This window comes from Pseudopodoces humilis, chromosome 12 (assembly GCF_049639895.1).
Source record: "Pseudopodoces humilis isolate 2021_Gansu_Grassland_sample_001 chromosome 12, ASM4963989v1, whole genome shotgun sequence".
In the NCBI taxonomy this organism is placed as follows: Eukaryota; Metazoa; Chordata; class Aves; order Passeriformes; family Paridae; genus Pseudopodoces; species Pseudopodoces humilis.
The window spans coordinates 20,900,249-21,044,427 of NC_142211.1; the positions used below are offsets into that span (position 1 = coordinate 20,900,249).

General features: G+C 44.1%; 1 protein-coding gene across 1 annotated transcript; it reads right to left on the bottom strand.

The window, feature by feature from the left end:
* Window positions 1–24,057: 24,057 nt before the first annotated feature.
* Window positions 24,058–69,484, bottom strand: LOC148183489 (uncharacterized). The gene is given in 4 exon segments (XM_088061496.1): window positions 24,058–24,894; window positions 27,043–27,095; window positions 68,185–68,328; window positions 68,392–69,484. Coding segments are annotated over 4 exon segments (2,127 nt in total).
* Window positions 69,485–144,179: the final 74,695 nt, after the last annotated feature.

Here is a 144,179-nt window from a genome sequence, read left to right on the forward strand (position 1 = left end):
AAGGCGCCCTGGGGGTAGAAGAAGAGCAAGAAAAGTTCCTAGGCCACGCTGATAAGCCGCAATGATTGCCGCTGTTAGCACCTGGCAGTGAGAGACTTTTCGTGTAACATCGCCTGCTTTTGTAAAATCATGCCCTTTTTTCCTCTATCGGCGAACAACAAGAGAGATTGAGAGAAAAAACTGCATTTGCTAGAGTTAACTTTGTGAGGTTGTGTTTTTTTCTTTCTCTCCATTTTTCCTCTCTGCTAGAGTATGTGGGGGATGACGAAGAAAGATAACAGCAACTGCAGCAGCAGCAGAGTGGGCAGTCCAACCTTCCGCTCCCTCTCTAAGAAAAAGCACCGGGATAGTACCCAGTTTGTTAAAAAGTCATGATTTATTGGGTTTTCAAAATGTTTTTATATACCCTTTTAGAGTTAATTTTGTGTTTTAAGTAATTATGAGTTTATGTAGTTGCAGTTTTTAGAGTTTTACTAGAGAAATTATTGTGATTCTTTGAAAGTTAAAAAAAAAAAGAAAAAAGAAAAAAAAAAAGGTGTTTAAGGTGTTAAAAGTATTTAACAGAAGTTGCCTTGCAATAATTGGTTTTAGAACCTAAGGTTAAAACATGGTATGATTTACATCTTCTAAGAAAACCTTCCAATTATTGTTATCTACAGAAGAGATTTGTAGTTTATAAAATAATTAGTTAAGAGAACTTTACTGTACAAGACAAAGTTAAGTTAGAGCATATATTATCTATTTGATTGCTTTTTCCACAATTTTAATAAGATAATTTTATTGTGAGTTCTTTTGTTATATAAAACACATATAACTGCATATATACCAATTTGGATTTTGGATTTTAGTTTAGGAATTGGACTTGATGTTCCTGCAAAGTGCTACAAAAGCTAAATGGCAACCTGCCAAATCCTGTGTTGTCGTGGTTTTTCTCTAGAAAAACTACACTTCAAAATCCTAACCAATTTAAGCATATACTAGGTAAATTCCTGTTATGAATAAGTATTTTTAGTAACATTTGCATTTATTGTGGGTTATTCTCAAAGCTAGATGACATAGAATTGTGATGTATTTGTTACATTTTTATAATTTTTATAGTGAATCCATGTTATTGTTATATTGTGTTTAAAAGGTATATATCAAACTTTTATCTGCTTTTTTGTAGTAACAGAATAAGATTAAGTTATGTTTTTGTTTAGTATAGATTAAGTGTTAATAGAATTAAGAATAGTCAAGTTTTATTATGTTTAGGCTTGAATGTTTTTAAGTTTTATAACTTAGATATTCTTTAAAGTTGTTATTTCCTTTTGTCATAAATAATTTTTATTAGGTATAAATATTGCTTAATTTAAATTGTTTTATGTTTTATTGGAGACACTTGTTTAAATTGCAAAGAATAGTTATTTTCCTAGAGATATGAAGACAGCTACAACTGAAACAACTGTGGTAGAACACTGATGAACACCTGCTTGTGGACAGACAGTCTGTGACACCCTTGACTTCACCGGGAGTTCTATTGGTTGTTGCAATATCTGCAGTTTTGTTTGTTATAGCTTTCTTATTTTTCAGTGTTTCCAGAATTTTAAGAAGATGTACCATTGCTGAAGATCAGCTGCCATGGGGGAGGCTTCAGATTAAACCAACTGCTGCATGGTTTAATTGGTCTGGTACCTAAGGCTTCTGATCATTTGCTTTGTACATATGAATTTCAACAGTTTGCTGTGCTGTAAGCATCTCCTAGCTGCTACTATTGAGAACCTTGTTTTAGAAATGAGTTAAGAGGCATCTTTCCAGTTTAAAGCCTAAGGCCCTGGCCAAGCCCTGACTTTACCTGGATGGAATGTTTGCCAACAGATCCAGATGTTTTCTGTACCAAAAGAGTATTTGAGTCAGTTTTTGACTCAGCAATTTGACCCTATTAATATGACAGCTGGATCAATTTTGAAGTGGGCTTGGAGAATAATTTCCGGAGGTGATTATCCAATCCTTCACTGATTTTTTTTGTTTCTGTTTGTTTGCTAACTATGGGATGCTAGTGCAGTGTTTTAGTAATTAATAGTAGCTTTATATTACATATGTTATTAATAATGTTTATGATTTAATTGATTTTTAACTGGTATAAGTTCTTATTTATTGTGTATATGGTTTTGTGTTGATGTTGATGTTTATAACAGAAGTACATCTCATTTTTATTTTTTTTTAAGAAAACGGGGGAGATTGATGCTCTAAAAGCATTTAATTAGTGTAATTCATTAACCTCAAGGAGAGAAGTGTCTGTGTTTTGTTGGCAGGTTCAAAAAGGTCACCTGTCCATCTGACCAGACTGTGTACCTCTGAACACACGAGATCCAGTGAACAGAGAAGTCATCACACAGCCGTGGTACTTCAGACATGGATCAGAAGTGGACCTGTCAGGACACAGTTGTGTCTGAACACTACACAGACAGTTGCCAACAGAAATTTTATGTTGTTATTATGATGTTGTGTCTCTACCCATTTTTCAGTTATCCTTTGTTTTAAGATTTAGAAGGATCTGAAGAACAACTTGAACATCAAAGCCCTCAGTCACCGATCAGCTGCCAGCTGACATCACAGGAGCAGTGAACGTTCCAGGACTGAATTGTGTTAGAGAAATGCTGTAGAAGATCTAAGAAAAGTGTAGAGACTCCATCTAACTGTATATAAAGCAAACTGTAGTTGTGTTTTTACCCTTTCAGCAAATTGCTTTCACGCTTAGACTACATATATACCAGAGCACGTGTGTGAATGGTAGTTAGATAATAGTTTAAGATAAAGAGTTTAGCCTGTGTAGTAATTGTTATGTCAGTATAAAGTATAAGTATTCCCCCTTCAAGAGCTAGTGTAAGCATCTTTGAAAGTTCATTTAACGATTGAAGTTTTAGCTGTAAGTTTGCAAATATGGTGTCATTTACATGGAACAAACTGCTTATGTTAATTTTGTTGTGTATAGTCGTGACCAACTGCCTGCTAACTAACATCCAAAAGTGGCAGAACATATGGGTCACTCTGGCACATTGAACTGGCCAAAGGTCAATGTGTTTGAGCCTAGCCACACCTGGAGATCCTTTTCACACCTGTCTCATGGGAGTCCCTGAGTGGGATCCTCCAGCATTTAAAGGTTTAGTTAGTAATGAGACTCAACTGAATCAATTGGCAATGTTGTAAGAGTGCAATCACACTGTTGGCTTCACATTAAGACAACTTGAAGCCTGTTGGCAAGCAAAAATTACCAAAGTTCTCAATGTTACAACCCTCAGAAGAATTAGATTTGTTAGGTTCCACCAATACCTCAGGTGGATGGATAATGTTTGAACCCCCGACAAAAAGTCATTCCAACAAAGTAATGTGGCACTGAGCTGCAGTCAGCCCTATAGCTTATCTCATTGCTACCATTGAAAGTAAAGCCTTTATTCACGGTGCAATCTCACAGGACAATTACCAAAGCGATGACCTAGTTCCATATTCCTAATCTGTGGAGATAGAGCATGGAATTAGATTCCTGCTAATCCACAAAGGACCCGGTTTTCTTTGGAAACTAACTTTGTTCCACCCAAGCTTACATCAATTGTTGAATATAGCTAGCAAAATGAAAAATATCAAACAGTCAAAGCGAAGCCTGAATGAATTAAGGCTTAGCAACTCTAAAAAGGCTTGCTTGTTAGACTAAGAAAGAATTAAATTTAATATCCACAATGTTAAGTGAGCTTTCAGCCGATGTGAGTAGTGTACGTCATGCAGTATTACAAAATCGAGCTGCAATTGATTTTTTGCTTTTAGCACAAGGACATGGTTGTGAGGAGTTTGAAGGCATGTGCTGCTTGAATCTTACTGATCATTCAGTTTTCATCCATAAGCAACTACAACAGCTACAGGATGGGTTACATGCCCTGAAAGAAGATAGTGACACCACTGGAAGTTGGCTCGCCAGCTGGGGCATCACTGGATGGTTGAGGTCTCTTGTGCTAGAAGGGGGACGGACTTTACTTATAGTGTTAATTGAGATGACAGTCTAAGTTGTATGTTATCTTATCCAAAGCCTGGTTTGTGCAAAAAGAGAAAGGGGGAATTGTTGATATATTTTATATATTAGTAAAGGCCTGTATGCACAAACCAGCCTTTGAAATAAGTTGTGATATTAAGGGCTAAAATCCTTGAAACTTGCCTGCAGAAGAGAGAGGAAAGCAAAACAATATTCTTGTGTGTAGGAGAAAAAATGTAAACTGTGTGTGTCAGCCAATAGTAGCTTGCTCTGCCAGCGGACCCTGTAGAACCCTATAAAAGGTGTGCTAAAGATAGAAATAAACAGTGTTCACGTTTACTTCTGTGAAGGCTGGTGAATAGACTGGTGGTCTCTCAAGAAACCTAGACCTGTATTAACCTCATGTCAAGACCTGTAAGCAAAGCTGAAACAGCAATTAAATGGAAAAAATTTCTGCATTAAGTGAAAAGTACTCCCGGTAAAATGTATAAAGTTGGTAATAAAACTTGTACATAGTAAGTTCCAGAGAAACCAACTCTGTATTAGACCCAAAGAAAAGTAAAAGAAAAGAATTGTGTATATGATAATAGAACCAGATTCTCCCAATGTAATGGTACAGGGAAAAATCCTTACTCTGGAATCCCAGAAATATCCAAATTTTGGGAAAATATAAATCAGCAGAAAAATGACTATTAGAAAGTACCAGATGTCTTATTTTAGAGATGTGAGAAAAGGGCATACCCAAAGCTCCCTTCACAATGGAAAGGGAGTTGTACTCTGGAAATGATTCATCCAGGATTTTTCCTTTTGCCAGGACCAGACGGAGATCAATTGGGAGTGCTAGTTTATGAGGACCTAGAAAGAAATAAAAGGGAATGGTTTAGAGCACCTCAAAAATGGGAAGATGAAGAATGGCCCCTGAACACATATTGGAAACATATGGGCCAGCTTCTTAAGCACAAGATGGAAGTTGGGGATATCAAACCCCAATTTTTGCATTATGAGACTCCAAGCTGTTGTAGAAATCATAACCAATGAAACAGCTGGGGCTATGGAATTAATAGCCAGTCAGCGATGCAAAGCCAGAGCTGCAATATATCAGAATAAGCTGGCTTTAGACTATTTATTGGCTAAAAGAAGGGGTGTTCTGTGAGAAAATTAATACATAAGATTGTTGTTTCAATGACAATGAAAATGCTGTTCTAGATATAGCCAAGAATATCAGAAAAATAGCCCATGTGCCAGTCCAAAAATGGGAGTTAATGATGACCACTAACTGGTGAGATAATGTATCAGGAATAGAGTAGTAGAAGAAGCTAAGTTTCTTCCCCTATGTGCTACAGCTGGTTTAATATTTTTTCCTTGTTTAATCCCCTGTTTAATTTGGCTAATCACCAATATAGTTCAGGGCATAGTAAATGCCTACAGACCTGAAATTGGCTACATCTGGAACAGCACAAACAAAAAAAATCATAGTATTAAGGAAATGAAATAATGTGGAAAATCCATTAGAAAAAGCTAAATTGATTTGTGAAAAGAATAAACAAGAACTAGAAGTTGGAAACAAGAATTATTGCTCAAGCCAAATGATTTATTAAAAAAGAAGAGGAGGTGCTTTGTTATAAATCTGTATTGTGATATTGGCTTTCACAAGTATTAGGATGAATATTATATGTTAAATACTTTTTGGCTATGTATGCACTTTCTTTTCTTGCTAACAAGTTTTAAGCTTAAAGGAATTTTGTAGTTCAAAGCAAGGAAACCCCAGAGGGCAAAGACAGTGGGGCCCAAGCTGTTATCAGTGGAAGAACAATGGAGACCAGGCTGTTATCAGCAGCCAGGACCAGGCCGCTGGCAGCGGAAAGATGGTGGCAGGAGGAAGGGGCCCAGACTGTTATCAGCACTGACCACTTGCAAAGAAAGGAAATCAAATTCAAATAAATGATGATAAGTAAAAATAAAAACCTTACGAAGCATGCTCTGAATAGGCGGGTTCAGGGCGTAACCATGCAAAATGCTTCTTAGAAAAGTTTGAATATGCATTAAACCCTCACAGCAGGAGGGGATAAAAAGGATGTTCTCAAGATACCAGGTGTGTTCCTGGCTACGCGCCAGGGCACCCGGCTGTTTTAACCCTTTGCTTTATTTTCTTTGTCTCCTAATTGTCTTTTTGTTTATATTAAATTTTTTTATAATTTTTTAAGTGAATCTCGTTTTTCACAGTTCTGTGGCATACCTTTCTAATGGTTTACTTTTGTTAGTGTGGACCAGCCTCCATGGGAGCAGCTTTGTTACATAGTAGCAGGGAAGTAAGGGAAAGGGGTAGAAGAATGTCTCATAAGAACTCTTAAAACACTTTCAAAGACTGGTAAGTAATTAACATTACTAATAACTATCGGAGTAAACAAAGGGTACAACAAACAAGGTTTACAAATGGGATAAGAACATTAACTGTACATAACTAAACACAGTATTTTAACCGGGGTGGATTTCTTGAGAGATTTTATTCATGACAGTAGGACTGCTGCTTGTGAGAGTGGACCCATGCCAGAGAAGTTCACAGAGAACTGTCTTCTGTGGGAGTGAGCCCACAGTGCAGCAGGGGAAGGGCTCCTATCCCAGAGCAGTGGAAGATCTCAGGTGATGAACTTACCAAAACCCCCATGCCCTGTCTCCCTGCACTGTCAGTGGGAAGGAGGGAGGGGCTGGGGAAAAAAAAGGTGTTTTAAGGGCTTATTTTACTTCTCATTATCTTCCTCTGATTCTGTTAGTAATAAATTCACTTTGCAACCTTAAGTTGAGCCTGTTTTGCCCTTGAAGTGTTTTTCCCAGTCTTTATCTCAACTCGTGAGGCCTTTATTAACTTTTTCTTTCCCTCTCCACTGCTCAGCTGTTGCAGGGGAGGGTGAACAAGTGACTTTCATGGGTGCCTGGCATTTGGCCAGTGTCAAACACCTTAGAATGGAAAATGTGACCCTGTCCCCTCCATATTATTAATTATAACTCCATAATTATGGGGCTTTCAAGCAAAGATATGGGAAAAGGAATCACTGTTCTTTACTAGTATATATGTATAACAAGGCAGAGAAACAACAACAGCAACAACTGGAAACAAAACCAGAAACCAAACAGCAGCCTTCTCTCAGCTGTCAAGCACCAGAAGGAAGCAGCCACCCCTCCCAACTCTTGCAGAAAATCCTGGGCTGACTCTCACCCATTGCAATACTCCCAGAGCCGGGGGGTGGGGGGAGCAGCAACCACCCTGGACACCAAACAAAGACAAAAGCAAAAATGGATATGAGATTAAAAAAACATCCCCCAAGACAACGGGTCATTTGTAACAGCTGTGAGCTGGGTGTAGTGTTGTGAAAAACGAGGTGCACATTTTTTTATATAAATTTTTAAAAGTTTAATAGAGAGACAATTAGGAGACAAAAATAAAGCAAAATGAACTAATACAGCTGTGTGCCTCAGCATTCAGCCAAGAGCACACCTTACTAACAAAGGATTGTTTGTTAAAAACACAAACCTATTACATATTCATAAATTCTTATGCATGATTCAAACATTCCTCTTAAGTTTTAGATGTTCCTGATATGCGGAATAGAAAGGACCCCTATAACTTGCAGAGTAGTTATAAGAGTAGGTATGAATTTATTCAGCGCTGAGGTGCATGGGGGATATCTCCTCCAAAGGCATGCACTCCTTGGAGACTTGTTTCTCCCTTTTTATTCTCTACAAAGTAGGATTACACAGTACGCCTAATACATATTCATTTGCTAACCCCCACCCCCGCTGTCCCCGCTTAGTATTAAAATTAGTTCCACTCCTCTTTGCAGCTGTGCACTGCTCCTTGTTGGTCACTCTGGTGGTCTTCTGGGGGTCTTTGGGGCTGAAGTCAGCTTTTTTCCTTTGGCTGAAGTTTTTACCTTGTCTCCTTGCGCATGCTCTCTTCAGTTCTTTTGACCCCCCTCTTTCCATTTCCTCTGGCTTAGGGGTCCAAAAGAATCCAAGGAAGCCCCTCATCCTATGGCGCATTTAGGCTTGCATCCTGTTTACGTATTCCAGCTCCTTACCTCATCCTATAGTCTTTATTCTCTTCCTACTATTATGGGAACAGTCAGCATTTCACATGGGTTTTATAGCCCCTTCTTTTATGCAAAGCAATTTTACAAATTATTCCTAATTTTTAATTTCTCTGTTTCAGTATTATGCTGACACGGGCCAGAGAATTCCCAGGATAGCTCTGATAGATTTTCTTTTTCTCTCTCTATGGCACGGGCCAAGAGGGGTCTGAGCCAGGGCTGCTGTTTGAGCTCTGGTGCGGGTTTTGAGCTTTCAGCCCTTCTTTGAACACGCATCTGTTAGGTGAGGTGAAGGAATGATAAGGGGGACTTTCTTCTGGTTTGCAGTTCACAGATTTAGTCTGTAAGGGGAAATCCAGGAGAAAAGACAAAGGACATGGGTCTGACCATCACCTTTTAAAGGGTTAACGCCTAGGGGGGTTGGGAATTGTGAGAACCAGTTAAAAATTACAGCTGGCGGGCACACAAACTTTTCTACAAATAAGATACAGTCAGGTAAAGATAAGCGGTAACGGACATGGGAATTCTCTAATTAATTTCCGAGGATTAGGATTTTTTTCACAGGCGGGGTGGAGCCGCGGAGGGGGCGAGAGGGGGAAAATCGTGCTGCCCGAGCCTCTGCCGCTGGAACAGAGGAAACTGGAAACACACGGGAAAAAGCGGCAGAGACACCGCGCCGGAGCCGGCAGGCTGGCGAACTCGCTGCAGGGTGGGCGGGGCCGGGGCCCCTCGTCGGCGCGGGGGGAACGTAGTGGTGCCGAGCCTGGCTCAGGCGGTGGTGGAGGCGCGGGGCCGGGACCGGCCCAGCGGGGACGGTAGGCACGGCAGGCATAGCCACAGCAGCGGAGGAGGGGGGGGCGGCGAACCCAACGAAAGTTTCATCTGCGGCAGCAGGGCCCTGAAAGGGGAAAAACAAACACAAGGACCTCTAACTTAGCTAGCAACTGAACCCGTACCACAACATTATGCATCACTTGCTTTTCCTGGGTTTTATTTCTTTCTCTCTTTTTGTTGTGACCTTCACATTGCAATTATTATTATTGTTATTATATTTTATTTCCATTATGAAACTGTTCCTATCTCAACACAAGGGTTTTACCTTTTTCTTTCCCCTGATTCTCCTCATTCTACTGGTGGGGTGCGGGAGAAAGTGGATGCATGGTACTTAGTTGCCAGCTGCGGTTAAACCACAATACTAATGAAGTACTAAGGTCTGAACAACAGGGCCTGAGCCAAAGTTGACCTCTAGATGAACCCTCCAATCAGATGTTTTATATATATATATATATTCACTTATTAATGAAGTGTATTAAGAAACCGCCAGACTATTCAGCCGAGTCTTCACAGAAGCATGGCGAACGTCATTTATTTCTATCTTTAGCACACTTTTATAGGGTCTGACAGGGTCTGCGGGCTTAGCAAGATACTATTGCCTAATGCATATTGTTTTACATTTTTTCTCCTGTACACAAGGATATTGTTTTTCTTTCATTCTCGCTGCTTCAGGAGAGTTTCAAGGACATTACCTTTAATATCGTCACTTATACCAAAGGCTGGTTTGTGCAGACAGGCTTTTACTAAAATATCATGCCCTCCTTCTGTTAAAATATTCTCTACAGAAGTGTTGTTATATGTGTTCATTTATTGGCAATACACATATTTATTTTCCATATCTAAACACTGGATAAAGCCACATGGGCCTTATTAGAGCGGTGTAGGATCACAGACAACTCCTTTGGTTCCTCCTTGAACCCTGGCCAGGCTTTGGGAGAAAGCCAACAGGAGAATGAAACTAGAAGTTGTATCAGCTTGTTTGTTTAACAGTATAAAAGCTGGAGTACTGTCACAGAAAAGTTGGGAAGCCTTGTGACAATCCTGCAAAGGTAGACACTGTTGCACTATATTAGGAACTGCGGAAAGTACAACACTGACTCTCTGGCCGGGTTGCACAAGAGAGCAAGTTTTATTCTTCCAGATCTTCTTTTATAGACAGGTCCGAGAAGGTCCGAAAGGTAAAACTCATTGGTCATTACAGCAACACATCACCATCATTGGACAATTGGAACACCACCCCTTGACTGTTTCTTACAAGTAAACTACAAAGATCCTAAACAACACCTGTAAAGGTTGTTGTCTTTCTCCAAGGACTGTTTAGATTCCTCCTTATGCTATCTCAGGCCAGAGTGAGAAGCTTGTGTGACTTAGTTTCACACAGACTCTGTGCTTTCTGCATGCTTTCAGCATCCATAGGACACACCGCAAGATTTCCCAGTTTCCAGGCATGGTTCTCCAGTCCTTCGCTGTGACAGCTTTGCCCACTTGATGTGTGGACTTGGATGATGGTAAAGTATTAGGGTAACTGGTGATGTATCTTTCTTAACCAATATTGGCATTCTTTTGTAGTAATGATTAGGTGCATTGATTAGTTTATCCTTTTGTGATTCTTTGCAGTTTTGCATTATAGTAAATTACACTGTTCCTTAAGTTGGTGTCTGTCTGTGTCTCTGACCCTACCCACTGGTAAAACAACTAAGTAAATCAATAAAAAGTCAATATATACAAGAAGTGTAAGAATTTTTAAAAAGGATGCAATATTACCTTAGTGTAAAAAACAGGTTATACATCTTGAATATCCTGAAGATAATATCTGAAAACTGATTTGAAGTGGTAACAAGGAAGAAAATATGTTCAAAATATTTAATTCTTAATTCCTTTCAGTTTGAAACTATTTATCAAAAGAACTGTTTCATTCAAAGTCAGAAATATCCAATAAAGAAATTGCAATATTTATTTCCATGGTGCAGCTCATTTGATCGGAATTCTGTAAGCAGAGATCAGAGAGATCAAATCTCAGAAGTTTCGCCTAGAGGGCCTGAATTTAGTGCTTTACACTGTGTGTCGGGGGGGAGGGGAGGAGTTGGTGGCTAAAATAAAAAAATGTTTCCAGCTGTTTTCAATTCAGCTGTAGAAAGTTAGTTTGATATTGTCTTGGGGTGATTTTATGATGATGCTTTATTCCCTGCCTGCTTCATACCCAGAAAATCACTGCTGTAGCTTTAAGATGGACCTAGGGGGCGGGCGGGGAGCCTTAGGCTCCTTCGCGGCTTGGTTCAATCTCTCTCTGGCATGGTCAGCGGCTACACGTATTGTTACTTCGTCGCATTTGCTGGATTAATTTTCGCCAATTTAGGGAAGAAACTTCTGGGTTTTGTTTTTTGTTTTTGTTTTGTTGTTGTTGTTGTTGTTTGCTTGTTTTCTTCCCCTGGCCTGGAGGCTTTTCACCAGCAAATCCTTTCGGCAGTTTTGTTTTTGCTTTATTTTTGTTTTCTCTCCATCCCGGAGAGCCTGCGCGAGGCTTCAGCTGATCTGAACCCCGGAAAGCCAGAGCCAGTGAAGGAAGAGACATGAAACTCCACCAGCTTCGCCTGCTGCGAGAAGACCCACACCAGAAATCCAACAGGTTCCCAGCTGCTACGTGAACTCTTTTCTTCTCCCTTCCCAGAGACAAAGAAGGGCAGCTGACATCTTCGCATCGGCCACGCGGTGAGGTGAGGGTGGAGTGTAAGGTTCAATTTTCTTTTTCTCCCCTGTGCTTTGTAGATATCTTGCTTTGTTAAGAAACAGTTTTACTTTTTTTTCCACTTTCATCCCCTGGTATCCATTTCTCTCACTGGCAGAAGAAAAGGGAGTTATTGAAGCCCTTTCTTTTTAGAGGAAATGCTCATTCCAGGGTGTTTTCTCCTGAAATTTGTCCCCAAAACCGAGACAGATATAAAATAATACGACTGGCCAGATGGTGGGGCTGTTTAATTATCAAAGACTACCTCATAGTGGCCCATGTTAAATGTCAAAGAAAAATAATGCAAGCAACTAATACATAATTATGAAATAACCTCAACCTAAAGAAGATTCTTCTTCACCCTTCTATTGCCAAGATCTAACCCCAAAAGGTTTGTTTTGTTAAATTAACTTTGTTTTGTTTGCCTTGGCATGCATAGAAAGAATTCAGAATTTTGCTCCATCATGTCAATAAAATGCAAGGTTTGAAAAGAGGATAGGGGAGCTTTGTTCTTATAGTGGCAGATCCTATGAGAATAATTTCTTGTCATGTAAAGATAAAATATCCTAGTTAGCTAGGTAAGCTAGTTAGCTAGGTAAGTCTTCAAAGTGTGATCCCAATATTGTGATAAAGAAAAATACAAGTACAGCAAACTCAGATTTGAAGATGAGGCCTTGGCACTATTGAAGAGTTAATGCATCTCCGTAGCCTGGATACACATAGTTTTATGTGCACTGGTGAAAGATGCCTGTGTTGGCCATAACTGGCAGGTTTTGGTAGAGGCAGGGAGCTGTGTGAGAGACTGAAATGTTAATGGTTAATGACTTAAACAATCAGCCACTTGCAAAATCAGCAGAGTGCTTTGCTGACAATGTGCAAGGTAACAGCCCAGGTGCAGAAGGGGTGAAAACCCACCACCAGAGGCGACAAGCTGGGTTTTGAGTCAGATAAGAGGGAAGGGAAATAAGAAACAGATCCTGTGGAGTTGGAGTGATGCTTTTTGTCATGCCAATGTCCTCACTTCCACAACTGGCTCAGGTGTAAAATTTCAGGTATTAGGACCTTCACAGGTAGCCTTGAAGGTATTCATCCCTTCTGATGGGACATAACTGGGTCAACTTTGCTGAGATGAGAGGCAGCTGTCATGTTTTAAAAGGTGTCATGAAGCATCAAAGACCCCCAAAGAGCCCCCAGACTAATTTCTGAGGCCTTACAACAGAGGACTGCACATGACCTGCAGTGTTACATCAAACAGTGTAAACTCCCCCCACGTGGTGGTACCTGAGTGTTCTCACCTGAACCTGAGCATATATATTAACCCATTGAGCTGTGTTTTCGGGGCTTCTCCCAACCCCGACAGACCAAGACTGACCATCTGTCATGGTTTGACACTGGCCAAACACCAGGCACCCACAAGAGTCGCTCGCTCACCCTCCCCTGCAACATCTGGGCAGCGGAGAGGGAAAGGAAAAAAAATAATTACACCAGGTTCAAGAGTTGAGATAAAGACCGGGAAAAACACTTCAAGGGCAAAACAGGCTCAACTTAAGGTTGCAAAGTGAATTTATTACTAACAGAATCAGAGGAAGATAATGAGAAGTAAAATAAGCCCTTAAAACACCTTTTTTTTCCCCAGCCCCTCCCTCCTTCCCACTGACAGTGCAGGGAGACAGGGCATGGGGGTTTTGGTAAGTTCATCACCTGAGATCTTCCACTGCTCTGGGATAGGAGCCCTTCCCCTGCTGCACTGTGGGCTCACTCCCACAGAAGACAGTTCTCTGTGAACTTCTCTGGCATGGGTCCACTCTCACAAGCAGCAGTCCTACTGCACCATGAATTCCCCCCATGAGCAGATAGTCCTCGCAGAACTGCTGAAATGTGGGTCCCCTCTTCCACGGGGTGCAGTCCTCTAAGGACAGGCTGCTCCAGCCTCGAAGCAAGGGCCCTCTCTCTCCACCGGGTCGCCCACTGGATCACAGTCTCCTTCAGGCTTCCACCCACTCCGGCATGGGCACATCCCCCACGAGCTGTGAGTGGTTCTCTGCATCCCCTGAGGACCCATGGGCTGCACAGGGACAGCCTGCTTCACCATTGTCTTTACCATGGCCTGCAGAGGAACCTGGAGCACCTCCTCCTCCTCCTTCTCCACTGACCTTGGTGTAGCCATGTTGATTTCCTTCACATGTTCTCACCTCCTCTGACTAGAAGCAAAAACTGTGACTTTGTTTTGATTTTCTTCTCAAATATGTCATCACAGAAGCATTACCAACATCTTTCATTGTCCCACTTTTGGCCAGCAACATATCCATCTTCAGAGCCATCAAGGATTGGCTCTGCTGGACATGGTGGAAGCTTCCAGCAGCTTTTTACAGGAGCCATCTTTGTGGCTTCCCTGCTACTAAAAACCAGGCTGTTCTAAAGCAATAGACCATCACACTGACCAATGGACATCTAAATCGCAACAAAGAAATCTCATCTCTGGATTCATAGGTGGTGTTATCTTTCTAATCTTATCCTTTCCTTACACATTTTCATAAGTTGTTTTTCATGCTTTTATATTGCTATATGTTTACAAATAATAACCAAAATGGCTATATTCCTCCTTTCCATTTCAACAGAATTGTTCTCAAATAAGCCTGTCATATATCTATTTATAAACACCAGTCATTTGCAGAATCACAGAATAATTTAGATTGGAAAAGACCTTTGAGATCATTGAGTCCAACCTGTGACCTAACACCACCTTGTCAACTAGACCATGCACTAAGTGCCACATCCAGTCTTTTCTTAAATACCTCCAGGGATCATGACTCCACCACCTCCCGGGGCAGCCCATTCTAGTGCCCAATCACTCTTTCTGTGAAGAACGCCTTCCTAATGTACAGGCTTAACCTCCCCATGCACAGCTTAAAACTGTGTTGTCTTGTTGCCTGGGAGAAGAGACCGACCCCATTGAGAGACTGGAAAGATTGATGTTTTGAGACATTTTGGGGTGCATGTGTATGCAGGAAGGGTCAGATAGTGCACTTCGCTGTATGCCCCCCCCCCCCCCAACTCAATATCCCAGCCTGGCAGTGGCTGCCAATCACTGGCAAAACAGAGGCAATCCACACCCTGCCTCTGGAGCCCCTAACCCAGGTCCTGAGTGGCCACCTGGGGAAAGGACCCAGGAAGGCCAAAGAGTATTTAAGGCTGAACACAAGCCAATCATATGTCTTAACCCTACCTCTTCTTGGAATTGCTATCTGAGCACATCTGGAATCCAGGAGTTTGTAACTATATGTCTGCTTTTCCATATATTTTCTGTCTTTCTTCTTCTTATAATTCCCTCTTCTTGGAATTTTTGAGTAACTTAAAATCAAACGGGCTTAGAGTTTGCTAAGTTAAATTGGCCAAGTTAATACTTTAAGAAGTGTTTCACGTTGATCGAATGCTGCTCTAAACCTTTTGCCAAAATTTCTTTGATTTTTTAAAGTTTCCAGTAAAGTTCTTTTTGTTGTTTTAACCTCTTGAGAATATCTTGTCGGTATTTCTCCCATGCGTCTAACTGGGAGTACATGAACAACTGTAAGCCCTTTTAAAAACCTCATTAAGTGAGTTGTTTGGGGCCTTATAACCCTCACCTGGCTATAACCTCCTTTCAGATAGTTGTAGAGAGTGATAAGGTCTCCCCTCAGTCTCCTTTTTTCCAAACGAAACAATCCCAGTTCTCTCAGCCGCTCCTCATAAGACTTGTGTTCTAGACCTGTGGGGGCTGGGAAACTGGCTGATTCAGAGATCCTCTCCCTTGGAGGGATTCTCCCTAGGCAAGGCACTTTTCTCTCAGAGAGAGAAAAGTGTCACTCCCAGAGATCTTTGAGTTAGTTATGTTAAACTGTTACACTCCATTGGTGTTCCCCCCTGCCATTCTACCCCGATACATGTATCTCAGTTTCCCCCGCCCCTCTCCTTCCCTATAAATACCCCAGTTTTTCCCCTGTTCGGGGAGCTGCTGTCACTGGCTCCCTTCGCCGAGGGCCCTGCTTTAATAAAGGCTAGTTCTCTGCAGAACGCCACACAGCACTCCAGTCCCTTCTTCCGCATCGTCTGCAGACCGCCGCTGAGCTGAGATCACTCGCTGGGCAGAGGACGTGCCTGTGCCCCTGGGCAGTCCAACTGCAGACTGCTTCTTCCAGTTAGTCGCGGCACCCCTGCCACCTCCACTGCCGTGGCAAGCGGTGCCCATCCCAGGGCATTCGAAGAGCCCCTGAAGAAGCGTCTGCCTTCAGTTTTAACTGCAGAGCATGCCGCTGTTGGAGCCACCACCCCTTGAGGAGACCCTCTTACATTTTAGCAAGAGGCGATCCGAGAGGCTGCGACTGGGACCCTCGCCTACTATCTGGGGCAAGGAAGAGGAGCCCTTGAGGACCGGCCGCCAGGTGACCACCCGCCCACCATTTTCCTTTCGCCCATTGGCATCTGCTGAAGAGAAATTGTAAGTTGATCCCGTGAAGGGTTTTTGGGCTTTTCTTATTTTCGTTGCTATTTTACTGCTGGATGGGGACTGAATAAGGATGGGAAATCAGTTCTCGAGATCGAGACTGACCCCTCCTGAGAGGGACTTTTACATCCAAGTTGTGGGCACTCTAAAAGCGGGAAATTTTAAGTTTTCTAAAGGGGAGTTAAACAGGTTTATTTATTGGGTTTTTAAACATTTTAAGATTGATGCTGTTTCTGTTAAATTGGGAAATTTTTGGGATAATGTTGGGAGGAAGTTATATACTGTTCAAGAGGGGGGAGAATTTTCTGTTGCCAAGTTTTTTTCCTGTGTTTCAAAATATTATCCTTTAATTGGAAAAAGAGGGGAAAAGGGTTGAAGGTGTTTCGGGTCCCCAGTTAAAACCCCCATCCCCATTACCCTCTCCAAGCGTCCCTAAACCCTCTTCCCTATCTGAGGGGCAGTTGGCGGGTGGACGTAGCCACCAGGCACAGGGTTGCTGGAGTCTCCCTGACACCCCCCCATCGTCTCTCTACCCTTACCAGGACAGCACTGGCCATGCTGCTCGGGATCTTTCCTCTAACCTCTTCCCTATGCCCTCATACCCGGTTGTATCCCCCCCATTCCTAACGTTAGCAAAGACAGTGCTGGCAACGTGGCCAGCCCCGCCATTTTGTCCCACTTACACTCCGGTTTTCCTGCCATCAAAGCTCAAAATGGCCACTTTCCCGCTCCAACCCCTTCCTTTTCCGGTTGCGCCCTGTTCCTCTTCCCCTCCCACAGCGTTGATAGGTGTAACTGTGTCGAGCCCCGCCCCATCCATCGGGAAACCCCTCCCTGTCATGGACCCCAGTCCCGCCCCTTCACACCAGAGCCCTGCCCCCAAGGACACGCCTGCTCCAGGGTCCAAACACCCCAGGACCATGACCATAAGTCGAAACTACTCCGATCACAAAAAGGCCAACCCTAGGCACCCGAGTCGGCCCTGCGCTATCATCAAGTGCCCCCCATCTCCACGAGGGGATGAGAGCAGTGAATCTTCCTATTCGGATTCTGAATATGAAGACCACTGGGCTGAGGTGCAGAGGGAAGCCACACGGGCAGGGAACTCAGCTCTGTCCCAGAAAATATTTGCCTTTCTGGTAATACAGAGGAGAGACAGGGCAGGGGCACAAGTTGCTGCATGGGAGTCCCTTCACTAAAAGGAGTTGCAGTAACTTTGTAAGGCTGCTGAAGAACATGGCCGGGGCTCTCATTTTTTCAAACACTTGTTGGAAGCCACCTTCACTACCCTTGTCATGGTCCCCCACGACATCAAAAATATCATGAACTACCTTCTCTCCCCAGCAGAATATATGCTGTGGGAGAGGTAGTGGAAAAAACATCTAAAACAATTGGCAGATGTCTATGCTAAAGATTCCAACCGACCAAATTTAACCTTGGAGCAATTAGCAGGAGAAGGTGATTTCCAAAAGCCCCGAGATCAGGCTCGGGATCTGCCTGAAGCAGCTTTACAGGATAGTGCAAATGCTGCAAAGATATCCCTCTTTACCACTCCCGATGAAAAAGTGCTGATGCAATGCTTCACTAACATCAAGCAAGGGGCAAGTGAATCATTTATTAAATATGTGGACAAATTAAAATTGGCCATTGAAAAACAGATAGAGGGCCCCCAAGCACAAAAAGAGTTACTGGCGTTACTGGCCAAAATAGCAATGGCCAATGCAAATTCAGAATGCAAGGCAGTTTTACGAGCCCTTCCACTTGACCTTGAACCAACCATCAAACTGTCTTGGTTTAGGGCAAATTTGGGAGAAAACCTCCAATGGGGCTCCCCCCGGGAAGCAAACCCACGTGGCCCTTTCCTCTCACCTCCTAACTGGTTCGGGAAGAGATTTCTCTGAGAGAAGTGGAAAAAACCTGTTTATTTCACAGGCACAGCACTACCCAGCACAAGAATGAGCGATATTAAATTACAAAACTTCTCGCCGTTCTGAAGAGATGACAAACTTCAGAGGGTCTCTTTCTTGTGGGTGTTCGCTCTGTTATCAGTCCCTCTGGTGCTGGAAAATGCCGCTGCCCAGGCTGGGCTCCCGGTAGTCCATGGGTGCAAGCTCCCGGTGCTCCCCCAAGTCTCCAGTTCAGAGCAGGTTTGATTCATTTCAGAAAAAGAGAAAGAAAACAGTTCAGGAAGACCTCTCTGCTCTGGCTAGTTGGAAAGCCAAGGCGATCTGTTTCTTGTTGTTTGTCTGTGCTGTAGTTAAAACTCCCGATGCAGGGGGAGCAAGTACAGTCTCTGATAACAGACTCGGTGCTTCTTTTCCACTCACTTTTACTCTGAGATGGAATTTTAAGAATACAAAACCTGTGTCTGGGTTAGGTGGACGAATGGGGATACAATTTAACATCATAATCAACCTAGGACACGAACAAATGGTTGAAGCCTGTGCCAAACACTTTTCCGCCTCAGCAGAAAATACAGTGGCACTTGCAGTGGCTAAGGGAGTGGCAGAGGGGATATCTGGAGCTTATGCTGCAGACCCCAACACAAATCGCTGTTTAAACTGCGGTGAGCCTCGACATTTCTTCAAGGACTGTCCGGAGAGACGTTTTATACAGCCACCTGCCCACCAACGGTTACCCAGACCAAATTGGCATTCAGGAAACTTCAAGCAGAGCGCGGAACGGCCCCGCGCTTCGACACCAAATCAAATGCTGCACCGCTCCACCCCTCCCGCGAAGCCTACTATCCTGCGAGCGCAGACCCAGCAGGTGGAGGGATTCAAATGGGGACCTGGCGCCAATTGGTAAGCAGACTTTCTCTCCAGCTTCAGGGTGACTGTGTTTATAAGATCCCCACAGGGAAACATGCACCACCAGGCAGTCCCTCCAACATTTTAATACTTGGGGACCAAATTAACTCTATAGGGCAGATCCATGTAATGCTAGAAGTACAGACAGTACACCCAGGAGATGAAATTTTCATCTCTCTAACCTGTATAGACCCTCCTTATTTTATAAAACAACAGACTCCCATGGCACAAGCCTTTTTACTTCCCAGTGACTGCCTGGAACAGGTTCCCCTCAACCCCAGTGCTATGTGGACTCAGGTTGTGGGCTCCAACAAACCCGTCATAGACTGCTGCCTGTTTTGTTACGGGAAAAGAATTCATTGCCCAGGCATGTTGGACACAGGGGCGGATGTCACCATCATCGCCCGCTCTGAGTGGCCACACAATTGGGAGTTACAGCCTGTGGCAGGCATGATTTCGGCAATTGGAGCGATGACAGCTTCCATGAGGAGCAAGCAGAATGTTGTTATCGAAGGACCCGAGGGGAAAATGGCGACCATCAGGCCATTTGGAGTGAGGGCACCAATCACCCTCTGGGGAAGGGATCTCTTGTCCCAGTGGGGGGCTTCTCTGCGGATTCCCAGCAGGGATTTTCAGTGGGGGGTCACTGAGGAGTGCACCAAACCTACCATCCCGCAACTCACCTGGAAACAACATCATCCAGTGTGGGTTGATCAGTGGCCCCTATCAGAGACCAAAATTGATTAGTCCTCCCGCAAGGGATGAAAAACTCGCCCACCATCTGCCAATGGTACGTAGCCCACATCCTGTCGCCAGTAAGGGCCCTGTTCCTGGATGCTGTCATCCTTCATTATATGGATGACATTCTTGTTTGTGCCGCCACCGACGACTACCTCCTCCGGACTTTGCAAAAGACTATTCAGACAATTGAGGACGCTGGGTTTGAGATACGCGAAGACAAGATCCTGCCCTTGGACCTACCTGGGACTCTGGATCTGTGAGCGGACCGTCGTACCCCAGCAGCTGACCATCTGAGATGACCCCAAGACCCTGCGAGACGTACATCAACTGTGCGGATCCATCAACTGGGTACGTCCTCTGCTCGGGATCACGACAGACGTCCTTGCGCCCCTCTTCAACCTGCTCCACGGCAGCAAGGCCCTCGATTCACCACGCTCCCTCACGCCGGAGGCCCGGGAATCCATCACCAAGGTCCAAGAGGCCCTGTCTTCACGGCAAGCCCACTGCTATGAGCCCGGCCTGTCCTTCCAACTGGTTATCCTAGAAAATGGGGAGCAAAACCATCCTTGAGTTCCTGACCATATGGATGCTCCAGAAACATCAGCTGTGGATGCCTGGCTAGTAGCACAGCCCCAGGAGAACGTGTAGATTACCCTTGCAAAGACTCTCAAACAAGACCACATGTGCTTGTCCATGGGCAGCGCCACCAACCCTCTGTCATCCTGCCTGGTAGGGATTCCTTTGAAGCCCCACAAATACCCTTTCACAGGGAAAAAACCCAACCCGGTAGACATTTGAGACGAGTGGACAAGGATCTTGCCCCATGCATCAGAGGAACCCCAGGAATTGGAGTTTTTCGAGTCCTCCAAGGCTACCTATTGAGTAAATTTTTATTATCACCCAGTAGGCAATGCATGGCCTGCCTCGGAATACCACAGGGCAATTAAATCAAAGAAAAATGTGACTCCCAACAGTAAAATTTACAATCAGTTCAAATGGTGCAATTACACCAGCAGCACACAATCCACCTCCTCTCACCGTCCCAGAGTGCTGCCCTGGGGAATGTTCTTGATCTGTGGGGATAGAGTGTGAGCAGGAATCCCTTCCCAACTCCAGGTAGGTCCTTGCACGCTTGGACAGCTTACCATCCTCACTCCAAATTCAACTCTAATGCATGATTGGCTGAAAAAGAATGAATTGGCCTGCCAAAAGAGAGACCTCACTCAATTAGACGAAAATTGCGATAGCCAAATTGAAGATTGGCCATACACAAAGAGGGTGGTGATGTCGGCATTTTTGCCATAGGTAGCTGCTGCTAAAGCCCTTGTTGAGCTTTCTCACCTGGGGTTTTGGCTTGGTAAGCAAGCCAACCTGACCTTCTCTGTCTTGAGCGACCTCTTGGCAGATGAAGAGACTGTTAGGCGCGCCACGCTACAAAACTGAGCTGCCATAGACTTTCTGCTCCTGGCCCATGGACACAGCTGCGACGAGTTTAATGGACTGTGCTGTTTTAACCTCTCCAGCCACAGTGAAGGCATCCACACCCACATCCAGAGACTCCAATACGCGGTCCAGGAACTCAGGACTGAAAAGGAGCCCCAGTGGTTTGAAGACCTTTTTGGGAGCTGGGGACTCAAAGGATGGGTTGCCTCCCTCAAAAACATTTTTTGGGTTTTCCTAATTATTATTATTTTCCTATGTATGTTTTCATGATTTAAGAAGTTATTAGCCAAATCTCTGGAAGATGCCTTTTTAATAAGTAAAGAAGGGGGAGTTGTGGGGGCCGGGAAACCGGCTGATTCAGAGATCCTGGCTCTCCCTTGGAGGGATTCTCCCTAGGCAAGTGTCGTGGTTTTAAAGCAGTAACTAAAAAATTACTTATTTCTTGCTGTGAGATATGGATTAGAACAAGAGCAAAACAGGCTTAAAACTTAAAAGGAATAAAGAAAGTTTATTAACAAAACTACAAGAATAAAAACACCAGAATAAACTTCCAGAATACTCTTTTATCCCCCACTACCTGACCATTCCTTTGTACACATGACAACATAGAGACAGAAAAACTTTAGAACTTTGGTGGTTAAAACAGTCTCAATTTCTGCTACAGTCTTTTCATCAGTCTTTGTAGAGAAACAGAAGTCTTCTTTTCCTAATCTATGGAGTTTCTCACAAGAAAAATATTTCTGTTATAGTTTTTTATTTCCCTGATGCCAGCTGCCCGGAAATCTGTCATCAGTCCTCTCCTCCCATTTCACATCACTCTGAGGTGTGTATGGGCCATGAGTCTAGGGATGTCATTTTAAGGATGAGTTATTCAAAGGCAAAAGTCTTCTTCATCTGTCTCTGTGAGCTTTGCTGGAAAACAGTTTTCTCATTGCCTCCAAGGCTTCAAATCTTCACTTCACTCTGTTCCAGCACTTCACTGTATCACAGTTACTCTACTTTTTACTCAAAATTCCATACTTTGAACACTGTATTCCTCCCAATATACTCTGTCATGAATTAAAGGAGTCTTTTCAAAACACTATTGTCCATCTCCATAGCTTTAACAGAAAGATATTTAAGCTTATAAAGCATCTCCTTATTCTCTCTTCCTCATTTAAAACTTAACTCTTTTCTTCACTGTTTTTGGTGGTTTTATGATGTCTTTTTCATGTTGATTGTCTCTGTCTCTCTGGGAAAAAAGAGTAATCTGTACGTTTTATCCAGGTAGTAAAAGAATTAAAGTCTTAGAAAAGCTGCAAGAGTTCATGGTGTCAGGTTTCAGTCCAGCAGCAGAAACTGAAAATTAAGCCGAGCTGGCCAGCTCCGTTTCCCCCCCCCCCCCCCCCCCCCCCCCCCCCGGCGGCCTTGTCCGGCCTGGAGAGGGGGGGAAGCCAAGACAGAACCTTGTTACCTTGTCAGAGGCCGGAAACACAAAGAGAACAAGCTCAGACTGTACATCTTAAGGGGATGTTCACAAGTTGACTTAACTTTTTAATGGTCAAAACTGCTGTCAATTCTTAGAAATGACTGATAATTGGTCAGGAGGAAAGACTCCCATCAGCCACCAGCAGCTTCAGCTTCCTTAGCTCCCAAAACCACCTTAAAGGTAAAGCCACCCCATGACAGCGAGACACTTTCCTATAAATACCCCAGTTTTTCCCCTGTTCGGGGAGCTGCTGTCACTGGCTCCCTTCGCCGAGGGCCCTGCTTTAATAAAGGCTAGTTCTCTGCGGAACGCCACACAGCGCTCCAGTCCCTTCTTCCGCGTCGTCTGCAGACCGCCGCTGAGCTGAGATCACTCGCTGGGCAGAGGACGTGCCTGTGCCCCTGGGCAGTCCAACTCTGGACCGTTTCTTCCGGTTAGTTGCGGCACCCCTGCCACCTCCACCGCCATGGCAAGACCCTTCACCAGCCTTGTTGCCCTTCTCTGGACATGCTCCAGCATCTCAATATCCTTCCTAAATTGGGGGACCCAGAGCTGGACACCATATTAGAGGTGTGGCCTAACCGGTGCTGAGTACAGGGGAAGAATCACTTCCCTTGTCCTGTTGGCCACACTATTCCTGATACAGGCCAGGATGCCATTGGCCTTCTTGGCCACGTGGGCACACTGCTGGCTCATGTTCAGCCTGCTGTGAATCAGTATTCCCAGGTCCCTTTCTGCCAGGCCGCTGTCCAGTCACTCTGTCCCCAACCTGTAGCACTGCAAGGGGTTGTTGCTACCAAGTATAAGACCTGGCACTTGGTCTTGTTAAACTTCATATCACTGGACTTGTCCCATCTATCCAGCCTGTCCATGTCCCTCTACAGAGCCCTCCTACCCTCCAGTAGATCAACACTTGTTGCCCTGAAAACTCAGCTTCTGAGCTTGCTAACATAGTTTTCTAAGGACTTTCCCAGGACAGTAACTAGAAACATAGATATGTGTACATTCTTTCTGTTACACGTCTTGTGATGGGCATCTCTCATGGCCAGTGCAGTGAGAAAGTGTTATCCTGACCATCCAATCCCTGGCCGTGGTAGGAAGCCTATAAATCCTGGGAGGAAAAATAAACTCTGCTCTTTCCTTCACCACACCTCGACCTGTGTCCGCGTGATCAATTGATCTTCAGTGGTAACATCTGGTGAACCCCGCCGTGTCTTGCACGTGCGTTACAGGGTACTGTCTAGTCTGTGGCTATGGATGGTTTCGGGCTTTCTCTTACGGAGGGCCTGGTTCTGGAGATATGGCATGCGGTGTCTGATCAAAGAGGGATTGATGTTTCGTATGCTGACTTTCAGCGATTGTGTGAGTATGGGAGAACTGAGGGGTTTTTCCCTGTGGTTGAAGCGATTTTTTCGCAGTCAGCTTGGGAGGCTTTAGGCGATTCCCTGATCGAGTCTCTCCTGGTCGGTTATCAGCCCCGGCTGCTCTGGCTGCTCGGGATCTGGCGGAGGTGTGGCTTTCTGAGGTCGAGTCCGGAGGTCGGCTCTCCCGGGATCGCCGGGGCCCCCAGCAGGTTGAACAGGGACGCCGCGGGATCGGTGGGCGTGACCCCGCCTCGGCCAGCGCCGCGGTGGTGTAAGCCTGAGGCGGCCTTGGAGCCTTGCCAGCGGGCCGTCAGGGGCGCCGCGGACGCGGGGGATGTAACGCCGCCTCGGCCCGCGCCCCGGCGGTGGAAGCCCGGGGCGGGGTCGCCTCTTCCGTGTGCCCTCCCCGCCCCCGCCCATGGGGGGGGGCGTGAGGGGGGGGCGGCGCCGGCCCTGGGGGATGCCTCGGGGTCGGTGCCGTGTCCCTGCTGCGGCTGGGCCGTGCCGTACCCCGCGGTGGGGGACGGGCCGGGCCCGGGCTCCGCGCCGGCAGCCACGCAGGCTGTTCCCCTGCAGGAGCAGCCGGCACCGCTCCTTGGACCTTTCGCCCCTGGGGAACCACTGTTGGGGGCGGTTCCCAGCGCTGCCCCCTCCCGCTCCGGATTCATGGGGCGTGGGGGCGGGTTCTGCGGGTGCTGCGGACGCCGGGCCGGGTTCTGCTGGCCACGCGCTGCCGGTTTTCCCTCCTGCAAGCCCGGGTTGTCCCCTGGCAGCAGAAGACGACACTGCCCCGGCTTCGCAGGCTGTGCCTGTACTGGCGCCCCGGTCCCCCGCCGCGACAGGAACGGGCTGTGCCGAGCTGCCTCCAAACTCCCCCGCCTCGGGTTCCCAGGCATCACTTGAGCCTGCGGCTGGAGCCGCCCCTCCCCCGCCGCCTCCTGCGGCTGTGGCAGACCAAGGTCCTGAGGTGTTTACCACTGGCTCCGGTGGTGATGCCGCGGGGGAAAAGCCAGTGGCCTTGACGGGCCAAGGGTCCCAGGCTGCTGGAGCCTCTTCAGCTGGCCTGTGGACTTTGTCCTCCTGTGAAATGACTGTGCAGCTGAGCGTATCAAGCATTTCATGTGCTTCCAAATGCTTTGGTCCGGTGGGTGAGGGCATGAGTGCTCTTCTTGTGGCATGGTTGAATATCACTGCCCAAGGCATCATTGTTCACCTAGGGGACATTGATTCGGAATTCCTGGGGTGCATTTCTGCCATGGGTTCCACACTCCTGCCTCCTGTTTCTATCCCTGCGGGACCTGGATTTGCTCACTTTGTGCCTTTTGAGTTTTATGTTCGCAGAGCTGAGACCCAGCTGCGGGGAGATGTTGGCTTCGGGTTCCCTGGACCTCCCTGGGTTCACGGACTGCTGTTCTGACAGCCAGGGGTGATCCTGAACGGGTCTGCACCCAGTCCATCCTTGGTGAGATGCTGTCAGAGATTAGCTTCCGTGGGTTTTGACACTGGCATGGACATCACGATTGTCAAGTTTGCTGATGGACCCGATGCTGACACATTTAACACAAAGAAGAACTTGAGACTGACTCTTTGTTCAGTATTTTCTGTTGTCTTCTCTCATGATAGGCTAGTCACCATCCGTGACTGGATGCAAGAACAGTTGGATCACAGTGATCTGGAGTTTCAACCAGTCCCTGGGACATTCCTGTTTTCTGTATCAAGAAGAAGTCTGGGAAATGGGGGTTGCTGTAATACCTCCAGAAAGTTAATGCTATGATGGAAATCATGGGGATGTTGAAGGCTAGCATGCCTTCACCTCCCATGTTTCCTGTTGATTGGCTAGTCCTCATCGTGGATCTGAAGGATTGTTCTTTGCAATTCCTTTGCATCCTGATGACAGACCTAAATTTGTCTTTCTGGTGCCAGCTATCATTAATGCTGAGCCCACACAGAGATATCAATGGAGATTTTGCCATAAGGCATGCAAAATTTGCCGGCATTTGCCGATGATATGGGGCTCTAGCCCTCTCTGAAGTTTGCAAGCAGTTTCCTGCTGCTCATTTCTACAACCTCCCTGAAATTATTTGAGAGTCAAAATGATTTTGGGACAAACAGTCCTGCATTTGGAGGTGCAATTATTTTATTATTTTTTTGCATTCAGTGCAGACACTGCATGAATGATGTCCAGATATTAATGGACTTTCACATGGTTGTGTCCTTATATGGGACTGACCACGACAGAACTGTCTCCCTTGTTTGGTCTATTAAAGGTGGACTCTGATTTTAAAGACACCTCTGACACTGACCCACTGGCACAGTAGATGCTGGAGGAGGTTCTGTGAGCAGTTTCTGCTCCTCAAGTTTATTACGTTAATCTTTCCGTTGATGTCGCTGGTTTGTTTTCTGGGTTTTTTTTTTTGGAGAGTCATGAGGCTGGATCAGCCCAACTGATAGAATTACAGACTGCTGTCATAGCATTTCATAAGTTTTCCCAGGCACCTTTCAATTTGGCCATGGATTCTGCCTCTGTGACCAAATTGAGAGCCATCCACAAGCAGGTGTTGATGTTGGACAACTGTGTCATTTATTTTGGAGTTTTGTTGTTTTTCTGGTTTTTTTGGGTTTTTTTTGTAATAACGAAAGGGTGAGATATCACCCTGAAATTACAGCCTTCTGATTGTATGGAGTATTGTATTTTTCTATTATTTATTTCTATTATTTATTTTTTGATTGTTTATAATGTTGCTAGTTTCTTTGTTCATTTTTCTTTTTTTCATTTCTTTTTGTTAAACCAAAAAGGGTGAGATGTCGCCCTGAAAACTCAGCTTCTGAGCTTGCTAACATAGTTTTCTAAGGACTTTCCCAGGACAGTAACTAGAAACATAGATATGTGTACATTCTTTCTGTTACACGTCTTGTGATGGGCATCTCTCATGGCCAGTGCAGTGAGAAAGTGTTATCCTGACCATCCAATCCCTGGCCGTGGTAGGAAGCCTATAAATCCTGGGAGGAAAAATAAACTCTGCTCTTTCCTTCACCACACCTCGACCTGTGTCCGCGTGATCAATTGATCTTCAGCGGTAACAAACACTCACACCAAACTTGGTGTAATCCGCAAATTTGCTAATCATAGACTTAATCCCCTCATCTGGGTAAACAATAAAGATATTAAACATCACTGAGCCAAACACTGATCCCTGGAAGACACCACTGGTGACTAGCCTCCAACTGGATGTGATAGTAAGAGATTTTAAAATCATAGAAAATTTGGGGACTTAGAAAGAAAGTTAGGCTTGGCAAGCCCTGGGAAAAGTGTTAAAAGTAGGCCCTGGAAAATGTTAGGCCTTGTGCTTGCTAACATCATGTGAAACTTCACCTGTGTAGTCAGTATATGATAAATGATATAATTGTTAGATGTGATTAGATATAATTATTGTTTAAAGAATCATGAGAACCTATGCTAGGGGTTTGAGGGGGATCACGAGAAATCCATTATTGGGTAAAATCAATGTATACAATAGAACAGTGTAAGTTTAATAATTAATATGTGTAGGAAAACAATTTAACACAGCAAACGCATGATATTTGAGTAACAGCCTGTCTGCACAACCCAGCTTTCAATCCAGGCAACAATTCTAAGGGCAGTGTGCTTGAAACTCTCCTGGAATAGCGAGAATAAAGAAAAACAATGGCATTGTGTACATGGAAAAGAATGTTAAACAATATGTATTAACCAATAGTAGCTCGTTAAACCCCGCGAACCCTGTCGGACCTTATAAAAGTGTGATAAAGATAGAAATAAATGACATTTGCTATACCTCTCTGAGGACTCAGTGAATAGTCTGAGTGGTTTTCCATTACCTGGTGCTCTGAACAGGAACCCTTTGCAGACAAAGGGTACCAGCTCAGCAGTTTCACACAGCGGTGGGACATGGAAGCGGATCAGAGCTGGGTGGCAGATTTGCACGGCGGTTGGACGTGGAAGTGAACCCAAGTTGGGGAAAGCCGGGGACAGAGGAGTCTGAGATGGAAGACCGAAGGCAGGTATTCTTTGGCACTCAGGGAGAAGGAATCGCGACCCTTCCCCCGTCCAGGCCTGCTAGCATGAAAATTGAATTTGCAGCAGCACAAACTGCTTCAAAGCATACTCGTTAAACGAGAGGAATCAGTAAAGGATAAGGACCTTGAAAAGCTCGTTTTATGGGCTAGAGAAAACAGAAGGTTGAAAATGCCTCCACTGCTTTTTGCAGTGGAAGAACAGAGAGAAATAGGAGACCAGTTGGAGAAAACAATTACGAGGAAAAGCAAGGACACTCTGTTCTACAGTCTCGCTTGGCGGATTGTAATTAATACCTTAAAAGACATGAAAGAGAGATCTTCTCAGGCTGCGAGCCCCATAATTTTACCTGCGTCACAGCAGCAGCTGTCTTTACCTCCCACTACTGGGTGAGCATTCCTGTCTATGCTGCCCTTGGAGAGAGGGGGGGAGAGTCAGAGACAAGAAAATAAGGAAATGTTCAATGTTTTTAAATCGATTTTGGACATACAGGGACAAGATATTAACTCTACTTTTGAAGAGAAGCCAGATTTAGATCGGTTTCCACCCGACCCAGGGGGGGCATGGGGGAACATTGGAGCGTGCGCAGAGAACAAAACACCCCCCATGGAACAGGCACTGCAGAAGAAGCTCCAAGGCCACGTTAGACAAATATCAGCAATTACAGAAACAGCTGAGCAGAAACAGGTGGCTCAGACAGCTTCAAAGGGAGACAAAATAGTCAAAAAATTGCTAACTACATGGCATCTAGTTCAAAAGTCATTACTGTAATTAAAAGTTGATAAACTGCAATGGTCACCATTGCTACCACCTGGCCCTGAGAGGCTTTTCATGTAACAACACCTGTTTTTTTAAAATCATGTCCTTTTGCCTGTCTGCGAACAACAAGAGAAATATTGAGAGAAAGAACTGCATTTGTTAGAGTTAACTTTGTGGGTTTTTTCTCTCCGTTTTTCCCCTCTGCGAGAGTATGTGGGGGATGGTGAAGACTTCACTCAAACCTTCTAGAGATAACAGCAGCAGAGCAGGCAGCTCACCCCCCCACTCCCTCTATAAGAAGAAGCACTGGGATAGTACCCAGTTTGTTAAAAAGTCATGATTCATTGTTTTTTTAGAATGTCTTTATATACCCTTTTAGAGTTAATTTTGTGTTTTTAAGTAATTATGAGTTCTTGCAGTTTTAGAGAGTTTTACTGGAGAAATTATTGCAATTCTTTAGAAAATGTAAAAAACCCTCTTTAAAAATGTTTAGAGTAAATATTAACAGAAGTAAAAGTTAGCTTGCAATAATTAGTTTTAAATCCTAACATTAAAATATTGAATGATTTACAGTTGCTAGTAAAACGACCTTCCAATTAATGTTATTTACAGAAGATATTGATGGTTTAAAAAATAATTAGCTAGAACTTCATTGTACCAGACAAAGTTAAGTTAACCATATATTACCCATTTGCTTGTTTTTTCCACAATTTTAATTAGGCACTTTCAATGTGAGATTTTTTTTCTTATGAAAAAGACATGTAACAGCATATATACCAATTTGGACTTTGGATTTTAATTAAAAATTAGACTTGATGTTTTTGAAAAGAGCTACAAAAGCTGAATGGCAACTTGCCAAACCCTGTGTTGTTGTGGTTTTTCTTTAGTAAAACTGCCCTTTAAGAATACTAACAAACTTTAGCATATACCAAGAAATTCCTGTTATGAATAAGTATTTTCAGTAACATCTGCAGTTATTGTGAATTATTCTCAAAGCCAGATGACATGGAATTGTGATGTATTTGTTGCATCCTTATAATCTCTATAGTGAATCCATGTTACTGTTATATTATGTTCAAAGTTATATACCAAGCTTTCTGTTGCCTTTTTTTGTAATAATAGAGTAAGATTGAGTTTTATGTTCTCATTTGATATAGATTAAGTGTTAATAGAATTAAGCAAAGTTAAGTTTCACTATGTTTGAGTGTTTTTAGGTTAAGTTTTACAACTTTGGTATTCTTTTGAGGTTAAGTTTTGTTATTTCCTTCTGTCATAATTAATTTCTACCAGGTTTAAATATTGCTTAATTTAATTTGTCTCATGTTTTGTTAAAAGACAGTTGTCTAAACTGCAAAGTATAGTCATTTTCCTAGAGAAATGAAGATGACTACGACTGAAGTAGCTGTGATGGAACACTGATAAACACCTGCTTGTAGAGAAAAGAAGATACAGTCTGTTGCATCCTTCATTTCATTGAAGTTTAATTTATTTGTTGCAATCTCTGCAGTTTTTGTTTTCTATAGGTAACACAAAAGAATAGTGACTTATTTACTAGGAAATTTAGAAGTTTTTTTACCTTATTTCACTTTTGGTCATTAAGACATGAATGTTCTGAAAATATTATCTTAATTTTTTCAGACATTTACTGCAGACATATTTATTGTAAAATGTGAATTTATAGTTTTTTATGATGAGCATTATATATAGAGTGTTATTGTTGTATTTATAGCCAGCTTCTCATATATTTTAACACATCTTTGTGTAATTACCTTTTAGACACAAGTCATTTGAGATATTTTTGGTTTTTAACTACAGATGCATCTTGATAAACAAGCTATATAGCTGTTCCTATACAGAGTTTTCTTGTTTTTTACTCCTTTCCTTGTTTAAGAAGACTTGCTTTTGCCTAATCCAGTATAGCATTATTATTTTTCAGTGCTTCCAGAATTCCAAGAAAATGTATCATTGCTGAAAGTCAGCTTCCACGAGAGAAACTTCAGATTAAACCAACTGCTAAATGGTTTAATTGGTCTGTTGCCTAAGACTTCTGATCATTTGCTTTACACAAATGCATTTCAACAGTTTGCTGAACTTTAAGCATCTCCTAGCTGCTAGTATTAAGTACCTTCTTTTGAAAATTACTTAAGATACATCTTTCCAGTTTAAAGCCTAAGGCTTTGGCCAAGCCTTGACTTCACCTGGATGGAATGTTTGCCAACAGATCCAGATGTCTTTTGCACCAAATCAGTACTGGAGTCACTTTTGACTTGGCAATTTGAGTGTATTACTATGACAGCTGGATCAATTTTGAAGTGGGCTTGGAGAATCATTTCCAGAGGTGGTTATCCAGTCCTTCCCAGATTTTTTTGTCTGTTTGCAGACTATGGGATGCTGGTGCAGTGTTTTAGTAGTTAATAGTAATTCTATATCACATATGTTATTAATAATGATTATTATCTGACTGATTTCTGACTGGTGTAGGTTTTTTGACATTATGTGTATAGTTTTGTGTTGATATTAATATGCATGAGAGAAGCAAATCTCACTTTTAAAAGCAAAAGTAATTTATACCCTGAAAACATTCAATTAATATAATATGTGCATTAGAAATTTAGACCACAATTCATTTTGAATAATGAAATATTTAAATCAAAAATTTAGAAAAGATGGTATAATCTGAATTTACAATTAAGTGTACCACAGCTAAGCCAAAATGATTCATTAAATTCAAGGGGAGAAGTGCCTATGTTTTGTTGACATGCTCAAAAGAGTCACCTATTCATCAGACAAGACTGTCTGCCTCTGAAAACATGAGACCCAATGGACAGAGAAGTCACCATACAGCCTTAATACTCCAAAAATGATCAGAAGTGGAGCTGCCAGGACACAGTTATGTCTGAAAACTACACAGTTTGCCAACAGAAGTTTTATGTTGTCATCATGATGTTGTGTCTCTACCAATTCTCTTCAGTTATTCCCTGTTTTAAGATTTGAAAGAATGTGTTGTATGAATCTTTCTAACCACTCAGTCTCTGTCCATGAACAATTAAACAGCTGCAAAACAGGTTACACGCCCTGAAAGAAGATAATAACCCTATTGAAAGTTTGTTAACAAATTGGGACATTACTAAGTAGTCAAAATCTCTTGTACCAGAAGCGAGATGAATTCTTGTTATAGTGTTGTAATGCAGTTAGGAAAAATGGTATGACCCAAAAAATGTACCCCCGAAAATGTAGACTTGTAAGTTCTTTCCCTTATCTTGTTCTCCCCAGCTCCCCTTATTGGTTGTGTAAATTCCCCCACACCCCTATCCCCTGCCTTGAAAAAGGGGTACCTCTCAATACCTCTTCCTCTTTCCCTCCTGCCATCTCACCCCGAAAGATCCCAAGAAATAAAACTGCAACTGCCATCTCAGCAAAGGGAAAGAGTCTCGTTTTTAGGGCCTCATCTGGCAAGCTAAAACTACCTCCCCAGCCTCCCTGCCCGCTGCGGGGTGGACAGTGGTAACAGAGGGGCTGGGGACAAAGTTATAATAGCATTATAGTATTAATAGAGATAGTTATTGTAAGCTGTACGGTATCCTGTATCTGTAAAAGTCTGAAACAAATAGCGTCCGAAGCCTGGGTTGTGCAAAAAGTACAAGGGGGAATTGTAGTAAAACATTTTAACAGAGCAAAAGCATGATATTTGAGTAACAGCCTGTCTGCACAACCCAGCTTTCAGTCCAGGGCAGTGTCCTTGAAACTCTCCTGGAACAGCAAAAATTAAGAAAGACAATGGCATTGTGTACATGGAAAAGAGTGTTAAACAGTATGTATTAACCAATAATAGCTTGTTAAGCCGTGCGAACCCTGTAGGACCCTATAAAAGTGTGCTTAAGATAGAAATAAATGAAGTTTGCTATACTTCAGTGAAGACTCAGTGAATAGTCTGAGCGGTTTTCCATTAAATATGTAAATTATATAACAATAGAGTAGAAAAACATGTTCAGCTCAAAACCAAGTTGTTGTGGTTTTAAAGCAGTAACCAAAAAATCTCTAGAAAACTTACTTATTTCTTGCTGTGAGATATGGATTAGAACAAGAGCAATACAGGCTTAAAACTTAAAAGGAACAAAGAAAGTTTATTACCAAAAACTAAAAGAATTAGAAACCAGAATAAACTTCCAGAAAACCCTTTATTTCCCCCACTACCCAACCATTCCCTTGTTCACATGACAACATAGAGACAAAAAACTTTGGTGGTTAAAACAGTCCTAATTCTTGCTATAGTCCTTTCATCAGTCTTTGTAGAGAAACAGAAGTTTTTTTCTGCTAATCTATGGAGCTTTTCACAAGAAAGCTATTTTTCTTCATAGCTTTCTATTTCTCTGATGCCAGCTGCCCGGAAATTCTTTCATCAGTTCTCTCCTCCCATTTCACATCACTCCGAGATGTGTATGGGTCAATGAGTCTAGGGATGTCATTTTTAAGGATGAGTTATTCAAAGGCAAAAGTTCTCTTCATCTGTTTTTGTGAACCTCTCTGGAAACAGAAGTTTTCTCTTTGCCTCTTACGGGCCACAAATCTTCAACTATCACTTCTCCCCCCCATTCCAGCATCTTACAGGATCACAACTACTTCACCATTTGCTCAAAATCCACACTTTGAAACACTCCGTTCCTCCCAATATACTCTGTCATGAATTAAAGGAGTTTTTTTCAGAACACTATTGTCCATCTCCATAGCTTTAACAGAAAAATATTTCAGCTTATTAAAGCATCTCCTTCTTTCTCTACCCCCTCTGAGGCTTAATTCTTTTCTTCACTCGTGTTGTCTTTTTACATGTTGATCACTCTTCCCCTTTCTCTGGGAAAAAGGATAAATCTGCAAGTCTCATCCAGGTAATAAAAGAGTTAAAGTCTTGCTCAAGCTGCACATGTTCATGGTGTCGAGTTTCAGTTCAGTGGCAGAAACTGCAAACCAAGCTAGGCCGGCTGGCTCCGTTTTTCTTCCCTCCCCCACCCTCTGTGGCCTTGTCCGGCCTGGTGGGGGGGGGGCAGGGCTGGGGGAAGGAGGCAGAGCCGGAGCCTGTTACCTTTTCAGAAGCCGGAAACCAAAGAGAGCCAGAAATTCCCGTGCTTACATCTTAAGGTAGGTGTTCACACGTTGATCCCACTTTTCAATGGTCAAAATCACTGACAGTTCTCAGAGATGGTTAGTTATTGGTCAGGAGAAAAAACTCCCATCAGTCTCCAGCAGTTTCAACTTCCCTAGCTCCCAAGGCTAATCTTACAGATGCAGAACTTAATATATATAAAGCAGGAGATTGGGAATACCAGTATCATAGTCACCCCAGGACACAAGCTGAGTCAGATTTGGGTATGTGTACCCCTGACGCCTAGAGCTCTTTAATAAAGTGCCTTCATATAATCATTCTGTGCTTATGTGTTCCTGAACGCTAACATTTTGGCGACCGAGATGGCACCCTGTGAGTGCTGCTGAGCGAGTTCTCGACCCGATCACCCTCCAGCTGGCACCGAGGGATTCTTACATAGCCCATCAGCCGGGACCTTCTCCGCTGCTCAAAGCGTCGTCGGGGGAAGAGTTAAGGTGCTTTTACTTTGGTTTGGTTGCCTTCCAATAAGACACAGCTAAAGCTACACTTGGTAGGGTTAAAAGAATTCCTGGTGGTATTGCCTAGGTGCCGTCCATCAGATGACTACAAAAGCGTCACAGGTTCGGCATTTGTGGTGTATTGTAGTTGTAATATGGAGAAGCTCAAAGGGATTTCGTGTGGCAATGCCCTTGTACCGCGAACTTCTCCTTTGGAGTGCTTATTAGCACACTGGAAACAGGGTAACTTTGGGGAAGAATTACATAGGACTATGTTAATTTTGCTGAGATCTCCCTACAGAAGAAGACCCCGGTGACCCCGTCTTGTCCATTGGTAGCTATAATGCCCCTCTTCTCTCTCTTTAATTTGTTTTGGTTATCTTTTCCTCTCTCTCTCCCTCTCCTCTATCACATAACCCTTGTTTTTGGCACTAAAATAAAGGTTCATTATTACTGTTGTGATTTAAACTGAAAACCCTTTGTATCCTTTTTGCACTCTGAGATCAAACAAACCTCTCATGACTCCCGCTCGCATTAGCGGATTGTGACATTTAAACTGGAGTCAGAGACAAGATTTCTGACAGACAGAAGGGGCTGCAGGTTTGCTGTGCAGTCTGTATTAGTGGAAGGATGTTTCCCTCCAGCCATACCTAGCCCAATACTCCCAAAAGAGTGAGCGGTGTCTAGAAAGCAAGGGGGGGAAATTCAAATTTCTTGCAAACTGCACACACTGAGGTGAAAAGCACTCCACACTCGCTTGACGGCTCCGTCTGCAGAATTTTGCAAAAGATCTCTTAGTGCAAAAGGGCGGGACTGGATTTATTTTTGTTGTTGTGTGTATGGATTTCGTCTGCTTGGTGTAGCGAAAAGACAACCAGAATTTTAAACTGAAAGAGTGCCTCCAAAGCAGATTTGGTCTTTTCACCCATACAGAGAAGCAAAAAGCTGTGTGTGTGTACATAATTTTAGCTTATACCTCCCTGTAGTGATTTTCCCTTCATAAAAATGACTGAAAACGGCAATGCAGAAGTTAAAGCTGCATGTTATGCTCTGTTAGCAAAACACAATGACAGACCTTCTCCACGAGGGGAAGAATGGGTGCTTAATAATTGGTTTGATTTGGAAAATGTAATTGATAGAATATGTTCCTAACAACATGAAACAAAATTTAAACTGGGCAAAAATATATACTCTGCTCAGTTTTGGGAGCTTGTCTTACAGCAGCTATAGAAACTTGCTTTAAGCAAAGAAGCAAGGAAAGAACTATTATAGACTCCCTTCCAAACCTAGTTGAAATTTTGCAAAAAAAAATTAGATGAAGAAAGGAGTAAGATCAATCTGGTACAAGCAGCCCTTCATGATAAAAATTTTTAAAAAAATGCTGACTAGCTGAAGAGAAACAGAAGAGAGGGAAACCCCTCTCATTAATCACATTTACCCTCAGAAGGAGCTAACTCAGATAAAATTGCGAGGAACACTGCTGTCCTAGTTTGAAACCTCTTATTAAAACAGAATATAATTATATCAGTGATGATCTTGATCCACATATAATCACTAAAAAAAATAACAACAACAAAAAAACAGCTCCCCTATACTGCTACTGAATTGGTTAAGTTAAAAAAGGAGTACGGGTGTTTCCCTCACAAGGAGACAAGGAGTCAGAGACAGAATACGTATTCTGAGTGTCTCTCACCAGAGGAATTCAAATTCAATTGAGAGAACAGGAAGCCAGTGAGTACTGGGGACATGGAGTCTTCTTAACAGCAGGAGACAGACGTAACCCATGGTTCCTAGCTCAGCGCACAGCTTATTGGGCAGAGTGGCTTAACCCCTTGGAAAGGGGGGACTCCATAGCTATAGTTGGTACCCTTGACCAACTACTGGAAAACATTCACAAAGCTGCATGCTTGCAAATGATACACGACAGAAAATTAACTGCTGGCTGTGAATTGCCAACACAGTTACCTGTGAAGCCTGAAATTATGACTCCTTTAATTCGAGGCCTTCCAGAATCACTTAAACCTATAGCAATTCTCCTCCAAAGAAAACCATAGCAGCTATAACCCCTGTGTATAGACTAGATAGATTTCTTGGGAACCCAACTGATCTACCTGGTTCCACTGATCCTGGGTTTACTCCCTTCACCATCGCCTCTCAGTTGACAGGTTCACAATTGCGTTCTCCTGCTAGGAACCATAAAGTTTGGACATGGAGCTGTCACCCTGAAAACTCAGTTTTTTCGATCTTGTTGACAAAGTTTCCAAGAACTTTCCCAGGACAGTGACTGTAAGCATAGATATGTATACATTCTTTCTGATACACGTCCTTTGAGGGATGTCTTGCAAGACCAGTGTGATTGGAAAGATAGTAACTTAACCAATCCCTGGTTATTGCCGAGAATCTATAAATACTGAAGTTGTAAGAATAAAACCAGTAATTTTTCCCTGTTATATGGGAGCCATGACTGAGTCACTGCGTGTCCTAGAGTAACATCTGGTGACCCCAACATGACTGCAGGTAACAATTAGTGTTGAGGTAGGTAATTTGCAGTGAACATGACTTCGCCTGGGTTCTCTCCAACGGACACCCTGGTTATGGAGTTTTGGCGTGGTTTGCTAGATAGAAAGCGGATCAATGTTTCAGATGCTGATTTTCAGTGACTGTATCATGGAAAATCTGAAGGGTTTTTTCCTATGGTTGAGACAGCTTTTTCGAGGCAGTCTTGGAGTGTGTTAGGGACCGCTCTGATTCAGGTGACACCCGCAGGGTATAATGCAAAAATAGCTTGGCTTTTGGTGATTTAAAGACAGTGTGACTGTGCCCTGGAGGACTTTTGGTCCTCTTCTGCTAATTCAGTGTCTGTTTCCTCTGAGTTGGACGAGAATAGTGACATAAATTCCAGCTTGGGAGGCAAGGCGGAGCCCCCCCCCATTCCCTGTTTTGACGCGGGGCTGGAGGAGTACTGTGTCTCAGATCCCAAGGTTGACTCCACCGGAGTTGTCGTGGCTGCCGGCAGGCTGGGCTCCTACCAGCAGGCTCTTGGGGACTCCACAAAGCTGCTGAGTGTGGCCCCGCTTGGCCTGGTGCCACAGAGGCAGAAGGCCGATATGGAATCGCCTTTCCTATGTGCATTTCTGGCACAAAAGCAGGGAGAGCTGTCAGGGGAGGGGCTCGCATTGCCCCGGGAGGCGAAGTTCGGGACTATCCTGTGCTCTCATTGTGGCGGGGCTGTACCATATCCTACGGGAGCTGACGGGGAAGGCCTGAAACCTGCGCCGACTGCTATGCAGGGGAGGGTGGGTGGTGTCCTGGAGGATAGGGGTTTGATTGACCTTCTCTTGGACCCTGTCCCAGTCGGTGGGGAGCCCGGGCTGCTCCGCACGGAGCAGCTCGTGCTTGCTCTAGGGTTGTGCGTCACCAGTGAGACCCTACTAGGGGTGGTGCCAGATGCTCCTCCTCCTGTGAGGTCCAGACAGCCCCTGGAAGCAAGGCAGGGTGGTGCCGCGGCTCCATGAGCCACACCTCTCCCTGCGCCTCTCCCCCCATAGCCATGCAGCGCCGAGCCAGCTACACCCTGTCCTGCTTCCAGTTCCTGTGCTCCGCCCAAGCCCACAGCTGGGTCGGTTAGGGTGGATGCAAGGCCTGTGTTGTTTACTTTGGGCACAGGTGGTGATACGGCTGTAAAAACACCAGTGGCCCCAAGGGGCAAGGGGTCCTGGGCTAGTGGAGTTTCTTCAGCTTGCCTATGGACTTTACCTCCCTGCCAAACAACTGTGTGGCCACGGGACCAGGCGTGGTTTTGGGAAGCGGTGAAGGCAAAAACTGACGAGCTGGCTGGCCACGATTCTGGGCATAGCCCCTTGGAAAGCGGGGATGACTCCTCTGACCCTGCTGGTGCTATGCCGGCTGTGACGCCGAGAGCTGTTGAGATGGCTTCTGGCCGAGTGCCTGTCCCTGTCTCAGGGGAGCCTGTGAGACAGGATAGTGCAGGCGGGGCCGTCCTTCCAGATCATTATCAGGCATTCCCTGTGATTCAGGACGCGATTCAGAAGGTCCATCAGCCGTTGTCATGGAAAGCCTTGGCGAATCTCCGGGAGACGGCTGAGAAACATGGGTTAGGGTCACCTGAAGTTATGCAGGCCCTTCGAGGCCTGGTTGGTGATGTCTTGGTGCCTTATGACATCTGAGGCGTAGCCTGTGTTCTTTTTCAGCCAGTTGAATATGATATGTTGGAATCTCAATGAGCTTGTGTCCTGGGGTGACTTTATGATACTGGTATCCCCAATCGTCTGGTTTATGTTATATATTAAGATCTGCACCTTTAAGACTGGCTTTGAGAGCAAGAGAGGGGGAAGAAGAAGCGCGCAGTTTGTGTTAAGGAAAAACATCACTCCCCCACATCCCGCTCCTGGACTGTGGTGTCTGCAGCACAGACAGACAGTGGGACAGAGCTTCCCTCTCTGGCTTTTAGTTAGTTTCAGCTAGCTGAGGCAGAGGAGTTCCCTGGACCTTTGTGGTTTTTTTGATCTGTGCAAGCCTGCTCTGGACTGAACACCCAGCCAAACCCCGGGAGCTCACGCCTGTGGCCCACCGGGGCCTGGGCCTCGGCACTTTCCAGCGCCGGAGGGACTGATAAGAACCTGAGTGAGCCGAGCTACACCACATAAAAAAGACTTTTCTTCCTAGACTTGCCATCCCATCGAACAGCAAGAGGTTTTATTATTTAATATTATTCAATTTCTGTTAAATAAACAGCTTTTTCCACTTCTCTCCAAGGAATTTTTTTTCTTTTCCTTTTCCTGGACCAGTTGGTGGGGAGGGGCATTTCCCTGGGGAAATCCCCCTTTGGAGTTTTCCTCCCTAATTTGCCCTAAACTAGGACAGATACAGTTTTGGCACCCAGTGCGGGGTAAGAGAAAGTGGAAAAACCTGTATTGATTGTTGGTTATATTTATTCTGTATTGGGATAAAGCAGTCAGTAGCCATGTTGTTTAGATACATAATGTCTCTCGGGGTGGAAGCCTTCATGTAGATCTGGTCCCTAGAATTTTTTGAGGTTTTAATACCTGTTTTTTCCCTCTTTCACAGTAGAGGGGCATGGATTAGAATAGTTATTGTGCTGGGCTTGGTGATAATTATTTATAGAAAGTTCATAGAACGACTGAAGTTTCTGTCAGGTATGTTTGGCTTATGGTTTCTTCGCCCAACCCTGCCTCCTAGTCCCAGTAGCACATTTTGGGAGTTTATTAGTAATTGTACCCAGTTTGTTAGAGGAAGAGCAGGGGATGAGGCTTTTCAGCCTTTTCTTTCCTTCTTCTCCTTTGAATCTGTTATGTCCCTCTTTGAGAATATCCAGTTTCCCCTGAGTGTTAAGGATACCACTTTCCTGGTAGTTCAGCTGGTTCAGCTGTTAAGCTTCCTCTATATGGTCTGCAGCTTCTCTAGAATGAGGGCTGAGATATCCAGAGGAGCCAATGAGACCCCTGCCCCAGAAGTAGACTCAGGTGTGAGAAATCCTGAGTGGTGTAGAGAATGGGAGAGAATGGGCCGAACTCTGAAGAAATTTTCTGATCCCCCAGCCTGGGAATTTTCACGTGAACAAATTCAGAACCCAGATGAAGTAGGGAAATATCTGGAAGAGAATTGCTATGATGATTCTAAGGAGAAAAATATCATTGCAATAAGCTGGGCCCTAGCGTATGCTTATCTCACGCTGCTAGATACTGTAGGGCAGGCAGATAAATCAACAGCTACCCCAGTCACTCAGGCTGCAGCCAAGCTAGCAGCCAAACCAGACAGTGAGCCTAAGCCACCAGCCAACCAGACAGTGAGCCTAAGCCAGTGTCTGTTGCTCCTACCACGAGAGGCATGAAATTCAAAACCAAAACCGATCGGCCAGTAGATGATGATAATGGTGATGCGGGGGAAGGACCCTCAAGACCAGCAACGGATCAAAAATCAGAAGACACTGGTGAACCTTTCTCCCTGAAGGACCTTCGTGGCCTGAGAAAAGATTACACTCAACGACCTGAGGAATCTATAATTAGTTGGTTAGTCCGTCTGTGGGATGCTGCAGGTGAGGCTACAGTTCTGGATGGCACTGAAGCGAGGCATCTGGGATCCCTGTCACACGATCTGGTTATCGACCAAAGAATTATGAGGGGGCCTGACCCTTGTAGTCTCTGGGAACGGGTCCTAAGAAGTGTGGCACAAAGATATCTGTGTGCAGACGATCTCTATATACAGCAAACTCGTTGGAAAACCATAGAACAAGAGATTCAGCGCTTGAGAGAAATGGCAATAGTAGAGATTGTCTTCGTGGGTGATTTAGGTACTAGAAATCCAGACTTTGTGCCATGTACATCTGTGATGTGGCGAAAACTTGTTCGACTTGAGCCACAAGAATACGCTTCTGCTTTAGCAACAATGAAGCGGGATGACCGGGAGGAGACTGTGCTGGATATGGCGAAGAAGCTTCGAGCATATGCAGATACCGTGCATGGCCCCATGCAGGCAACAATTGAAGCTGTGGAAACACGTATGCAAAACTTCCAAGACAAAATAGAAGAGAATTTCAAGAAACTCAGGGAAAACCTTCTTCCAGTCTCAACAGTACAGACCAAGAGTCCTGGTACTCAATGCAGAAGTTCTCCAAATAAAGAAAAAAAGCTACTAGCTGAGCTGTGGTTTTTTATACGTGACTGTGGACAAAACATGAAAAGATGGGACAGAAAATCTACTGCTGCTCTGGCAAAACGAGTGCATGAATTAGAAGACAGCAAGACTCAGGGGAGATACTCCACCAAAAAGAAAGCCGCTCCAGTAGCCTGAAGTCAAACTGACAAGTATGATGATGACATGCCTGATTCCCTTGAAAGAACCTCCAAGACATATACCCAAGGAAAGAAGGATAACCAGGCTTAGAGGGGCCCTGCCTCTAGCCAGGTAAAGGCTAGGGAAAACCGTGTCTTTTAGACTGTGTGGATTCGTTGGCCTGGCACATCAGAACCACGAAAATATGAGGCCTTAGTTGACACTGGTGCACAGTGCACCCTAATCCCATCAAGATATGTAAGGGCAGAATCTGTTTCTATTGCTGGTGTGACAGGGAGATCACAGGACTTTAGTGGAAGCTGCTGTAAGCCTGACTAGAAATGAGTAGAAAAAAACACCCCATTGTGACTGGCCCAGAGGCCCCATGCATTTTAGGCATAGACTACCTCCGAAGTGGGTATTTTAAAGACCCAAAGGGGCTTAGGTGAGCATTTGGGATAGCAGCTATAGAAACAGAGGGCATCAAGCAATTAAACACTTTACCTGGACTGTCAGAGAACCCATCTGCAGTAGGACTCCTAAAGGTAGAAAAACAGCGAGTGCCAATTGCCACCTCGACGGTGCACTGCCGACAATATAGAACAACTCGAGATGCTGTGATCCCCATCCACAAGATGATCCGAGAGCTGGAGAGCCAAAGGGTAGTCAGCAAAACCCACTCACCCTTCAACAGCCCCATCTGGCCTGTGCGTAAATCTGAAAGAGAATGGAGATTGACTGTGGACTATCGTGCATTGAATGAAGTGACTCCACCTCTGAGCGCAGCCGTGCCGGACATGCTGGAGCTCCAATACGAGCTGGAGTCCAAGGCAGCGAAGTGGTACGCCACTATTGACATTGCCAATGCATTTTTCTCCATTCCTCTGGCAGCAGAATGCAGGCCTCAGTTTGCCTTCACGTGGAGGGGAGTGCAGTACACTTGGAACCGACTGCCCCAGGGGTGGAAGCACAGCCCCACCATCTGCCATGGACTGATCCAGGCTGCCCTAGAAAAGGGTGAGGCTCCAGAACATCTGCAGTACATTGATGACATCATTGTTTAGAGAAAGACGGCTGAAGAAGTCTTTGAGAAAGGAGAGAAAATCATCCAGGTTCTCCTGAAAGCCGGTTTTGCCATCAAGAAGAGCAAAGTTAAGAGACCAGCTCGTGAGATTCAGTTCCTGGGGGTAAAGTGGCAAGATAGACGGCGTCAGATTCCTACTGATGTCATCAACAAGATCACAGCAATGTCTCCACCAGCCAACAAGAAGAAAACGCAAGCTTTCCTAAGTGCCATAAGTTTTTAGAAAATGCACATTCCTGAGTACAGCCAGATCGTGAACCCTCTTTACCTGGTCACCCGCAAAAAGAACACTTTCCAGTGGGGCCCTGAACAGCAACAAGCCTTTGCTCAGATCAAGCAAGAGATCACTCATGCAGTAGCCCTTGGCCCAGTCAGAACAGGACCAGACGTGAAGAACGTGCTGTACTCTGCAGGCCGGAGCCATGGTCTGTCCTAGAGCCTTTGGCAGAAAGTGCCTGGAAAACTTGAGGCTGACCACTGAGATTCTAGAGCCGAAGCTACAGAGGGTCCGAAGCCACATACACTCTCACAGAGAAAGAAATCTTAGCTGCCTATAAAGGAGTTCAAGCCGCCTCAAAAGTGATTAGCACAGAAGCACAACTCCTCCTGGCACCACGACTGCCAGTGCTGGAGTAGACGTTTAAAAGAAAAGTTCCTGCTACCCACCACGCCACCGACGCTACATGGAGCAAGTGGATCGCCCTCATCACGCAGCGCGCCCGTATTAGAAACCCAAATCGCCCTGAGATTTTAGAGATAATTACAAACTGGCCAGAAGGTGAAAACTTTGGTCTCACTGATGAAGAGGAGCAGGAACAAGTGACACGAGCTGAAGAAGCTCCACCGTACAACCAACTGCCAGCAGAAGAAACACGCTATGCTCTGTTCACTGATGGTTCCTGTCGCATCGTAGGGATGAACCGGAAGTGGAAAGCAGCCGTATGGAGCCCCACACGACAGGTCGCAGAGGCCACTGAAGGAGAAGGTGGATCAAGCCAACTTGCTGAACTCAAAGCTGTTCAACTGGCCCTGGACATTGCTGAAAGAGAGAAGTGGCCAAAGCTCTACCTCTACACTGATTCATGGATGGTAGCCAATGCTCTGTGGGGATGGCTGGAGAGGTGGAAAAGGGCCAACTGGAAATGCAGAGGAAAGCCAATCTGGGCTGCTGATGAGTGGAAAGACATCGCCACCAGGGTAGAGAAACTGTCTGTGAGGGTCCGTCATGTAGATGCCCATGTCCCCAAGAGTAGGGCTAATGAAGAGCACCGAAACAATGAGCAGGTGGATCAGGCTGTAAAGATAGAGGTGTCAAAGATAGACTTAGATTGGCAACACAAGGGAGAGTTGTTTCTAGCTTGATGGGCCCATGATGCCTCAGGCCATCAGGGTAGAGATGCCACCTATAAGTGGGCACGAGGCTGAGGGGTGGATCTAACCATGGACACTATTTCCCAGGTCATCCATGACTGTGAGACATGTGCCACGATCAAGCAGGCCAAGCAGTTGAAGCCACTATAGTACAGTGAGTGTTGGTCCAAATATAAGTATAGAGATGCCTAGCAAATTGACTACATCACACTGCCCCAAACCCGCCAAAGCAAGCGCTACGTGCTCACGATAGTAAAAGCCACCATTAGATGGTTTTCTAAACCTACCCTGTGCCTCATGCTACAGCCCAGAACACCATCCTGAGACTTGAAAAGCAAGTCCTTTAGAAGCATAGCACCCCTGAGAAGATTAAGTCAAACAATAAGACTCATTTCAAGAATAACCTTATAAACACCTGGGCTAGGGAACATGGCATTGAGTAGGTGCACCATATCCCCTACCATGCACCTGCTGCTGGAAAAGTAGAGAGGTACAATGAACTGTTAAAGACTACCTTAAAAGCGTTGAGTGAGAGATCTTTCAAAAATTGAGAGCAGCATCTAGCAAAAGCCACCTGGGTAGTTAACACCCGAGGTTCCACCAACCGAGCAGGCCCAGCCCAATCCAAGCCCCTGCATATAGTAGACGGAGACAAAGTCCCAGAAGTACATCTCAGAAGTTTGTTAAGAAAGACAGTTTAGATCAATTCTACTTCGAGCACAGACAAACCCATTCGTAAAGTTGTTTTTGTTCAGAGACCGAGTTGCACATGGTAGATAATGCAGAAAGATGGAACAACACAATGTGTACCACAGAGAGATCTGATAGCTGAGTGAAGATCATGAATAAATGCCCTTGTCTGTATATAATGTATGTGTTATAGAGTTAAAATATATATATATTAATTTTGATAATAAGTTGACGATATGAGGATAAGGGGTGGAATGTCCTGGGGTGACTTTATGATACTGGTATCCCCAATCGTCTGGTTTATGTTATATATTAAGTTCTGCACCTTTAAGACTGGCTTTGAGAGCAAGAGAAGGGGAAGAAGAAGCGTGCAGTTTGTGTTAAAGAAAAGCATCACTCCCCCACATCCCGCTCCTGGACTGTGGTGTCTGCAGCACAGACAGACAGCGGGACAGAGCTTCCCTCTCTGGCTTTTAGTTAGTTTTAGCTAGCTGAGGCAGAGGAGATCCCTAGACCTTTGTGTTTTTTTAGATCTGTGCAAGCCTGCTCTGGACTGAACACCCAGCCAAACCCTGGGAGCTCACGCCTTTGGCCCACCGGGGCCTGGGCCTCGGCACTTTCCAGCGCCAGAAAGACTGATAAGAACCTGAGTGAGCCGAGCTACACCACATAAAAAAGACTTTTCTTCCTAGACTTGCCATCCCATCGAACAGCAAGAGGTTTTATTATTTAATATTATTCAATTTCTGTTAAATAAACAGCTTTTTCCACTTCTCTCCAAAGAATTTTTTTCTTTTCCTTTTCCCGAACCAGTTAGTGGGGAGGGGCATTTCCCTGGGGAAATCCCCATTTAGAGTTTTCCTCCCTAATTTGCCCTAAACTAGGACAGCTTTGTTGGCATTTCCAGTGGTGCAGCAGAATACTGCCTTGGGTCAGCGGGATTCCAGGCATGCGGTCGGATCTGATGCTCTGCTGGGCAGGGACAGCTTTGCTGATGTTAATAGGCAAGCTGGCCTTGACCTCCTGGTGCTTGAGCAACGCAAGGAGACAGGCATGGCAGCATTGGTGCGGACCATAAAACTGGCTGCCCCAAAGGAACCTTTTGTGGCTGTTGTCCATCTGGCTGACAAGTCTTTTCTACACTTGGCTAATTGGCTGTCTGCTTCCGTAGAGAGGCAGGTGCAGGATCACGAGGCGAGACGGCTCATGCTCAAGAGCCTTGACAGGTCTAACTGCAATGCCGTGTGTAGAAGGATCAGTGGGGCGCTCCCTGGGGATCCCTCGCTGTCGGACATGGCAGGGGCTTGTATACAGGTGGGTGTCGCTGCTGAGGAGCAGCCTGCTGTGGCTGCGGTTCTGTGGCCTGCTTGGGTGGTGCCGCAGGGCGGGCAGCAACAGCAGGGAAATGTGCAAGGTGGCAAGAAGCAGCAAAAGAAAGTGCAGGGGGCAACACCCCCCTTGTTTTACTGTGCCTGGTGTGGGAGGCTGAATCATGCGGCAAATGTGTGCAAGGTGAAATTCCATGCCAATGGTCAACCTCTGTCGGGTTTGGGAAATGGGAAACTGAGCGCGACAGGGAGATATGTATTGAGAGACCGCCAGCTATTCACCAGTCTTCACAGAAGTAATTGTGAACGCCATTTATTTCTATCTTTAGCACACCTTTTATAGGGTTCTACAGGGTCTGCCAGCAGACCAAGCTACTATTGGCTGACACACACAGTTTACATTTTTTCTCCTACGCACAAGGATATTGTTTTGCTTTCCTCTCTCTTCTGCAGGCAAGTTTCAAGGATTTTAGCCCTTAATATCACAACTTATTTCAAAGGCTGGTTTGTGCATACAGGCCTTTACTAATATATAAAATATATCAACAATTCCCCCTTTCTCTTTTTGCACAAACCAGGCTTTGGATAAGATAACATACAACTTAGACTGTCATCCCAATTAACATTATAAGTAAAGTCCGTCCCCCTTCTAGCACAAGAGACCTCAACCATCCAGTGATGCCCCACCTGGCGAACCAACTTCCAATGGGGTCACTATCTTCTTTCAGGGCACGTAACCCATCCTGTAGCTGTTGTAGTTGCTTATGGATGGAAGCTGAATGATCAGTAAGATCCAAGCAGCACATGCCTTCAAACTCCCCACAACCATGTCCTTGTGCTAAGAGCAAAAGTCAATTGCAGCTCGATTTCATAAGACTGCGTGGCATACACTACTTACATCAGCTGAAAGCTCACTTAACATTGTGGATGTTAAGTTCAATCCTTCCTTAGTCTAACAAGCAAGCCTTTTTAGAGTTGATAGGCCTTAATTCATTCAGGCTTCGCTTTGACTGTTTGATGTTTTTCACTCTGCTAACTACATTCAGCAATTGGTGTAAGCTTGGGTGGAACAAAGTTAATTTCTCAAGATAACAGGGTCTTCTATGTGGACTAGCAGGAATCTAATTCCATGCTCTATCTCCACAGATTAGGAATATGGAACTAGGTAATCGCCTTGGTAATTGTCCTGTGAGATTGCACCACTAATAAAGGCTTTACTTTCAGTGGTAGTAATGAGATCAGCTATAGGGTTGACTGCAGCTCAGTGTTGCATTACATTGTTAGAATGGCTTTTGTCGGGTTCAAACATTATCCACCCACCTGAGGTATTGGTGGAACTTAAGAAATCTAATTCTTCTGAGGGTTGTAACATTGAGAACTTTGGTAATTTTTGCTTGCCAACAGGCTTCAAGTTGTCTTAATGTGAAGCCAACAGTGCAATTGCACTCTTGCAACATTGCCAATCGATTCAGTCGAGTCTTGTTGCTAATTAAACCTTTAAATGCTGGAGGATCCCATTTAGGGACTCCTACGAGACAGGTGCGAAAGGATCTCTAGGGGTGGCTAGGCTCAAACATATTGACCTTTGGCCAGTCCAATGTGCCAGAGTGACCCATATGTTCTGCCACTTTTGGATGTTAGTTAGCAGACAGTTGGTCACGACTATACACAACACAATTACCATAAGCAGTTTGTTCCATGTAAATGACACCATACTTGCAAACTCACAGCTAAAACTTTAACGTTAAATGAACTTTCAAAGATGCTTACACTAGCTCTTGAAGGGGGAATACTTATACTTTATACTAACATAACAATTACTGCACAGGCTAAACTCTTTATCTTAAACTATTATCTAACTACCCTTCACACACGTGCTCTGATATATATGTAGTCTAAGCGTGAAAGCAATTTGCTGAAAGGGTAAACACACAACTACAATTTGCTTCATATACAGTTAGATGGAGTCTCTACACTTCTTAGATCTTCTACAGAATTTCTCCAGCACGATTCAGTCCTGGAACGTTCACTGCTCCCGTGATGTCAGCTGGCAGCTGATCGGTGACTGAGGGCTTTGATGTTCAAGTTGTTCTTCAGATCCTTCCAAATCTTAAAACAAAGGATAACTGAAAAATTGGTAGAGACACAACATCATAATAACAACATAAAATTTCTGTTGGCAACTGTCTGTATAGTGTTCAGACACAACTGTGTCCTGACAGGTCCACTTCTGATCCATGTCTGAAGTACCAAGGCTGTGTGATGACATCTCTGTTCACTGGATCTCGTGTGTTCAGAGGCAGACAGTCTGGTCAGATGGACAGGTGACCTTTTTGAACCTGCCAACAAAACACAGAGACTTCTCTCCTTGAAGTTAATGGATTACACTAATCAAATGCTTTTAGGGCATCCATTTCCCCTGTTTTCTTAAAAAAAAAATAAAATGAGATGTACTTCTGTTATAAACAACAACAGCAACACAAAACCATATACACAATTAATAAGAACTTATACCAGTTAAAAATCAATTGAATCATAAACATTATTAATAACATATGTAATATAAAGCTACTATTAATTACTAAAACACTGCACTAGCATCCCATAGTTAGCAAACAAACAGAAACAAAAAAAATCAGTGAAGGATTGGATAATCACCTCCGGAAATGATTCTCCAAGCCCACTTCAAAATTGATCCAGCTGTCGTATTAATAGGGTCAAATTGCTGAGTGAAAAACTGACTCAAATACTGATTTGGTACAGAAAACATCTGGATCTGTTGGCAAACATTCCATCCAGGCAAAGTCAAGGCTTGGCCAGGGCCTGGCTTTAAACTGGAAAGATGCCTCTTAACATATTTCTAGAACAAGGTTCTCAATAGTAGCAGCTATGAGATGCTTACAGCACAGCAAACTGTTAAAATGCATTTGTACAAATCAAATGATCAGGAGCCTTAGGTACCAGACCAATTAAACCATGCAGCAGTTGGTTTAATCTGAAGGCTCTCCAATGGCAGCTGATCAACAATGATACATCTTCTTAAAATTGTGGAAACACTGAAAAATAAGAAAGCTATAACAAACAAAACTGCAGAGATTGCAACAACTCAATAGAACTCCCAATGAAGTCACGGGTATCACAGACTGCATTCACTTCTATCCACAAGCAGGTGTTCATCAGTGTTCTATCACAGCTGTTTCGGTTGTGACTGTCTTCATATCTCTAGGAAAATAACTATAATTTGCAGTTTAAACAAGTGCCTCCAATAAAACATAAAACAATTTAAATTAAACAATATTTAAACCTAACAATAATTATTTATGACAAAAGGAAATAACAAACTTAACCTTAAAAGAATATCTAAGTTAGAAAACTTAACTTAAAAACATTCAAGCCTAAACATTATAAAACTTGACTATCCTTAATTCTATTAGCACTTAATCTATATTAAATAAAAACATAATCTTATTCTGTTACTACAAAAAAGCAACTAAAAGTCTGATACATACTTTTTAAACACAATATAACAATAACATGGATTCACTATAAAAATTATAAAACTGTAACAAATACATCACAATTCTATGTCATCTAGCTTTGAGAATAACCCACAATAACTGCAAATGTTACTAAAAATACTCATTCATAACAGGAATTTGCCTAGTATATGCTTAAGTTGGTTAGGATTTTAAAGTGCAATTTTTCTAGAGAAAAACCACAACAACACAGGATTTGGCAGGTTGCCATTTAGCTTTTGTAGCACTTTTCAGGAACATCAAGTCTAATTTCTAAACTAAAATCCAAAATCTAAATTGGTGCATATGCAGTTATATGTGTTTTATATAACAAAAGGACTCACGTTGAAATTACCTTATTAAAATTGTGGAAAAAACAAGCAAATAGATAATATATACTTTAACTTAACTTTGTCTTGTACAGTAAAGTTCTCTTAACTAATTATTTTTTAAACCACAAATCTCTTCTGTAGATAACATTAATTGGAAGGTTTTCTTAGAAGCTGTAAATCACACCATATTTTAACCTTAAGTTCTAAAACTAATTATTGCAAGGCAACTTCTGTTAAACATTTTTCTCTCTTATTTTTTTTTTAATTGTTCAAAGAATCACAATAGCTTCTCTACTAAAATCCTAAAAGCTGCAATTGCATAAACTCATAATTACTTAAAACACAAAATTAACTCTACAATGGTATATAAAAACATTTTGAAAACCCAATAAATCATGACTTTTTAACAAACTGGGTATTATCCCGGTGCTTTTTCTTAGCGAGGGAGCGGGGGGTGAGCTGCCCACTCTGCTGCTACTGCAGCTGCTCTTATCTTTCTTCACATTCTCTACATACTCTTGCAGAGAGGAAAAATGGAGAGAAAGAAAAAAAACCTCACAAAGTTAACTTTAACAAATGCAGTTTTTTTTCTCAATCTCTCTTGTTCGCCGATAGAGGAAAAGGGGCACGATTTTACAAAAGCAGGCGATGTTACAAGAAAAGTCCCTCACGGCCATGTGCTAACAGCGGCAATCATTGCAGCTTATCAGCGTGGCCTTGGAACTTTTCTTGCACTGCTTCCACCCCCAGGGTGTCCCCGCTCTCTGCGCACACCTCAGTGCTCCCCCATGTCCCCCTGGTTCGGGTGGAAACCAACCTAAATTTGGCTTCTTTTCTTCCAGCATAGTAAAGATGGAACTTAAATAAGATTGTAGTGTTAAAAGTGACTCCAAAAATGAAGCAAATGCTTCTGGATGTACCATACCCTGCCATAACTGAACAGATTCTGTTCGTTGTTTCAGCGTTCGCTGTGGAACTTTTTTCTCATTATTTTCTTCTCTTTGACTCTCCCTCCCTCTCTCCAAGGGCAGCATAGATAGGAGTGCTTGCCCAGCAGTGGGAAGTAAAGGCATCTGCCGCTGTGACGCAGGTAGAATTACGGGGCTCACAGCCTCAGCATATCTCGCTTTTCTGGTTTTTAAGGTATTAATTACAATCTGCCAAGTTTGACCGAGAGACACAGTGTCCTTGCTCTTTTCCGTGATTGCCGTTTCCCACATCAGAACCGATATATCAGTCTGTTCTTGCACTGCAAAAAGCAGTGTGGGCACTGCAAATGCCCATGACAATTAGCCCATATAATGAGCATATCCAGGTCCTTTTCCCGGGCTGCTTCGCCTCGTTTAACGAGGATGCTAAGAAGCAGTTTTTCCGCCGCTGCACATTCCGCTTCCATGCTAGCGGCAAACCGCGAGAGGGAAGGTTGCGACCCTTCTACTACGCCCGCGCCTCTCGGTCCCCCCCAGCAGCCTGAATTTCCACGTCCTGCCGCTCCGCGTCTCACTGCGCTCTGGCTGCCTATCTGGTACCGACCCAAGGCAGCATCTATCTGCACTCAGATCCGCTCCACCAACCTCGGTCCAAGGCTCCGTCCCACCGTGCATCGATCCACTGAAGCCCCCCTGCCCGCAGGGTGTCCCGTTCAGAGCACCAAATATTGAGAGACCGCCAGCTTATTCTCCAGTCTTCACAGAAGTAATCATGAACGCCATTTATTTCTATCTTTAGCACACCTTTTATAGGGTTCTACAGGGTCCGCGGGCAGAGCAAGCTACTATTGGCTAACACACACAGTTTACATTTTTTCTCCTACACACAAGGATAATCTTTTGCTTTACTCTCTCTTCTGCAGGAAAGTTTCAAGGATTTTAGCCCTTAATATCACAACTTATTTCAAAGGCTGGTTTGTGCATACAGGCCTTTACTAATATATAAAATATATCAACAGCTGGGTTTCACCACAGACTGCCAAGTAAGTGGAGGGAAAGCTATTGGCCTGCGGCGTGCTGAGATAGTGGCCGCACTCCCCCAGAACAGCCATGGAAAAAAAAATCTTCCATCACAGACAGCTCCCGACACTGCTCCAGCTGAGATTACGGGACCATCCACAAGGCCTGGGCAAGATTTTAATCCTTTCACTACCCAGATGAGACTTGCAGATTAATCCTTTTTTCCAGAGAGAGAGGAAGAGAGAGAGTGATCAACATGTAAAGAGACAACATAAGCTATCAAAGACAGTGAAGAACAGAACTAAGCCTCATATGGGGAGAAAATAAGGAGATGCCTTAATAAACTGAAATATCCTTTTGTTAAAGCTATGGAGATGGACAATAATGTTCTGAAAAGCTTTAATTCATGAAAGAGTATTTTGGGGGAAATGGAGTATTTCAAAGTGTGGATCTGAGCAAAAGTAATTAATTGATAGAGCTGAGTAAATGGTGAAGTAATTGTGATTTTATGAGATGCTGGAACAGAAACAGAGAAGTCAGAGTTGTTGAAGATTTGTGGTCCTTAAGAGACAAAGAGAAAACTTCTGTTTCCAGAGATGCTCACAGAGACAGATGAAGAGAACTTTTGCCTTTGAATAACTCATCCTTAAAATAACACCCCATTTTGACTCATGGCCCACGAACACACCTCAGAGTGGTATGAAATGGGAGGAAAGGACTGATGGCAGAGTTTTCCAGGCAGCTGGCATCAGAAAAATAGAAAACCATGAGAAAATGGTTTTCTTATGAAAAACTCCATAGATTGACAAAAGAGAACTGCTTTTTCTCTACAAAGACCGATGAAAAGACTATAGCAAAGTTGGGACTGTTTTAACTACCAATTTTTTTTGTCTCTGTGTTGTCAATTAAACAAGGGAATGGTTAGGTAGTGAAGAAAAGGGGTTTCTGGACGTTTTATTGTAGTTTCTTATTCTTGTACGTTTGTTAACAAACATTCTTTATTCCTTTTAAGTTTTAAGCCTGTTTTGCTCTTCTTCTAATCCATATCTCACAGCAAGAAATGAGTAAGTTTTTTAGTGATTTTTTAGCTAATGCTTTACAACCACGACACAGACTGACGTTGGTGCCTGCCAAGGTTATGGAATAGATCATCTTGAGTGTGATCACACTGCACTTAGAGGATGGTTGGGGAATCAGACCTAGCCAGCATGGATTTAGGAGGGGCAGGTCCTTCCTGAACAACCTGATCTCCTTTTTTTGTCCAGGTGACATGCCTAGTGGATGAGAGTAAGGCTGTGGATGTTGTCTATCGACTTTAGCAGAGCCTTTGACACCATCTCCCATAGCATACTCCTGGAAAAGGTGACAGCCCGTGGGTTGGACAGGTGCATTCTTCTCTGAGTTCAGAACTTGCTGGATGGCCAGGCTGTTGAACACTGGGGTTTTTATTTTTATTTTCTTTTTCTCTCAGAGAATTTTCTCCCATCTGTTGCCTAAGAGATTATAATAACCGATACATAAGAGAGAAAAAAGAAGTAGCTAAGGTGGGGAGAAGGATGCAGTTGGCTGCACTTTCGTAGCTGAGGGGCTTTCTCTTGGAAGGGCAAAGACATTGCGAGATTTTGGCTGGGGGGGACGGGCTGAGCTCAGCTCCTGGCCCTCTCTCACTCTCAGGATTGGAGGGGAATGGTTGAGTTGCTGCTACTGCAAGAAGAATTCACTGCCAGCACGGACTCCAGCCTAGCACTGCTTCTTTACTGTGGGTGAGCCTCTGCTCATAAGAGCAGCCATTGAAATGGGACCTCATTAACAACCTATCTGACTGGAAAGGACCTTCACCATCTACTTGGGGGCCTCAGGAGAAAAACCCAGTACTCTGACCCACTCCTCCTTCCCAGAGAGGCACATCTTCTTAGATGTGTGCGGCGGCTGCTACGAAGTCTAGCTGCTGCTGCCCAGTCCTGCTGTTTTCTATCACTGCCTTGGGATTTTTTGCTACACTCTAACCCAACACCCTTTGTCCACTCTGAGGTTCCTGCTACAACTGATTTCACTATCCAAAGGGGCACTGAGACCAGCTGCCCCTATGGTTTGTCAAGGAAGTCCATTTTTCTATCTCTTCCACTGGCCTGCCCACCATTACCCATGTCCAGAGAGATGGCTGAGCTCGTTCCACAGTGCCCCCTGCAGCTGTGAAAAAATCATGGCACCTGCCCAGCCTCAACAGGAGCCAACAGCACCCCTGCTGGCTGTAACTATAACTACACCTAAGGGGAAAGTGCTTGACAGCCGAGAGAAGGCTATTATTTGGTTTCTGGTTTTGACTGTTGTTGTTGCCACTGTGGTCGTTTATTTGCCTTTTTATACATATACATACAAGTAAAGAACTGTTATTCCTTTTCCCATATCTTTGCCTGACAACCCCATAATTTTGGAGTTATAAAAATTTGGAGGGGGTCCCATTTCTTATTCCAAGGGACGTTCCTGTCCTCCTTGGCAAACACTAGTCTATCAAACTAAGGCATAGGCCCAGAGAGTGGTGGTGAATGGTGTTGCATCTGTTAGCATTCAGGAACACATGATCAGGGAATGATTATATGAAGGTGCTTTATTAAAGAGCTCTGGGCGTCAGGGGTACACATACCCAAATCTGACCCAACTTGGTTTTGAGCTGAACATGTTTTTATACTCTATCGTTATATAACTTACATATTAATTATTAAACTTACATTGTTGTATTGTATGCATTGATTTTACCAAAGCATGGATTTCTCGTGATCCCCCTCAAACCCCTAGCATACCTTCTCATGATTCTTTAAACAATAATTATATCTAATCACATCTAACAATTATATCATTTATCATATACTGACTACACAGGTGAAGTTTCACATGATGTTAGCAAGCACATGGCCTAACATTTCCCAGGGCCTACTTTTAACACTTTTCCCAGGGCTTGCCAAGCCTAACTTTCTTTCTAAGTCCCCGAATTTTCTATGATTTTAAAATCTTTTACTATAATTTCCCCCTTTGAAAGCATTTTCACTTCACTATAAGTGCAAGTGTTTTCACTTGATGCAGTCCTTTCTTTTTGAGTTTATACTTGATGTTCTTCAAATCCGTGATTGATGTAAATGTCCTGGATGTTGTCACAAACTGGAGAGCCAGAAGATGGTGGGTGTGGATCTCGTGTCAGTGCCTTTATTATTTTCTGGTTCCAGGACATTTTCTTCTGTATTTCTCCCTTTAAGATGCTATAAACTAACCAAATTGCTAAGAATACAATTAGTAAAATTATCACACTCTCAATGATAGATTTAATCCATGAACTCACATTCCAGCCTAACCCTTTCAAGATTTTGCCTAACCAGCTTGTATTCAAATCTTTTTGCTCTTCCTGTGTTCCATGCTCTATTTGTTGCAACTGATTGATGTCATATTCTACATCTGCAGTTACATTTGGGATGTGGACGCAGCAATGATCAATCTGTCCCTTTAAAGATCCACACACTCCATGCTCTTTCAGTAGTAGTTATTCTAAGGCCAATCGATTTTGTAAAGTCATTTTTGTGGTGGCTTGCAGTTGTAGGTTTAGTTCTTTAAATCTTTCCCGGATGACTCTTGCTAGTCTATCTACCTGACCTGTAAGTTTGTACAACATTTCTCTATTCTGATAGTTTGCTATAGGACCAAGCAAAGACTCTAGGGCCCACCCAAATTTCACTCCACTAGAGGGTTCTTGCCAAGTGTCATCTTGATTCTATTCCTATCCTAATTCTTTCTAGGTGTGCCTGTGTCTAGCCACTGAGTTGTTTTTCAAGCAGATCTCACATTTTGACATTACTGATTTTGCCACTGTTAGCATCCGTACCAAGATTAATTTTTGCTTTAGCAATTTTACTAATGCCTCTGTACCCCAATAACATTTGTTATGTTTAATTTGCAGAACTTCTCTCATTATCAAGGGGCGTAACACTATTTGTCTTTGTGCAGTTCTGAATGCACCCTTCTGAATTCTTTTGTGCATTTAGCAAACGTCCCAATTTCTCGTCTTCTACTGAATATTTTGGTTTTGGCGGCAAATTGAATTGAGATACATTAGTCTTTAAAGGTATCAATGCCACTGCAGTTTGTACTTTTCAAGCAGGTTGTCGGGCTGTCCAGTCTGCTTCTCGATTCCACTTGCAAATTTTGAAGCTTCCTGCTTGGTGTGCTCTACATTGCATGATTTCTACTTGTTCAGGTTTTGTACTGCTTTTATTAATTTCAGGACTGCATCTTGATGTTTAATGCGCGTACCTTGAGAAGACAGTAGTGTCCTTTCTTTCCACAGTGCTCTGTGTACATACACTACTCCAAAAGCATACTTTGAGTCAGTCCATATGTTTACCTTTTTCCCTTCACTTAATTCTAGTGCTCTAGTTAAGGCAACCAGTTCTGCCCTCTGGGTAGATGTATTTGGTGATAATGCTTTTGCCTCCACTACTCTACTGACTGTTACTGCATATCCAGCATATCTGGTTCCGTTCTTCACGAAGCTGCTTCCATCTGTGAATAGCTCCCACTCTGGTTGCTCTAGTGGGATGCCTTCCAGGTCTTCTCTTGCCGAATAGGGGTACTCTATTACTTCTACACAGTCATGCTCTAATGGGCCTTCTTCATTTGTGGTACCTAGGAACAAAACTGGATTCAAAAGGTTAGTTGTCTTTAGTGTGACATCATCCTGCTCAGTCAGGATTACCTGGAATTTCATCATCCTGCTTGGAGAAAGCCAATGGCCCCCCCTTTGTTCTAAAACAGTGGTTACTATATGTGGCATGTAGACATTAATGTGTCTACCCATAGTGAGTTTTTTTACCTTCATACATCAGCATCACGGTGGCTGCAACTGCCCGCAGGCATGAAGGCTATTCAGCACTCACATTGTCAAGTTGTTTGGAAAAGCAGCCTACCAGCCTTTTCCAGCTTCCCAAATGTTGGGTCAGCACTCCCAGTGCTAGGTGTAGTCTTTCATGCACAAACAGGTGAAAATCTTTGGACAAATTGGTAATCCTAAGGCCGCAGCAGTTGTCAATGCCTCCTTTAGTTTGAGGAAAGCCTCCTGTGGTTTGCCCCAGGTAAATGGCTGCGTCTTCTGAGCCTCATACAGGGGTTTTGCAATTAGTTCATAGTCCATGATCTACAGGTGGCACCACCCTGTCATCCCAAGGAAAACTTGCAGCTCATGTAGGTTCTGGGGTTCTGGAATAGCACAAATAGCTTGAATATGATTAGTACCCAGCTTTCGTTGCCCTTGTGAGATTTCACATCCCAGGTAAATCAGTTTGCCGTGCAATTTGTGCCTTTTCTTTAGACACCTTATATCCTCCTATTCCTGGATCATTTAAAATTTCAATTGTTACCTTTATGCAGGTCGTTTTCTCTTCTGCAGCTATCACTATATCATCAACATACTGTAACAGCCGGTATTGTTCTCTCAGTACTTGCCCATTTTCAGCTCCTTCGCCAGCTGGCTTCCAAATAGTGTTGGACTGTTCTTGTATCCTTGTGGAAGTTGTGTTCAGGGGAGCTGAGTTTTCCTTCAGTTTTCTGGATTTTCCCACTCAAAGGCAAACAGTTGCCTACTTTCTTTGTCCAGGGGTATGCAGAAAAAGGCATATTTTAAACCAATTACAGTAAATTTCTCTTTTACAGATGTTAACAATGTGCAAGGATTTGCTACCACTGGGTCAATATCTTTAGTTATTCCATTTATTGCTCTCAAATCTTGGACTAGTCTGTATTGGTCAACACAGAAATTTGGGCTCTAGAATTAACTACAGAAGTAATAGGTACACGTTTAAGACTCACTATTGCTGTAGTCAATATGTCTCCAGTTTTGTTATTTTTAGTGAGCATTTTAAATACAACCAACCTCTGCCTCTCTGCTCACCTATGAAAGGCAGAGTTACCAGTTTCCCTGATTCTGAGGCTGTTTGGACTCTACTCCCAGAAGCTGAAAAGGAGATTGCTTTGGCTCACAGCCCAGAGCCTGTGGAGGTGTGCTGGGTTGTACAGTGAGGGAATTAGATACAATGAACCTGGGACAATGCCAATTAGAAACTTCTTTACTAAACTTTTTAAGTGATAAGCCATCCATTACGTCTCTGGAGACTCCCCTCTTTATCCCTGGTGACTACCAATACTGGCAGTTAGAGATATGTTTTCCCTTTTCTGGGTTTTGTTAAGAGAAGCAATGTATCTAACATCCTTTGCTTTCTCTGATTTTTCTTCTGGGATTTTTACAAGTCCATAATTTCTGTGATGATTGTGTAAGTAGAGACCCTTTTGTTCGCCTAAACATATAAGATACGATGCTTTGCAAAGCTATGCTTTGTGGAATCAGGATGAGGTTGAAGGCTGCTACTGACGGTTGCATAAATTACTAATGCCCTTGCGAGCTTTCTTGAATTCCAGAAAGTAACCGAGATAAGCCTTAAAAGAAAACAGTGAGAAAAGGTCAAAGAGAGAGGACTGAGGAAGACTCTTGAACTTCATCCCGCGACCACCAGAAGGCAGAAAAAGACCCCCTAACAACCAGAGACACATGCGCAGAGACACCCGAGAAAGGACACGTAACCCAGAAGCTGAATAGCTTAAAAGGGGAATACGGAAACTGACGGCGCGGCAGTCGGCGGAGCGGAGACTCCCCTGTCGCCCAGCGCTGATTTTTGCTTATTGCTTGCTTGCTGTAATTAATAAAATTTTCTTTGATTGAATCATATCACTCTCTTGAGTGCATTCATAACAATTTCTACTGTAATTAATTAGCTCTTTTGAAAGTTCATTCTATTGTCTCTGTAGGACACGCAATGACTCACACAGACATGGCTCCCATATAACGGGGAAAAAACCTGGTTTTATTCTTACACCTTCAGTATTTATAGATTCTCGGCAATGACCAGGGATTGGATAGTTAGGTTACCACCTTTCCAATCACACTGGTCATGCGAGGCGTCCATCAAAAGTTGTGTATCAGAAAGAATGTATACATATCTATGCTTACAGTCACTGTCCTGGGAAAGTTCTTGGAAACTATGTCAACAACATCGAAAAACTGAGTTTTCAGGGTGACATCTCACCCTTTTTGTCTTTAAAAAAGAAAAAAGGAAAAGAAAATGAACAGAGAAAACTAACAACATTCTAAACAATCAAAAGGAAAATTAATAGGAAAAATAAACAATGCTCCATACAATCAGAAGGCTGTAATTTCAGGGTGATATCTCACCTTTCGTTATTAAAAAAAAATATATATAAAAGTGAAAGTGTGTCTAGCATCAACACCTGCTTGTGGATGGGCCATCGGGGTAATCACCCACGTTATCAGCATCTGAGTCATCATCCGATGGCCCATCCATTTGATGACTTTCAATTTGGTCATGGAGGCAGAATCTGTGACCAAAGCAAAAGGTGCCTGGGAAAACTTCTGAAATGCCATGACAGCAGCCTGTAATTCCACCAATTGGGATGACCCAGCCTCACGACTCTCCAAAACAGGCCACTCAGATCTATCCATCCAGGCAGCAATAGCCATTCCAGTCCTCCCTGAACCATCAGTAAAGGCAGTGGGTCCTTGCACAGGCTCCTGACTATGTTTGGGCTGCAAAGAAAGTTCAGTGAAGTTTGCCACTTGCAATAGCTTGTGACTGGGCAGATGATAGGCTATCCGCCCAGAAAAATTCCCCAGAGCACTTTGCATGGAAATACTGTTTCCAAAGCTCCAGTCAAAGTCCTCCCGCGGTATCGGGAGCACAATCTTTGCCGGATCCGCACCCAGCAATTGCAAACTTCGTTGCCTGCATTTGATTATTGAACGAGCTATCAGCTCAAACAATGCAGTTGCCGTCTTCTGCGGCTGATGGGGCAGGAAGACCCATTCCAGGACATGCAATGGATCAGACCACTCATCATTCCATTGGCCAATGATGCCCGTGGGATGCAAATCTGGAGTAGTAATGAAAACAGAGACATCAATGGAAGAATCAATGCAATAAACCTGAAGAGCAGAAACTGCTTGCTGAACCTCCTCCAGCACTTGCCGTGCCTCTGGGGTCAGTGTCCAAGGTGACTTTAAATCAGAGTCCCCCTTTAACAGACCAAACAAGGGAGACAATTGTGTTGTGGTCAGTCCCAAATAGGGACGCAACCATGTAACGACACCCACCAATTTCTGGACATCATTCAGTGTCTTCACTGAATGCACAAATTGCACCTCCTGATGTTGGACTGTTCGTCCCAAAATTTTTTGACCCCAAATACTTCCAAGGAGGTTGTTGCTGAACCTTTTCTGGAGCCACTTGCAGCCCATGAGAGTGCAAGGCAGTGACCAGCTGAGGCTGTAGCCGCTGCATTTCATCCTGGGTGGGCGCAGCCACCAAGTTGTCATCCATATAATGATAGAGATGAGCATCAGGAAACTGCTTGCAAACTCCAGACAGGGCTCAAGCCACATACCATTGTCAAATGGCCGGTGAATTTCGCATGCCTTGAGGCAAAACCCTCCACTGATATCTCTGTGAGGGCTCAGCATTATTGACAGCTGGCACCAAGACAAATTTCGGTCTGTCATCGGGATGCAAAGGAATTGTAAAGAAACAATCCTTCAGATCCACAATGTGGACTGGCCAATCAGCGGGAAGCATGGTGGGTGATGGCATGCCAACCTGCAACTTCCCCATTCTTTCCATCACAGCATTAACTTTTCAGAGGTCTTGTAGCAACCTCCATTTCCCAGACTTCTTCTTGATACAGAAAACAGGAGTGTTCCAGGGACTGGTAGAAGGCTCCAGATGACCCTGGTCCAACTGTTCTTGCACCAAATCACAGAGGGCGACTAGCTTATCATGAGGGAGGGGACACTGGTTCTCCCAAATGGGTTTCTCTACCAGCCACCATATAGGAGGCGTTGGACAGTCTGCACCCTCCAACACAGTGGCTCCCATCAAAAATCTGTCCCAATACACACCCCCCACAAAGCCAGAACATCCCTCCCCCAGAGTGTTATGCACGAGTCCTTCGTGACATACAGTCAAACCATGGCCATGTTTTCCTCTGTGTTCGTGATAAACATGGGCCTCTGGCTCACGTAGCATTGTGCCGCTCCTGCTAGTCCTGCGATTTATGTCTGCACCAGGTCCAAGGGCCACTCCGAGGGCCGATCATCAAGCCTGACAACCGTGACATCTGCACCAGTGTCAAGAAGCTCCCCGAGGCTAACCTCTGATGGTGTCTCACCAGGTATGGACAGGGTGCACACCTGTTCAGGATGATACTTGGCCGTCAGGACAGCAGTTTAGTGAACCTGAGGTAGCCCAGTGGACCTGAAACCACCATCTCCCTGCAGCTGGTTCTCAGCTCTGCCAACACAAGACTTAAAAGGCACAAGTTGAGCAAGTCTAGTCCCTGCAGGGATAGTGACGGGGGGGGGGGGGGGGGGGGTGAGCGTGGAAACAATGGCATAAATCCTCCCCATGAAATCCGAATCAGTGATTCCTAGGTGCACAATGATGCCCTGAGCAATGGTACTACATCTCCCCACAAGAAGAGCACGCATGCCCTCACGTACAGAGCCAAAAGCATCCAAGGGAACCCTGTACATCCTGCAAGAGTCCAAGACAGCTGTGTCCACTGTGCAGACATCAAGGCCTCCTGAGTGCTGGCTATGAGCTGGCCAAGCAAACCTCCAGCGGCTCTGGGGTGTGAAGAGAGGCTTGTAACTGAGCATATCTGTTGATATATTTTATATATTAGTAAAGGTCTGTATGCACAAACCAGCCTTTGAAATAAGTCGTGATATTAAGGGCTAAAATCCTTGAAACCTTCATGCAGAAGAGAGAGTAAAGCGAAACAATATCCTTGTGTGTAGGAGAAAAAATGTAAACTGTGTGTGTTAGCCAATAGTAGCTTGCTCTGCCTGCGGACCCTGTAGAACCCTATAAAGAGTGTGCTAAAGATAGAAATAAACGGCGTTCACAATTACTTCTGTGAAGACTGGTGAATAGCTGGCGGTCTCTCAATATTTGGCGCTCTGAACGGGACACCCTGCGGGCAGGGGGGCTTCAGTGGATCCACGCACGGTGGGACGGAGCCTTGGACCGAGGTTGGTGGAGCGGATCTGAGTGCAGATAGATGCTGCCTTGGGTCGGTACCAGATAGGCGGCTCGCGAATCAACGGGGGTGAGTCGCTGGGGGGGGACCGAAGGCAAGGGCTTTGTAGAAGGCTCGCAACCTTCCCCCCTGCTGCGGGCCGCTAGCATGGATGTGGAATTTGCAGAGGCGGAGCAGCCAGGGAAAAGGACCTGAATATGCTCATTATATGGGCTAATTGTCATGGGCATTTGCAGTGCCCACACTGCTTTTTGCGGTGCAAGAACAGACTGATATATCGGCTCTGATATGGGAAACAGCAATTACGGAAAAGAGCAAGGACATTGTGTCTCTCGGTCGAACTTGGCAGATTGTAATTAATACCTTAAAAAACAGAAAAGTGAGATATGCTGAGGCTGTGAGCCCCGTAATTCTACCTGCGTCACAGCGGCAGATGCCTTCTCCTCCCACTGCTAGGCAAGCTATCTCCTATCTATGCTGCCCATGGAGAGAGGGAGGGAGAGTCAAACAGAAGAAAATAATGAGAAAAAAAAGTTCCACAGAGAACGCTGAAACAACGAACAGAATCTGTTCCGTTATGGCAGGATGTGATACATCCAGAAATATTTGCTTCATTTTTGGAGTTGCTTTTAACATTACAATCTTATTTAAGTTCTATCTTTACCACCCTGGAAGAAAAGAAGCCAAATTTATACTGGTTTCCACCCGAACCAGGGGGACATGGGGGAGAACAGAGGTGGGCACGGAGAACAAAGGCACCCTGGGGGTAGAAGCAGCGCAAGAAAAGTTCGAAGGCCACGCTGATAAGCTGCAATGATTGCCGCTGTTAGCACCTGGCAGTGAGAGACTTTTCTTGTAACATCGCCTGCTTTTGTAAAATCGTGCCCCTTTTCCTCTATCGGCGAACAACAAGAGAGATTGAGAGAAAAAACTGCATTTGTTAAAGTTAACTTTGTGAGGATTTTTTTCTTTCTCTTCATTTTTCCTCTCTGCGAGAGTATGTAGAGAATGTGAAGAAAGATAAGAGCAGCTGCAGCAGCAGCAGAGTGGGCAGCTCACCCCCCGCTCCCTCGCTAAGAAAAAGCACCGGGATAATACCCAGTTTGTTAAAAAGTCATGATTTATTGGGTTTTCAAAATGTTTTTATATATCATTGTAGAGTTAATTTTGTGTTTTAAGTAATTATGAGTTTATGCAATTGCAGCTTTTAGGATTTTAGTAGAGAAGTTATTGTGATTCTTTGAACAATTAAAAAAAAAAATAAGAGAGAAAAATGTTTAACAGAAGTTGCCTTGCAATAATTAGTTTTAGAACTTAAGGTTAAAATATGGTGTGATTTACAGCTTCTAAGAAAACCTTCCAATTAATGTTATCTACAGAAGAGATTTGTGGTTTAAAAAATAATTAGTTAAGAGAACTTTACTGTACAAGACAAAGTTAAGTTAAAGTATATATTATCTATTTGCTTGTTTTTTCCACAATTTTAATAAGGTAATTTCAATGTGAGTCCTTTTGTTATATAAAACACATATAACTGCATATGCACCAATTTGGATTTTGGATTTTAGTTTAGAAATTAGACTTGATGTTCCTGAAAAGTGCTACAAAAGCTAAATGGCAACCTGCCAAATCCTGTGTTGTTGTGGTTTTTCTCTAGAAAAATTGCACTTTAAAATCCTAACCAACTTAAGCATATACTAGGCAAATTCCTGTTATGAATGAGTATTTTTAGTAACATTTGCAGTTATTGTGGGTTATTCTCAAAGCTAGATGACATAGAATTGTGATGTATTTGTTACAGTTTTATAATTTTTATAGTGAATCCATGTTATTGTTATATTGTGTTTAAAAAGTATGTATCAGACTTTTAGTTGCTTTTTTGTAGTAACAGAATAAGATTATGTTTTTATTTAATATAGATTAAGTGCTAATAGAATTAAGGATAGTCAAGTTTTATAATGTTTAGGCTTGAATGTTTTTAAGTTAAGTTTTCTAACTTAGATATTCTTTTAAGGTTAAGTTTGTTATTTCCTTTTGTCATAAATAATTATTGTTAGGTTTAAATATTGTTTAATTTAAATTGTTTTATGTTTTATTGGAGGCACTTGTTTAAACTGCAAATTATAGTTATTTTCCTAGAGATATGAAGACAGTCACAACCGAAACAGCTGTGATAGAACACTGATGAACACCTGCTTGTGGATAGAAGTGAATGCAGTCTGTGATACCCGTGACTTCATTGGGAGTTCTATTGAGTTGTTGCAATCTCTGCAGTTTTGTTTGTTATAGCTTTCTTATTTTTCAGTGTTTCCACAATTTTAAGAAGATGTATCATTGTTGATCAGCTGCCATTGGAGAGCCTTCAGATTAAACCAACTGCTGCATGGTTTAATTGGTCTGGTACCTAAGGCTCCTGATCATTTGATTTGTACAAATGCATTTTAACAGTTTGCTGTGCTGTAAGCATCTCATAGCTGCTACTATTGAGAACCTTGTTCTAGAAATATGTTAAGAGGCATCTTTCCAGTTTAAAGCCAGGCCCTGGCCAAGCCTTGACTTTGCCTGGATGGAATGTTTGCCAACAGATCCAGATGTTTTCTGTACCAAATCAGTATTTGAGTCAGTTTTTCACTCAGCAATTTGACCCTATTAATACGACAGCTGGATCAATTTTGAAGTGGGCTTGGAGAATCATTTCCGGAGGTGATTATCCAATCCTTCACTGATTTTTTTTGTTTCTGTTTGTTTGCTAACTATGGGATGCTAGTGCAGTGTTTTAGTAATTAATAGTAGCTTTATATTACATATGTTATTAATAATGTTTATGATTCAATTGATTTTTAACTGGTATAAGTTCTTATTAATTGTGTATATGGTTTTGTGTTGCTGTTGTTGTTTATAACAGAAGTACATCTAATTTTATTTCTTTTTAAGAAAACGGGGGAGATTGATGCCCTAAAAGCATTTGATTAGTGTAATTCATTAACTTCAAGGGTGTCGAGGGTTAGGTGTCCTTTTTTTTTGTTTTGTCGTTGTGGCCTGCCCGGGGAATTTTTACCCATTATGTGCTGGGACAACCTAACTGACAAAGAGTAGCCGGGCCCACGGGGGGGGGCGGGGGCGGAAGGGGGCAGAAAAGGAGGGTGGGGACAGTTTTTAGCTGGCTTTCTTCGGCTTCGGGGAAGGACTTTCGTTTTGCTGGGTCGCGGAGCTGCTGCGGTGGAGAGAAGGGAATTTCGCCATCACCCAGACAGAGCTGCTGCTGCTTCTCCTTCTCCCCTCTTGGTTGGTGACCTCGCACCCACTGCCCTGCCGGGACGTGTGGCAGCCACCGCCGCGGAGCTGCTGATCCACCTCAGCCACCGGCCCAGGATCTCAGCTCGTCCCTGCTGTTTCCAGCCAACTGTTCCTCGGAGACCTGCAGGAGCACCGGGACTGACTGCCCGAGGGGTTTGTGAAAACAAAACTTCTCCTCCATCCCATCTCAGCTGCGAAAGCTGTCCCGGGGTCCCTGGTTCTGTGTTCTTGTTATTGCTGAAGTTATTGTTGTTTGTTTGCCTGATTATACTAGTAAAGAACTGTTATTCGTATCCCCAGATCTCTGCCTGAAAGCCCCTTGATTTCAAATTTATAAAAACTCGGAGGGAGGGGGTCTACATTTTTTCATCCCAAGGGAGGCTCCTGCTCTCCCTAGCAGACACCTGTCTTCTAGAACCAAGACAAAGGGGAGAAGTGTCTGTGTTTTGTTGGCAGGCTCAAAAAGGTCACCTGTCCATCTGACCAGACTGTCTGCCTCTGAACACACGAGATCCAGTGAACAGAGATGTCATCACACAGCCTTGGTACTTCAGACATGGATCAGAAGTGGATCTGTCAGGACACAGTTGTGTCTGAACACTATACAGACAGTTTACCAACAGAACTTTTATGTTGTTATTATGATGTTGTGTCTCTACCAATTGTTTCAGTTATCCTTTGTTTTAAGATTTAGAAGGATCTGAAGAACAACTTGAACATCAAAGCCCTCAGTCACCGATCAGCTGCCAGCTGACATCATGGGAGCAGTGAACGTTCCAGGACTGAATTGTGTTAGAGAAATTCTGTAGAAGATCTAAGAAGTGTAGAGACTCCATCTAACTGTATATAAAGCAAATTGTAGTTGTGTGTTTACCCTTTCAGCAAATTGCTTTCACGCTTAGACTACATATATACCAGATCACGTGTGTGAATGGTAGTTAGATAATAGTTTAAGATAAAGAGTTTAGCCTGTGTAGTAATTGTTATGTTAGTATAAAGTATAAGTATTCCCCCTTCAAGAGCTAGTGTAAGCATCTTTGAAAGTTCATTTAACGTTAAAGTTTTAGCTGTGAGTTTGCAAGTATGGTGTCATTTACATGGAACAAACTGCTTATGGTAATTGTGTTGTGTATAGTCGTGACCAACTGCCGGCTAACTAACATCCAAAAGTGGCAGAACATATGGGTCACTCTGGCACATTGAACTGGCCAAAGGTCAATGTGTTTGAGCCTAGCCACCCCTGGAAATCCTTTCACACCTGTCTCGTAGGAGTCCCTGAATGGGATCCTCCAGCATTTAAAGGTTTAATTAGCAACAAGACTCGACTGAATCGATTGGCAATGTTGCAAGAGTGCAATTGCACTGTTGGCTTCACATTAAGACAGCTTGAAGCCTGTTGGCAAGCAAAAATTACCAAAGTTCTCAATGTTACAACCCTCAGAAGAATTAGATTTCTTAAGTTCCACCAATACCTCAGGTGGGTGGATAATGTTTGAACCCGACAAAAGCCATTCTAACAATGTAATGCAACACTGAGCTGCAGTCAACCCTATAGCTGATCTCATTACTACCACTGAAAGTAAAGCCTTTATTAGTGGTGCAATCTCAGAGGACAATTACCAAGGCGATGACCTAGTTCCATATTCCTAATCTGTGGAGATAGAGCATGGAATTAGATTCCTGCTAGTCCACATAGAAGACCCTGTTATCTTGGGAAATTTACTTTGTTCCACCCAAGCTTACATCAATTGTTGAATATAGCTAGCAAAATGAAGAACATAAAACAGTCAAAGCGAAGCCTGAATGAATTAAGGCCTATCAACTCTAAAAAGGCTTGCTTGTTAGACTAAGAAAGAATTAAATTTAATATCCACAATGTTAAGTGAGCTTTCAGCCGATGTAAGTAGCGTACATCATGCAGTATTATAAAATTCAGCTGCAATTGACTTTTGCTCTTAGCACAAAGACATGGTGGTGAGGAGTTTGAAGGCATGTGCTGCTTGGATCTTACTGATCATTCAGCTTCCATCCATAAGCAACTACAACAGCTACAGGATGGGTTACATGCCCTGAAAGAAGATAGTGACCCCATTGGAAGTTGGTTCGCCAGCTGGGGCATCACCGGATGGTTGAGGTCTCTTGTGCTAGAAGGGGGACGGACTTTACTTATAATGTTAATCGGGATGACAGTCTAAGTTGTATGTCATCTTATCCAAAGCCTGGTTTGTGCAAAAAGAGAAAGGGGGAATTGTTGATATATTTTATATAAATTCAGCCAACAATCTTGATTCTGAGTTTCACATGATATAACCTGGCCACGAGATCAGGTGACTTGACTGTGTACAGGCTCAGTGTGGGATCTGGTACTTGGTCTGCTGCGTGTTGAAACATCATCACCTTGGGCTAACGTAAAAGAAGGGAAAACATTAGCTTTGTCATTTAGCACAAAAAGGGGTGTTCACACCATGCTATGTGATTATTACACTAAATATAGGCTTTGCTACAGCATTTATTTTAAATCTATAAGTTCATGGTTTATCTGATCTTCATGTCCCTCGGTGTTCTTCTGTAGAAAATAAACTAAACAGTGTCTGCCACATAGGGGCAGGAGATTAAAATGATGGAATTATCCAGTGGGTGTTTATCCAATGCTCTTTCCCGAAGGCATCGGAGGATACCCATGCATATTCTCCTGTAGTTCTTTTAAAAGCTTCAGTTTGGACTTACCAAGATATAATCCCCACTCTTACCAGCAGAAAGTGTAGAATTTCTTGCCACTTTTCCTTTTGCCATACTTGAATTCTGTTTACTTCCCAGTCCTTTTGTTGCCAAAAAGGAAGCCACTCAGTATATCCCTTGAACATAGCATAGGAGTTAGTATAGATACAGACAGGAGAGGTATTCTGTGCCTCATGGTGGAAAACACTCCAAACAGCTATCAGCTCTGCAGCCTGAGTGCTGCTTTCTCCCTCAGTAACGATTTGTTCAGCAAAGGAAAGGTGGAGGGCTACTGCCCCGCACCTCCACACCTCTCCCTCTCTTTTGGCAGAGGTATCAGTGAACCAAGAGTTTGCTGATTGCTTTTGCTCACTGTCCAGAACCTGTGAGTGGTGTTGCTTTGGCCCACTGCCCAGAATCAGTTGAGGGCGAGGTGGAGGGTTTGGTACAATGGGGCTGGAATCCTGCCACTGAGAGACCAATTTACTTAATTTTTCAAGAGGCAGGTTAACCATTAAACCCTTCGGTACCCCTTTCTTCACCCCCAAGTTCCACCAATACTGTAGGCTAGAAATCAGCCTACCCTTTTCTGTTTTTATGTTGGGAGGGGCAATGTGCCTAACACCCTTTGTTCATTCTAGCTTTTCCTCTGGGGTTTTTACAGGACCATATTTTCTGTTATAATTTAGTAACTCTTCTACAACTTCACTCCATGTCCAAATTTTGTGATTTCCAGCAGCTAAATTGAGTTGTGAGTTCGTATGTGGTGAAGGATTCATGTACGGGGAAAACCCAGGATCAACAGATCTACTTTTATTATTTGGGTTTTCCAGGAGCCTGTCCAGTCTTTCTATTGGGCTTATGGCAGCTATCGTTTTCTGGAGAAGGATAGCAGTGGGTTTAAGCGATTCCGGAAGGCCACAAATTAAAGGGGTCATAATTTCAGCTTTCACGGGTAACAACATTGGTGATTCAGAACCAACAATTAATTTTCTTTCATAAATCAGTTGTAGACAAGCTGCCTTATGAATGTTTTCTAGAATTTGATCTGGGGAGCCGGTTAGAGCTACAGGATCTCCCCTTTCCAGGGGGTTAAGTCCCCCTGCCCAATATGCAGCTCGCTGTGTTAGGGACCATGGGTTGCGGTTATCTCCTGTTGTTAAGAAATCACCATGTCCCCAATAACCACTTGCTTCTTGTTCAGATAATCGAATTTCATCTCCCCCTGTGAGAGACACTCGGAATACGTATTCTGTCTCTGACTCGTGAGGGAGACGCCCGTACTCCTTTTTCAACTTAGCCAATTCAGTAGCAGTGTACGGGATTTCTTTAGTGGTTATATGTGGATCAAGATCTTCATCATTGATAAAATTATATTCTGTTTTAATCAAAGGTCTTATTTGGGAGCAACAGTTTTCACCACAATTTTTTACCAAATGTAATTCTGCTTGAGAATATATGTGATTTATCTGAGGAGTTTCTTTTTCCAACAACTCCTTAAAGGAGCCAGCATACTGTGAATTTTTGGCACACTTCTCACTCAGAGCAGTTCGTAACAAATTATTTTCATTTTGCAAACTTTCAACTAAATTTTGTAGGGATTCAATAATTGCATTTTCTTCCTGCCTTCGTCTAGTGCGAGCCTCTACAGCTGACGTAAGGCAAGCTCCCAATACAGAACAAATTATGGTTTTATTTCGGCCAAATTTTAAGTTTGACTCATGTTGCAGGGAGCGAATTCTATCAGTTACATTTTCCAGGTTGAACCAATTATTTTGAGCCCATTCTTCCCCGGCTGGGGAGGGCTTAGCATTGTGTTTTGCTAACAAAGCAATGAATGCAGCTTTATCTTTTATACTAGAGTTTTCAGAGTGTTCACTCATCTTTGTGTGTGAAGGGCCCAGTACCACTACAGGAAGGTAAGACTTAAGTTACGCACAGATGCAGCCTTTGCCACGTCACCCTTCGCATCCCTGTATGGATGAAGAGACCAAATCTGCTTGGGAGGCACCCCTTTATGTTAAAATTCAAGTTGTCTCTTCACTACACCAAGCAGTCAAAATTCATCAAAAACACATAACAGTACACAGAACCACTACAGGGAGGTAAAACTCGGTCACACTACATCAGACGCAGCCAACGCTGCGTTCCCCCCTGCCGTGGGTGGAGAGACCAAATCTGCTTGGGAGGCACCCCTTTATCTTAAAATTCAGGTTGTCTCTCCGCTACACCAAGCAGTCAGCATATAAAAAAACAGTAAGTCCCACCTTTTGTACTCAAAGATCCCTTGTAAAATTCTGAAGACAGAGCCCTCAAATGAGTGTAGGGGTACTTTTCACCTGGGCGTGTGCAGTTTGCAGGAAATTCGAGTCGCCTCCCTTGCTTTCTAGACATTGCTCACCAGCGTGGCAGGCTAGGGGCGGCTGAAGCGAAACGTCCTTCCCCTGATACAGACTGCACAACAACCTGCAACCCCTTCTGTCTCTCAGAATCCTGTCCATCATTTATGTCACGATCCGCAAGGTGGAATTCGTGATGTGGTTCTTTTAGTCGGTCTTAGAGTACAAAAGATTATCAGCAAACCAAGGACTTAAACAACAAAACACACTTTATTGAGTGCTCATCAGCACTAATATGCAATAGAGAGAAAAGAGGAGAAAGCAAAGCATAAGGAAAAGAGAGTAAGGGGATTATAGCTACCAACGTCGAAGTCCACTCAGCATTCCAACGATGCAGAGTCTTCTGTCCGTTGGGGAGATCTCAAAGGAAGGTAAGTTTGGGGCATAATTTCATAGTCTTTTGCAAAGCGAGGGGCGCAGGGCCAAAACCAGAGGAGATTGATGATCATTGTGATGAATTCCATTGCGTGGGGAGCAGGTGTAGGGTACAGAGCGATCCATGTCGTGCAAGTCTTTGCTCACCAGCAGGAACGAGGGCAAGGTGTTGTGGAAAACCCATTGCACAGGGTACCATGCACAAGCCTCTGCTCACCAGCAGGAACGAGAGCAGTGTACCGTGCAACCACCTGCAAACAATCACTTAGCAAACATCCATCTCAGCTAGGCCCAAACCCCCAAACCAAGTCCCTCGCAATATTCAGGGTCTCAGTCTCTGTCCTTGAGACGGTTGTGAGACAGATGAGGGAATCTTCGGACCTTCTCTTACACTCCCCCATGTCAGCTGATCCTCAGCAATGGTACATCTTCTTAAAATTCTGGAAACACTGAAAAATAAGAAAGCTATAACAAACAAAAACTGCAGTGATTGCAACAACCAATAGGGCTCCCGGTGAAGTCAAGGGTGTCACAGACTGCATTCACTTCTATCCACAAGCAGGTGTTCATCAGTGTTCCATCACTGCTGTTTCAGTTGTGGCTACCTTCCTCTCTCTAAGAAAATAACTATAATTTGCAGTTTAAACAAACGTCTTCAATAAAACATAAAACAATTTAAATTAAACAATATTTAAACCTAACAATAATTATTTATAACAAAAGGAAATAACAAAACTTAACCTTAAAAGAATATCTAAGTTAGAAAACTTAACTTAAAAACATTCAAGCCTAAACATTATAAAACTTGACTATCCTTAATTCTATTAACACTTAATCTATACTAAATAAAAACATAACTTAATCTTATTCCTTTACTACAAAAAAGCAACTAAAAGTTTGATATATACTTTTAAACACAATATAAAAATAACATGGATTCACTATAAAGATTATAAAAATATAACAAATACATCACAATTCTATGTCATCTAGCTTTGAGAATAACCCACAATAACTGCAAATGTTACTAGAAATTCTTATTCATAACAGGAATTTGCCTAGTATATGCTTAAATTAGTTGGGATTTTAAAGTGCATTTTTTCTAGAGAAAAACCACAACAACACAGGATTTGGCAAGTTGCCATCCAGCTTTTGTAGCACTTTTCAGAAGCATCAAGTCCAATTTTTAAACTAAAACCCAAAATCCAAATTGGTGTATATGCAGTCATGTGTTTCATATAACAAAAGGACTCACATTGAAATTACCTTATTAAAATTGTGGAAAAAACAAGCAAATAGATAATATATACTTTAACTTAACTTTGTCTTGTACAGTAAAGTTCTCTTAACTAATTATTTTTTAAACCACAAATCTCTTCTGTAGATAACATTAATTGGAAGGTTTTCTTAGAAGCTGTAAATCACACCATATTTTAACCTTAAGTTCTAAAACCAATTATTGCAAGGCAACTTCTGTTAAACACTTTTTGTCTTTTTTTAAATTTTTTTTATTTTTTTAACTTTCAAAGAATCACAATAATTTCTCCAGTAAAACTCTAAATACTGCAATTGCATAAACTCATAATTACAAAAAACACAAACTTAACTCTAAAGGGGTATATAAAAACATTTTGAAAACCCAATAAATCATGACTTTTTAACAAACTGGGTACTATCCCAGTGCTTTTTCTTAGAGAGGGAGCAGGGGGGTGAGCTGCCCACTCTGCTGCTGCTCTCTGCTGCTGCCATCCCCCCCCACATTCTCTACATACTCTCCCAGAGAGGAAAAACGGAAAGAAAGGAAAAAAAAACCTCACAAAGTTAACTTTAACAAAGGCAGTTTTTTCTCTCAATTTCTCTCTCGCTGTTCGCAGATAGAGGAAAAAAGGGCACGATTTTACAAAAGCAGGCGATGTTACAAGAAAAGTCTCTCACGGCCAGGTGCTAACAACGGCGACCATTGCAGCTTATCAGCATGGCCTTGGAACTTTTCTTGCACTGCTTCTACCCCCAGGGTGCCTTTGTTCTCTGCGCCCACCTCAGTGCTCCCCCATGTCCCCCTGGTTCGGGTGGAAACCAATCTAAATTTGACTTCTTTTCTTCCAGGGTAGTAAAGATGGAACTTAAATAAGATTGTAATGTTAAAAGTGACTCCAAAAATGAAGCAAATGTTTCTGGATGTATCACATCCTGCCATAACTGAAGAGATTCTGTTCGTTGTTTCAGCGTTCGTTGTGGAACTTTTTTTCTCATTATTTTCTTCTGTTTTACTCTCCCTCCCTCTCTCCAAGAGCAGCATAGATAGGAGTGCTTGCCCAGCAGTGGGAGGTAAAGGCATCTGCCGCTGTGACGCAGGTAGAATTACGGGGCTCACAGCCTCAGCATATCTCACTTTTCTGTTTTTTAAGGTATTAATTACAATCTGCCAAGTTTGACCGAGAGACACAGTGTCCTTGCTCTTTTCCGTGATTGCTGTTTCCCATATCAGAACCCTTAAATCCGTCCGTTCCTTCACTGCAAAGAGCAGTGGTGGCACTACTAAGTGCCTGTGATAATTAGCCCATATAATGAGCATATCCAGGTCCTTTTCCCTGGCTGCTCCGCCTTGTTTAAAGAGGATGCAGAGAAGCAGTTTTTCCGCTGCCGCAAATTCCACATCCATGCTAGCGGCCCGCGGCAGGGGGGAAGGTTGCGACCCTTCTACAGCGCCCCCACCTTCAGACTCCCCCAGCTACTCACCCCCGTTGATTCGCAAGCTGCCTATCTGGTACCGATCCAAGGCAGCATCTATCTGCACTCAGATCCGCTCCACCAACCTCGGTCCAAGGCTCCGTCCCACCGTGCATGGACACACCGAAGCCCCCCTTCCCGCAGGGTGTCCCTGTTCGGGCGCCAAATATTGAGAGACCGCCAGCTATTCACCAGTCTTCACAGAAGTAATTGTGAATGCCGTTTATTTCTATCTTTAACACACCTTTCACAGGGTTTTACAGGGTCTGCGGGCAGAGCAAGCTACTATTGGCTAAGACACACAGTTTACATTTTTTCTCCTACACACAAGAATATTGTTTTGCTTTACTCTCTCTTCTGCAGGAAAGTTTCAAGGATTTCAGCCCTTAATATGACGACTTATTTCAAAGGCTGGATTGTACATACAGTCCTTTAATAATATATAAAATATATCAACAGGGCAGTCCCGCTGCTCCTGTGGGGCTCTGTGGAACAGTCGGCTGGAACAGCAGGGGTGAGCTGAGATCCTGGGCTGGTGGATGAGGTGTATCAGCAGCTCCGCGGCGGTGCCTGGCACTGCCACATGTCCCGGCAGAACAGGGGGTGCAAGGCCACCAACGAAGAGGGAAGGAGAAGAAGCACCAGCTCCATCTGGGTGATGGCGAAAATTCCCTTCTCCCCACCGCAGCACCTCCACGCCCCAGCAAAAAACGAAAATGTCTTTTTCCCGAAGCCAAAGAAAGCCAGCCAAAAACTGTCCCTGCCCTCCTTTCCTGCCCCCTTCCCCCCCTGGGCCCGGCCACTCTTTGTCCTTTACCAATCACCCACTAAATACCCAGAGTTAGGTTGTCTCTACAGCTAATGGGTAAAAATTCCACAGGCAGGCCAGAAAGACAAAACCAAAAAAGGACACCTAAGCCTCAACAGTATTCATCCGGAATTTTTTCCCATACCAAAGTGTTACATCAAATATTAAACCTTTAAATTATACATGAACACATACTACTTTAACTATATACATATATACATACAGATACAGATACAAGCACAGTGTCATGGGTAGTTCACCCTAAAACCAGGTCCCCTTGGGGTATGCACCGGGTCCCTCCATCTTTTTGCATCACCCACCAAGTGCAACCCGGTCCCTGAGCAAAGACAACCCCACGGATTGGATTGTCTTTGCTGGAGGCAGAATTAACCCAAACAGTTTTTCCCGGCATACCTCTCATATGTACCACGGGAACCTTATCTCCATCTGTTGTTCTAAAGGGCTCAGATTGGGCAGGGCCTGCTAGGTTAGTGGAACCTCGGGTGTTCACCAACCATGTGGCCTTTGCTAAATTAATCTCCCAGTTCCTGAAAGTTCCCCCACCCAGTGCCTTCAAGCTGGTTTTAAGCAGGCCATTGCACCGTTCAACTTTTCCAGCAGCAGGTGCATGGTAGGGGATATGGTACACCCACTCAATGCCATGTTCCCTAGCCCAGGTGTTTATAAGGCTGTTCTTGAAGTGAGTCCCATTGTCTGACTCAATCCTCTCAGGGGTGCCATGCCTCCAAAGGACCTGCTTTTCAAGTCCCAGGATGGTGTTCCGGGCAGTGGCATGAGGCACAGGGTAGGTTTCCAACCATCCAGTGGTGGCTTCTACCATTGTGAGCACATAGCGCTTGCCTTGGCGGGTTTGGGGCAGTGTGATGTAGTGAATCTGCCAGGCCTCCCCATACATGTATCTGGACCACCGCCCACCGTACCAGAGGGGCTTCAACCGCTTGGCCTGCTTGATCATGGCACACGTCTCACAGTCATGGATAACCTGGGAAATACTGTCCATGGATAGGTCCACCCCTCAATCTCGTGCCCACTTATAGGTGCCATCTCTACCCTGATGGCCTGAGGCATCATGGGCCCATGGAGCTAGAAACAACTCTCCCTTGTGTTGCCAATCTAAGTCTGTCTTTGACACTTCTATCTTTGCAGCCTGATCCACCTGCTCATTTTTGGCGCTCTTCATTAGCCCTACTCTTGGGGACATGGGTATCTACATGACGGACCCTCACAGACATTTTCTCTACCCTGGTGGCGATGTCTTTCCACTCATCAGCAGCCCAGATTGGCTTTCCTCTGCATTTCCAGTTGGCCCTTTTCCACCTTTCTAGCCATCCCCACAGAGCATTGGCTACCATCCATGAATCAGTGTAGAGGTAGAGCTTTGGCCACTTCTCTCTTTCAGCAATGTCCAGGGCCAGTTGAACAGCTTTGAGTTCAGCAAGTTGGCTTGATCCACCTTCTCCTTCAGTGGCCTCTGCGACCTGTCGTGTGGGGCTCCATACGGCTGCTTTCCACTTCCGGTTCATCCCTACGATGCGACAGGAACCATCAGTGAACAGAGCATAGCGTGTTTCTTCTGCTGGCAGTTGGTTGTACGGTGGAGCTTCTTCAGCCCGTGTCACTTGTTCCTGCTCCTCTTCATCGGTGAGACCAAAGTTTTCACCTTCTGGCCAGTTTGTAATTATCTCCAAAATCCCAGGGCGATTTGGGTTTCCAATACGGGCGTTCTGCGTGATGAGGGCGATTCACTTGCTCCATGTAGCGTCGGCTGCATTGTGGGTAGCAGGAACCTTTTCTTTAAACATCCACCCCAGCACTGGCAGTCGTGGTGCCAGGAGGAGTTGTGCTTCTGTGCCAATCACTTCTGAGGCGGCTTGAAGTCCTTCATAGGCAGCTAAAATTTCCTTCTCTGTGGGAGTGTAGTTGGCTTCGGACCCTCTGTAGCTTCGGCTCCAGAATCCCAGTGGTCAGCCTTGAGTTTTCCAGGCACTTTCTGCCAAAGGCTCCAGGACAAGCCATTGTTCCCGGCTGCAGAGTAGAGCACGTTCTTCACATCTGGTCCTGTTCTGACTGGGCCAAGAGCTACTGCATGAGCGTTCTCCTGCTTGGTCTGAGCAAAGGCTTGCTGCTGTTCAGGGCCCCAGTGGAAATCATTCTTTTTTCAGGTAACCAGGTAGAGAGGGCTCACGATCTGGTTGTACTCAGGAATGTGCATCCTCCAAAAACCTATGGCACCTAGGAAAGCTTGTGTTTCCTTCTTGCTGGTGGGTGGAGACATTGCAGCGATCTTATTGACGACCTCAGTGGGAATCTGATGCCGTCCATCTTGCCACTTTACTCCCAGGAACTGGATCTCTCGAGCAGGTCCTTTGACTTTGTTCTTCTTGATGGCAAAGCCGGCTTCTAGCAGAATCTGGATGATCTTTTCTCCTTTCTCAAATACTTCCACTGCTGTGTTCCCCCACACAATGATGTCATCAATGTACTGCAGATGTTCTGGAGCCTCACCCTTTTCCAGGGCAGCCTGGATCAGTCCATGGCAGATGGTGGGGCTGTGCTTCCACCCCTGGGGCAGTCGGTTCCAGGTGTACTGCACTCCCCTCCACGTGAAGGCAAACTGAGGCCTGCATTCTGCTGCCAGGGGAATGGAGAAAAATGCATTAGCAATGTCAATAGTGGCATACCACTTCGCTGCCTTGGACTCCAGCTCATACTGGAGCTCCAACATGTCCGGCATGGCAGCACTCAGAGGTGGAGTCACTTCATTCAATGCACGATAGTCCACAGTAGCCTTAGTTATAGGACCCATATTTAAGTAAGGTACAGCAAATGGGAGAAATATAGCTGTGACCACATGCCCCGCAAACCTGGGTAAGCTAAACAACATGGTTCTACCTAACAAGGTTTCTAAATCCAGCACACAAAAGTTAGGTTATTTAAGAACTGTTATTCCTTTTTTGCTCTTTTCCTCTCAGTGCCCCACGTTGGGCGCCAAAATCTGTCTCGGTTCTAGAAGACAGGTGTCTGCTAGGGAGAGCAGGAGCTTCCGTTGGGATGAAAGAATGTAGACCCCCCTCCCTCCGAATTATTATAATTTTGAAATCAAGGGGCTTTCAGGCAGAGATCTGGGGATAGGAATAACAGTTCTTTACCAGTATAACCAGGCAAACAAACAACAATAACTACAGCATTAACAAGAAAACAGAAACAGGGACCTCGTGACAGCTTTCTCGGCTGAGAGGGATGGAGGAGAGGCTTTGTTTTCACAAACCCCTCGGGCGGGCAGTCCCGGTGCTCCTGCGGGGCTCTGTGGAACAGTCAGCTGGAACAGCAGGGGTGAGCTGAGATCCTGGGCTGGTGGATGAGGTGTATCAGCAGCTCCGCGGCGGTGCCTGGCACTGCCACATGTCCCGGCAGAACAGGGGGTGCAAGGCCACCAACGAAGAGGGAAGAAGGAGAAGAAGCAGCAGCTCCATCTGGGTGATGGCGAAAATTCCCTTCTCCCCACCGCAGCACCTCCAGGACCCAGCAAAAATGAAAATGTCTTTTTCCCGAAGCCAAAGAAAGCCAGCCAAAAACTGTCCCTGCCCTCCTTTCCTGCCCCTTCCCCCCCTGGGCCCGGCCACTCTTTGTCCTTTATCAATCACCCACTAAATACCCAGAGTTAGGTTGTCTCTGCAGCTAATGGGTAAAAATTCCACGGGCAGGCCAGAACAACAAAACCAAAAAAAAAGGACACCTAACCCTCAACAGACTGCCCTATGCTGGTCACAGCTGTTTCCAGCCACCTCCACAACAGGCAAAACCGATCCATCATATATCAGCACTATGAAAATATATTTCACAAATGGGCAGTTACTGCTATGGGTCGGATGCATAAGGGAGGATAGAGGAGACATAAGAAGACACAATGGAAGAGACACAGGAGGAGGTACACCCACAGGATGACTTCAAGCCATGGAGGAACCCTCGTCGGGGCAGAGGGAAAGAGTAAAAAACAAGGAGTGACAAAAAAATGAAATTGGCGTGGACTGACCCCAACCTCCTCTGCCTCCCATCACATCTGTCTCATGCAGCAAAAGCAAGTAGAGCGGGGGAGAAGACATGTCTGGAGATCAACTGAGACAGGAAAAGATGGAGAAAATATGTTTTTCCTAAGTAAATTTCTGGCTGTTCACCTTGCTTGTTTGTCAAAATCTAAATCAGTAATTAAAAGTTTATGTAATGACCAATAAATTAAAATTTATTGAAATTCCTTGAGTCAAGATTGTTTTTTCCCACAACAGATGCCTCATGACATCAAAGAAATAAACAGAAAAAAACATACTGTACCTCATCAGGGTGCAGATCTCAGATCTTTGAGAAAATAATAATCTATTTTAACATTGTTGTGCTGAACTGTAAGGTGTAGTATGTTCATTCCTTCCTGAAAAAACAGAAGTAACTCTAAGAACAAGTGTGATTTTTTGCAACATAAAGAGTTGGTAAAAATTTGTCATCAACAAACCTCACTCTTAGCCTTTTGATCAGCACTTGCTTTAACTAATTTTCACAAGAGTTAGAGACAAAGGCAACAAAGGGAACCTTGTGGTTGGTGTCTACTACAGGCCACCAGATCAAGGAGAGCCTATTGACAAAGACTTCTTGCTCCAGCTACAGAAGGCATAACCCTTGAAGGCTCTCATCCTGCTGGGGGACTTCAACCACCCTGACATCTGCTGGAAAGCATGGAGGATAACTTCTTGAGTGAGGTAATAGACAGCCCTACCAGAGGGGATTTGATACTTCATCTGAGGATCATCAATGGGGACATCAGTATTGGAGTCAGCCTGGGCTGCAGTGGTCATGTACTGGTGGAGTTCGCAGTCCTGAGGAATATGGGTCAGGTGAAGAGTAAAGTCAGAACCCAAACTTAAAGAAAGCAAACTTCCAGTTCTTCAAGGAGATAGTCAGTAGGATCAATCCCCTGTGAGACTGACCTCAGGGACAAGGGAGCGGAACAGAGATAGCAGATTTTTAAGGAAACCAATAGAGTACAAGAGTTAGTGATCCCCAGGTGCAAAAAATCAGGCAAGTAAGGCAAGAGAATGGCATGTCTGAGTATGGAACTGTTGGTCAAACTAAAGGGTAAGAAGCAAATTCACAGGCAGAGGGACAGGGTGAAGAAGGCCAAGGTGGAGCTGGAGCTGAACTTGGCAAGGGTTGAAAAGAAAAACAAGAATGGCTTCTACAGGTATGTCAGCCAGAAAGAGATCAAAGAAAGCTGTGACGGTTTGGCATTTAGGAAAAAAAGTAGGAAACACCCACAGATGTGATGGCTCTGAGAGAGGCTTTTGAGGGTCCGCCAGCTATTCACCACTCTTCACAGAAGTAAATGTGAACGCCGTTTATTTCTATTATTAACACACCTTTTATAGGGTTCTACAGGGTCCCTGGGAAAAGCAAGCTACTATTGGCTAATACACACAAGTTTAAATTTTTTCCCTTGTACACAAGAATATTGTTTTGCTTTACTCTCTCTTCTGCAGGAAGGTTTCAAGGATTTTAGCCTTTAATATCACGACTTATTCCAGAGGCTGGTTTGTGCAGACAGGCTTTTACTAATATATCATGCCCACCTTCTGCTAAAAAACTCTCTATAAGAGGCTGTTGAGAGTTTCTTCTCTGCTTGAGACCTGGCCAGTAGCTGGCCATTTCTGAGAATTGACAGCATTTTTCACCACTGAAAAGTGAGATCACCTTTGTGAATACCACCTTTTAAACCTAAGCCCGGGAACTTCTGGCTCTTTTTGTTTCCGGCCTTGAAAGGTAACAGAGCTCGAGTGCAGCTGCCACCCCCCCTTGCGACCTGTCTGGCCTGGGGGGAGGGGGCTGAGCCGTACTCCAGCAGCTCCCAGGCGGGCGCATGAAGACTGTGGGGTTTCCCCCGACCCCAGACTGGGGTGGGCCACAGCTGCTCACCCCCATGGCCCGCACAGATGGCTCCAGGCCAAAAACTGTCCACTGCTTTCCAGAGCTGCTAAACTGAAATCTGACACCATGAATACCTGCTGCAGCTTGGGCCAGATTTTAACTCTTTCACTACCCAGATGAGATCTGTCGATTTAATCTCGTCTCCAGAGAGAGAAAAGTGGGAGCGATCGACATGTAAAGAAACAACATGAACCATCAAAGTCAGTAAAAGAAGGACTCAAGCCTCAAATGGAAGGAGAATGAGATGCTTTAATAAGCTGAAATAATCTTTTGGTAAGGCCATGGAGATGGACAATAATGTTCTGAAAAACTAATTTAATTCATTAAAGAGTATTTGGGGGGAATGAACTATTTCAAAGTGTAGATCTAAGCAAAGGTATCCAGTGACGAAGCTAAGTAGATGGTGGAGTAGTTGTGATCCCATGCGATGCTGGAACAGAGAGAGAAAAGTGGGAGTTGATGAAGACCCTTGGCCCCCAGGGAGAAAAAGAGAAAACTTCTGTTCCCAGAGATGATCACAGACACAAATGAAGAGAACCTTTGTCTTTGAATAACTCATCCTTAAAATAATACCCCTTGAGTTCATGGCCCATGAACACACCTCAGGGAGGTGTGAAAATGGGTGGAGACCATGATGGCAGTTTTTTTCTGGCCGGCTGCCAATCATGGGACTGGAAAGCCATAAGAAAACTGTTTTCTTGTGGAGAAGGTCTCCATGGCATGACAAAAGAAAACTTCTCTCTCTACAAAGACTGATGAAAAGATTATTGTATAGTTGGTACTGCTTTAACATCTCAAGTTTTGTCTCTATGTTGTCAGTTGGGCAAGAGAAAGGTTGGGTGGTGGGGAGGAAAGGTTTCTGGAGGTTTTATTCTAGTTTCTTATTCTTGTAGTTCTATTAATAAACTTTCTTTATTCCTTTTAAGTTTTGAGCCTGTTTTGCCCTTTTCCTAATCCATATCTCACAGCAAGAGATGAGTAAGCTGGTGATTTTTAGCTAGTGCTAAAACCACCACAAAAGCCTACCAGACCTGATAAAGAAAGTTGGCAAACTAGCAACAATGGGCAAAGAGAAGGCTGTGGTACTCAACATATTTTTACTGCAATCTTCACTGGCAACCTCTCTTCCCACACCTCTTGATTGGATGGACAGCAGGATGGGGACTGAGGGTGCAAAGTGCTTCCCACTGTAAGTAGAGATCAGGTTTGTGACCTCCTGGGGAACATGAATGTACATCAGTCTATGGGACCTAGTGAAATGCATCCCAAAGTCCTAAAGGAATTGGCTCATGTAATTGCCAAACCATTCCCCATGATATCTGAAAAGTCATGGCAGTCAGGGGAAGTCTCAGGTGACTGGAAAAAGGGTAACATTGTACCCATCATTAAAAAGGGTAGAAAGTAGGACCCTGGAAACTACCAACCTGCCAGTCTCACCTCTGTGCCTGGGAAGATCATAGAATAGATCCTCCTAGAAGCTATGCTAAGGCACATGGAGGACAGGGAGGTGATTCAGCAGAGCCAGTACAGCTTCACCAAGTGCAAATCCTGCCTGACAAACCTAGTGGCCTTCTATTATGGAGTGACTACATCAGTGGATGTCTTGGTTTGAAGACAAGTGTGTGTTAAGGAGGGCAGAAACCTCCCTTGAAATGGAAAAATGTAAACCCCCTCCCTCCAAATTATTATAATCTTGAAATCAAGGGGGTCACTGGCAAAGATATGGGAATAGGAATAACAGTACTTTACTAGGAAAATTAAAATAAAAATGCAGTAGTACAAAAAACCAACCACTGACAGAATACAATCTGACACCCTGTTGGTCAGGGTGTTGGTAGCAGTCCAATTAAAGGGTGGCTGCGGTCCTGGAGTGACAGATGTGGTTCTGTTGAAGCAATGATCCTGTAGAAGGGTGTAGTTTTCCTCTGAAGGTCTAGAGGTGGTATAGATGGGTCCAGTCTTCCTCTGGGAATCCAGTGGAGAAAGGATGACTGTAGTGTTCCAAGTCTCAGATTATATCCAGGTAGGAATGCTTGGTTCCTCCCCCTGGGTGGAGCATCTCACAATGGGATGATGTAATTTTATCAGTCATGCAGTGACTGACTTAATGGCCCATTAACAGAAGATATCCCCCTGGCAGGAGGATGAGTCATGGAAGAGATAAAGAACACTGCTCCATCTGGTTTTAACAGATGGTAACAGAATACATACTTTTGGTTACATCTTACATTGCAACCCAAGACAGTGGACAAGGGAAGGGTTACAGATGTCATCTGCCTAGATTGCTATAAGGCATTTGACATGGTCCCCGACAACATCCTTCTCTCTAAATTGCAGATGAATTTGAAAGGTGTATTGTTCAGTGGATGAGGAATTGGTTTGACAGTCAAACACAGGATAGTAGTCAACAGCTATGTTTTGATGAACACTGGTGCCAAGTGGCATCCCGCAGTGGCTTGCATTGAGACTAATGCCAATCCTCTGTAGTGGGTTGACCCTGGCTGGATGCCAGGCACCCACCAAAGCCAATCTATCACTCCCTTCTGCAACTAGACAGGGGAGAGAATATATAGCAAAAGGCTCATGAGTTGAGATAAGGATAGGGAGAGCTCACTCACTGATTGCCATCATGGGCAAAACAGACTCAACTTAGAGATAATATTCAAATTTATTACTATCAAAATCAAAACAGGATCATGAGAAATAAAATAAATATTAAAAACACCTTTCCCCCACCCCTCCCTTCTTCCCAGGCTCTACCTCCTCCCTCAACAGCACAGGGAGACGGGATAGCAGTGACGGTCAGTTCATCACGTGTTGCTCCTCTTGCTGCTTGGGGAGAAGAGTCCTTCCATTGCTCCAGCGTGGGGTCCCTCCCATGGGAGGCAGTTCTCCATGAACTGCTCCAATGTGGCTCACTTCCACAGGGTGCAGATCATCAGGAACAGCCTGCTCCACCATGGGTCCCCAAAGGGGGCTTGTGGAAGTCCTACCAGGAAAACCTGCTCCAGCATGGGCTCCTCTTCATGGGTCCGCAGGTTCCTGCCATGAGCCTGGTCTAGCATAGGCTTCCCATGGCTTCACGGTCTCTGGCATCCACCTGCTCCAGCCTAGGTCTCCTCCATGGGCTGCAGGTGAACCTCTGCTGCAATCCCTTTGCTCCCAGCCCCAGGAAATCTCCGACTAGCTACAGTCCACCGGGGGTGGGGGGAAGGGCAAGGATAAAGATAAAAGACAAAGAAAGCTTTTTTCTCCCAGGACAGTGTCCCAGTTTAATCCAGAATATTCCAGGGAAAAAAGAGACCAAGCAGGAAGTGGTGGGGACTTTTATACTGAGAAAAAGGGGGCGGGGGAGAGTAGAATTACAGCCAATGGGGTGAAACTGAAGGGGAGAGGTGAGGGAAAGGAACCAACATACCGCAGACCAAGGGGGAGGGAGCAACAGGGAGAAACCATTTAGGGTAAACATTTTTTGTGCAACACGAAAGACCTCTGCTTCCCTGTGTACCTCCATGGGCTGCAGGAGGACAGCTGCCTCAACATGGTCTTCACCATGGGCTGCAGGGGAATCTCAGCTCTGGTGCCTGGAGAACTTCTTCCCCCTGTCCTTCAGCACTGACCTTGGTGTCTGCAAAGTTGTCTCACATACTCTCACTTTTCTCTGGAGACAATTACTTCTGGCAATAACTATTTTCCTTTTAAAGATGTTATCACAGAAGCATTACTATTGTCTCTTATTTGTTTGGCCTTGGCCAGCAGCAGGTCCATTCTTGACTCAGCTGGCGTTGTTATGCCAGACATGGGGGAAGCTTTTAGCAGCTTTTCACAGAAGCCATCCCTTATTATGACCCATCCCAAGAGATGAGAGTAACCCAGGTTCCTGTTAATAGGAGAAATTAGTGTTAATGTCTTCACAAATGACTGGGTCTGGAAGAACCAATCAGGTTTTGGAAGAATGGGTGTGGGGGTGTCCTGGTTTAGGGCAAATTTGGGAGAAAACTTCCAATGGTCCCTCCCTGGGAAGCAAACCCACGTGGCCGCTTTCTCCCACCCCCCAACCAGTTCGGGAAGAGATTTCTCTGAGAGAAGTGGGAAAAGCCTGTTTATTTAACAGGCACAGCACTACCCAGCGCAAGAATGAACAATATCAAATTACAAAACCTCTCACCACTCTGAGATGACAAAATTCAGAGGGTCTCTTTCCTGTGGATGTTCGCTCTGTTATCAATCCCTGTGGTGCTGGAAAATCCACTGCCCAGACTAGGCTCCTGGTAGTCCACGGGTGCATGCTCCCAGTGCTCCCCTGAGTCCCCAGTCTAGAGCAGGTTTGATCTGTTTCAAGGAAAAGGGAAATAAAACAGTCCAGGAAGACGTCTCTGCTTCGGCTAGTTGGAAAGCCAAGGCGATCTGTCCCTTGTCTATCTGTGCTGTAGTCAAAACTCTGTGCCAGGATGTGGGGGGAGCAAGTACAGTCTCTGATAACAGACTCGGTGCTTCTTCTCCACTCACTTTTACTCTTAGATAAAGTTTTAAGGATACAAAACCTATTTTTGGGCTAGGTGGATGAATGGGGATACAATTTAACATCATAATCAACCCAGGACATTCCACCCCTTATCCCCATATCGTCGACTTATTGCCAAAACTAACATATTCTAAATCTGCACACACATACATATTCACATAAAAACTTCCCCGCCATTCCACCCAAACAAATGCAAGCAATATCACGCCCCTGTCACGTCCCACACCAAGCTACTGTATCCAGGCCCCACGCTACAGAGCTGCAGGATTCCCCACTCTCTCATATTACTCACTCAAAACACCATCTTTCACTTGCTCATACCTTCAACACTTACACATTTCCTTCTATTTCATGTCTGTGTAGTTTAATGTACAGACAATGGCAGTAACCTTTTACCCAATGATCAGGTCTCCCGGAGGTACACATCGTGTTGTTCCATCTCTCTGCATTATCCACCATGTGCAACCTATTCCTTGAGCAAAGACAACCCCACGAATGGGTTTGTCTGTACTCGAGGTAGAATTGACCCAAACCGTCTTCCCTAACAGACCTCTGACATGTACCACTGGGACTTTGTCTCCATCTAGTACATGCAAAGACTCAGACTGGGCAGGACCTGCTCGGTTGGTGGAACTTTTGGTGTTGACTAACCAGGTGGCCTTTGTTAGATGTTGCTCCCAGGTTTTAAAAGATCCTCCACCCAGTGCCTTTGGGGTGGTTTTTAACAGTCCATTGCACCTCTCCACTTTCCCAGCAGCAGGTGCATGGTAGGGGATATGGTACACCCACTCCATGCCATGTTCCCTAGCCCAGGTGTTTATAAGGCTGTTCTTGAAATGAGTCCCATTGTCTGACTCAATCCTCTCAGGGGTGCCATGCCTCCAAAGAACCTGCTTTTCAAGTCCCAGGATGGTGTTACGGGCTGTAGCATGAGGCACAGCATTGGGTTTAAAGCAAGGTAGGCTCCCTGGCCAGCTCCAGCACGGCGGCTACCTCTAGCCGGCGGACCACAACCCACAACATCAATGTGATGGATGGCGTATATGGCGCTTTATTGCAGGGAAACTTAACATTTTATAGCTTAGGTTCACTGTGTTACTCCCATTTACATACGTCACACTTAGGTGCTATTGGCTAATTACAAGAGGACTTAATATCCTAGAGAGAGGGGTGGGTTACTGGCTTTCCGTTACATCCCGAATTCTTCCGCACCACCAGGCCCTAACTACAACATATTTCCCCCCTCTTTATGAATAACTAATTTGCTAAAATACAAGGTATATTAGTCTTAAAAATGAATAATATAAAATTGAGTAAAATATAAGATACATTATACTTAACTAAAAGCTAAAAACTTATAAAATAGATATTACAATTTTCATTGGTAAATTTAAACACATGCAATAACTAAGTATATTTTAAAGCATCTGTTGCCTTTCTATAAAAAAAATGTTAACTTTTTCTAATCGGTTCTTAACAAAGGACACAAGCGTATTTAAAATACATGGTCCAAAGATTAGCACAAGTAAAATCATCACAACTCATCCAATCAGGGTAGACACCAGGGTGGTTAGCCATGGAGATTGATCGAACCAGGATTAGAACCAGTTTTGCTGAGCTTCTCTCTCTGCCCTCCGTTGAGACAGCCTGTCTCGTAGCTCTGCCATGGTGTCTCTCACTACTCCGGTGTGGTCTGCATAGAAACAGCACTCTTCTTTCAGGGAGATGCAGAGGCCTCCTTGCTGCATGAATAGAAGGTCGAGACCTCGCCTGTTCTGCAAAACAACTTCAGAGAGTGAGGAGACTGATTTTTCTAGAAAGGATATGGATTTCTCAATTCTCTGTAGATCTTCATCTACAGTCATTTGTAGCTGAGAGAGACTCTGACTCTGGGTTACCAGAGCGGAGACACCCGTGGCTGCTCCGGTCACTCCCAAGCCAAGCAGCATTGCTATTGACAGTCCTGTCAACAGCTCCCTTTTCTGAAGGCCTACACAAAACCCTTGCCCTGTCATGTGGCTGATGGTGATTCCGCGAGAAGGTGACTCACTGCGACACTGGACTGGGGCTTCTGCATTAACCCACAACGGCCGGTTGTTAAGGGCCACAGCCTCATAGTAAGGGGGCTGTGTGTCATAACACAGCCATCAGGATTCTGTGGCATTAGGGTTGGATTAATTTAGAGGTAAAAAGGTAGCATCTAACATTCGATAGAGTGAATCGAAAGCAGCGGCTTCAGATCTTTGGGGAGAAGTTTCTTGCTTATGCAGCGGGTATAGACTACTAGATCGTGGGTTCTCAGCTTGTACTACAAGGTTGGGACCAACTGCTTCAGGCATTATAACTGGGAGCCGGATAATTTGTACTACTTCACCGGGATTTTTACCAGGTTTGTGCAAGAATACCGACCACATTCTTCCGGTGGTCCAGCCCACATCTGCTGGCTGCAGAACCTGCATGATCATTTGATGACAGACTTTAGATTGATCATCATAAAAGCCATAAAACACTTGCCCTATAGAGTTGAAACTGGGATGCATACAGCCTGCCGGACCCCAGGTTACCTGCAGAAACTCGTCTGCCTTTGGTGGTGCCTACCTGTTACTCAGGACTATTGTTTCACATCCCCAATAGCCACAGAACCAATACCCTGGTTGGTGGCAGTAGTCTTTGCCTGGGTTGGTGGCTGGGCACCAGTATGACTGATACAGCTCAAAGCGAGGGTGGAGGTTATGAGTAACTATACCAGGGAAAATGTCTCGGATGAGCACAAAAAACTTTGGGGTGCCTGCTGTGACTACCTCTTTGATCACTTTGTTCCAGGCACGGCGTAAGATCCACCTGAATGGTTGATGGGGGTTATATTCTGCACCAACCTGCTCGCTGTTAGCAAGTGCTAAAAGCAAGATTACACACAAAAGTTGTTGTCGCTTGGGTTTCACAGGCTTGGGAGTTTTGGGTGTCTTCGGGTTGTCTGGTGGTTCATCACCTCCTTCTGGCAGTGGAGCATATGCATCACGCGGGAGCCCAATGATCAGGTCCTGCAAACAAAACTTCAGAGTTCTTGTCAGCTTCATTTTTAAGGTCTGGTTTTATTGACTTAAGTGGACACCACTTTACCATCTCTTTTCACTGCAGCGTACCCTCGCCCTGAGAGTACTAATCTCCAACCTTGCTCCCACTCCCCTAACTCATTTCTGATTATGACCTGTGGGCCCTCTTCTAGAGCTCGAGTGGCCCAGTGTTTTTGGGAGGGACTGTTTATTTCATCTCCCCTAGGGAATTGGTTCAATGCTAACAGTGCAGTTGCTAGCAAGCGCGCCTGGTCTGCCTGGGGAATGGAATTGGTAGAGCTTTCTGACTTGGCTAACACTTCTAGCTTGGCTTTCAGGGTTTGGTTTGCTCGCTCAACAATGGCTTGTCCTGTGCTATTGTACGGGATGCCTTGCACTAGACTGATACCCCATTTGGAGGCAAATTCCTGGCTCGGCTTTGAGATAAAATTTGCACCATTGTCAGTTTTGATTTGCTTGGGGATGCCGAGCCAAGCCATGGCAGTTAGCCAATGCTGGATAGTTGCTTTGGAGTTGGTTTTCAGGTGCTGCGTGGCTACAATCATTCCGCTGTACGTATCCGCTGTTACTGCAAGCCATGCTCAGGGTTTTAACAGCTGGCACAGTGTAAAGTCTGTTTGCCATATCTCTGAGGCTTTTAGGCCTCTGGGGTTGATTCCACAGGACCACAGTGGTGCCTTTTGGCAGTGGGGGCAGGAAGATACTACGCGTTTTGCATCAGCAACTGAGATTTCACATCTCTTTGCTAGTGCTTTGGCTCCGATGTGCAGGGTTTCGTGTAGCTGACGAGCTTCTTGTAGGGTCCACATTCCTTTTGCCGCAGCATCTGCTTTGTCGTTGCCGACTTGGAAGAACCCTTTGATTGGGTTGTGGCTGTTAACATGGATGACTGATATGGTGCCTTTTCGAGAGGAGAGCACTTCTTCTAGCATCAGCGCTGCTGTAGATGTTGATATGCCGGGTCCTGACATAGCCAGGCAAAGCTTGGCTACAAACATTGAATCAGTTGCAATGTTAAGATGCTCTGTTGGGAACAGTCCGCATGCCAGTACCACAGCTGCTACTTCCAGTTGCTGGACGGAGAGTGTACGATCAGTCGCTTTGACACAGTGCCACTCGTCCTCTGATTGCCACACTGCAGCCGCAGTGGAGGTTGTTGAGGATGCATCTGTGAAGACTGTTGGTCCTGGCTGGGGCTGGTCCATGACCTTTTGTGGTAGGTCCATGTCGACAACAGCTAGCATCTGAGTCCAAGGGGGCTTTGCAGAATACTGAATCTCTCCGCTGAATCCGACTAGGGCTGTCGCCAGGTATTCTGACATCACTGTTGACTGTGTAGAGAGTTGCTTGCGGAAAGGCAGGAATATTTTGGCTGGCTCAATGCCAAGATGTTTCAGGGCAAGTTTTCTGCCTTTCATAATGAGGCTGCTGATATATTCAGCTCCTGGGGAAAATGCACGTGCCTGTTTTCCCAGGACTATCCACTGTATTGGGTGAGCTTTTTCTGGGGGGCCTTGAGCCAGTGCTCCTACCCCCCCCTCCCTTTGTGAAGTGCACGTACAGATCGAGTGGTACCTGGGGCTTCCACCTGGCGAGAGAGCTTAAAGATACCTGTTGTTCGATAAAGTCAAGAGAGTTCATTGCTTCTGCTGCCAGGGCTTTGTGTTCCCATGGATTTTTCCCTCTCAGGAGATCATACAGGGGGGTCATCTTCTCAGGTGGGATTAGGACGATGTTGCGGAGCCATTGCAGGGATCCCACCAGCTGCTGCACGTCATGGAGTGTTTTGATGTCCCGACGGATCTTTATCTGGGGAGGGGATATGTAAGAGTCTGTGATCCCCACCCCCAAAAAGGTTACACATGGCCCCTTTTTTATTTTTGCACTCGCGATTTCAAAGCCATTTGCTTTTAGAGTCTCTGTGATTGTTGACACTAACTGGTCTACCTGACCTTCCGAGGGTGCAGCAATCAGGATGTTGTCCATGTACTGGATGATGGTAGCAGTCGAGTTGCTATGACGGATCGGTGCCAGCCCTCGATCGACTGTGTTTTGACAGATTGTAGGTGAGTTGACCATCCCTTGAGGCAGCACTTTCCACTGGAAGCGTAGGTTAGGGCGCTGGCTGTTTGGAAACACCACTGAGAAAGCAAACCGGTCCCTGTCTTCTTCATGTAAGGATATAGAAAAGAAACAGTCTGATATCAAGAACAGCACAGGGCTGGCCTTCTGGCACCATAGAGTTCATAGGTAACAATGTTTGAACAGGTCCCATGGGTTGAATTTTCTTATTCACTTCATGTAAATCGTGGAGGAGGTGAAACCCTTCTCTGGATCTCTTAGGGATTACAAAAACAGGAGTATTCCACGGGCTAGTAGATGGCTCTATATGACCTTGTTGTAATTCACGGTTAACTAACTCAAGAAGGGCATCTAATCGAGGCTTGGACAGGGGCCACTGCTCGACCCACACTGGGTCAGATGATTTCCAAGAAAGCTTGACTGGTGGCAGTGGGTGCACAGCAGCGGCCCTTAGGGTAAATTTGTCACCCTGGCTTTTAGCAAGGCTAGGGCGTATCTCCCCAGCAATGCTGGCATTCCTGTCATGACATACGGGAAGAGGGCAATAGTTTTTTCTGGCCCTTTTTCTGTGTGGAGTGTAATGGCTATTAGCTGTGCACTTCTCCGAGCCTGTGACAGCCCTCCAACCCCGCCCACCATGGGGGCATCCTCTAGTTTCCAGAGAGGAGGCCAATTTGTCTCCGGAATGACTGTGACATCTGCCCCAGTATCAATTAGAAAAGGAACACTGATGGACCCAGAGGGAATACTTTGATCACCTGAGGTGTCATAAAGAGTACAGATCCCCCATACCACCGGCGGGTTGTCACACCTTACAGCGAGGGCCACCCTGGGGTCCTGTCCCCCAAGTGTGATCCCTGCTGTCCCTGAGGCAGATAAGGCAGGGTTGGCTGAGTAACTGGCTGGGTTACAAAAGTGGTTGCTTCTCGGGGGGTAATGGGTTCGGGAGCAGCTCAGTTCTTGCAGGATTGGCGTAGCTGGGCCGCCTTGCATCCCAAGTGGGAGAGAACTGGGTGCGGCCCTGCTGTCCTCTCCCCCTCCCGTTTCCCTGAGCCTTGGATCTGCATTCTCTGACAAGGTGCCCCTTTTTCCCACAAGCCCAGCATGGTCCTTTAAGCTGGTTCTGTTGTGAGGTGGGCGCTGCCAGGGCCCCTCCCTTTCTGCAATTTGCAGCAACATGACCTGCCTGACCGCATTTGAAACATGCCATCAAGTTAGCTACTGCTGTGCAGATTGCAGTTTGAATCGAAACTGCCTGTTCCTCCCTCGCGACATGTTTGATCATCTCTGCGATATTTGCCCCTGCCGGTAGTGATCGGAGAATTTCCTTGGTTGTCGAATTGCACTGCTGTCGTCAACAGTCTGCCATGACTGGGCCTTTTGCCTCTGGGGGCAGGGAAGAGGAGTCAACAGCTGCCTGAAGGCAGTCTACAAATTGTGTAAAGCTCTCACTCTCTTTTTGTTTTATTGTAGCCCACGGTGATGGCTTAGCAACAACTCTAGAGGCCGAGAGAATAGCTTCTCTGGCCGCACGAGTGGTTGTCATAACTTCATGGGCTCGCATACCCTGGGCTTGTGCCTGAGGTGTAGCCACGGCTGGGTCTGTGCCCATTAATCGTGGAAGCTGGAACCGTGTAGTGGATGATCTGCTCCATTTACTTGGGCTAGGTATCTGGCACAGTTGTCTTCCCATTCTTGTTTAAAAACAATCATCCCTGCTCCATCAAAAAACATTCTGCAAATGTATTTTATATCAAAAGGGAGCAGGTCGTCACCTCCAAAAAGACCATCGATAAGGGAGGTGACCATGGCTGAATTAAGCCCTTTTTGTGAAACTGCTTTAACAAGCGTTTTAACTTCTTTAGGATTTATTGGTGAATAAACCCTTTGCCCCCCCTCAGACACCCTGACTGGGAATACTAACGCGTCTGAAAGAACCCAGATGGCACATTCTGCTCTTATCTGTCCCCAGTCTGTGAGAGGGGTGTCCTCTCTCGGTTCTTTTTTAATGTGGAGGGGGATGTTCTTGTTTATCTTTATTGTTTCCTCTTCTGAGGATTCGGGTTCTGACTCTTTGTCACTCATATCTCGATCAGAGTCAGAACTCGACTGGCTGGCTACTTCCTCTTTGCCGTGCCTTTTTGTTGGGCTCCGGCCCCACCTACCGCCCCTGTGGGGGGGCTGTTCCCTCCCCCCTGGCTCTCCACGCCTTTCATCCCGCCTCTCACTCCAGGCTTTGCTCTGCTCTCTGCTCCCCCCTCTTTCCACTGACTTCGCATTCCAATCATTCTGCACCCATCCCCCGCTGTTCCTTACACATTCCTTATCTTTCCCAACCCCCCAGCCATGCTCATCTTCCAAGGCCAGCTTTTGTTCTTTGTTAGAGACATATTTTTCCCGCTCTACAACTTTTTTCTCTGCGCCATCTTTAAGCCTCTCAGGGGATGTTTTCCCTCTTACTATCTTTGCTACATTTTTAGCTTCTTCTGTTAAATTTTTCCAAAAATCTCTTGCTTTCTGTTGTCCCTCTCAGGGCAGCTCAGGGTTTGGGGTTTTAGGAGGCATATCGTCCTCCTGTGTCCCCTTCTGCTCAGCTGAGCTGCTCTCATCTGGAGGCTCTAAAGTTTGTGTTGTAGCACTCACTCCTATTTTTGTGGTGACCAAGAGACAGTCTTTTGCTGCCATCCAGGTTTCTTGCTTTTGTCTAGCTTTTTTCAAGGCCTTAACGACCTTACCCCATGACTTAAAATGCTTCATATTACCAGAATCTACAGTTTCATTAGCCAGAGCTCTGGTACATTTCTCCCACACCTCAGGGTGAAGAATGTCCACTGTCTGCTCTATAACATCCATTTGTAAAAGCTGTGTAACAGCAAGCATAAAATCCTTAGATTTACAATCTATCCGGCACTGCTTATATAATTCAGATAAGACCTTTATAAGTGATTCCATCTTTCTTCTGGGCCCAGGATTTCCACGCCAAGAATAGTCCAGCTATCTTGGCCGCTGTCCGCAGATCCAGGGTATTCTTGCTTTGTGAGTTTCTTCTCACGTTTCTTCCCACTTTTCGTCCCAGGTTTCGTGCACCAGATGTTGGGTTTAAAGCAAGGTAGGCTCCCTGGCCAGCTCCAGCACGGCGGCTACCTCTAGCCGGCGGACCACAACCCACAACATCAATGTGATGGATGGCGTATATGGCGCTTTATTGCAGGGAAACTTAACATTTTATAGCTTAGGTTCACTGTGTTACTCCCATTTACATACGTCACACTTAGGTGCTGTTGGCTAATTACAAGAGGACTTAATATCCTAGAGAGAGGGGTGGGTTACTGGCTTTCTGTTACATCCCGAATTCTTCCGCACCGCCAGGCCCTAACTACAACAGCAGAAGGTAGGTTTCCAACCATCCAGTGGTGGCTTCTAGCATTGTGAGCACGTAGCGCTTGCCTTGGTGGGTTTGGGGCAGTGTGATGTAGTCAATCTGCCAGGCCTCCCCATACTTATATTTGGACCATCGCCCACCGTACCAGAGGGGCTTCAACCGCTTGGCCTGTTTGATTGCAGCACACATCTCACAGTCATGAATAACCTGAGAAATGCTGGCCATGGTTAAATCCACCCCTCGGTCTCGTGCCCACTTATAGGTGGCATCTCTATTCTGATGACCTGAGGCATCATGAGCCCATCGGGCTAGGAACAACTCTCCCTTATGTTCCCAATCCAAATCTATCTTTGACACTTGTATGTTTGCGGCCTGATCTACCTGCTTATAATTTTGGCGTTCCTCATTAGCTCTATTCTTGGGGACATGGGCATCTACGTGGCGGACTTTCACTGATAGTCTCCTTACCCTGGTAGCAATATCTTTCCACTCTTTAGCAGCCCAAATTGGTTTCGTCTACGCTTCCAATTAGGCTCTTTCCACCTCTCCAGCCATCCCCACAGAGCATTGGCTACCATCCATGAATCCGTGTAGAGGTAGAGCTTTGGCCACCTCTCTCTCTTTCGGCAATATTCAAAGCCAGTTGAACAGCTTTGAGTTCCGCAACTTGACTTGATCCACCTTCTCCCTCAGTGGCCTCTGCGACCTGTCGTGTGGAGCTCCATACGGCTGCTTTCCACTTCTGGTTCATCCCTACGATGTGACAGGAGCCATCAGTGAAAAGAGTGTAGTGTGTTTCTTCTGCTGGCAGCTGGTTATATGGTGGAGCTTCTTCAGCCCTTGTCACTTTCTCTTGTTCTTCATCTATGAGACCAAAATCTTCACCTTCAGGCCAGTTTGTAATTATTTCCAAAATCCCAGAGTGATTTGGGTTACCAATACTGGCGCGCTGCGTGATGAGGGCAATCCACTTGCTCCATGTGGCACTGGTGGCATGATGGGTGGAGGGAAATTTTCCTTTGAACTTCCATCCTAGCACCGGTAGTCAGGGTGCCAGGAGGAGTTGTGTTTCAGTGCCAATCACTTCTGAGGCAGCTCGGACTCTTTCATAGGCTGCTAAAATTTCTTTTTCTGTTGGGGTGTAATGGGCTTCAGATCCTCTGTAGCTTCGACTCCAAAATCCTAATGTCGGCCTCGAGTCTCCCCAGACACCTTCTGCCAAAGGCTCCAGGACAGACCATGACTCCCAGCTGCAGAGTAGAGCACGTTCTTCACATCTGGTCCTGTCCTGACTGGGTCAAGGGCTACTGCATGAGCGATCTCCTGCTTGATCTGAGCAAAGGCTTGTTCTGCTCAGGGCCTCAGTGGAAATAATAATTCTTCCAGGTGACCAGGTAAAGAGGGCTCACAATCTGACTGCATTCAGGAATATGCATTCTCCAAAACCCTATGGCATCTAGGAAAGCTTGTGTTTCCTTCTTATTAGTTGGTGGAGACATTGCTGTGATCTTGTTGATGACATCAGTAGGAATCTGACGCCGTCCATCTTGCCACTTTACCCCCAGGAACTGAATCTCACGAGCGGGTCCCTTAACTTTGCTCTTCTTGATGGGAAAACCAGCTTCCAGGAGGATCTGGATGATTTCCTCTCCTTTCTCAATCACTTCTGCTGCTGTGTTCCCCTACACAATGATGTCATCTATGTACTGTAGATGTTCCGGAGCCTCACCCTTTTCCAGGGAAGCCTGGATCAATCCATGGCAAATGGTGGGGCTGTGCTTCCACCCCTGGGGCAGTCGGTTCCAGGTGTACTGCACTCCCCTCCACGTGAAGGCAAACTGAGGCCTGCATTCTGCTGCCAGGGGAATGGAGAAAAATGCATTGGCAATATCAACAGTGGCATACCACTTTGCTGCCTTGGACTCCAGCTCGTACTGGAACTCCAGCATGTCCGGCACAGCAGCGCTCAGAGGTGGAGTCACTTCATTCAATGCACGATAGTCCACAGTCAATCTCCATTCTCCTTCAGATTTACGCACAGGCCAGATGGGGCTGTTGAAGGGTGAGTGGGTTTTGCTGACCACCCCTTGGCTCTCCAGCTCTCGGATCATCTTATGGATGGGGATCACAGCATCTCGAGTTGTTCTATATTGTCGGCGGTGCACCATAGAGGTGGCAATTGGTACTTGCTGTTCTTTCACCTTCAGAAGTCCTACTGTAGATGGATTCTTGGACAGTCCAGGCAAGGTGTTCAGTTGCTGGGCACCCTCTGCCTCCACAGCTGCTATCCCAAATGCCCACCTGAGTCCTTTTGGGTCTTTGAAATACCCACTTCGGAGGTAGTCTATGCCCAAAATGCATGGGGCCTCTGGGCCTGTCACAATAGGGTGTTTCTTCCACTCATTCCAATCAGGCTCACGTCTGCTTCCACCAAGGTAAAATCCTGTGATCACCCTGTCACGCCAGCAATAGAAACAGATTCTGCCCCCACATGTCTTGATGGGATTAATGTGTACTGCGCACCAGTATCAACCAAGGCCTCATATCTTTGTGGTTCTGATGTGCCAGGCCAACGAATCCACACAGTCCAAAAAACCACGATTTTTCCTAGCCTCTACCTGGCTAGAAGCAGGGCCCCTCTAAGCCTGGTTATCCTTCTTTCCTTGGATATATGTCTTGGAGGTTCCTTCAAGGGGATCGGACATGTCATCATCATCATCATACCTAGCAGTTCAGCTACAGGCAACTGGAGCTGCTTCCATTTTGGTGGAACTTCCTTTGTGACTCTTCTCTTCCTTTAATTCACGCACCCGTTGTGCCAGAGCCGCAGTAGATTTCCCATCCTGTCTCCTCATGTTTTCTCCGCAATCACACAGGAAGAACCACAGCTCAGCTCGTGGGGTATACCTTCTCTCCTGATCTGGGGAACGTCTGCATTGAGTACTAGGACCTCTGATGTGTACTGCTGAGATTTGGAGAAGGTCCTCTTTAATCTCATCTCTAAGTTTCTTGTGATTCTCCTCTATCTTATCTTCTAATTTCTGCAGACGTGCTTCCACAGCTGTGATTCTTGCATGTGTGGGGCCATGCACGGCATCTGCATATGCTCGAAGCTTCTCCGCCATATCCAGCATGGTCTCCTCCCTTTCATCCTGCTTCATCATTGCTAAAGCAGAAGCATATTTCTGTGGCCCAAGTCTTACCAATTTTCGTCACATCATGGATGTACATGGCACCAAGTCTGGATTCTTAGTTGGTATGTCATCTGAAAAGACAATCTCTGCCACTGCCATTTCTCTCAGGCGTTGGATCCCTTGTTCGATGGTTTTCTACTGTGTTTGCTGTATGTAGAGATCATCTACACACAGATATCTTTGGGCTACAATTTCTAGGACTCGTGCCCAGAGACTGTGAGGGTTAGCCCCCCTCATCATCCCCTGGTCAATAACCGGATCGTGTGACAGGGATCCCAGATGCCTCGCTTCAGTGCCATCCAGAACTGTAGCTTCACCTGCTGCATCCCACAGACAGACTAACCAACTAATTATAGATTCATCAGGTCGTCGAGTGTAGTCCTTCCTCAGGCCACAAAGGTCTTTCAGAGAAAAGGACTCAATAATAGCCTCTGATCTTGTGCCAGTTGCTTTGACTCTTGATTTTATGTCAGGAGGTGTTGAGGGTCCTTCTCCCACATCATCATCATCATCATCATCATCCACTGGTCGATCGGTTTTGTCTGTGCACTTTCCGCTTCTCGTGCTAGTAGCAACAGCCATTGGTTGAGGCTTGCTGTCTGGTTTAGCTACCAGCTTTGTAACTGGGGGGTTGGCTGCAGCCTGAGTAACTGGGGTAACGTGATTTATCTGCCTGTCCCCTTTCTTCTGTTTGCTGCCCTACAGTATCCAGCAATGTACGATAAGCATATGCTAGGGCCCAGCTTACTGCAATGATCTTTTTTCCTTGGAATCATCATGACACTCCTCTTTCAGCTATTTCCCCACCTCAGCTGGATTCAGAATTTGTTCATGTGGAAAGTCCCAAACTATTGGGTCAGAAAATTGCTTCAGAATTTGGCCCATATCCTCCCATTCTCTACACCACTCAGGATTTTCCACGCCTGGTTCAGGGGTCTCATCAGTCCCTCTAGAAATCTCAGCCCTCATTCTAGAGAGGCTGAAGACTGTATAGAGGAAACTTACCAGATTAAATGCCAGAAAGATGGCCTCTTTAACATTCAGGGGGAACTGAACACTCTCCAGTAGTGATGTAACAGATTCAGAGGAGAAGAAGGAAAGGAAAGGCTGAAAAGCCTCATCCCCTGCTCCTCCTCTAACAAACTGGGTGCATAACCATACCCATGAATCCTTTATACCTGGAACAGACTCCAGCACCTGAATAAACTTTTTAGAAATCATTATCACTAGGCCCAGCCCAATAGCTATTCTAATCCGTGCTCTTCTACTGTAAAAGCTATGTGTTAGGGGCAATACAGAGGCTATTTCGGGTTAAGAAAATAAACCAAGGGACCATAAAGGTATTAAAACCACAAAAAAGCCTAGCGACCAGAAACACATGAAGGTCTGCACCCCAAAAGACATTATTAATTCAAACAGCATGGCTGGATGGCATGGGACTGCTTTATCTTATCCCAATACAGAGTAATTGCCACTTCAGTACTGTCTCGTTATGGACTTCGTGGTTAGGTTTTTTTTCCCTTTGAACTGAAATCGACAAGAGTGAGGCAGTTTTTTCTTGTTCGGTCTCGGTTGTTTATTCTTTTCTTATCAGCATTACAAGGTACAAGGAGCTATGTGCACTGTGATAGAAAGGGGTAAAATGGCTAACAAAGATCCTCTTCAAGGTCTTTTACATGTCCATTTACCCAATTAACAGATACCAACTAAATTATTTTTCTTACTGACCCAATGACCCAACACCTGTGTGCTGCACTGTGGCATTCTCTATCCAATCACTTACTACTACCCAAAAACCTCTAGGAGAAGAACATGAAGAAGAAAGAAGAAGGGACAAGAGACAACACTCTAAATCCTCCATCTTGTCTCCTGTTCTCTAAACTAACTTTTTCACCCAGTGATTTAAGAAACTTTCTAATCTACACACATTTTCAGTTTTTTCTATCTAACTTGAACATTTGTTCTCATGTATCACCATGAAAACATGCTCATGAATTTCATGTTATATGAAATTCTGTGTTTTTCTGGATCTTAAAACTAAGTATCAGAAACATGGGCACACACTCTGTTTCCCAGACTCCAACACAGTACAATCAGTACAGGGTTTTTCCACTCTCTTGTGCCACGCACTGGGCGCCAATAAATGTATTTGTCCTGGTTTAGGGCAAATTTGGGAGAAAACTTCCAATGGGCCCCCCCCGGGAAGCAAATCCACGTGGCCCCTTTCTCCCACCCCCCAACCAGTTCGGGAAGAGATTTCTCTGAGAGAAGTGGGAAAAGCCTGTTTATTTAACAGGCACAGCACTACCCAGCCCAAGAATGAACAATATCAAATTACAAAACCTCTCGCCACTCTGAAGAGATGACAAAATTCAGAGGGTCTCTTTCCTGTGGATGTTCTCTCATTTATCAGTCCCTGTGGTGATGGAAAATGCTGCTGCCCATTCTGGGTTCCTGATAGTCCACGGGTGCAACCTCCCGGTGCACCTCCGAGTCCCCAGTCTAGAGCAGGTTCAATCTTTTTCAAGGAAATGGGAAAGAAAACAGTCCAGGAAGATCTCTCTGTTTCGGCTAGTTGGAAAATCCAAGGTGATCTGTCCCTTGTTGTCTGTCTGTGCTATAGTCAAAACCCCATCCCAGGATGCGGGGGGAGCAAGTACAGTCTCTGATAACAGACTCGGTGCTTCTTCTCCACTCACTTTTACTCTTAGATAAAGTTTTAAGGATACAAAACCTATTTTTGGGCTAGGTGGATGAATGGGGATACAATTTAACATCATAATCAACCCAGGACATGGGGTCTTTGCAAACATCAAGCCACATGAGTTTGTTGCAGAATCAAGAACATGATCTCCTGAATTTTAGGGGGAAATGTGCAGGCTTAAAATACTTATGAACACTAACTTCTCCACCTAGGGTGGGCTTAAATCTAATTTTAATGGTCATGCAATGCATGATGATGGGGGGATACATGTTAAAGGGGGAATATGTAGTGGGTGGTTCAGGAAGTCTCTACCTTTTTTGTACCTCAGCCAATGGGGAAAGGAGGAGGGCAGCATGTGGTCAGGAGTTTAGGATAAAAGGAGGTTGTGTCCTTCAAAAACTCGAGAGAGACCCTACAGGGGTATTGACCAGTGGACTCTCTCCCTTTCTTTGAATAAAGTTGATTCCTGCAGGACTCTGTCTCCTTTGTGGACACTTGGAATCTGAAATAAAAGCCTGAGTCCCTCAGAGAGGGAAAAGAACTAAAATATATTAAACCACATAGATATGAAGAGTGAAGGTTTTAGTTTTAAGTAAGTAGAACTATAGCTTAAATGCCTTAAGAGTCTGTGTTAGCTAGTGAAAAGCCATAAGGCCTAGTTTAAAGTTCAGTAATAATATCCTGTCGTGTTTGTAAAGCATTAGCTAACAAATTACTAGAAAACTTAGTTATTTTTTGCTGTGAGATATGGATTAGGAGAAGGGCAAAACAGGCTCAAAACTTAAAAGGAATAAAGAAAGTTTATTAACAAAACTACAGGAATAAGAAACTAGAATAAACTTCTAGAAACTCTTTTTTCCTCACTACCTGTTCTCTTGTTTAATTGACAATGTAGAGACAAAAACTTGGCAGTTAAAACAGTCTTAACTTTGTTATAGTCTCTTTATCAGGCTTTGTAGAGAAAAAGAAGTTTTCTTTTGTCAGTTTATGGTGTTTTTTACAAGAAAACTATTTTCTCATGGCTTTTTATTTTTCTGATGCCAGCCACCCCGAAAACTCTGCCATCAGTCTTTTCTTCTTATTTTACATTACTCTGAGGTGTGCTCGTGGGCCATGATTTAAAGGGGTGTTATTTTAAAGATGAGTTATTTAAAGGTAAAAGTTTTCTTCATCTTTCTCTGTGATTATCTTTGGAAACAGAATTTTTTTCTTTTTTTTTTAAGAGCTACAAATCTTCAACAACTCTCACTTTTTCTGTTCTAGCATCTCATGGGATCGCAACTACTTCACTATTTACTCAGCTTTATCAATTAGTTACTTTTGTTCAGATCTACACTTTGAAATACTCTATTCTTTCTAAAATATTCTTTAATGAATTAAAGGAGTTTTTTCAGAACATTATTGTCTATCTTCATAGCTTTAACAAAATAGTTTAAGGCATATCTTTATTTCTCTTTCTCATCTGAAGCTTAATTCCTTTCTTCACTGTCTTTGATAGTTTATGTTGTCTTTTTCTTGTTGATCACTCTCTCTTGCCCTCTTTCTGGAAAAAGAATTAAATCTGCAAGTTTTATCTGAGGAGTAAAATGGTAAAAATCTTGCTCAAGCTGCACGTGTTCATGGTGCCAGGTTTCAGCTCAGCGGCACTCAGAGCCAGCCCCCCCCCCCCCCCCCCCCCAACCCCCCGCCCCGGGAAAAACTTCAGCCACCCCGGAAGCTTCCCGGGAGGCTGCAGCAGAGCCTGGCCCCAGCCTGGGGCTGGGGGAAGCCCCGCAGGCCCCATCTTCTGCCCGGGGACCGAGGCAGGCCCAGCCCAGCCCCAGCGCGGGCCGCATGTCCTGCGGAGGGGATAGGAGCCAGCTGGAGTTCTGCTACCTTTCAAAGCTGGAAACCAAAGAGAAAGAGAAATTTCCAGGCTTATGTTTTAAGGTGGTGTTCACAGGTTGATTTCACTTTTCAATGGTCAAAACTACTGTCAGTTCTCAGAAATGGCCAGTTATTGGCCAGGAGAAAAACTCTCATCAGCCTCCAGCAGCCTTAACTTCTTTAGCTGTTTCCCTTTTTTTTTTTTTTTCTTAAATGCTAATCTATTACACCTTCACAGATTCAACTTAGTTCTAGACACAATGAAAACATAGCTCGCATTCTTAATTAGAAAATATAGGACTGTTCATGTAAATGACTAATACTCTATGCATAGGATTTAGGTAAAACTAACACTGCTTTAGTGTATTAAGAATTAAGCTTAGATTGGTGTAGAAAGAATATTTTAGAATTGTGTTTTTAGCTGGTTGGATGATTTATGAATTTAATCCCCTGTACTCAGAACACACACACAGACACACAAGAAGAAGAGCAACAGCAGCAGCACCATCATCATCACCTGAATAAGAAAAACTACTGCAACTGCTTCTGTGGCCTGCATCAGGGGAACTCTATGCCAGGAAGCTGCTGCTCTGAACATCAAGACTTTATACCAGAGAGCTGCTGCTGCTCAGAATTTGGGACTTTATACCAAAAGCATTTAACAAGGACTTTAATTCTCTGAACTCTTTGCCTTTGAGACTGATACATTCATACGATAAACATCTTTATAGCAACCAACAACTGCTCTTGTCTCATTAAAGACCCAGAGACCCCCATGAACAACTGGACAGACACTGGCCATTCACAGCGTGATTTTCTGCACATTTTTAATAGACCCCTTGAGACAGATTAGAGTGAAATGACACTAAATGATTGATGTGTGTAAATATATGTATATGTATATGTATATGTATATGTATATGTATATGTATATGTATATGTATATGTATATGTATATACATATATAAGGTTTATTTTAGAACAGTTTGGTTGCAAAGGAATGCAGGTATGCAGCCATTTTGGTTCTATAGTAATATAGCAATATGAAAGCATTGTGATATAAAATTGCAAAAATATCACCCACGGACATATATAAGGGAAAAGAGAGAGAAAGAGTACATATGTGAAGTTCTCACCACCTGTAAACTTGTGATGATTTTTTGTTTGTCTCAATTCTTCAAGGGTGCTGAAGAAGCCCCTGAAACACAATGTCTTATGGGTTAAAATACACTCAGGCTAGTTAGGAATGCCCCATCAGACCTTTCCCAGGGGATGGGAGGAGGGGAAGTTTTATAGCCCAGTGGTTTGTGTAAGGGAGGACAATTTAGCATGACAAGACACCATCTTGCCTCCACAGGATTTGTCTCTTCTCACTCATAGCCCATCATTCAACTTCTGTCTTATCAGATCCGAGGTTGGCCATTACACACCCAAAAGCTCACCTCCTCTATCTCCAAACCTGGCTTCAACAAAACACCCTAGCTCCTCCAAAAATGTGGAATGTTTTGAGTCATTAGCCTGTAACAGTCCAGTCTCCCACACCCCTGTAGCACTCCAGCTACCAAAACCTGGCCACACAAACCAAATAGAGTCAGATGAGGTACACCTGACTCAGAGTGGGACAAGGATTATGGCCCATGAGTTGTCAGGTCTGGTTGAGAGGTCTTTAAACTAGGGAGAAAGGGATAAGACCAGGCATGCCAGAGATGAGCCTAGAGGTGGCATGCCTGTGTCAGGGGCAAAATCGTTAGCCCAGTTGAAGTGCATCTGCACCAATGCACACAGTATGGGCAACAAAATGTCGGAGCTAGAAAACATTGCACAGCAGGAAAGTTATGATATAGTTGCGATCATGGAAATATGATGGTGTCACTGAAATTGGGAAAAACAGAAACTCTCCAACATCATCTTTGTGGTTTCTAAAATTGTCACTGAAACTCATGAAGAAGAAAAACCCTCCAGCACTATTTTATTTAGTGTTAGAGAATCAGGCACTACTCTATTGTGGCCAAAATATTATTCTGGCCAGGATGTACAATAGAAATCATTCCATCCACACATGCCTGGGTTGTTGTTGTGGTTTTAAAGCAGAAACTAAAAAATCACTAGAAAATTTATTTCTTGCTGTGAGATACGGATTAGAACAAGAGCAAAACAGGCTTAAAACTTAAAAGGAATAAAGAAAGTTTATTAACAAAACTACAAGAATAAGAAAACCAGAATAAACTTCCAGAAAACTCCTTTATCCCCTGCTACCCAACCATTCCCTTGTTCACATGACAACATAGAGACAAAAAAACTTTGGTGTTTACAACAGTCACAATTCTTGCTATAGTCTTTCCATCAGTCTTTGTAGGAAAACAGAAGTCTTCTGCTAATCTATGGAGTTTCTCACAAGAAAACTATTTCTGTTATAGCTTTCTATTTCTCTGATGCCAGCTGCCCAGAAATCCTGCCATCAGTTGTCTCCTCCCATTTCACATCACTCTGAGGTGTGTTATGGATCAAATGAGTCTAGGGATGTAATTTTTAAGGATGTTATCCAAAGGCAAAAGTTCTTTTCATCTGTCTCTGTGAGCTTCCCTGGAAACAGAAGTTTTCTCATTGCCTCTCAACGGCCCCAAATCTTCAATTATTACTTCTCCCCTTCTGTTCCAGCACCTCACTGTATCACAATTACTCCACTTTTTGCTCAAAATCCACATGAACACTCCATTCCTCCCAATATACTCTGTCATGTATTAAAGGAGTTTTTTTCAGAACACTGTTGTCCATCTCCATAGATTTAACAGAAAAATATTTCAGCTTATTAAAGCATCTCCTTATTCTCTTTTCCCCATCTAAAACTTAACTCTTTTCTTCACTGTCTTTGATGTTTTTATGATGTCTTCTTCATGTTGATTATCCCTCTCTCTCTCTCTTCCCCTCTCTCTGGGAAAAAACGAGTAATCTGTAAGTCTCATCCAGGTAGTAAAAGAGTTAAAGTCTTGAAAAGCTGTAGATGTTCATGGTGTCAGGTTTCAGTTCAGCGGCAGAAACTGCAAACCAAGTCAGGCTGGCTGGCTCCATTTCTCCCCCCGCCCTCTGTGGCCTTGTCCGGACTGGGGGGGGGGGGGGCGCGGGGAAGAGGCCTAGACGAAGCTTTGTTACCTCATTAGAAGCCGGAAACCAAAGAGAACAAGAGAGCCCTGGCCTTACATCTTAAGGTGGTGTTCACAAGTTGATCTCACTTCTCAATGGTTAAAACCACCGCCAATTCTCAGAAATGACCAATAATTGGTCAGGAGAAAAAACTCCCATCAGCCTCTAGCAGTTTCAACTTCCCTAGCTCCCAAAGCTATCTTAAAGGTAAAGTCACCCCCGGAGAGTTTTGCAGTGGAAACCATTCCATCACAGATGGTTCTTTACCAGATTTTTCACATATTTACACATAAAGAAACCCCAAAGAAATTCTCATTCAGTGGTTCTATATTACACAATTTCTTGTATTCGATCTCCTATTGGTTATTGATCGCTTCACCTTCAATGCTAATTAGGTCCTCATTCTTTGGTTTTCTTATCAATATTTTCCCAGACCACATGGCTCCAACTGCACTGGGAGTAATGTTTGTTAATGTTCGTTCATCTTCTCTGTATCTTCTGGCTACTCCAACCTGTAGATGTTAAACCCTCAGAGTCTGGGAATCTTCTTTTTGTTGATTGAGTCTTGTCAAGCTTTACCTAGAAAAACTCAAATCCTCGGCAAACAGAGTATTTTGAAGAGAAACTTCTATTTCCCTCCCCCTGAACAAAGGCAAACAAAACCATGACTAAAGTTAAAGAATTTTAAAAGTTGTATACTTTCCAAGTAGGATGACTCTCGCCACTGGAGTGCTTCAATGATGGTTATGAGCTCTCTAGGAGAGACAGGCAAAGCAGGAGAGGTGGTCGTGTAGCACTGTATGTTAGAGAGTATTTTGATTGTATTGAAATTGACGATGATGAAGACAACAAGGTTGAGTGCCTGTGGATAAAGATCAGGGGGAAGGTCAGCAGGGAAGATGTCATAGTGGTAGTCTGTTATAGACCACCCACCCAGGACAAACAAGCAGATGAAACATTCTACAAGAGGCTGCCAGAAGTCTCATGATTGTGGGCCCTTGTATTCATGGGTAACTTCAACTTGCCAAATATCTGCTGGAAATACAATGCGGCAGAGAGGAAGCAGTCCAGGAGGTTCCTAGAGTGTGTGGAAGAGAACTCCCTAAGACAACTGGTAAATGAGCCTACCAAAGGAGGTGTCCTACCAGACCTGTTCTTTGTGAACAGAGAAAGACTAGGGGGAAATGTGGTGGTCAGCGGCCATCTTAGGCATCGTAATCACAAAATGATAAGAGTTTTCAGTACTGGGTGAAGTAAGGACTTTCAGAGGGCAGACTTTGGCCTGTTTAGGACATTGATTGACCTAATCCCTTGTGAATCAGTACTGAATGGCAAAAGAGTCCAAGAAGGCTAGATGTGCTTTAAAAAGGAATTTTCAAATATTCAGGAGCAGGCTGTCCCCATGTGTAGAAAAACAAGTCACTGGGGGAAAAGAATTACTTGGTTAAACAGAGAACTTAGATTATCTTTTTTTCCCTAAGTTCCAGCCTATCATCTCTGGAAGAAGGGTAAGGTAGCTTGGGAGGACTATAAGGATGTTGCAAGGTTATGTGGGGTGATTAGAAGGGCCAAAGCCCAACTAGACCTTGCTTTGGCTGCTGCAGTTAGACAACGAAAAAGTTCCTATAAATACATTTGTAGTAAAAGGACAGTCAACGAGGGTCTCCATTAAGAACTGGCTGGATGGCCAGTCAGAACGGTGCTGCATCCATCTGGTGGCCAGTCACTAGTGGTGTCCCTCAGGGGTCTGTGCTAGGGCCAGTACTGTTCAATATTTTTATTGATGACATGGATGAGGGTATTGAGTCTTCCATTAGTAAATTTGCGAATAACATTAAGCTGGGAGCATGTGTCGATCTGTTGGAAGGTAGGAGGGCTCTGCAAAGAGACCTGGAAGGGTTAGATGGATGGGCAGAATCCAGTAAGATGACATTTAATAAGTCCAAGTGCTGAGTCCTGCATTTTGTCCACAATAACCCCGTGCAATGTTCTAGGCTGGTGTTGGGGGTTAGGTGTCCCTTTTTTTAGTTCTGGCTTTTCTATGGAATTTTTACCCATTAGTTGTGGGGAAAACCTAACTGCAGGTACTTGGTGAGTGCTTGAGAAAAGACAAAGAGTTCGGCAAGGCCAAGGGGGGGAAGTGGGGCAGGAAAAGGAGAGGGTGGGGACAGTTTAACGGGCTTCTTCACCTTCAGAGAAGAACACTTTGGGCGCAGAGCTGTTGCGGTGGGGAGAAGGGAATTTCGCCATCACCCAGACGGAGCTGCTGCTGCTTCTTCTTCCCTCTTAGTTGGTGGCCTCGCACCCCCTGTCCTGCTAGGACGTGTGGCAGTGCCAGCCACCGCTGTGGAGCTGCTGATACACCTCAGTCACCGGCCCAGGATCTCTGCTCATCCCTGCTGTTCCAGCGGTGTGTTCCTCAGAGCCCTGCAGGAGCACCAAGACTGCCTGCCCGAGGGGGTTTGTGAAGCAAAGCCTCTCTCCTCCATCCCTTCCCGTCTCAGCCGAGAAGGCTGTCATGGGGTCTCTGGTTCTGTTTTCTTGCTAATGCTGTAGTTATTGTTGTTGTTTGTTTGCCTTGTTATAAATACTAGTAAAGAACTGTTATTCCTATCCCCAGATCTCTGCCTGAGAGCCCCTTGATTTCAGGATTATAATAATTCGGAGGGAGGGGGTCTACATTTTTAATTCCAAGGGAGGCTCCTGCCCTCCTAGCAGACACCTGTCTCCCAAAACCGAGACACCCGGGGTTGGTGTAGCTGGACACTGCCCAGGCAGAAAGGGACCTGGCAGTTCTGGTCAACAGTTGACTGAACATGAGCCAGCAGTGTGTCCTGGTGGCCAAGAATGCCAACGGCATCCTGGCCTGTATCAGGAATAGTGTGGCCAGCAGGACCAAGGAAGTAATTCTTCCCCTGTATTCAGCACTGGTGAGGCTGCACTTTGAGTACTGTCCAGTTCTGGGGCCCTCAGTTTAGGAAGGATGCTGAGATGCTTGAGGACATCCGGAGGGCAACAAGGTTGGTGAGGGGCTTGGAACACAAGCCCTATGAGGAATGACTGAAGGAACTGGGGTTGTTTAGCCTGGAGAAAAGGAGACTCAGAGGTGACCTTATCACTCTCTACAGCTTCCTAAAAGGTGGTTGTAGTCTGGTGGGAGTTGGTCTCTTTCTCCAGGCCAGCAACTGACAGAATGAGAGGACACAGTCTTAAGCTGAGCCAAGGGAAATTTAGGTTGGATATTAGGAAAAATTTTTTACAGAAAGGGTGATAAAGTATTGCAATGATCTGCCCGGGGAAGTGATGAAGTCACCATGACTGGATGTGTTTAAAAATGACTGCATGTGGCACTCGGTGCCATGGTTTAGTTGAGGTTTTAGGGCTGGGTTGGACTCGATGATCTTGGAGGTCTCTTACAATTTAGTGATTCTGTGATTCTATCATCATTTGTTGAATGCCAAGGGTAGTGAAGTGTCAGGGCATGAGGAAAAGGCAGAGGTACTTAGTGCCTTCTTTGCCTCAGTCTTTAATATCAAGACCAGTTGTCCTCAGGATACCCAGCTCCCAGAGATGGAAGCTAGTGACAGGGAGCTGAGTGAAGCCTCCATTACCCAGGAGGAGATGGTTAGTGACCTGCTGTGCCAATGAGGCACTCACAAGTCTATGGGCCCTGATGTGATACACCCCAGAGTAACGAGGAAGCTGGGGAAAGAACTTACCAGGCTGCTTTCAATCATTTACCACCAGTCCGGGTTAACTGGATAAGTTCCAGCTGATTGGTAATTAGCACATGTAATGCCAATCTACAATAAGGGTTAGAAGGATGATCCAGGAAACTACAGGCCTGTAAGCCTTACCTTGGTTCTGGGAAAGGTTATGGAAGAAATCCTGAGTGCCATTACACAACATATGCAGGACAATCAGGGCATCAGGCACAGCCAACATGGATTTAGAAAAGGAAGGTCCTTCTTGGCTGTTGATATATTTTATATATTAGTAAAGGCCTGTCTGCACAAACCAGTCTTTGAAATAAGTCGTGATATTAAAGGCTAAAGTCCTTGGAACCTTCCTGCAGAAGAGAGAGTAAAGAAAAACAATAACCTTGTGTGTAGGAGAAAAAATGTAAACCTGTGTGTGTTAGCCAAGAGTAACTTGCTTAGCCCACGGACCCTGTAGAACCCTATAAAAAGTGTGCTAAAGATAGAAATAAACGGCGTTCACTTTTACGTCTGTGCAGGTTGGTGAATAGCTGGTGGTTTCTCAATATTTGGCGCTTTGAACGGGACACCCTGTGGGCAGGGGGGCTTCGGTGGGTCCACGCACGGTGGGACGTAGCCTTGAACCGAGGTTGGTGGAGCGGATCTGAACGCAGATAGATGCTGCCTTGGATCGGTACCAGATAGGCGGCCCGCAAATAAAGGGGGGCAAGTCGCTGGGGGAGACCGAGGGGCTGGGGGGGTTGTAGAGGGGTCGCAACCTTCCCCCCCGTCGTTTGCCGGTAGCATGGATGTGGAATTTCTGGTGGCGAAAAAACTGCCTCTTAGCATCCTCGTTAAACGAGGCGAAGCAGCCCGGGAAAAAGACCTGGATATGCTCATTATATGGGCTAATTGTCATGGGCATTTGGCAGTGCCCTCACTGCTCTTTGCAGTGAAGGAACGGATGGAAAAAACAGCTCTGATATGGGAAATGGCAATCACAGAAAAGAGCAAGGACACTGTGTCTCTTGGTCAAACTTGGCAGATTGTAATTAATACCTTAAAAAACAGAAAAGCGAGATATGCTGAGGCTGTGAGCCCCGTAATTCTACCTGCATCACAGCGGCAGATGCCTTTACCTCCCACTGCTGGGCAAGCACTCCTATCTATGCTGCCCATGGAGAGAGGAAGGCAGAGTCAGAGAGAAGAAAATAATAAGAAAGAAATTCCACAGCAAACGCTGAAACAACGAACAGTATCTCTTCAGTTACGGCAGGATGTGATACATCCGGAACTATTTCCTTCACTTTTGGAGTCACTCTTAACACTACAATCTTATTTAAGTTCCATCTTTACTACCCTGGAAGAAAAGAAGCCAAACTTAGATTGGTTTCTAGCTGAACCAGGTGGACATGGGGGAGCACTGAGGTGCGTGCAGAGAGCGGGGGCACCCTCAGGGTAGAAGCAGTGCAAGAAAAGTTCCAAGGCCACACTGAACAATAACAGAAACAGCTGAGCAGAAACAGGTGGCTCAGACAGCTTCAGAGACAAAATAGTCAAAAAATCACGAACTATATAGTATCTAGTTTAAAATTCATCACTGTAATTAAAAGTTGATAAGCTGCAATGGTCGCCATTGTTAGCACCTGACCGTGAGAGACTTTTCGTGTAACATCTCCTGCTTTTGTAAAATCGTGCCCTTTTTCCTCTATGTGCAAACAACAAGAGAGAAATTGAGAGAAAGAACTGTATATGTTTGTCGTGGTTTTAAACAAGTAACTAAAAAAATTACTTATTTCTTGCTGTGAGATATGGATTAGAACAAGAGCAAAACAGGCTTAAAACTTAAAAAGGAATAAAGAAAGTTTATTAACAAACTACAAGAATGAGAACACCAGAATAAACTTCCAGAAAACTCTTTTTTCTCTCACTACTTGACTATTTCTTTGTACACATGACAACATAGAGACAAAAAGACTTTAGAACTTTGGTGGTTAAAAACAGTCCCAATTCTTGCTACAGTCTTTTCATCAGCCTTTGTAGAGAAACAGAAGTCACCTTCTGCTAATCTACGGAGTTTCTCACAAGAAAACTATTTCTGTTATAGTTTTCTATTTCCCTGATGCCAGCTGCCCGGAAATCTGTCATCAGATTTTCTCCTCCCATTTCACATCACTCTGAGGTGTGTATGGGCCATGAGTCTAGGGATGTCATTTTAAGGATGAGTTATTCAAAGGCAAAAGTCTTCTTCATCAGTCTCTGTGAGCTTTCCTGGAAAACAGAAATTTTCTCATTGCCTCCAAGGCTTCAAATCTTCGCTCCACTCAGTTCCAGCAACTCACTGTATCACAATTACTCCACCATTTGCTCAAAATCCACACTTTGAACACTCTATTCCTCCCAAAATACTCTGTCATGAATTAAAGGAGTCTTTTTAAACTACTATTGTCCATCTCCATAGCTTTAACAGAAAGATATTTCAGCTGTAAAGCATCGCCTTATTTTCTCTTCCCCATTTAAAACTTAACTCTTTTCCTCACTCTTTTTAGTGGTCTTATGATGTTTTCTTCATGTTGATTGTCTCTCTCTCTCTCTCTCTGTCTTTCTGGGAAAAAGGAGTAATCTGTATGTTTTATCCTGGTAGTAAAAGAATTAAAGTCTTAGAAAAGCTGCAAGAGTTCATGGTGTCAGCTTTCAGTCCAGCAGCAGAAACTGAAAACTAAACCAAGCTGGCCGGCTCTGCTTTCCTTTCCTCCCTCCCCCCGCCCCCCCACTTCATCCTCTGCGGCCTTGTTCAGCCTGGAGGGGGGGCGAGGGGGGGGGGTGGTAAAGAGGAGGCCACGACAGAGCCTTGTTACCTTCTCAGAAGCCGGAAACAAAAGAGAACTAGAGTGCTCTGACTTTACATCTTAAGGAGGGGTTCACAGGTTGACTCCACGTTTTAATGGTCAAAACTGCTGTCAAGTCTTAGAAATGACTGATAATTGGTCAGGAGGAAAGACTCCCATCAGCCACCAGCAGTTTCAAATTCCTTATCTCCCAAAGCTATCTTAAAGGTAAAGCCACCCCATGACAGTGTTAAAGTTCATTGTGAGGTTTTTTGGGTTTTTTTTCTTTCTCTCTGTTTTTCCTCTCTGCGAGAGTATGTGTGGAGGATGTGAAGAAAGATAACAGCAGCAGAGAGCAGCAGCAGAGCAGGCAGTCCACCCCCCGCTCCCTCTTTAAGAAAAAGCACCGGGATTGTACCCAGTTTGTTAAAAGGTCATGATTCATTGGTTTTTTAAACTGTTTTTATATACCCTTTTAGAGTTAATTTCGTGTTTTAAGTAATTATGAGTTGATGCAGTTGCAGTTTTTAGAGTTTTACTAGAGAAATTATTGTGATTCCTTGAAAGTTAAAAAAAAAAAAAAAGGGTGTTTAAGGTGAATATTAACAGAAGTTACCTTGCAATAATTAGCCTTAAAACCTAAGGTTAAAATCTGGTATGATTTACAGCTACTAAGAAAACCTTCCAATTAATGTTAACTACAGAAGAGATTTGTGGTTTAAAAAATAATCAATTAAAAGAACTTAACTGTACAAGACAAAGCTAAGTTAGAGCATATATTACTCATTTGTTTTCCACAATTTTAATAAGGTAATTTCAATGTGAGTCCTTTTGTTATATAAAACACATATAACTGCATATATACCAATTTGGATTTTGGATTTTAGTTTAGGAATTGGACTTGATCTTCGTGAAAAATGCTACAAAAGCTGAATGGCAACTTGCCAAAACCTCTGTTATTGTGTTTTTTCTCTAGAAAAACTGCACTTTAAAATCCTAACCAATTTGAGCATATACTAGGCAAATTCCTGTTATGAATAAGTGTTTTTAGTAACATTTGCAGTTATTGTGAGTTATTCTCAAAGCTAGATGACATAGAATTGTAATGTATTTGTTCCATTTTATAATCTTTATAGTGAATCCATGTTACTGTTATATTGTGTTTAAAAGGTATATATCAAACTTTTAGCTGCTTTTTGTAGTAACAGAATAAGATTAAGTTATGTTTTTATTTAGTATAGATTAAGTGTTAATAGAATTAAGGATAGTCAAGTTTTATAATGTTTAGGCTTGAATGTTTTTAAGTTAAGTTTTATAACTTAGATATTCTTTTAAGGTTAAGTTTTGTTACTTCCTTTTGTCATAAATAATTATTGTTAGGTTTAAATATTGTTTAATTTAAATTGTTTTATGTTTTATTGGAGACACTTGTCTAAACTGCAAAATATAGTGATTTTCCTAGAGAGAGGAAGGTAGCTACAACTGAAACAGCTGTGACAGAACGCTGATGAACACCTGCTTGTGGATAGAAGTGAATGCAGTCTGTGACACCCTTCACTTCATCGGGAGTTCTATTGTTTGTTGCAATCTTTACAGTTTTTGTTTGTTATAGCTTTCTTATTTTTCAGTGTTTCCAGAATTTTAAGATGTACCATTGCTGAGGATCAGCTGCCATGGGAGAGGCTTCAGATTAAACCAACTGCTGCATGGTTTAATTGGTCTGGTACCTAAGGCTTCTGATCATTTGATTTTTACAAATGCATTTTAACAGTTTGCTGTGCTGTAAGCATCTCATAGCTGCTACTATTGAGAACCTTGCTTTAGAAATGAGTTAAGAGGCATCTTTCCAGTTTAAAGCCTAGGCCCTGGCCAAGCCTTGACTTTACCAGGACAGAATGTTTGCCAACAGATCCAGATATTTTCTGTACCAAATCAGTATCTGAGTCACTTTTTGACTCAGCAATTTGACCCTATTAATATGACAGCTGGATCAATTTTGAAGTGGGCTTGGAGAATCATTTCTGGAGGTGGTTATCCAATTTTTCACTGATTTTTTGTTGTCTCTGTTTGTTTGCTAACTATGGGATGCTGGTGCAGTGTTTTAGTAATTAATAGTAGTTTTATATTACATATGTTATTAATAATGTTTATGATTTAATTGATTTTTAACTGGTATAAGTTCTTATTCATTGTGTATATGGTTTTGTGTTGATGTTGATGTTTATAACAGAAGTACGTCTCGTTTTTATTTAAAAAAAAAAAAAAAAACGCGGAAAATTTATGCCCTAAAAGCATTTGATTAGTGTAATTCATTAACTTCAAGGGGATAAGTGTCTGTGTTTTGTTGGCAGGTTCAAAAAGGTCACCTGTTCATCTGACCAGACTGTGTGCCTCTGAACACACGAGATCCAGTGAACAAAGTAGTCATCACACAGCCGTGGTACTCCAGACATGGATCAGAAGTGGACCTGTCAGGACACAGTTGTGTCTGAACACTATACAGACAGTTTACCAACAGAAATTTTATGTTGTTATTATGATGTTGTGTCTCTACCAATTGTTTCAGTTATCTTCTGTTTTAAGATTTAGAAGGATCTAAAGAACAACTTGAACATCAAAGCCCTCAGTCACCGATCAGCTGCCAGTTGACATCACAGGAGCAGTGAACGTTCCAGGACTGAATCGTGTTAAATCATAGTCTGTTTGTGAGGGAAATTCTGTAGAAAATCTAAGAAAAGTGTAGAGACTCCATTTAACTGTATATAAAGCAAATTGTAGTTGTGTGTTTACCCTTTCTGCAAACTGCTTTCACGCTTAGACTACATATATACCAGAGCACGTGTGTTAAAAGTAGTTAGATAATAGTTTAAGATAAAGAGTTTAGCCTGTGTAGTAATTGTTATGTTAGTATAAAGTATAAGTATTCCCTCTTCAAGAGGTAGTGTAAGCATCTTTGAAAGTTCATTTAACGTTAAAGTTTTAGCTGTGAGTTTGCAAATATGGTGTCATTTACATGGAACAAAGTTCTTATGGTAATTGTGCTGTGTATAGTCCCGACCAACTGTCTGCTGATTAACATCCAAAAGTGACAGAACATATGGGTCACTCTGGCACACTGAACTGGCCAAAGGTCAATGTGTTTGAGCCTAGCCACACCTGGAGATCCTTTTCGCACCTGTCTCATAGTAGTTCCTGAATGGGATCCTCCAACATTTAGAGGTTTAGTTAGTAATGAGGCTCGACTGAATCAATTGGCAATGTTGCAAGACTGCAGTCACACTGTTGGCTTCACATTAAGACAACTTGAAGCCTGTTGGCAAGCAAAAATTACCAAAGTTCTCAATGCTACCATACAGCCCCCAGAAGAATTAGATTTGTTAGGTTCCACCCATACCTCAGGTGGATGGATAATGTTTGAAGCCCCGACAAAGTCATTCCAACAAAATAATGCAGCACTGGGCTGCAGTCAACCCTATAGTTGATCTCGTTACTCACACTGAAAGTAAAGCCTTTATTCGCAGTGCAATCTCACAGGACAGTTACCAAAGCGATTACCTAGTTCCATATTCCTAATCTGTGGAGATAGAGCATGGAATGACATTCCTGCTAGTCCACATAGAAGACCCTGTTATCTTGGGAAACTTACTTTGTTCCATCCAAGCTTACACCAATTGTTGAATGTAGCTAGCAAAGTGAAAATTTTCAAACAGTCAAAGCGAAGCCTGAATTAATTAAGGCTTAGCAACTCTAAAAAGGCTTGCTTGTTAGACTAAGAAAGAATTGAACTTAACATCCACAATGTTAAGCAAACTTTCAGCAATGTGAGTAGTGTACATCATGCAGTATTACAAAATCGAGATGCAATTGACTTTTTGCTCTTGGCACAAGGACATGGTTGTGAGGAGTTTGAAGGCATGTGCTGTCTGAATCTTACTGATCATTCAGCTTCCATCCATAAGCAACTACAACAGCTACAGGATGGGTTACATGCCCTGAAAGAAGATAGTGACCCCATTAGAAGTTGGTTCGCCAGCTGGGGCATCACTGGATGGTTGAGGTCTCTTGTGCTAGAAGGGGGCGGACTTTACTTAAAATGTTAATCGGGATGACAGTCTAAGTTGTATGTTATCTTGTCTTCATAAGAGTATAGAATGAGTCACATCCAAAGCCTGGTTTGTGCAAAAAGAGAAAGGGGGAATTGTTGATTTATTTTATATATTAGTAAAGGCCTGTCTTCACAAACCAGTCTTTGAAAGAAGTCGTGATATTAAAGGCTAAAGTCCTTGAAACCTTCCTGCAGAAGAGAGGGTAAAGCAAAACAATATCCTTGTGTGTAGGAGAAAAAATGTAAACTTGTGTGTTTTAGCCAGTAGTAACTTGCTTAGCCCACAGACCCTGTAGAACCCTATAAAAGGTGTGCTAAAGATAGAAATAAATGGCGTTCACGTTTACTTCTGTGAAGGTTGGTGAATAGCTGGCGGTCTCTCAATACTTGACAAACCTGATCTCCTTCTACAACAGTGATCCACCTTGGAGATGAGGGAAAGGCTGTGGATGTTGTCAATTTAGACTTCAGCAAAGCATTTAACACTGTCTCCCACAACATTTTCCTAGAAAAGCTGGCTGCTCGAGGCTTGGATAAGTGGACTCTTCAATGGGTGAAAAAATGGCTGGATGGCCAGGCCCAGAATGTTGTGGTGAATGGAACTAAATCCAGTTGGTGGCTCGTCACTAGCGGTGATCCCCATGATAGTAAAAGGTTCTAAAATCTTAGAAAATTCGGAGACTTAGAAAGAAGGTTAGGTTTGGGAAGCCCTGGGAAAAGTAGGCCCTGAGAAATGTTAGGCCTTGTGCTTGCTAAAGATCAGGTCAAACTGCACCTGTGTGGTCAGTGTATGATAAATGATACAATTGTTAGATGTGATTAGATATAATTATTGTTTAAAGAACATGAGGAACAATGTTAGGGGGCTGGGGGGGATCACGAGAAATCCATGCTTGGGTAAAAACGATGCTTACAATAGAACAATGTAAGTTTAATAATTAATATGTAAGTTGCATAATGATAGAGTATAAAATATGTTCAACTCAAAACCAAATCGGGTCAGATTTGGGTATGTGTACCCCTGACACCCAGAGCTCTTCAATAAAGCACCTCCATATAATCATTCCGTGATTATGTGTGTTCCTGAACACTAACACCCAAGGCTCAGTTTAGGGGCCAGTCCTGTTTTCCATCTTTATTGATCATCTTGACAAGGGGATCGAGTGTACCCTCAGCAAATTTGCAGATTACACTGTTAGGTGGGAGTGTTGATCTGCTTTAGGAGTAGGAAGGCTCTGCAGAGATACCTGGACAGACTTGATCAATGGGTAAAGGACAACTGTATGGGGGTCAACAAGGTGAAGTGCCAGGTCCTGTACTTTGGTTGCAACAATCCCATTCAGGGCTACAGGCTGGAGGAGGAGTGGCTTGACAGATGTGCAGCAGAAAGTGACTTGGAAGTGTTGGTTGACAGATGGCTGAATATGAGACAATAGTGTGCCCAGTTGTCCAAGAAGGTCAATGGCATCTTGGTCTGTATCAAGAATAGTGTGGCTAACAGGGCTAGGGAAGTGATCATCCCTCTGTACTCGGCACTGGTGAGGCCACACCTTGAGTACTGCACTCACTATTGAGCCCCTTACTTCAAGAAGGACATTGAGGTGCTGCAGCATGTTCAGAGAAAGGCAACAAGGCTTGTGAAGGGTCTAGAAAACATGTTTTATGAGGAGCAGCTGAGGGAGCTTGTGGATGCTAAATTCAAGCAGCAAGCAAAGAGCACAGTGTCTGTGGAAAAGCAAGTCACATAATTTTCTCAGACTAGCCTGAGAAAGTAGCCTGGGAAATCATAAGGAGGAATCAAAATAATCCTTAGAGACAGAAGACAGCCTTGCAGGTGCTGTTTGTCAGTTTCTTGTTTTCTTGCAAGAGAAGGTCGAGAGGTGATGCACCCCACTGACCAATGATGGTGATGTGTTAGTTTACTAACCAATAAGAACTTTACCTTTCCGGACCTTCGCGTGCTTGTCTATAAAGGAAGATATGGGGTAATAAACTTTGCTTTCTTGGACAATGCAGCTAAAAGAGTCACTGTTGTACTACCTCACCGTTCCTAATTGTGATAGATTGGCATTTAAGAAAACAAAGAGAAACACCTAAGGAAGTTAAAACTGCTGGAGGCTGATGGGAGTTTTTCTCCTAGCCAACAGCTGGCCATTTCTAAGAACTGACAGCAGTTTTAACCATTGAAAAGTGAGATCAACCTGTGAACACCACCTTAAGACTTAAGCCTGGGAATTTCTTTGTCTCTTTGTTTCCTGGCTGTGAAAGGTAACAGAGCTTTAGCTGGCTTCCTGTCCACTGCCCAGGCCATGTGGGCTGGGGGGGGCTGGGCTGGACCTGCCGGGGCTCCTGGCCTGGAGATGGGGCCTGCAGGGCTTGGCCCGGGCTCTGGCTGGGCCAGGCCGGTCCCTGGCTTGGCTGCAGTTTTTTTTTTGTTGTGACTGAATTCACCAGAGACTGTCGAGTAAAGAAAGAAAAAGCTCTTGACCTGCAGAAGGTTGAAACAGTGACCACACTCTCCAGAGCAGCCATGAAGAATCTTCCATCGCAGACAGCTCCAGCCGCTGCTCCGGCAGAGGTCACAGAACCATCTACAAAGCCTGGGCAAGATTTTAACCCTTTCATTACCCAAATGAGACTTGCAGATTAATCCTTTTTTCCAGAGAAACAAAAAGAGAGTAATCAACATGTAAAGAGGCTTTATAAACTATCTGAGACAGTAAAGAAAAGAATTAAGCTTCAGAAGAGGTAGAGAGTAAGGACATGCTTGAATTAAGATGAAATATTTTTCTGTTAAAGCTATGGAGATGGACAATAGTGTTCTGAAAAAACTCCTTTAATTCATGACAGAGTATATTGGGAGGAATAGAGTGTTCAAAGTGTGGATTTTGAGCAAATGGTGGAGTAATTGTGATACAGTGAGGTGCTGGAACAGAGTGAGGCGAAGTAATAGTTGAAGATTTGAAGCCTTGAGAGGCAATGAGAAAATTTCTGTTCCCAGAGAAGCTCACAGAGACAGATGAAGAGAACTTTTGCCTTTGAATAACTCATCCTTAAAAATGACATCCCTAGACTCATGGCCCATAACACACCTCAGAGTGATGTGAAATGGGAGGATAAAATCTGATGACAGATTTCCAGGCAGCTGGCATCAGAAAAATAGAAAGCTATAACAGAAATAGTTTTCTTGTGAGAAACTCCATAGATTAGCAGAAGAAGACTTCTGTTTCTCTACAAAGGCTTGTGAGAAACTCCATAGATTAGCAGAAGAAGACTTCTGTTTCTCTACAAAGGCTGATGAAAAGACTCCAGCAGGAATTGGGACTGTTTTAAACACCAGAGTTACAAAGTTTTTTGTCTCTTATGTTGTCATGTGAACAAGGGAATGGTTGGGTAGTGGGGGATAAAGGAGTTTTCTGGAAGTTTATTCTGGTGTTCTTATTCTTATAGTTTTGTTAATAAACTTTCTTTATTCCTTTTAAGTTTTAAGCCTGTTTTGCTCTTGTTCTAATCCATATTTCACAGCAAGAAATAAGTAAGTTTTCTAGTAATTCTTTAATTACTGCTTTAAAACCATGACACTAATATAGTGTGACATCTGGTGACCCTTTGAAGTTCATTGCAGCCACGAGCTGAAGAACATTGGAGTCTCCCTCCTCCTCCTTTGAGAGGTAAGGAGATTTTCCCCATGTGCTCCTGGAGAACTACAGGTCTGAGTGACCCCGGGCAGTGGGCCCAGCCAGTGAGTGGGCCTGGAACGGCAGTCTCAACAAAGCTAGAGTTTATAACCCCAGGATAAGCCACTGCATTTGTGTAATTGCATTTGCAGGCCATTGAGATAAGGGTTTTCCTGTAAAAGGGAACCAAAGTTCCGCAGAGGAACAAACTCGTCCTATCTCTGAATTGGATATAAACAGCTTAGGAATCACTGAATCAGAAGGCTTTAAAGTGTTACAGCTGTGGCCATCTGGGCATGGTAACGCGAGAGCAGTGGCAGCAGGAGCAGGAATAGCAGGAGCAGCAAGAACAGCAGCAGAGCACTCCTGCCACGGCCAGCCCAGCTTCCCCTCCTGGCATGTACCACGCTCCCTGTGCCAACCGGTCCAGACTTCTGAAAACACGAACTAGCTCCAGTGATTCAGCTTTGGACAGAACACCGTTGTCACAAAGCTGAGAAGAAGTCAGACATAAGATGCTGTGAAAAAAGAGGTTCACTCTCTTAATAAAGTATAAAAAGTTTAACATAAACAAAAAAACAATTAGGAGAAAAATAAAATAAAGCAAAGGGTTAAATCGGCCGGGTGCCCTGGCGCATTGCCAGGAACACACCCGATATCTTTGGGACACTCCTTTTATCCCATTCTGCTGTGGAGTTTTTCATGCATATTCATATTTTTCCAAGAAGTATCCTGCATGGCTACGCCCTGACCCCGTCTTTTTAGAGCATGCTCCATACGGTTTTTATTTTTGCTGATCATCATTTTAGTTGGGCTTGATTTCCTTTCTCTGCAAGCGGTCAGTGTTGATAACAGTCTGGGTCCCTTGTCCTGCCGCTAATGACAGCTGGGCTTCATGTCCTTCCACTGTCAATGGCCTGGTCCTGGCTGCTGATAACAGCCTGGTCTCCATGCCCTGCTGCTGATAACAGCCTGGGCCCCCATTGTCTTGCCCGCTGGGGTTATCTTGCCTTTTCCAGATGAGACATAGCCCTAACGTTTCAAATTCTTCTACGCCTAAAACTTGCTAGCAAAAGAAAAAGTACAGACATAGCTGTGATAAATAGAGACCCTTTTGTTCGACAAAACATATAGATACAATGCTTTGCAAAACTATGCTCTGTGTAATAGGGATGAGGTTGAAGGCTGCTGCTGACGCCCACATAATCATTAGAACAGCCTTGCAAGTTCTCTTGAATTTCAGAAAGCTAAGACACTCAGATAAGCCTTAAAAGGAAAACAGGGAGGAAAGGTCAAAAGAGGAAGACTCCTGATCTTCATCCTGCGACCACCAGAAGGCAGAAAAAGACCCCCAGCGACTGGAGGCACATGCGCAGAGACACCCGAGAAAGGACATGTAAACCCGGAAGTCGGACCACTTAAAAGGGAGAACACGGAAATCGGAAGCGCGGCAGCCGATGGAGCAGAGACTCCCCTGTCGCCCAGCGCTGATTTTTTTTTGCTTATTGCTTGCTTGCTACAATTAATAAAATTCTCTTTGATTGAATTGTATCACTCTCTTGAGTGCATTCATTACAAATTGGTGCCGTGACTCGGATGCAATCGGTAGGACAGATTCTCGGCACTACCGGGGGGGCGCCCCGCTATTATTTAGAGGCCCGGAGGGCCGGTTTCTGCCTCTATTGCACCGACAAACCTAAATTTAAAGCAATAAGCAAAAGGGAGACCGGTCGACCCCTTAAGATCTGTGCACAGAGTCCAGACGAAGACGCGGGACGCGGGACGCGCGAGTATAACGGGAAGCCGTTCGGTCGGGGTTGGGATCCTGGAGTGTGGAGAAGTGGTGTGTGTGTGAGAGGGGGACTGGCAGCCAGATTCCCCAAGTGAGAGCGGACCCTCATTAGTGCGTCTCCCATTAGCCCGCGAGGGCGTGGGCCACGAAAAAGGGGAAGCGAAAGAGACTGTGTGATTTGAAGGCACTCCGGAAGAATGGGGCAGGGGAAAAGCAAGCCCCCTGTATCTATTAAACTCCCTCCGGTACCTAGAGATAGTCCGTTGGGTTTTATATTAGAAAATTGGAATCATTTCCCAGGAACAGAAAATAAAGATAAGGCAAAAATGATTCACTATTGTGTAGAAATATGGGGAGGAAAGGAAATCTCAAAGACTGTATTTTGGCCTATATTTGGATCAACCGAAGATTGGGTTAGACAAAAGTTAAATTCCTGGGTAAACACAAAAATCCCCTTCAGCTCAGAGGAAAGTGCTTATGCAGAAATCTGGATAGCAAGTCCCAAAGTTTTTATATTTAAACTAACAGAGAATCCGGGGGAGAGGAAGGGGAAGAAAAAGGAACCCCGAAAAGAAGATACTTTGATAATGCCCCCTCCTTATGTACCACCACCACAAGCCCCCCCCCTCCAAACCTTGAGGAGGAGGATTTAGACATGCCAGATGTGGGACCTGTTACCAGGAGTAGATCCAGAAAGAAACAAGAGAACCTATTCCCACTAAGAGAAATGCCAATGGGTGGACCCCAAGCTGGAATAGGGTTTATATCTGTCCCTCTCAGTTCGGGGGATGTCAGAGATTTCAAAGAGGAAATGGGGCATTTGTTGGAAGACACATTGGGGGTTGCAGAAAGAGTTGATCAATTTTTAGGACCCAATATGTACACATGGGAAGAATTACAATCTATCCTGAATATTTTATTTACGGCAGAAGAGAAAAACATGATTAGAAGGGAAGGAATGCGCATTTGGGATGCTCAGCATGTCCAGGGACCACTGGCAGATGTAAAATGGCCCCTCCAAAATCCCCACTGGGATCACCAAGATCCAGCGCACAGAGCACATATGCAGGATTTGAGAACTATTATAATTCAAGGGATTAGAGAGGCAGTCCCAAGGGGTCAGAATATCAATAAAGCATTTAATGAGAGGCAAAAGAAAGACGAGACCCCTACGGAATGGTTAGAAAGGCTAAGAAAGAATTTTCAACTATATTCCGGGATGAATCCAGACACCCAATTGGGGCAAGCACTGCTTAAAGCACAATTTGTGGCAAAATCCTGGGAGGATATTCGGAGGAAGATAGAAAAATTGGATGGGTGGCAAGACAGAGGGTTCGATGAGCTTTTGCGGGAGGCACAAAAAGTGTATGTTCGGAGGGAAGAGGAGGCTCAGAAGCGACAAGTTAAGATGATGGTGGCTGCTGTGAAAGAGAGTAGAGACCAAACCTGGAAAGGGAAGCAACAGAGACCAATCAGGAACTCAAAGGAAAGACAGAATGTTAAGGTTTGTTTTTACTGTGGAAAGAAAGGACATTTTAAGAGAGAATGTAGGGTGAGGATCCAAGATGAAAAAATGTTCAAAGAAGACTAGGGGGGTCAGGGGCTCTACATTCTCGGGACCCGAAAACACCAGAAAGAGCCCTTGATAAAGTTAAAAGTGGGTCCCCAGTACCAAGAAATAACTTTCTTGGTAGATACTGGAGCTGAGAGATCAACCATTCAGTTTTTACCTAAAGGATGTAGTATATCCAAAGAAACCGCTACGGTAATAGGGGCAAAAGGGGAACCTTTTGAAGTCGGGGTTATTAAAGATGTGATGATAGAATCAGAATCAAAAATTGGGTTGGGAAATTTTTTATTAGTACCAGAAGCAGATTATAATTTGTTAGGAAGAGATTTAATTATTGAATTGGGAATACACTTAGATATAGTTGATAAAGAGTTGAGGATAAGGCTATGCCCTTTAAGGGTGGAAGATGAAGATAAAATAAACCCAGAGGTGTGGTATACACCTGAGAGTGTGGGACAGTTGAGGATAACCCCATTCTCGGTCACTATAAAAAACCCAGAAATCCCAGTTAGAATAAAGCAATATCCCTTATCACTTGAGGGACGAAAAGGGTTGAAGCCAGAAATTGATAGATTGCTAAGTAAGGGACTATTAGAACCATGTATGTCACCTTTTAACACACCCATACTGCCAGTAAAGAAACCAAATGGGACTTATCGTTTGGTACACGATTTAAGAGAAATTAACAAACGCACAGTGACACGATTCCCAGTAGTAGCAAATCCGTACACACTACTAAGCAAGCTGGGACCCAACAGTTTATGGTACAGTGTTATAGATTTAAAAGATGCATTCTGGGCCTGCCCTCTTGATGAAAATAGCCGAGATTACTTTGCATTCGAATGGGAAGATCCAGACAAGGGGAGGAGACAACAACTGAGATGGACAGTATTGCCCCAGGGATTCACAGAATCCCCCAATTTGTTTGGACAAGCATTGGAGCAGATTTTACAGGATTATCAGATAGACCCAAGAGTGACCTTGATACAATATGTGGATGACTTGCTTTTAGCTGGGAAAGAGGAAGAAGATGTAAGGAGAGAGAGTATTAAGCTGTTAAATTTCCTGGGGTTAAAGGGATTGAAAGTATCCAGGGCAAAACTCCAATTTGTAGAAGAAGAAGTGAAATATTTAGGCCATTACCTTAAAAAGGGGGAGAAAAAGATAGACCCTGAAAGGATACAAGGAATTCTGTCATTGCCGATTCCTAAAAATAAAAACCAGATACGTCAAATCTTGGGGTTAACAGGGTACTGTAGACAGTGGATTGAAAATTACAGTAGCAAAGTTAAATTTTTATATCATAAATTGACACAGGAGGGATTAATAAAATGGAATTCAGAAGACACAGAAAAACTCCGGGAACTACAAGAAAGTTTAATTCATGCTCCTGTTTTGAGTCTCCCGGATTTAAAAAGACCCTTTTATTTGTTTGTAAATGTGGAAAATGGAATTGCCTTCGGAGTCCTGACTCAGGAGTGGGCAGGGAAAAAGAAACCGATAGGGTATCTATCAAAGATCTTGGACCCCGTGTGTAAGGGCTGGCCAGCTTGTCTGCAAGTAGTGGCAGGATGTGCCCTACTGGTGGAGGAAGCTAGGAAAATTACCTTTAATAGCAATTTGAAGGTAATGTCCCCCCATAACATTCGTAGTGTGTTACAACAAAAGGCAGACAAGTGGATTTCAGATGCTAGACTTCTAAAATATGAAGGAATTTTAGTTGAGGCCCCAAACTTAACACTAGAAACGACAGCTTTACAAAATCCAGCTGCATTTTTATATGGAGAACCTGAAGGTGAACCTTTGACACATGACTGTATAACCACAATTGAGGAACAAACCAAAATTAGACCTGATTTGGAAGAAGAGGAATTGGAAAGCGGAGAAAAGTTGTTTGTAGATGGGTCCTCTAGAATAATAGAAGGAAGGAGGAAAACGGGTTATGCCATCATACGAGGACCTGATTTGCAAGTCCTGGAATCAGGACCATTAGACAAGTCCTGGTCTGCCCAAGCCTGCGAATTGTATGCAGTATTAAGGGCATTAAAACTACTAGAAGGAAAAGAGGGGACAATATATACAGATTCCAGATATAGTTATGGGGTGGTGCATACATTCGGTAAACTGTGGGAAGAAAGAGGTTTAGTAAACTCCCAAGGGAAGGATTTGGTTCATCAAAAACTCATAATTGAAGTATTAAATGCCCTGAGAAAGCCCAAAAGATTGGCAGTAGTTCATTTGAAAGGACACCAGAAGGGAATAGATTTGAAGAGTAGAGGAAATAATGCCGCCGATCAGGAGGCAAAATGAGCAGCATTACGAATAATGGTCCTAAAAGAAAAAAGGGGGCATGAAGAAATCTGGAAACACAGGGATAATGACTTGAGAAGTAGATTTACTGAGGAAGAGAGGTTAAAACTCCCAGAAACAGGAGCAACTGAGAATCCAGAGGGAAGATGGTTTCTCCCTGATGGCCGGGAAGTACTACCAAAATCCATAGCTCAAAGAATATTAGAAAAAATACATCAAAGGACACATTGGAGAGCACAGGGGTTAACAGACTATTTCGCTGAGAAATATATGAGCACAGGTATTCGAGATTTAGCTAAACAGATTACTAGAAGTTGCCTCCCATGCTTACAAACAAATAGGAAAAATCTCAGAAGATTACCGTATGGAGGGAGACCCCTGGCAAAAAGACCCTTTGCAAATATTCAAATTGACTTCACAGAACTACCAAAGGTAGGGAGGCTTAAATATCTCTTAGTCCTAGTAGATCATCTCACCCATTATGTAGAAGCTTTCCCAACATCTAGGGAAACTTCACGAACAGTTGCAAAGGTGTTATTAGAAGAAATAATCCCTAGATACGGAGTACCAGAGACAATAGACTCTGACAAAGGTCCCCACTTTACATCAAAAATAACTCAAGATGTGGCAAAAGCATTAGGAATAAAGTGGGAACAACACACCCCTTGGCACCCTCAAAGTTCTGGGAGAGTAGAAAGGATGAATGGAGAAATAAAGAAACAACTTATCAAGCTAGTGATGGAAACAAAACTATCATGGGTCAAGTGTATTCTACTAGCCCTTCTGAATATTCGAACTTAGACAAGGGCAGATTTGGGAATTTCCCCTTTTGAAATGTTATACGGTATGCCCTATAATATAGAGGAAGTTCAAACACATCCAAATGTAAGTGATCAATACATCAATGAGTATTTGATGAAATTAATGAAGTTCAAAAAGGCATTGTGGGAAAAAGGGATGCTAGCTCAAAGACCACCATTGGATTTTATATTACAGCAGGTACAACCCGGAGAGTGGGTGCTAATAAGAAGTTGGAAAGAGAATCCCCTAACACCGAAGTGGGAAGGACCGTATCAAGTCCTCTTAACAACTGATTCTGCGATTCGAACGGCGGAGAAAGGCTGGACACATGCGAGTCGAATAAAAGGACCTGTGGAAGCACCAAAGGCTAGTAACTGGGAAGTGGTTAGCCCGGCTGGGGACTTGAGACTTAAAATATCCCGAACAAAATGACACCCAAAAATTATTAACCTGCTTAGAAACTCATGAATAATAAACTCCATAAAGGCTTTTATATAGAATATAGAAGACCTCCACCTAGTGGTGAGGAAATATATAATAGAGGTGTTAGAATAGGCTGTACTTTGTGTCAGAAGTGTTATCCTTTTGTTTGTTTTAAATGTATAATATGTGAAGAACACTGGTGGACCCACTGTCATAGAGGCTACCCACCAAGAGGGGTGTGTAGCGCTTGCTACACTGCCCAGAGGGAACTCACTGATTGGGCCCTAATAACCAGAATACGAGCAGGAGGATTTGAGAAAGGATCAGAGAAGTGGTGGGCCATCTACTCAAAAGGGGTCAATCCCTTGTATTATTGCTATCATCCAAACGAACCTACGCCTTTTATAGCCAATATAGTAGCTGGGTTGTGCAGACGGTGGCTCCGGAAATTGGGGTGTTATACCCCTTTAATAAAGCATAAAAGTTGGGAAAAATATATACAAAGAATCAATAAAAGAGGAAATAATCCCCCTCCTGAAGAGTACTCTTGCTGTCAAGATGGTACACCCTGTGTCCTGAAGCAACCGGGTCGACGGGAGAGACAGAGGAGTAATAAACTGTGGAGGGAAGCACTCCAATATACATGGGACCAAAGGGTCATGGTTCTGGAAATGCCACAAGAGTGGGGATGAGACAACCCAGCAAAATAATTTCTGGGGAATCCAAATTAACAATTCACAAAGGAAAAGCCTCTATTATAGCAGGGGAAACCAGTGTTCGTTAAAGAAGTTAATAACACTTATAATCTTAAGTAGCACATCTAATATTTGCGCAAGTAAGACTCATGAACCTTTCAATTGGTCTTTAATCCGATGGGAAGACCAGGTTGTTATCCAATCACAGCTCACCTCTGAAGCCCCCAGCTTTCAAGTTACCTTGGATTCTCTCATTAAGTGGAGGACTACTGGTTATAGACGGCCCGGACATAATGTGTTATATATGTGCCCAGCTTCTAATCCAGGCAAAGGATATTGTAATTACCCTGGTGAATTTTACTGTAGATATTGGGGCTGTGAGACAATTTCCGTGGGATGGAAAGTACAGAACCCAGATAAATATCTAAAGGTAGAAAGGGGTCCACACGGATGTATAAAACCCTGGACAGATCCCTCGGGGGTAGTGACATATGTTGAGACTTGTAAGTTTTATTACATCAATATTACACAACCCCAAGATCCTGGGTGGTTATTAGGACGGACCTGGGGTTTCAGAATATGGGAACCCGGAAAGGATCGGGGAGGGCATGTTTTCATAAGAAAGGAAGGGGTCCCCCATGATTCTGGATCTGTTGGACCAAATCCAGTGGTATGGAGAGCAATAGACCCCAAAATAAGGGATCAGAATAATTGTTCAAAGGAAACAGAAAATAACAACAAGTCCAAAGCATCAACCACAGTGGGGACACCTCAGGAATATAGAAACGGGGCTCTTTGGAATATTTTACAAGCTACCTTTAAAGTACTAAATAACATATACCCAAATTTAACTAAAGAGTGTTGGTTATGTTATAACATTAACCCACCCTTCTATGAGGCCATAGGTTCCATAACCGAACCGAAAAGAGTAAACGGCACTAATCCCGCTGCCTGCCTATGGAAAAAGGGAAGAGAAAACACCCCAGGAATAACGTTATCTCGAATTACCGGGAAAGGAATATATGTGGGAAATGTGCCCTCAGACAAAGATCATTTATGTCAAACAAAAATGCAGATTAACAACCCTCATAAGCCGGCTCAGTGGCTGATTCCAGCAGCTAATACAAAATGGGTTTGTAACACTTTAGGAGTAACCCCATGTGTTTCCATAAAAATCTTTAATGAAACCCACGAATTTTGCATACAGGTTATAATAGTTCCTTGAATTATCTATCATCCTGAAGAATATGTGTATTCACAATATCAAAACCCAGGGCATCATGTGCTGAAGCGAGAACCCCTCACGGCACTAACAGTAGCCGTATTGCTAGGCATAGGAGGAGCTGGATTAGGAACGGGTGTAGCGTCCTTAGCGAATCAACACCAGGGGCTCAGGGAGCTTAGAATTTCAGTAGATGAAGATTTAAGAAGAATTGATAAATCTATAAAAGACCTCACAGACTCCCTAGACTCGCTGGCTGAAGTAGCCTTACAAAACAGAAGGGGATTAAATCTATTATTTTTACAGCAAGGAGGCCTGTGTGCTGCACTTAGAGAAGAATGTTGTGTATATGTAAATAAAAGTGGGATAGTAAGAGAGACCATGGCTAAATTACGAGAAGGACTGGAAAAGAGAAAGAGGGAACAAGAAATGCAACAAAGTTGGTACAAATCCTGGTTTAACTATTCTCCCTGGTTAACAACTCTACTATCCACCATAGCAGGACCGCTGATTTTACTAATCCTAGGACTTATGTTTGGACCTTGCATTTTTAACAAAATCATTAGCATTGTGAAAGGCAGGTTAGAAGCAGCTCACCTTATGCTAATACGAGCTAAATATGAAGCCTTAAATGGGGAAGAGACAGAAGATTATTTAGAGTTAAGTAAAAGAGAATTACAAAGATTTAACGAACAAAAGTAAGCAATAGAAAAAGGGGGGAATTGTGATAAATAGAAACCCTTTTGTTCGACTAAACATGTAGATACGATGCTTTGCAAAACTATGCTTTGTGTAATAGGGATGAGGTTGAAGGCTGCTGCTGACGCCCGCATAATCATTAGAACAGCCTTGCAAGTTCTCTTGAATTTCAGAAAGCTAAGACACTCAGATAAGCCTTAAAAGGAAAACAGGGAGGAAAGGTCAAAAGAGGAAGACTCCTGATCTTTATCCTGCGACCACCAGAAGGCAGAAAACGACCCCCAGCGACTGGAGGCACATGCACAGAGACACCCAAGAAAGGACACGTAACCCGGAAGTCGGACCACTTAAAAGGGAGAACACGGAAATCGGAAGCGCGGCAGCAGATGGAGCAGAGACTCCCCTGTTGCCCAGTGCTGATTTTTTTTTGCTTATTGCTTGCTTGCTACAATTAATAAAATTCTCTTTGATTGAATTGTATCACTCTCTTGAGTGCATTCATTACAATAGCCAAAAAGCATTTAACATATAATATTCCTCCTAATACTTGAGAAAGCCAATATCACAATGTGGGTTTATAACAACGCTGTAACAAAGGGTTCTCCCCATCGTCCCGCCCCGTGAGTTTTAGGGCAAAAAAGTTTGCTTTTTGAGTGTTTTATGCCTTTAACTTTCCCTATGTCTGTTTCAAGGATTGCTATGTGCTCCCCTACCCCCGCTCCAGTGTCGGGGGGTGGGCCAAGACGGCAGCCAGGCGGGATGTTGGCAGAGCAACTCGGATTTCTCCGTCCAGGCTGCCCCTCCCCCTCCATCCCGCCTCTCAGAGCAGCAGCCGCTGCTGTGCTGTTAGCACGCAGTACAGCAGGGGATAATGCAGCCCCCCCCACCCTCCCACAGAGCGGCTCCACTGAGGGAATGGCATATTTGTTTTTGCCGCCCCCTTCCCCTGGGGGTGATGAAAGAAAGAGTACTGCTATATTTATTACAAAAAGTGAATCTACTAATATAACATGATATTGTTAATAAGTGACAGTTTTAGGGGTTCATTTGATTTTTGCACCAGGATTTTTGGGAATTTTGTTTTAAAATTGTATCATGCAAGAGATTCTTTTCCACTTAGACTGGGCACTGGCCACACCTTAGCACTTTCTGGACAAGAATCACGAAGATGCTGAGATATTTCTGCAGCAAAATTAGCTGTTTGCACTTTCTGGGCTGAATACACACACACACACACACAAAAAAAAAAAAGAAAAGAAAAGAAAAGATGAATTTGAACAAGGCATATTTATATTAGAAATTTGAAAAATGAGTTATCATATCTAAAATTTGATTGACTAACAACAGTAAAGCCTAATTAATTTATTAACTTGGGCGAAGGTATGCCTGTGTTTTACTATCAGCAGGTTCAAAGCAGTCATATCAGACAACCATCACCTTCGAGGAGTGAAAAGGGATGTGTTTCAGGATTCAAGAAGACATCTAGTGATGCTAAAGATCAACATCTTCAGCTGATGGACTTTTCCCTCAGTTTCATTTATTTGGATTCTAAGCCAAAAATTATTAATTTTCCAAAAATATGTAATTGTACCTCATGTAATATCTCACATGCTTTTGGTTTGTTTGTAGTTACCTGTTGTGGTAAAGTTGTTAGAATGTTGTTAAGTTAGTTTATGTTAGTAGTTGATAGCTTGAAATGTATCTTTTCCCCTCTTTTAGTTGTGATTCCCCCCCCCACTTTTTTTTCTCTTATTGCTTACCTGGAGTCAAGTTACCATGGTTAATGAAGTTTTTTCTCCTCAGCTCCACGGCGAGAAGTCGGATGGAGTGGAGAGAGGACCCTGCTGGCATTTCCAGCTGCTTGAAATTTCTTTAGCCCAGGAAAGCATGGGGTTGGGAGAAGAGAGACCCTTCTTTCCAACATGGAAGTTTGTAACTCTGTTTTTCCAGTCCCAGAATGCCTCTGAGCTACGGAAGCTGAAAGGGTATTCTTACCTTACCTTTCTTTCCCTCCTGCGTTGCCAGGAAACCAGGCCCCCCTCTCTCCTCCTCTGCCCCTCTGTGGAGGATACTCCTACACCTTTGTGGGCATTTGAAGAAGTTGGTCTTATTTTCTTATCTTAGAGTGTGTAACCTTGATTTGTAGAAAGTTTGTAAAATGTACTAGCTGAGAAAAATAATTGGTTCTCTCTGTGATGATCCCTCCTGTTATAGATACATTTTATGTTATTGGCTTTTCGCAAATATTAAGATGAATGTTATGTGTATAAGAATGAGAAATTTTGTTGTATTAATATAGTTTTCTTTATTTCTGTTATTGATGAAATTTAGAAATAGTAGTATAATACATATATGTTAGGTTATGGCATAGTATTAAAATAAAAACTGTCTTTGTTTGTATAACCCAAAGACTGAGAAAAAAAAAATAGCTAGAGAACTCCTGCATTTGTGAACTATCTTATCCAGATGAAGACAGCAGTGACCAGAGCTCTGGGGGAGGAATTTATTGCATTCCTGGTATCAGAGAATGTAAATCTCAATGGCGCCAAGAAGATTGATCTATTAGGAAGGGGGCAAGAGAAAGCTAAACAGAAGAACACCAAAGATCCTAAGAAGAATGTATGAATATGTATGAGAATTTATGGATATGTAGTAGGATTCTGTTTTTAAGGGACAATCCTTTGTTAGTAAGGTGTGCTCTCTTAGCTGAATGCAGAGACACCCGGCCGTATCTGTATACTTTATTTTTCTCTCCTAATTGTTTTTTTATTAAACTTTTAAATTCTATAAAAATTATGTGAACCTCGTTTTTCACACTCCCTCCGAAAAACCCTGTTAAAAGAGACCCCCCCAGACCCCAAATCCTTGGTCTCTCGTCCTTTGGATTCCCCTTCACAGAAATAAACTGTGGAATGCAAACCAGGGAGAGAGTCCACCCCTGATTTCTTTGTTTGCTTGATAGACTTGAATTCCTGAAGAAAATCAGTGAACCCCACAAACATATGCTGGCTCAAAACCATAGTGAAGAGAAACCTCATCACTGAGCTAGCCGGGCCACTCTGGGGGTTTGAGTCAGTTACCAAGGGCTGTGGTTTTACTTTATGGTAATTGGGATCATGTAGATCTTTGGGAATCAAGTTCATCAAGCAAATTTCTTCACTGATATTAATGTTTTCAATTCAAATTATCATCCTACAGGCATCATTGGCAAAATTGAGTGAGCAATGGTCCAATCCTGCACAAAGCCCATACAGCTCATTCTGGTATTTTTAACACACTTTCTGCAAAGAAAAAAGTCTAAGTGCAAATACACAGATTTCTAAAAAGCTCAAAAAGGGCTTTGGAGATTCAAAGTCTAAATATTTGGCCTGTACAGTTTTGCAGCCTTTATCGGAATAGACTTTCTGCTGCTTGAGAAAGTAAATCATCTCATCAGCTGTCACATGCCTTTGCAAAAAAACCCACAAAAACAAACAAACAAACAAACCAAAAAAGCAGCACCTATGCTGTCTGAATTAATTCCTCATTTGAAGCAATTTGAAAATTGTTCTTCCAATATAGCAGGAAGACTTTTAATGGAACTTTGTTAACAGCAAACAGTGCTCCTTTGCAAAATATGCTGCAAATTTTTAGGGCAGCTTGCTTATAATCTGCCCAGCCACAAATTATTGAAATTGGCAAAATCAACCCATTTGTCAATGCAGCCAAAAATAGCTGGATGCCCGTGCAAGGACTACCGTCTTTTATTGACGGCTCAGAAAAACAGGACAATCTATTGATAGCTGGAAGAATGAATCTGACTGTCAAGTGCTAAAAAGTCACAAGCCAAGTTTGGCCCAGTTAGGTATCTCTGAATTTGGTCATTGAATCTGCTTATATAGCAGACATAACCAAATGTTTAGATTATTAATTTTTGAAATAAGTCACTGGTGCAACTTGGTTTCATTACTGAAAATTTTCCTGCACATTCAGAGTCGTTCCAATTTACCAAGTTTAACTGACTCCTTGCAAGAATGAACAACAGGACTTGATAATAATGCATGAGAGATTCAATAACATGTGCCAGAAAATCTCCCTGATCAATCTAAATCAGTGTCCAATCGAGATTTCATTGATAACTGACAAATTGCTAAAGGAGACCTCTTGTGCTGTGTTTGTTCTCTTTCCTGCAAGGGCTCAGCAGAAGATTACAAATGCTGCCTTTCTGCCCTAAAACAAAAAAAGGGGAGTTGTAGATGCTAAATGCAAGCAGCAAGCAAGAAGCATAGTGTCTATGGAAAAGCAAGTCACATAACTTTCTCAGACTAGCTGTCACGATCCACTAACAGAAGTGGGAGTCATGAGAGGTTGGTTTGCTCTCAGAGTGCAAAAAGAACACCAAGAGATTTCAGTTTAAATCACAACAGCAATAATGCATCTTTATTATAGAGCCAGCATCATAGGTAACTCAATAGATGAGGAGAGAAAGAGAGAGAGAGAGGGAGAGAGAAAGAGGGAGAGAGAGAGGGAGAGAGGGAGAGAGAGGAATAGAGGCAAAGTAAAGAGAGAAAAAGGGGGAGTTATAGCTACCAATGGACGAGATGGGGTCACTGGTGTCTTCTTCCGTGAGGAGATCTCTCAGAAAGTAACTTAGAAAAGTCACTTTTATAGTCTGTTTCAAAGCAAGGGGCAGTAGGCCAAAAGGTGGGGAGATTCACAGGCCATTGTGATAAGACCCATTGCTCTGGGAAGCAGGTGTACTGTGGCAGCACAGCAAGCATACCTGCAAACAATCACTTGAGAAGCATCCCCCTCAAGCAGACCAGAACCCCTGCACAAAATCCCCTGGGGTCTTCAGGGTTTTAGTCTCTGTTCTTGTCATGGTCGTGAGGCAGATGAGGGAAATTTCAGACCGTCTCTTACACTAGCCTGAGAAAGTAGCCTGGGAAATCATAAGGAGGAATCAAAATAATCCTTAGAGATAGAAGACAGCCTTGTAGGTGTTGTTTGTCAGTTTTTTGTTTTCTTGCAAAAGGTCAAGGGGTGGTGTACCCCACTGACCAATGATGGTGATGTGTTAGTTCACTGACCAGTAAGAGTTTTACCTTTCTGGACTTTGGTGTATTGGTCTATAAAAGATCTGAGGTAATAAACCTTGCTCTCCTGTTCAACTCACAAGAGAGTCCATGTCGTACTGCCTTGCCGTTCCCAATAGTGTAGGAAAACATTTTAACAGAGCAAAAGCATGATATTTTAGTAAAAGCCTGTCTGCACAACCCAGTTTTCAATCCAGGCAACAATTCTAAAGGCAGTGTCCTTGAAACTCTCTTGGAACAGTGAGAATAAAGAAAAACAATGGCATTGTGTATAAGGAAAAGAATGTAAAACAATATGTATTAACCAATAGGAGCTTGTTAAGCCCAGTGAACCCTGTCGAACCCTATAAAAGTGTGCTAAAGATAGAAAGAAATGAAGTTTGTTATACCTCTATGAAGACTCAGTGAATAGTCTGAGTGGTTTTCCATTACAATAGTGAGACAGGAAAAGTGCCTTATTTGCCTTCTTCGCCTTCTAATTGAGGCAGTAACTGACTGCATCCACAATTGAGCCTGAATGCAGCTACGAGGCAGAGAGATGTTATTTTGTGTAGCACCGAGTGCGTCAATTATTAATTTTTTATCATTTACATTTACCTTTTCCCAATTTGGTAATATGTTTGATAGCAACCACTGTTGGGTTCCCAAAGCTGATAAGGATGACTGCAGTGGTTGCTGTAATTTGGTTAAATCCCCAGTTCTGGTAGCAAATTTATTCATTAGCACTTCTCAATCAATGCTATTCAAAATTCCTAACCCCGCTCCCACAACACCAGTTATGTCTCTTGTCAATCGTCTCTTAGAAGGGTTACGCTTTTGTAACCAGGTTGTCCACCCCTCAAAAGAAGTTTGCAAGAACAATGAACAAGCTGGCTGAACTTCTGAGACATTGTTTTGCATTAGCAATTTGACTTGTTTGAGAGACCTTGCCGGATTAAACGATATTTGTTGTTGTCCAGTTTTTCTGATTACATATGGCCCAATTTCAAAAATTCTAGGTCTCAGTATAACCGGTGGTTGAGTGGTGGTAGGTGTAGGTGTTACAACATTAACATCAAGTTCTCCCCAGTATTTTGTATTGTTTTTACCACACATGATTTTATGGGAGAATTGTACATTAGTTAAGTTTAGCCAACAAGTCTGATTTTTAGTTTCACAAGATAGAACATGGTTGTGAGGTCCAGTGCCATAACTATATACAAGTTCTATGAGGGATTCGGCAATTAATTTACAGGTTATTTCCACAGTGTATATTTTGAATCTATAAGTTCATGGTTTATGTGATCTTCATGTCCCTCAGTGTTCTTCTGTAGAAAGTAAACACAACAGAGTCTGCCACCAAAAGGCAGAGAATTAAAAATTATGGAATTATCCAGCGTGTGTTTATCTGATTCTCTTTCCCCACAGCATCGGAGGCTACCCATGCATATTCTCCTGTAGCTCTTTTAAAAGCTTCAGCTTGGACTAAACCAGATATAATCTCCATTCCTGCCAGCACAAAGTGTAGAAATTCTTGCCACTTTTCTTTCTGTCATACTGGAATTCTGTTAACTTCCCAATCATTTTGCTGCCAAAAAGGAAGCCACTCAGTACATCCCTTGAACACAGCATGGGAGTGTTGCTAAAGAAAATGGAATGATTCACACAGGCACGTCTCAATGGTTTGATAGGAAAAGCAAAACTTTATTTTCTGACTCCAGTATTTATAGATTCTTGACAATGACCAAGGATTGAATAAATAAGTTACCAAATTCCCAATCACACCGGTAATGTGAAATGTCCATCAAAGACATTTCTTAGAAGGAATGTGTAAACACTTATGTTTATAGTTACTTTTGTGGGAAAGTAAATAAAACTATGAAAACAAGATCAGAAGGTTTAATTTTCAGGGCGACATCTCACACTTTGTTCTTTGAAAAAAGAAAAAAGAAAAAAAAGAAAAAGTAAAATGGACAGAATAAATGAACAATATTTTAAACAATCAAAAAGGAAAATAAGTGAGAAAATAAACAATGTTCTAAACAATCAGAAGGCTCTAGTTTCAGGGTGATATCCCATTCTCCATTAAAAAAAACCCAAAAAAACAAAAACGTTTTCAATGTCAGTGTCTGCTTGTGGATGGGCAATCCGGGTGATCACTCACGCAATCTGCATCTGAGTCATCATCGGATGGCCCATCCAGATGATGACTTTCAATTTGGTCAGGGTACCCAACCTGCTTGTTGGCCCGATTTTGCCTTTGCGGTCGCAAGTCAGGGCGAACGCACTTTGCAGGTACCCAGCGTACCCCGGTATCTGTAGATACACACGTGTACCCATGCCCCAAAGTGTTAAGGTCATAGGGACCTTCCCACTGTTTGGTGACTAAATTCCTCACTCGAACCTTCATTTGAGGCTGATGCGACTCATCTGAAGCCCGCAATGAAAGGTGATGATTCACCACGACCAGGTTACTGGAGTTCTGTGTCACTGTGAGGTGATTGAGGGTATATAAAGCTTTTTCCAACCAACTGTGTGGGGTTTCACCCTGCATTCCCTGTTTTTGCTTCTGTAGAACTCGCTTCAGTGTACCATGAGCACGTTCTACAAAAACTTGACCTGTCAGAGAATGAGGGATACCAAAACTGTGTGACACACCCCACAGCTGCAGGAACTGTTGCACTTTCTGAGAGGCATAAGCAGGACCACTATCAGTCTTCACAGCAAAAGGCATGCCTAAGATGGCAAAAGCCTGCCTCCAGTAGGCAATGACATCACAGGTCTTTTCTCCTGTATGAGTGGAAGCCCACATGGCAGAGGAGAAAGTGTCCCCACTGACGTGCACATACCAGAGACGGCTGAACTTGGCAACTTGGGTGACATCTGTCTGCCAAAACTCCAAGGCCCTAAGGACCCTGGGGTTTACCCCTGCTGGCAAAGGCACAGCAAGTGAATGACAGTCATCACAAGACTTAACGTCATGGGCCTCAGTTGATGTCAACTGAAACTGCTTCTGCAAAGTATGTGTGTTCTGCTGGAAAAACCCATGCGATGCCTTGGCCAGTGTGAGCGTATCAGGCTGAGGCGCAACCCACGCAGGGTTAGCCAACTTGTCAGCCCTCGCATTACCTTCTGTAATGAACCCTAGCAAACTGGTATGCCTCCTCACACGCAGAACATAGAACGGATGCATCCGAGCCTGAATGGCACACTACAGGGTTTTCAGTAAATGAAACAAGGCAGGATTGCTGACTTCCTTGAAAACTGAATGACCCAACTATGTCAGCCACATAGGCAGAATCTGTGACCAGATTGAAAGGTGCCTGGGAAAATTTCTGAAATGCCATGACAGCAGCCTGTAATTCCACCAATTGGGCTGACCCAGCCTCATGACTCTCCAAAACCTGCCACTCTGATCCGTCCTTCCAGGTAGCAATGGGCTTCCCAGTCCTCCCCAAACAGTCAGTAAAGATGGTGGGGCCTGGCATAGGCTCCTGACTATTTCTGGGCCACAAAAAAATTTCAGTGACTTTTCCCACGTGCAATAGCTAGTGGCTGGGCAGATGATAAGTGATCTGCCTAGAAAAGTTTTCCAGAGAACTCTGCATGGAAATACTGTTCTCAAAGCTCCAGTCAAAGTCCTCCCGCAGTATCAGGAGCACAATCTCTGCAGGGTCCGCACCCATCAATTGCAAACACCCTTGCAGGAATTTGAGTATCAAGTGAGCTATCAGCTCAAACAATGCAGTTGCCATCTTCTGCAGATGATGGGGCAGGAACACCCATTCCAGGACATGCAAGTGATCGGACCATTCATCATTCCATTGGCCAATGACACCTGTGGGATGCAAATCTGGAGTGGTAATGAAAACAGCGACATCACTGGAAGGATCAATGCAATAAACCTGGTGAGAAGAAACCGCTGGCTGAACCTCCTCTAGCACCTTCTGTGCCTCTAGGGTCAGTGTCCAAGGTAACTTTAAATCAGAATCTCCCTTCAACAGATCAAACAAGGGAGACAGTTGTGTCGTGGTGAGTCCCAAATATGGATGCAATCAAGTAACGAAACCTACCAACTTTTGGACATCATACAGTGTCTGTACTGAATGCAAAAATTGCACCTCTTGGTGTTGGACTGTTTGTTCCAAAATTTTGACCCCCAAATATTTCCAAGGTGATTGTTGCTGAATCTTTTCTGGAGCCACTTACAGCCTGTGAGAGTGCAAGGCATTGATCAGCTGAGGCTGTATCCTCAGCAGTTCATCCTGGGTGGACGCAGCCACCAATATGTCATCCATATAATGATAGAGATGAGCATCAGGAAACTGCTTGCAAACTCCAGACAGGGCTCGAGCCACATACCATTGGCTAATCAATGGTGAATTTCGCATGCCTTGCGGCAAAACCCTCCATTGATATCTCTGTGTGGGCTCAGCATTATTGACAGCTGGCACCAAGAAGACAAATTTCAGTCTGTCATCGAGATGCAAAGGTATTGTAAAGAAACAATCCTTCAGATCCACTATGAGGACTGGCCAACCAGCAGGATGCATGGTGGGTGATGGCATGCCAATCTGCAATGTCCCCATGCTTTCCATCACAGAATTAACTTTCTGGAGGTCTTGTAGCAACCTCAATTTCCCAGACTTCTTCTTGATACAGAAAACAGGAGTGTTCCAGGGACTGGTAGAAGGCTCCAGATGACCCTGGTAGTGCACATTCCTGGGCATTCCTTAGTTTCTGTGTAAGCCCTCCCTGCAGCTGTGACGTGTTTTTCCCTTCCCCTCCTTGTCCCTGAAATGTTATCCCGTTGGTTGGTGTTATATGTCTCCCCGCCCCTCTCCCAAGGCTTTAAAATACCCGGGAAATGTTTCCTCCTCCTCTTTTTCCTCCCGGATCCCAGCCTGAATAAACATCCAACATTATCCCGGAGGGAAAGGCAGCCCTTTGGTCTTTATCTTGGTTGTGAAGAGCCCCCCCCTGCCCTCCCCTCGACATAGCTAGCCAGGATTACTTTGGGAGGGACAGAAAAGGGGTTACTTCAGGTGGCGCCCATTGTGGGGGCTTCAGGACCCCACGTGATGACTGGAAAACACCCCACCGGTGTTTTAATAAGCCTTGAGATCGTCATCTACCCCGCAGTCTTACTGATAAGGATCGGGTTGGTAGCTCGCAGAGAACATGAGTCAACTCAGATCAAGAACCTTTTTGGAACACCACTGCGTCCTTCAGGAAACAGGTACCATGGGGGCGCAGGGGCGCAGGATATCCGGCTGTTATACCAGGGTTTAGAGGGTGGTGCCGGTGCCAAACGAGCCTCCCTCCAGTGTTGGGACCGGGCAAGCACACGTGGCAGCACATGCGTTATGGGGGGGGGGTACCGGTGGCACATCCCGGGCTCCGTGGCAGTTTTAAACTCTGACCGCAGTTTGGGTCTTTTTCTGCTTTTTCTCGGTGGTAAAAAAGGGTAGACCAGTCTGTGTAGCAAAGCCTTAATATCAGCCATGGGTTCTCTTTTTTCTACACAGCAAAGGTTAAACTATTCCCATATTAAGAATATCTAAAAGGCTGGAAATATCACTATCTCAAAAAATAAGCTGAAAAAATTCACAAAATGGGTATTTTTGCATTTTCCGGATTTGAATATTGATTCCCTCTCTGAATGAAACAAAATCGGACAAACACTATACAAATTGAACAGGGAGAGAACACAGCTGGTAAATACATCCCACTGTTCCTTTTAATTCGGAAAGCAATTCTACAAAGACACGAGAAAAAGCTAGAAAAATCTGTAGTTCCCTCCCCTTCTCTCCCTCCCTCAGCTCCCTGGTCAGAGGGTTCGTCTGAGGCATATTCCGTGGGAGCTCCGGGCGCTTGCCTCTCAAAGCTCAGACAATCCCCCGAGCGTACTGACCCCGTCTGCTTTGTGCAGACAGACAGAAGCTCCTTACCATGTCGCCCTGAAAACTCAGCTTCTGAGCTTGCTAACATAGTTTTCTAAGGACTTTCCCAGGACAGTAATTGTAAACATAGATATGTGTACATTCTTTCTGTTACACGTCTTGTGATGGGTATCTCTCATGGCCAGTGCAGTGAGAAAGTGTTATCCTGACCATCCAATCCCTGGCCGTGGTAAGAAGCCTATAAATCCTGGGAGGAAAAATAAACTCTGCTCTTCTTTTCACCACACCTCGACCTGTGTCTGTGTGATCTGTTCATCTTCAGTGGCAACATCTGGTGACCTAGCCGTGTCTTGCAGGTGTATTACAGGGTACTATCTAGTCTGTGGCTATGGATGGTTTTGGGCTCTTTCCTACGGAGGGCCTGGTTATGGAAATATGGTGTGCGGTGTTTGATCAGAGAGGGATTGATGTTTCGTATGCTGACTTTCAGCGATTCTGTGAGTATGGGAGAACTGAGGGGTTTTTCCCTGTGGTTGAAGCGATTTTTCCGCAGTTGGCTTGGGACGCTTTAGGTGATTCCCTGATCGAGGCTCTGCTGGTCAGTTATGAGCCTCGGGTGCTCCGCCTGCTGGGGATCTGGCGAAGGTGCGGCGGCTTTCTGAGGTCGCGTCCCGAGGTCGGATCCCCCAGGATCGCCGGGGCCCCCGTCAGGTTGAACAGGGGCACCGTGAAACCGGTGGGCGTGACCCCGCCTCGGCCTGCACCCCGGCAGTGTAAGCCTGAAGCGGGGTTGGATCCTTGCCAGAGAGCTGTAGGGGGTGCCGCAGAACGGGGGGGCGTAACCCCGCCTCGGCTGGTGCCCCGGTGGTGTAAGCCCTGAGAGGGGTTGCCTCCTGCGTGTGTCCTCCCGGCGCTGACCGATGAGGGGCTGCCTGAACGGGGGGCGGCGCCGGCCCTGGTGGACGCCTCAGGGTCGGTCCCATGTCCCTTCTGTGGCTGGGCCGTGCCCTGCTCCGCAGTGGGGGATGGCCCGGCCCCGGGCCCCGCGCCGGCGGCAGCGCACGCTGTTCCAGTGGAGGGGCGGCCTGCACTGCTTCTTGGACCTTTCGCCCCTGAGGAACCACTGTTAGGGGCAGTTCCGAGCGCTGCCCACCCCCGCGCCGGATTAGTGGGGTGTGGGGGTGGGTTCTGCCGGCCCCATGATGCCGGATTCCCCTCCTGTGAGCCCTGGTTGTTCCCTGGCAGCAGAGCAGGACAGTGCCATGGCTTTGCAGGCTGTGCTTCTACCGGCACCTCGGTCCTTCCCGGCGCTGGAGGCGGGCTGTGCCCAACTGCCTCCAACTCCCCCCGCCTCGGGTTCCCGGGCATCACCTGAGCCTGCGGCTGGAGCCGGCCCTCCCCCGTCGCCTCCTATGGCCGTGGCAGACCAAGGTCCTGCACTGTTTACCATTGGTCCGGTGGTGCTGCCGCGGGGGCGAAGCTGGTGCCCTTGACGGGCCAAGGGTCCCAGGCTGCTGGAGCCTCTTCGGCTGGCCTGTGGACCTTGTCCTCTTGTCAAATGACTGTGCAGCTGAGCGTATCAGGCATTCCATGTGCTTCCGAATGCTTTGATCCGGTGGGTGAGGGCATGAGTGCTCTTCTTGTGGCGTGGTTGAATATCACTGCCCAAGGCATCATTGTTCACCTAGGGGACGTTGATTCGGATTTCCTGGGGTGCATTTCTGCCATGGGTTCCACACTCACCCCTCCTGTTCCTATCCCTGCAGGACCCAGATTTGCTCACCTTGTGCCTTTTGAGTCTTGTGTTCGCAGAGCTGAGAGCCAGCTGCAGGGAGATGTTGGCTTCGGGTTCCCTGGACCTCCCTGGGTCACTGGACTGCTGTTCTGACAGCCAGGGATCATCCTGAACGGGTCTGCACCCTGTCCATCCTTGGTGAGATGCTGCCAGAGATTAGCTTCTGTGGGTTCTTGACACTGGCATGGACATCACGATTGTCAGGTTTGCTGATGGGCCCCGGAGTGACCCTTGGACCCGATGCTGACACATTCTACACAAAGAAGAACTTGAGACTGACTCTTTGTTCAGCATTTTCTGTTGTCTTTTCTCATGATAGACTAGTCACCCTCCGTGACTTGATGCAAGAACAGTTGGATCACAGTGAGCTGGAGCTTCGACCAATCCCTGGGACATTCCTGTTTTCTGTATCAAGTAAAAGTCTGGGAAATAGAGGTTATTGCAAGACCTCCAGAAAGTTACTGCTATGATGGAAAGCATGGGGATGTCGCAGGCTAGCATGCCTTCACCTGCCATGCTTCCTGCTGATTGGCTAGTCCTCATTGTGGATCTGAAGGACTGTTTTTTTACGATTCCTTTGCATCCCGATGACAGACCAAAATTTGCCTTTCTGGTGCCAGCTATCATTAATGCTGAGCCCATACAGAGATATCAATGGAGATTTTGCCGTAAGGCATGCGAAAATTTACCGACATTTGCTGATGATATGGAGCTGCAAATGACTCCAGAAACAACCTCCTTGAAATTATTTGAGGGTCAAAATGATTTTTGGGACAAACAGTCCCGCTTCTGGAGGTGCAATTATTTTTTTTTGCATTCAGTGCAGACACTGCATGAATGATGTCCAGATATTAATGGACTTTTACATGGTTGTGTCCCTATATGGGACTGACCACGACAGAACTGTCTCCCTTGTTTGGTCTCTTAAAGGGGGACTCTGATTTTAAAGTCACCTCTGACACTGACCCCAGAGGCACAGTAGATACTGGAGGAGGTTCTGCGAGCAGTTTCTGCTCCTTAAGTTTATTACATTAATCTTTCCATTGATGTCGCTGTTTTGTTTTTAGTTTTTTTTGGAGAGTCATGAGGATGGATCAGCCCAATTGATGGAATTACAGGCTGCTGTCATAGCATTTCATAGGTTTTATCAGGCACCTTTCAATTTGGCCATGGATTCTGCCTCTGTGACCAAATTGAGAGCCATCCACAAGCAGGTGTTGATGTTGGACATTTGTTTTATTTATTTTTTGAGTTTTGTTGTTTTTCTGGGTTTTTTTGGTTTTTTTTGTAATGACGAAAGGGTGAGATATCACCCTGAAATTACAGCCTTCTGATTGTATGGAGTATTGTATTTTTCTCTTATTTCTCTTTTTGATTGTTTATAATGTTGGTAGTTTCTTTGTTCATTTTTCTTTTTTCTTTTCTTTTTGTTAAACCAAAAAGGGTGAGATGTCGCCCTGAAAACTCAGCTTCTGAGCTTGCTAACATAGTTTTCTAAGGACTTTCCCAGGACAGTAACTGTAAACATAGATATGTGTTCATTCTTTCTGTTACACGTCTTGCGATGGGCATCTCTCATGGCCAGTGCAGTGAGAAAGTGTTATCCTGACCATTCAATCCCTGGCCGTGGTAAAAAGCCTATAAATCCTGGGAGGAAAAATAAACTCTGTTCTTTCTTTCACCACACCTCGACCTGTGTCCGCGTGATCTATTCATCTTCGGCGGTAGCAACTGTCTCCCAGGGAGATGACTCCAGAAGCAAAAAATGCAATTGAAAAGGCACAAAAGGCCTTGACAGAAAGACAGGCACACCGCTTCAAACCTGAGCTGCCTTTCAGATTTATTGTCCTGGGGAAATTGCCACATCTACATGGGTTAATATTCCAGTGGACCGAGGGGCAGAGAGATGCACTCTTAATAATAGAATGGGTCTTCCTCTCCCATCAACGACCCAAAACTATCACCAAGCTACAAGAGCTGATGGCTCAGCTGATTCAAAAAGCCAGGGTAAGGCTGTGGGAACTGGCAGGGTGTGACCTTATGTGTATTCACCTTCCAGTCAGACTCTCTGGAGAAGGCAAACACTCCCCTGAGAAACTGACCAAAGAGATGTTAGAGCACCTGCTGCAGAGCAATGCTAACCTCCAGTTTGCTCTGGACAGCTATAGTGGGCAAATTTCAGTTCATGCGCCAGCACACAAATTGTTTCATGAGGAATTCCACCTCATTCCTCGTGAGAAAAAGAGCCGAAGGCCACTCAAATCTCTCACAGTGTTCACTGATGCATCTGGGACATCCCACAAGTCGGTGATGATTTGGAGAAATCCACAGACTCAGCTTTGGGAAGCTGATGTTGAGTTTGTAGAAGGGTCACACCAGATAGCTGAACTGGCTGCTGCCGTGAGAACCTTTGAGGAGTTTTCAGAACAGATTAATTTGGTTACTGACTCAGCCTATGTGGCAGGGGTGGTGTCCAGAGCAGAGCAGGCAGTTCTCAAGGACACTGAGAATGATCATCTCTTTAGATTGCTTTCAAAACTGCTTTGCTTGGTTTCGAATAGAGAACATCCTTTCTATGTGATGCATATAAGGTCGCATACCCCGTTGCCAGGTGAAATCGCTGAGGGGAACTGGAAGGCTGATTCCCTTGCTGCCCCAGCTGAAAAGGCACGTCTCCCAGATGTGTTCCAACAGGCAAAGATAAGTCATCAGCAATACAATCAAAATGTGCCAGGACTGATTCGACAGTTCCAGCTGACACGGGATCAGGCTAAAGCCATTGTGGCTACCTGTCCCAATTGTCAGCTCCAGGCAGTGCCATCATTAGGCATCGGGGTTAATCCCCGCGGCCTTGGAAGCTGTGAGGTGTGGCAAAAAGACATCACTCACATTCCCAGTTTTGGTCGCCTTAAGTATGTACACGTGAGCATTGATACATACTCAGGAGCAGTGTATGCCTCTGCTCATGCAGGAGAAAAATCTGTACATGCCAAACAACACTTAGTACAGGCCTTTTCTCTATTGGGAATCCCTAAAGAAATTAAAACAGATAATGGCCCAGCATATAAATCCAAGGAGTTCCTGGAATTTGTCCAGAAGTGGGGAGTGGAACATAAGACTGTCATCCCCCACTCCCCCACAGGTCAAGCGGTAATTGAGCGTATACACCAGATGCACAAACAAGTCCTAGCCAAGCAAGGTAGCGAGTCAGTGTGGATGTCTCCACAACAGAAAAGCTCTGTAAAGCTCTGTTTACCATTAATTTCCTAAACTGCTCATTTGAAAACATGAATCCTCCTGTGACTCGGCATTTTAACAGTGGTGATCAGTTTAAATTGTCACAGCATCCACCGGTTTTAATCAGGGACCCTGAAACTTGGCAAATTGAGGGCCCTTATGAACTTGTCACCTGGGGGTGTGGTTACGTGTGTGTATCCACCCCTGCAGGCCCCCGATGGATTCCTCAGAAATGGGTAAAACCTTTTGTTCCAAAGAATCCAGCCCCAGCAAGAAGACAAGCAAGTGGCTGTTGCTTCCAAGAGAAGACGCTGCCGGAGAGAGCAAGAAGGAACCTTTCTAGCCTCTGACCTGCATACTTTGGCTGTGAATATGTTTTAGAAAATGTCTGTTTCCTTTTTTTTTAGAAATAACCTACCTCTCACTCAAATCCATGATGAGCCTTAACCCTGCTGTCATCCTGCTCGCACTGAGCAGCCTGACAGCTGCCTGGATCGT